The sequence below is a fragment of the Adiantum capillus-veneris genome, chromosome 17 (assembly GCF_014529385.1).
Source record: "Adiantum capillus-veneris isolate H3 chromosome 17, ASM1452938v2, whole genome shotgun sequence".
Taxonomy (NCBI): Eukaryota; Viridiplantae; Streptophyta; class Polypodiopsida; order Polypodiales; family Pteridaceae; genus Adiantum; species Adiantum capillus-veneris.
In genome coordinates this window covers 34682765-34826943 of record NC_140947.1, presented here as the reverse complement: position 1 = coordinate 34826943, position 144179 = coordinate 34682765, and the positions used below count along the sequence as shown (strand labels likewise).

Here is a 144179-nt window from a genome sequence, read left to right as displayed (position 1 = left end):
AACCGAAATAGACTCGAAAATGCCAACAATGGAAGTCACAACTTGCGGGAAGTAAATCCGGAAGAGTTTCCTTTGTATGAGGAGTCAAAACTCAACTCAAAATGCATATAAATGTGCCAACTACATTAACTAGGCATCTGCTGCACAAAACCACTGCTATGTGAGTGCTAACTCGGCGTCAAAAGCATAAATAACCGTCCAGATACATATCCTATGGCGAGGGTACCGTAAAGGGGAACTCCAGCTACCTGTATCACCGAAAGTGTCTCAACATTCGAGCACACCCCAGCTCAAAGAAAACCTCACGCTATCGACCCTCCAAAGGCTAATGCAGACACAAATGGACTAGCCACAGTCTCAGAAAGGGCTCTTCCGATCCGAGTCTCAGAAACGGCCGGGAAAAACTGCCAAAATAGCCAAAAAATGGCTCCACACGTAGTACAGTGGGCAGTGTCCGCAACTCAACGTACATGAGTAAAATCATGCTCAAACAGGCGCCAAGAACTGTTGCATGCAGTGAAAGTGATCCCTACGGGGATATTTGCTCTCAAAAGATCTCAGTAGCACTAGGTGTGCTCATGACAAAATGCATTTGTCAACGCATGTGTCCACAGAGAATCTGCTGTCGAAATGACTGCGAAATCGCCTGTGAAAGCGCAGTGTCTGGTAACCTAGAGAATCTGGGAGTGAATGGGCTGAAAAACCCCCCTGCAACCTGTAACCTGCGTGTCAGTGTCGCTATGTGCCGATTTCTGCCGTCGGGCAGAAATATGCTAGTCGAATAGCCGCCAAAGGTACTTATCCGTAAACTGTGTCGTACAGGGCGATCAATGCGCTCGGTGTCGATGCCGGGTGTCACTCCTCTATGATAGAGGTACCTCACCCGCGCATGTCACAAGCACGATCGTCGATCGCGGGAACGCGCTCGTGTGGGGAAGCGCCCGGTGTGGGTCGGATGTCGGAAATCCGTCGCAATGAGGAGTGTCGAGCCGGTGCGCATGAGCGGTGTCGATGTCGATGTCGCCTTCCGCCGTCGGGCGGAAGTGGCTAGCCAAATAGCCGTAAAACGCCAATGCTCGAGCGATCAATACCGAGTCGGATCGGTATCGATCGCAGATCTCGCTTGATCTGTCAAGATCGCTCTCAAGCTTGTCGGATTCGGTGTGCGGACGTCGAAGTCGGGTGACGATGTCGAAGAAGTCGATGACGAAGTCGGAGAATGGCTGTACGCCGATGTCGGTGCACGTCGCTCGTCAAGAGCAAGATCTGTAATGATCGACTTACCAAACCCCTACTTTTCCTCAATTCTGCAAGCTAAATGCTCACCAATTCAGCTTTGTGCTCGATTCCTAGGCAAATGGACTCGCTACAACTCCAACTCTTGAGAGTGTGTGTGTGTGTACACTACCACACACATTCACATGCAGCATGTGAATGTTCTTTGATTTGTGGCTCGCCAAAAATCGAATTTAAATTTTTGTTGCCTTTTTTTTTTTTTGACGACTGCCTGTTGCAGAGAAATGCAGACTTCGTTTGTGTGTGTGTGTGTGTGTGTGTGTTTGCTTGCTTCAAGCCAGCTCGCTGCACTCTACCAGCACTGCTTGAATGCATTAAGTGTGTGTGTGTATCCGAGTCTGCTCATGGCCATGCTGCCCGGTTCTGCCCAGTGCTGAGAATGCCCGGCTCACGGCTCACGGCTCATAGCCCGGCTGCCCGGCTCACGGCTCATAGCCCGGCTGCCCGGCTCACGGCTCGATTCCACCTACTGCTGCCTAGTTATGCCAAGTGCTGAGAATGCCCGCTGCCTAATTGGCTCAATGTCAAGCTTGTCAGTGTTTTGGTCTCTCGGTGCTGCCCTGTGTGTGAGCCCTGCCAAATCGACGAGCTGGCCCGATTATGCTTCGATTTGAAGCTGCCGATTTCTGCTATGCTTTCCTAAGCTGCACCCGATTTCTCTCCAAGCTCTGCATGATTCTCAACAGACTACCTCTGATGTCGATTTCCTGCTATGCAGAGCTTTCCAAGCATCCAAAGATTCCTCTCAACAAGGAGAGCTACACACACGGGGTAGTCGGGGCTCGGGATCGGGGTGCCTTGATACCATTGATGGCTCCGATTTGCCTGCAGAAGCTGCAAAGCTTCCCAAAGCTCTCACTCCTTGCTGTCCTTTGCTTGGCTTCAAAGCCTTCGATTTGCTTGCTTCTCCAAGCCAAGCTCGCAATTTCGGATCTGCTGCACACTGCCAAGCTCAAGCTTGAGCTTCGAGCTCCGCCATAGCCGGCGAGCTCTGTCACTTCCGAGTCGATTTTCGGAGAGCGATCGCGCGTACGGTTCGCTGTCGTAGCTCTGATACCAATTGATGAGTGCGCGTATGCGTGTACGGAGTGTGTGCAAGAGAAGGGAAGAAGAGAAATGGGGAAGGGGGAGATACACAGGCAGCCTGTGTGGGTTAGTGGAGAAGAAAGAGTGAAGTCAACACTTCCTCTTTCTCTCCCTATATTGAATAGGTGAACTTAAGTGTACAAGGGTCCCACGGCCACCTGGCCTACACCCCAACACACATGGCCTTCACTTCCCAACTTGCCTTGCATGTCCTAAGAGACTTTTCACATGAAGAACCTTCTTTAAAGCATTGAATATGTACCTTTGGTCCACATATCCGCATAAGTTGCACATCCTGAACTCCTTTGCCTACATTGGATCTTCACACATGCTCTGACATTCTAACACACATCTATAAGCACCCTTGACATTGCTTTCCATGCTTTTTGGCATTGACACTTTTTGGTTGCACCAATGCATTCCTTAAACAAAGTGATTGAACAAAGTGAATCACCAACGCATTCCCTTGATGAAGTGCTTGAACTTCTCTTGAATGAATTCATGGTAGTTCATCAAAAGTTAGCACCATACCATCCACAAGCCGATGGATAGGGGCTAAAAGCACAAACAAGATTTTTTGTAATATCCTTACCAAGATTGTATGTGAATCAAGATCAGATTGGGACCATACCTATGTCAGCTATATCAGCTTATAGAGTTGCGTACAAAACATCAATAAGCACGATTTCATTTAACATGGTCTCTGGCCTTAATACTATATTGCCCTTTTTTATTCATACTCTACATGTAGCTACAAAAAAGGATTGGATGCGACATGAATTGTCAGATGTCACCATATATGTGGTAGTGATATGTGTGAACACACAAGACCGCCAAGGCACTTTTTCCCTCACTAGGAGGTTTCCCCCCTCGTGCATTGTATATACACCCATCACTCTAGGGCTACTTTAAATTTCTATTTTCACACTAAGCAATACACTTTGTGATGTGTGCATTGAGCTTCTTCATCTTCTCCAAGTTGTGTGGGCATCCCTGCAATCCTAATTCCAAAAATTGGTATGAGAGTAGGTTGCAACTCCCAAGCATAGTCACCAACAATGCTAGCATCCCCCTACTCACTTTCTCTTTTGGTGAGATTTGGTGGCTGTCAACCAGTCGATAAATAATTCGAAAAAGCCCATAGATCTCGGTGTGCTCAAAATTTTGATTCTGGCTCATTTCAACCTCCGTTTCCAGTACAGACAGCACTGTGTAAGCAATTTTTTTCCTTTTGTATAGAATATTTGTCATCATAATTTTCTACAAAACATGTCCCGTACAGTCCTCTTTGAGTTGTGCTATATATCACGTGTCAGTCCTAATTTGTTTTTCCTCTTTTGAGGTAGATTGCACATCAATTGCAGTCACTCACCATGGCTGACAACAAAGATGTTCTCAAGATGTTTGTTGTTGAGGAAAAATTGGACGGGGATAATTACTCAATGTGGGCTTGCATGATGATGCATATTCTTGTGTTAAAAAGCATCTAGAATGTTGTGCAGGGCATTGATATATGTCTGCCTTTTATAGATTCAAGATGTTGCAAGTTCTACCAGATTTAATGCTGCTAGAGTTGTTTTGCCTACAACTGGGCAATCTCCTTGGGATATAAGAGATGCACATGCTCATGAATTGATTGCACTATCTATAAAGTGCACTATTACTCCTCACATCTCCTCTAAAAATTAACAAAAAAGGGCGGATACTCTGGCTCTCTTGAAGCAAGTTGCAAAATGAGGCAAAAATTGCATTGATATGTAAAGAGCTAGAGTCAGAGATTATGCAAGAGGAAGATGACACAAAAACTTTTCTTGCTAGTATCATATTAATGAGCAACTCATTTCAGCAAATGTGAATTTTATTTTGGACGGCTCACTTGTACAAGCTATTCTCGATGCTTTGCTAGTCTCTTACTAGAATTTTGTTAGTATTTGGAGGCTTATAGCCCAAGGAAACCCTCAAGCTATCAAGTTTGATGCATTATTCATGTCACCTTTATAGAAGTCAATTCTAAGAAAGAATAGGGATAAAAAGAGGGCAATTGAGCAAGCATTTGTTGCTGCTCAAAGAGAAAGTGATAACAACAATGCAACCACTTCACGAGGTTCCTCTATGAGTAGCAGGTCACCTCTGTCTAGTGCTTCTACTCGCAACAACTTGTCTAGGAATTCTGGTAAAAAAGGCAAGAAGAAGATGTGTTCCCATTATTGCAAGGCTAGTGAACACTTGATCAAGCAATGTCCTAAGTTGAAGGCCAAAGAAGCCAAGAAGAAAGGGGCTAGGTCTACTACCGGTGTAACTATTGAAGACTCTTCTATAAATGGAGATTGTGATGATGATGTAGATGTAAAATGGGAATTCAATGTAGAATGACTTATGATCCTTCTGTCCATGATGCATGTATGTTAGTTTTTGTAGAGTCACATGTTTGGTACTTCGATAGTGGTGCTACAAAGCACATTACTTCACATCATGACTTGTTTACCTCTCTTAAGGATGTCCCTCATGGGAATACAACCACTTGTGCCAACAATGCCTCTTATTCGATCAAGGGAGTTGGAAAGATTGTGCTACCTACTGCAAATGGTAGTTCTTTCATACTTGTTGATGCACTTTATGTATCAGGGATCAAAAATAACCTTTTGTCTCTATCTCCATTTTCAAGACTTGGTCTTGTTGTCAATTTGTGGATAATAGATGCACAATTCATGATCTCAGTTTTTGTGATGAAATTGTTGTTTGCCTCTAGAATTTTGTGTTGTGGGATAAGATCACTTTGTATGGCAAGCATGGGTAGAATTTGCAAATGCAATTGTGGATTCAAAGGTTGTTTTAGGTGCAATGATTTGGCATGCACATTTTGGGCATACGAATTTTTCCAATTTGTTGTGTTTAGAGAAATTTGATATGGTTGCTTCTTTGCTGTCTCTTAAAGCTCTTCTAAGAATGTCTTTGAAGGTTGTATTTTGGGTAAGATGCATCATTCAAAGTTTCCAAAGGATGGTTAAGTATGGCCTACATGTACGTTACAACTTGTGTGTAGTGATGTTTGTGGGCCTATGCAAACTCCATCCTTGGGTAATTGCATGTACTTCATGACTTTCACTCATGATTACTCTAGGCATGCATGGGTGTATCCACTTAAAGCTAAGTCCAAATTATTCATGTGCTTCAAGCAATTTTTAGTTATGGCTAAAAATGTCTCTAAATTTACCATGGGTACCCTCCTTTTAGATCAAGGGGGTAAGTATATGTCTCATGAGTTTAATGCATTTTATGGATAGTCGTGGGATGAAACAGCAATGTACAATGCCATATAGGAATCACAAAAATTGTGTTTTTGAAAGAAAAATAGGTCGCTTTTACAAAGATGGCACGTTGTATGGTCAAGAGTCAAGCTTTATCACATTCGCTTTTGCTTGAGGTTGGCATGTGTGCTATTTATGTACTTAACAAGTGTCCCAAAAAAGCCTTGAAGTCTAAAAATCCTTATGAAGCATGGCATGATAAGAATCCATCTATTGATCACATGCTTCTCTTTGGTTGCTTAGATATGAGCTCTTTACTAAACTAAAAATCGCTCTACAAATGGTTTGAACATATATTGAATAAGAAGTCCTTGTGCTTGAACAAATATCATGGTATATAATGAGTGTGTAATAGTCTTCATAGTGGCATGGATTTTCCCAAATCAAATGGGGTTTTCCCATTTCATTTGAGTAGTAGCTCTTATACACATCACTGAGAGGGCCATAAAATACAAGGCTCTTATTTTGAGGAAAGATGCCACGAATAGAAATGGGTGATCTTGTAACTAGAGAACGTAGTCATCCCTAGTAGTACCAAGGAGGTAGTAAAGCTGGATAACTCGTATCTCTTCTCCCCATCAAAGCTTCTTTAAATCCAAGGAAATACATTAGAGATTCTTTACATTGATGTAGAAGATGCCACCTTCACAGTCCCATGCAAGTTCCCATTCCCTCTAGATTCTAGTTGATGGAGGAGAGAAGGTCTTCATCAAAATTTCCATCATGTTGCAAAAAAAATTAAAGTTTGAAGAGTGACAAGCCTCCAAATATATTAACTCAAATGTCTTGAACTTGCGAGACTCAGCAAGGAAATCTTCTTGAAACATCGATGCAAGTCAGTTCTCGGAATAAGCTTCCAATTTTCATTTTTTTTCAAATATTTAAATAATATCATAGGTCCAGTTTCCTAATGTAGGCTTTGATACCACATGTGAGGTCCCCACCCATTACCATAACCACTTGGTAATTAGAGGGTATCTAACAGGTCGCTAGGTCGTAATTGTTTTTTTAAAATAATAGCTAAGATAGATTTGATTCCAATGGATAGGCTCTTGTTACTAGGTATGTTTCCTTGCCCTATTGGATGTCGGGTATCGCTGCTTGAGCGATCTTTTGCATTGCATTTGGGTTCGCTAGTGATTGCGAGAGGTGCCAAGAGTGGTACATGTTACCCATTGCATGTGGATCACGGGAGAGACGGTGTTGTCTCTGTGATCATGCAGCCAGATAGAGAGCGAGAGAGCAGGCGAGTCTCTTTTGCTCATGGGTTGCAGGGTGCTTTGCATGGAGTGCAGAGTAGTGAGCTTGTTGTGCACACAGTTGGGGCACGACTTGAGCAGTCACACAGAGAGGTGACAGAGTCAGACATGCATGCTTTGCTAGTGACTGAGCAAAGCAGAGAGTAAGTTGTGCGAGATACTTCTATGCAGGATAGACAAGTAGAGCGGTCTTGCTCTAGTGAGTCACGACAGGAGGACGTTGTGCAAGAGTCTATGCATATGGAGTTAGAGCATGAGAGCTCTAGTGAGTCACAGCAGATTGAGCGGTCATGTTTGCAGTGGATGATTGCAGAGGAGGCTGAGATGTCAGCGATTATGCAGTCATTCCTTTCTATGCTCGACAGTGAGCATGGGGATATAGTTGTGCAGGATATGTCTTCCAGCAGACACCTAGAGCAGCTGGTTTGCTCTGAGGTTGCACGACAGGTTGATGCGTCTTTTGTGGACAGTCAGGAGATGCATGTGGCTGACACACCTTGTCAATTAGAGATGCCTATTTCCAGGGATATATATGTTGATGCATGCTCCGTAGAGCTAGCAGGGCCCGCTAGCATTGCATCGGCATTCGGTGGTCTCATGTATGAGATGTTGATCTTGAGACCGGATATCGCAGCTGTAGTGGGAGAATTTGCAGTTGGGGTTGTCAGTCGTTTGTTGACTGATGATGGCATAGTGCACGAGGGAGATATGCAGGTATTGCGTACATACTTGCAGTAAGTGTGCGGTACGTCTGGTGGTGTATGGACTTACACGGGAGAAGGACAGTCGAATGCACACGATCACAGCCAGCCACTGGGCATCGGTTGAGAGCGGTTTTCTCTCGCCTTTTGTAGTCTTTAGACTAGGTTCCCTTGCTTAAAGGCACAGTCGCCTTTAAGTGGGAGGTTGTTGGGGTATAGGCGCCTGTGCCTTGCCCGGCCGCCCAGAGTCTGGGCGCCCACTGACTTGTATACCTTATACATAGCATAAGTGTATAGGGGGCTGCTCACTCCGTTGAGTCTCCCCACCCATATCTGTGTGTCGTGTGTCTCCTTCTCTCGCTCACTCTCCATCTGAGGTGCTCCCTGATCCCCTTCACCTTGGTCACTACAAGCCTCCAAAGTTGATGGACCAGTGCATTTTGCCCAAAACAGCAATTTCTTATGGTTGATTGCATATAAATAAGAGTGGGGATTTTTGTAGGACATGAGATAAAATGCCTCGTTAACTTCAATGGGTTGGTGACCAAAACATATGGTTGCTTTTACCTCACTAAGTTTTTTTTGGGCAAAAAAAATAGGTACAAAAAAGTTGCATTTTTGCCATTCTGCGGACCTATCATCAAAGTTTCTAAAGTCAAGCTCAATACAGATACTATATACATGTATTCTTAGTTCCCTTTGGGCCTTTGGTTTCAAAAGGAGCCATGGAGCATGTCAAAAGGATAATGGATCTCTTACAATTGGAACCTTGGGGCAATGATAAAGTGCTAAATACAGCAAACATGAAAAAACTGGGTTTAGCATTATGACCTCTAGAAACCCATAGAAACTACTTAATATCTAGCCAAGTTTGTAGTCTATGATTAGATATGGTTACTACCTACAAAATACACACAATTGGCATAAGAAACTAGCAATATGGAGAAAGTTATACTTGCTACTCTAAAATGTATCATATTCTTCAACAATCAAAAAACTCAACCATCATCATATACTATGCTATATAGCATATTAGGTCCCCCAAAACTCAAGGAAGATTAGATTTATGTTATACATTACACTTACACAATCAAAATTGAATTTGGATATCAAGAAAGCCACCAAAGAAATCATAAAAGTGCTAATTTTGGCCAAAAAACAGGATTATGCAAGTCTTGTAAATTGGTCATAACTTTCAATTTTAACACTTAGCTCTCCCTACAAGCATCAAACCATGTTGAGAACTATGAAGGCCTAAACTCTAGCCATCTAAACCTCACAAACATGAAGTTTAGAGTGGTATAGTTGCCAAAAATTGAAAAAAAGCCAAAAACAAGACCCGTTTTTTCACACAGTTTAGGTTCAAAAATGTTGTGCAAGAGTTAGGTTAATGGTGAGATCGATACTCCAAAAAAAATGCTAAGTTTTTTTTAGCTCATAAGGAAACTTTGTGGATATATAGCACCTAGAAATTCATTTTCATACTCTTCAAATAATTCAAGCAAAATGGTCACTTAACAGGACACAAAAGTGTCCAAGGACATAAAAGTGTCCTGTTATTACCATTCTAGTGTTAAATTAAGTGCCCCGCCAAAGGATTTAAACCATTACACAGGTCTCCTTCCACAAGACTAATGAAGTACTTGTGAACACTTTGTTTCATGTGTTTCCTTTGCTCCTCCATGATCTTATTGCACTCTTCTTGGGACTTTGGAGCAAACAGCAATGATTTAATCCTACTACATAGCTACAGTTAGACAATTCACTTGACTTTGATAATCAAACATGCTTCAGCTCATTATTCCATATACTATTGAATGTAGGAGATGTTAAGCTCTTATATCCTATAGCTAAAAGTTTTGCATTGACCTATCCAAGTTATGAACCTATGCATACATCTCTCATATGAAAAGTGAGGTCACCTTGGTACCATCTGCTACAGTCCTACTCTTGTGGTCTGTTCTGAATTTTTAAAAAAAATCTCGAATAAAATGTTGTCCCATTCCAACACAGTCCCTTGATCTTCCTTAGAGGCCAATGCTCCCATGTCAAAATATCTTCACTCGTGCTTCAAAAAAATTTCTTGTATATATACAAGAGTAACTTTGGAGCCAGCCTGCAGATATCTGCTTATACCACTTTCTATGGTTGACACACTTTGGGTGCACCAATGTTTACAATGATTAAAAAGACTAGTTTTACAGCCTCATCTATGGGTTGGATCCGTCCGTTTCACATACGAGCACCCACATTCAGCCATTTGGCACTAAATAGGTTTGGTGCACTATGCAGTCTAGTGCACCTCTTATAAAAAATCATCAGCCCTAGACTATAGACCTATGGGATTGACAAGCTCGGCCCATACTTGAATACATATAATAATAATAAGGATGACACGCAAAGTTAACATGACCCCCTTCCTGATGTAAATTTTGTCCTCAAAATTAAGTAAGGTCTATTTGAAAAATAGAAATTCCATGGATCCACTCGTATGGCTCTTGTAGTAGTTAATCATCTTAATGAGAGTAGTGGCCCATGGATGTGCCCTCAATCAAGAAGTTTAACACTACAAGAAGTTGCACTTGTCCTCAGCTAGAGCAAGCTTGATCTTCACTCAAATGCTACAAAATCAACAAGAAATAGCCCTTGGCATCACTTTTGTCTTTATTTTCCACGGGCCTTACATTCTGTCTAGCCCCTTGTTGGGATTTGATACACGAAGCAACCATGGTGTGGTGGATTACTTCGGTGATAGAACCAGGCCATTGAGAGTTGACATACTTGGCCATCTCTTCACGTAATCCCACACAAAACTTTTGCTTTTGCTCGGCAAATTCTATCGTTTGGAAGACCTTCACCATGCAGGGTACGTTTTGCGATCTCCTCCCCTCTTGTATTCTCTAGGAGAATAGCCATAGTTTTTGTGACCTTCACCATGTAGGGTACGTTTGCGATGTCCTCCCCTCTTGTATTATCTAGGAGAATAGCCATAGCTTTCGTCGGAAGAGGTGGAAGGTGAAGAAGAAGGAGAAGAGGGTGACCTCTTTCTTGCCCTTTTCTTCCTTTGTTTCCTCTCTTCCCTTTCAGAGTAACGAGGAGAAGGACTGTGTGTCGATCTTTTCCTCTTGGGAGGAGTTGGCGATCGTCTAGACCGCCGTCTTCGTGGATCCACATCTTTAGAAGAACTTAAAGATTCATTACTTTCTTGCTCTTTGGATTCCTCCTCTTGTATGGAAGAGAGTCTTCTTTTGGGGGTCTCTTCAAGAGGCCTCCTAAGCTCTCTCTCCTGTGGGAGAGGAAGGGTAATCCCATAAGCGCAAAGTTGTTGAGTAACTTTGGCTTGCAAGGCAGGGTTGCCCATAGCTTGCTGCAAGCTATCAATGTTAACAAAATTTGTGTACTTACTTAGTGTATGCTTTGGCAATTATAACCTTAGTTGCTACTCCTCTTAGCCTTTGAAAATCGCCACTTAAGTATCTACACACACGACGAAGTGGTTAACTATAGAGAGTAGTGGAGTGGGTCTAATATTGCAAAATTCCCGAGGGCTAGCTCCTTTCAGACTTCTTATGGCTCAATAATGGTAAAGTCGTAGGCAAGTCTAAAAAGACTCCATTATTAAGTCCAAAGCTCCTGAGGTGTGCACCATATCCCACATAGTGTGCTCAACAAAACCAATAATAGATCCCAGTCCCACTTTCCATTTATAGGCTACTTAAGGACCTCTCTTCTTAAGCAAGAAAAAAGAAACCAAATGCTCTGATACCAATGTAATGGAAATGGCATATTGACTTTGAGAGTAGTGGACATTAGAGAAAGTACCTTTGTGAGCATAGCGGGTGAATTTAATTGATGGTAGCAACATAAACATATCATTTAGTTAACTTGGCATGAACAATACTTTTGCAAGAGAGAGAGTTTAGAGAACATGACAACAGTTGAGGACTGGATTTATGTGGAGCCGGTCCCCCCTCCGATAGGCATTTGTATTGTAGGTTCTCCCATTAAGAGAGACTAGCACACTACAATCTTTGTGTTCCTTGTGACCTAGGTGATGCTATGAAAATGGAAAGCTTCATGCATCCCGAGCATAGCATAAACTTTGTAAAAAGCATTAACTATCCCAAGCCTCAGTCCCAAGACCTCAAACACCTTTGAAGGTGGCAAGAGCTAGCAAGGAATGAGGGTAGAAGAGGAAGAAGAAACATTTTATAAGAGAAAGAATTAGTTCCTCTCTTATCATCACTCTTCTTGCTAGCATACATAATAGCATAGTAACGAAGATGGAGAAGATGACAAGCTTAAGCATTGAATCATGGCTCTTGGTTGGATTTCATTCCATAGCCAAGAGTGTTGGTGTAGGCTCTCAACCTCTCTACTTGCTTGGAGAAGGAGAGGGAGCTCTTGCACTTTGCACTATACACCTTGGGAGTATGTGTGAGTGTGTGTGGGAGAGTATACGCCTCAAGAAACCCCCAAGCTTGCTTTGGCCGGCCCCAAGCTCATTGGATCCCTCCAGGCCTAGCCAATCACAAGCAAGAGGCATATCAAGCAAGCATGCTAGTCTTGGGACAAGTGTCTCCCTTTCCCCTATGAGACAGAGGACTTGATAAATTTTATAACAATTAACTAAATCCACTTAATTATCATTGGACCCCTTGGGAGGCCAACCAATGGGCTTTGGACACTCCTTGAGGGTATCCTAGTTAGAGGCTTGTCCCACTTGCCTCTTGACCAAGGGGTTCCCTTTGGGAGAGAGAGAGTGGTCAAGCAACCACCCCCCCTACTTGGATGGCTTGCCCCCTCTTTGTAGGGATAAGACTTGGCTTTTGTGACACATCAAGCCCCTCAACATTGCACCCGGTTCTCACCACAAGCTCGGCCCTTAAGCCCCTCAAGCTTGGGTTGGGTTCCCACCTCAAGTACAACCCTATCATCGCAAGCATGACAAGCACCTCAATCATCTCAATCATCAAGCACATCAAGCATCTCACTTATCACGCATGATAAGCATTTCGAGCTTGGGCCGGGTTCCCACCTCAAGCATAGCCCTAGCTTACCTAAGGTCAAAGGACTTAACACTAACTATTGGAGGTCTTCAATGAAGCTAACCCTAAGGTCTTTAAGCTCCATTGGTTAGACTTGCTCTTTGACAGACCATTTCTCATTTGGGCCCCTTTACCATTGGCCCCATGTTGAGATAGATATGTAAGCACATGTCTATATCCTAGCCCTTGTTCTCGTTTATTCTCCCACATTAAATGATCAGTTTAATATAAGAAAATCATTTGGGTTGGTTAGATATTAGATTTTATGATAGAGCACATCACTCATTAAATTTTGCAGTACAAGAGTTCAGGGTGATTTCTCTTCAATGCTAGCTTCACTCTAGAGTCTTGAATATTCGTAAGCAAACTCATCTATCTATCAAGTTTCAGGAGATTTGTCTAGTGTCAAAATATCATGCATAGTTTTGACTCCATGCTATGAATCTCATTCTTGGTAGGATTATTGATGCATCTAGAGCATTAAACATTCGGAAGAAACTATGTATACTCATGCACATTTTTTTTAATGAGCACATTAAGAGCTTCAACAAAGGATTTCACATCAATTCTGCTCTCCATACCTGTAATGAGTTTATATCAGATCTAGTGGAACAAAAGCTGGTATAAACATGCTATCATGCATAGTTTTGACTCCATGCTATAAATCTCATCCTTGGTAGGATTATAAATGCATCTAGAGAATTAAACATTCAGAGGAAACTATGTATACTCATGCACATTTTTGTTGATGAGCACATTAAGAGCTTCAACACAGGATTTCACATCAATTCTGCTTGTAATGAATGTATATCAGCTCTAGTGGAACAAAATCTTGGAGCTAGCATAATAAACCTTTGCAAGTACCCCAACTAGCTATCAAATAAATATTTGCAAGATACTCCAACTAGCTATCAAATTGCATGAGATTTGAATCTCATCCATTGTTTTGACTCAATGCTATGAACCATCATCTTTGGCAGGAATGTTAATACATGTAGACCATTAGACATTGGTAAGCCACTATGTTTACTTATGTGAAATTTACCTTACATTCAACTCATGATTTCACATCAGCTCTAATGCACATATTTGTGACCTGACTCAAAGCTATTTAGCATGATCTTGAACCTTTGTAAGCTAGCCTAACTATCAATTAATCCCCATGAGATTTGGCTAGCCGGCCAAATCTCACACATAGACATTATCTTGTGCTCTCAACCCTCATTGATATCATGAAACATAATGATAAACCAATAATCAAAAATATTTTGAGGACAACAAAGTTTCTCTAGACATGAAAAAAATTGAGATCTGGATGGCCGTCCGATTTTGATGGTATCATTTTTAATAGAATCACTCAGCTTTATGAGGCACCACAATGGATTTCACATCAGTTTAAGTGTAGCAGAAGCTTTGCACTAGCATATTCAATCTTTATATGGAAAATTTACTAGCTATCAAATTCCATGAGATTTGACCAATTGTCCAAATCTCATACATAGTTTTGATCCCGTTGTATGAACCCCTCATTGCTGACAGGATTAATGTGATCAAACCATTAGACATTTCGAAGCCACCATGTATTCATACATTGAATTCACCATAGTTCCATGAGCACAATAATGGAATCAACAAAGGAGTTCACATCAATTAAAGTGTACATACTTGTAACTAATTCACATAAGTTCTACTACAATGAAATCTTGGTGCTAGCATATACCCCACCTAGCTTTCACGTTGCATGAGGTTTGGCTAGCTGTCCAAATCTCACATGTAATTCTCACTTTGTGCTATGAACCCTCATCCTTGGGAAGATTGTTAATGCAGTGAAACCATTGGACATTGATAAGACACTAAGTATACTTACGTTGAATTTACTTTATATTCCATGATCACATCAATGGATTCAACACATGATTTCACATCCATTTTAATGCACATTTTGTATATGTAACCCAAACCAAAACAACGTAATCTTGAACCTTTGCAAGTTAATCTAGCTATCATTGAGTTTGAATGAGATTAGGCCAGCTGGCCTAATCTCATGCATAGACATTACCGTGTGCTATCAACCCTCATCATTTCAAATGTGTCAAGGTATCCAACCACTAGATGCACTGCAAAACCAATAAGACAAATTTTGCTAAAGATAACAATGTTTCTTTGAGCAGGAAGGAAATTAAGATTTGGATTGCCATCTAGTTCTCATGGTGCCAAAATTTTGATGGAAGCACAATGATTTATGATACGCCACATCGAGTTCCCATAAGCTCAAGTGTAATAGAAGCTTGGCACTAGCATATCGACTCGTTGTAAGAAACTTGACTATCTATTATGTTCCATGAGATTTGGCCAGTTGTCCAAATCTCATGTATAGTATAGACTTTGTGCTATGAGACCTTATACAAGGTGGATTGTTAATGCATCCAAACTATGTATATTTATGTTGAATTCACCGCATTTTTTATGAGCACAATAAGGGATTCAACACATGAGTTCACATTGCTCTAGTTCACATGTTTGTAACGTGACTCAAAGGTATTTAATGTATCTTAAACCTTTGCAAGCTAACCTAGCTATGAGAGAAATTTGGCCAGCTGGCAAAACCTCATGCCTAGACATTACCATGTATTATCAAGCCGCATCCTTTCGTGTTAAGGCATCCACACTACTACATACAATGGAAGCACTATGTATACTTATGTTGAAATTACTATATTTTTTATGAGAAAATGAGAGCTTATTTCTTAGGGTGAGGGTTTAAGAATTAGGAATTAGGGCCTGAGTTTGGGGCTTATGGTTTAGGGTTAGGGATTTAAATTTGGGGCATAGGGCTTAGGGTCTAGGGTTTATACTTTATGGTTTGGAATTTGGGATTCAGGGCTTAGGGTTTAGGATTTAGGGTATACAATTTAGGGCTTGGGGACCAAGGTTTAGGATTTAGTGCTCATAGTTTAGGGTTTATAGATTAGGGCCCTAAGTTTGGGACTTAGGGTTTATAATTTGGGACTTAGGGTATACAATTTTGGGGCTTGGGGATCAAGGTTTAAGGTTTATGATTAAGTGCTCAGGGTTTAGGGTTTATAGATTAGGGCCCTAAGTTTGGGACTTAGGGTTTAAAATTTGGGACTTAAGATATAGAATTTGGGGTTTGGAGATCAGGGTTTAGGGTTTAGGGTTTAGGATTTAGTGCTTAGGGTTTAGGGTTTATAGATTAGAGTCCTAAGTTTGGAACTTAGGGTTATTATAATTTTTGGCTTAGAGCTTAGGGTTTATGACTCTTAATTTTGGGGCTTAGGGCTTAGGGTTTACAATTTAAGGTTTGGGCTTGCGACTTATGCTTTAGGGTTTAGGGCTTATAGCCTTCGGGTTTAAAGCTTATGATTTAGGGTTTTGGACTTAGGGATTATGGTTTAAGATCCTATGTTTGGGGATTAGGGCTTACGGGTTAAGGTTTAGGGTCCTTAGTTTGGGAGTTGGCGATTAGGGGTCTAATTTTGGGGTTTAGGGCTCAGGGTTTGTGGTTTAGGGGTTGACGTATGGGGCCTTGGATTTAGGATTTATATTTAGAGGCTTAAAGATTAGGATTTATGATTTAGGAGTTTCAACATAGGTTTTAGGGTTTGTAGGTTAGGGTCCTAAGTTTGGGACTTAGGGCTTATTATTTATGGTTTAGGATCCTAAGTTTGGGGCTTAGGGTTTAGTGTCTATGGTTTAGGATTTACAGTTTAAGGTTTGAGGCTTGGGACTTAAGGTTTACGATTTAGGGCTTATATTTTAGGGTTTAAGGCTTATGATTTTGGGTTTAGGACTTAGAGCTTATGGTTTAGGGTCCTATGTTTGGGGCTTAGCGCTTAGGCTTTAGGGATTTTGGGTTAGGGTTTAGCGCCCTTATTTCGGGCGTTAGGAATTAGGGATCTAATTTTGGGGCTTAGGGTTTGGTGATTTAGGGTTTGAAGTTTGATATAGGTTATGTATGTGTATGCAAACAACTCCTATACAAATACCTGTTGAGAGTTTTGGCATGCTTAATTCAGATTTCTCATTGTCAAGGTTCAAATGGCTAAGGAAACTCATATCTATGCGTCCCAAGAGATTTGAATTTGAGATGCAAACATAGGTGATAGCACATGGAGAGAAACTCTTACTTTGCATTGTTAGCATTCATGTCCAATCCCTTCCTTTCAATCCCTTCCTTCTGATTAGAAACGCCCAAAAGCTACACAAAGCATCTATGGCGCATAACATATGAACCCCCTACCTTGATAAACACTGAATAGCACAAGCTCTTATGGTTGATAACCATTTGTAGATCTAGGTTTTCTATCATCTTGATCCATCCTACTCTAGTCTTTGCATTCATCATCGACATCAGTACCAACATACCGATTGTGTCCATCCTTGTCATCATTGTGCTCTCTATGAGTCTTCGATCATATATGGATACAATCACTTCTATGTTTTCCCTCTTTATCATGGTCTCTAAGTCTATCATATCTCGATCATGTCTACTAATCATCTATTCAAAATCATACATGTGACAATTTGCAGTACATACACAGTCCCTTCCTTTCGATTGCGTGCTACACAAAGCAGCCATGATCCATGACACGTGAACCCTACCTTAATGGTAAACATTGAACATATCAAGTTTCAATGTTTGATTTCCTTTTGAAGAGCTAGAGTTTCTATCATCTTGATCCACTATGCTCTAGTCTCTGCGTTCATCATTGACGTCACTTCCTGCATATCCATTGCTTGCAATCATTATGGTCTTTGTGAGTCCTTTGATCACCTTCCATATGGCTATCATCCTTTCTATATTCATCTTCTCTGTCATGGTCTCTTTGTTTTTCATATCTCAATCACATATATTGCTCATGTATTAGCAATCATACGTGTAGTAATTTGCATTATATGCACAATCTCTTCCTTTGGACTGTATGATGCACAAAGAAAGTTGCAACCATGATCCATGTGACGTGAAACCCTACCTTGGTAAAACATTGAATAGCTCAAGCTCATGTGGTCAAAACCCTTTTCAAGAGCTAGGTAAATTTACAATCAAGATTTTTTATTTCAATCATCAAATTTACACTCAAAACCTAGAAAGTTACAATCCCTTTCTTTTGATCACTAAGCTCGCAAGCTACATGAAGCAACCATGATACATGACATGTGAACCCCCCCTACCTTAGTAAACACTAGACAACTCAAGTTCCTCTCATTAATGCCCTTTTGTATATCTAAGGTGAATGGGCATGGACTATGGAACCCTAAGTAACGAGCAACATTTTTCTTTTGAGAGCAAAATCTTGCTATATCACCTTTGTAACGCTCTTCATCCTTATTGGATAAGCATCCTGCAAAACTCTTGTAACAATTCATCCCGGTATGTTGATGCTTGAATGAAAATTATATAAAAAATGGTATTGTGGCACATTGGGACAAAAAGTAGAGCAATTTTGAGCTTCACATCTAAGCATCATAAGGGAGACACGTAACCAGTATATCATCGGGTCATGTGCACATTTGTAGGCTATATGTGTTATTATTTGGGTGGCACATAATCAGAATTGGGGCTATCGGTCTTTTGGCCCCTTTACCCTAGGGTTTCTATCATCTTAATCTAGCTTGCTTCAGTCTCTACATTCATTATCAATGTCACTACTAGCATATCCATTGTATCTATCATTGCGATATTCTGCCCTTTATGAGCCCTTCAATTGGATTCCTTGTTCCTAAAATCCCTTTTATTTTCATCCTCCTTGTGGTAACTGGGAACTTTACACTACAAAGTAGCGTAAAGTTTGAGACATGCAGCTTATCCAAACACCCTAAATGTACACAACATTTCAAGACTAGGATCCCCTATGCTTTCTACTTTCACCTTCCGTCTAAATTTTTTATTTCAACTCTAACATGGCCAATATAACAATGTGGAATAACAGTGTTTCACTAATCAAAATTAATTGCTTTCTTGTAATCATCAAGAGCTATGATTTTGTCCTTATACTATTCCTTAATTATGAGCCTATTCCACTTCCTTATTTTTTCCCCAGCTTTATTTACCATGCAATCACACCCTCTATATGGAAAAATTGAGACCTTTGACTTTAATATGTGTGAACACGGGCTTGATTGAACACAAGACCTTGGGATTCAAAATTATTGAATGAAGACCAGTGGCATCGTTGTAGCATGGATGGATGGAGAGAGAGAGAGAGAGAGAGAGAGAGAGAGAGAGAGAGAGAGAGAGAGAGAGAAATGCAGGCCCCAACACACAGTGCAAAGAGAGAAAGAGAGAGAGAGAGTGAGATAGGTCACATGAACTGATGAGGAGTGGCCCTAAGACAAAATTAACAAGGAGTGGGACTGACAGGGATTTCATATTCATATAATCACAAGTGTTTTTTTGTGATCACGCTGTTAATGAACAAAAACCTTAATGCACAATTCTTCGCATTCACAAAAAAATGACATGGTGACCTAAAGGGTGTTGAGATAGGCATATCCTTCTTCTTCTACTGTGGGAAACTCCTCTACATGTGCATACTATTTGCTATTGGCATTTGTCCTATAAGTTGTAAGCTTCTAAGAAGGGCCACATGGAGAGTCATCATATGGATAGCCACTCCAGCTTTGTACATAAATAAAACCCAAGGCTATGTTGTACATTACTCTATGCTAAAAGTATTACTTGCCTTTTTTGTGTATTGAGTCCACTTTTCAAACCTGTGTGTTCTTCTCTCTCTATTGTCTAAGCTATGGATGCTCTAGCCTTCAAGCCACCTTGAGCCCATTGCCTCCATCCCCTACAACTGGTATTAGAGCTTTGGTTCAAGGTCGTGAAGGCGAAGAAGATTGTGCAGATAATTGGTGAAGTAGAGAAAGAGCGGATGGGCTTGGGAGTCTTGGAGAAGAAGGAGTAGCATCCCCTTTGAGTCAGCTTAGAGCCCTGCTGGTGGACAGAGCTTGGGTTTTGACATCTAGCTCGACATTTAGCCCATTCTTGTGTGTGTAAATACCCCATCCGGATGAGGGATTAGCTGAGGAGGAGTTCTGTGGTGGAAAAATTAGCACAAACGCCGGTTCTTTAAGGCCCCTACATCGCTTTCCTCATACGTACACAAGGAAGCTAAACACTCATCTCTGCGCTCGATTGGTGGTGTTGCTTTTGAGCAAGGTACCTGTATCTCTAGTGTGAGAGGGATGGCTACCGACGAAAAGAAGTTCCCCCTTAGGAGCAAGAAGGGCAGCCCTTTGTCGTGATTTGCTGCGGTGTTGGGTTCAAGCTTCATAGTAGTGCCGAAGATCATATTCAAGATCAGGCTTCACGGATGTAAGCACAAGAGTGGGGCAACCTCAGTTGAAGCCTCAAATCAATCAAAAGCTGAAGAACGTCATCTCACCTCCCTGGACGGTATCTGCTTGCCTTTGTTATTTGCTGATGTTCGAATTCGTCAACTCCTTGTAAAATTTTAAAAAGGGTGAATTTCATTTGCAAACGGTCGCCCATCCCTTGGCTCACATGAATTGCAAAGTCCCGTGGCAGCACGACAACATCGACAACACTCTTTGTAACACATAGCAACAAGCGACAAACTTTTTTTTTAACTCATCTTCTGTATAAAGTTTTTAAGCTTTTGTAAATTTCCTACAAAGCAGCTAGAGCCTCACAAAGTGCAAAGCGGATATTCAAAGCTCCCCCTCGATTTCAAGACTAAGTTCTTTTTGTGAAGAGGTACTTTGCAAAATCCAATTTGCGAAGAGTGACTTCACAATTAGGCATAATCCTACATTCATGCCACCTCTTGTAAAGGGCAAGACATTGCCATAGAGAGAGTATCTCTACTGGTAAGACCGAGACCCTCCACGTTTGCAACCACTTTGCATCATTGGAGAGAAGGGGATTGAAAAATTCAATGGGGACGGTTTCCACACTTGGCAGACCAAGCTGCGAGGATACCTTATGAAAAAGCCACTATGGTCTGTTGTAAAACCGAGCGTAAGCGAACCATCCACTATTGTTGAAGGCACTCTCACTAGGGCCCAAATCTCACAAGCACAAGCTAAAGACAAACAGACACTCTGTATAATTATCACATCAGTTCATGATAATTATGTACATTTTACAGATAGTCGCACCACTGCAATCCAAGCATGGGATATTTTGGAAAATAACTTTGGTGCTAAACAAAAGAAAAGTAAGATTAGCTTAAAGAAAAATCTTTACAAACTTACTACGCTTCAAGAGGAGTATGTTTCAAGCCTGGTTAATAGACTAATAAGCATAATCGCGCAACTCACTTACATTCAGTGCCAAGTCCCGGAAGAAGATCAAGTCGTTGTGCTCCTGAGTTCTCTACTTGAAAGTTTTGACAACATAGTCACAACCTTATAGAAAAAGGAACCCATACCATCTTTGCAATATGTTACAGGGGCAATCCATGAAGAAGAAAAGAAAAATAAGAAAAAATCTGAATCAGTGGGAGGAGCTTATTTTACATCATCATCATCATCTAGGGTGTCATCATCATCACCACATAGATTAATTGACAAGAAGACTTAGTGTTATGAGTGTGGCAGGCGTGGACACTTCTCCAAGGACTGCTACAAGAACAAGTATTGTAGCAATTGCAGCATCAAAGGTCATCCACCATCAAAATGCCAAGGAAGCAACAACAAAGACAAAGGTGGAGTCAACCTTGCAGAAGAAGAGGACGGAGATGCATCTCAATAGACAGAGAATTGTCTCCATGTGTGTGCTGGCCCCAACTACTTTTGCAAGTATACTGATGTACTGTAAATGGTCTTCCACATTCTTTGTTTAAGGGGAAGATTTCTTAGTCTGTGTGATACCATATGATGAGACCACTCATTCTGTGTGACTACGTCGATCTATGTAACTATTAGTCTATGTGGTTTTAGGTCTCGATTTAGCTTCATTCAATATAGTCCATGCCTAAGGAGAGGATTGTTGAGATAGGCGTGTCTTTCTTCTTCTATTGTGGGAAACACCTCTACATATGCATACTATTTGCTATTGGCATTTGTCCTATAAGTTGTAAGCTTCTAAGAAGGGCCACACTCGGGCCACATGGAGAGTCATCAGCCGGATAGCCACTCCATCTTTGTACATAAATAAAGCCCAAGCTTATGCTATACATTACTCTATGCTAAAAGTATTACTTGCCTTTTTTGTGTATTGAGTCCACTTTTCAAAAGTGTCTGTTCTTCTCTCTACTGTATGAGCTATGGCTGCTCTAGCTTTCAAGCCACCTTGAGCCCAATGCCTCCATCCCCTACAGAGGGAACCTGCCTTAGTTTACTGGTGCTATTGGCATCAACTCTACTACTGGGTTGGACTTGTCAAAAGTCCCATTGAATGATGTCCTTCTTTTTAGGCTAGTTCAGTGGTGCGCTCAACATCATCTCTACCACTGGGTTAGAGTTGTTGTTAGTCACATTGAATGATGACTCGCTCTTTAAGCTAGTGTTTTCATTAGTTTCAATGAATAAAGTTTATGTTTGTCTTTAAATACCTTGCAATATGTTATCATTGTAGCATAGATGGATCCTGTGGAAACAAAGGATTAAAAAACAAAGATTAGAACTCTCATGGTCACATATATATGTGCCATGACCATGGAGGAGATTACCTCTACATTGGAAAGTGAGACACGCAGAGAGCATTTCTTTGATGTCATAATTGAAGCAGTTTGGACACACTTCTCAGCTTACAATGCAAAGGCTATCAAAAGGCTAATGGATAGTATTATGGGCAATATGACACAATGCTTAAGAGACTAGGGCATCATTGCACCAGCGGATGCCAACAAAGCTACAACATTGGACTAATATATGGCATGCAGAGAGATCTAAATCTAAAAGAGCGTGCAATATTGAGGTGCAAGATTTCCATAATCGTAAAGCCGGAACCATCTTTTTTTTTGTAGCCTACTGTCAAGATGCAGTAGTGGGAAGGTCTGATGCACAAGTTGCGGCAAACCACGGGCATTTATTGCACACCTGCTTTATGTCCCAGTGTGCCATTGGTGTTTATCTCACACTTGAGGCTATCAAGCATAGAAAAAAGCTTGGCAAAGAATGCTACGGAGTTGTGTCAGAGTGCACCATCGAAGGAGTAACTTGGTTGCACCCAAAATGCAATATGTGATGAAGGACTTCAAAGGAGATGAAGCAAAAAGACACCAATCTTTTGCTCTAGAGACAAGTGTGCAGTTGTTTCACAGAGCCATCGTAAGGTGCATAGCACAAACATATGAAGAGCCATGTTCCCTCATCTTTCCTCGCTTTAATGGAATGGACCTGAGTGACATGTTAAATTGTGTTCCACCACCTAAAGGCAAATTTTCCAACATATTGGTGACTCAAAAGGAAGATCCTAGATGCCCCCCAATAGAGAAAGAGTTAGAGATATGCACGCATATGCTTGAATGGCAACCTTCTTTTATGGATGCCCTAGTGAGAAGACCATGGCACATGCACATAGCAAAGGAATTATACATTGTGACTTGCACCCATGGAACATCATGGATGATTTCACCAAGGAGGGTGTGCCGCATGTGGGTGTCATTGATTGGGGATTAGCACAGTGAGTGGGCATTGAGAAGCAAGCAAACAACATTGCAGACATGAGGGAGCATGCCCTACATCCACTGAGGGCCCTTGAGCTTTGCAACCCAAAGTCTGTCTACCCCTACTCTAAAGACACTGACACCTATGTAGTTGCTTTCTACATCGAGCAACTATGTGATTGGTGCAAAGATTTTTGGAGCATTAGAATGTGCCATGGCAAAAGCGAAATAAAATTGGTTGCGACATGATTGTAAATATAATGCACAAAAACTATTCAAAGCAACCACTTAGGCAATGAAAGACTTTGCAAAATATGAGTGAGAATTTGGATATGTTAGAGCTCAACTCAGAAGTGTGTTTGCGCCCGCTTAGTGAGATGATGCCTGCTCACTTTTATAAACAGCTGTCTTGTTCGATTTGCTCATGGTAATTATTGATTGGATTTGTAAACTTTGAACCTGTAAATATAATTTTTCGTATGAGTTAAATTCTATCTCTCTCACTTGTACACTCTCTCTCATTACTTATAGACCATGGTGCAAAATGATTCAATACAATATGTGGTCTATTGTGAAAATTTATATCAATTTCTAGCCTTCGAATTTGCAAATGTCCTTTTATGTATAGTGATCGACCGCGAGCGCAAAGTGACTCGATACAATATGTGATTTGTTGTGCAAAATTTATGTCGATTTCTAGACACCAGATTAACAAATGCAAAGGTCTACAATGCAGTATGTGGTGTGTTATGATAACTTAAATTGATTTATAGCCATGGGATTTTCAAATGTAAATGTGTTTTTGTGGTTGAAAGTTAAGTTTTTATCGCTCATTGAAGACATTGTAAATGTGTTTCTAGACATGGATGAATGTGAGAAATCCAAAAAAGCATACGACCACTTGTGCGCACTTGTAGATGCAACTGGCTCAAGTGAACAAGCCAGAGTTGTTGCGCGGACCAGTGAGTGGGCATCGGCCAATGGCAAGCAATGGAAATACATCAACACAGATGTCACCATAGAGATAGTTAAGGAAGCAAGATCGATCGTGTCTAAGTTCTCCACCTGCTGCTATGCAAACACATGATACTGTGGAGGAATTGAGACATAGATTTGTGCCTCCACACAAATGACGGGGGCTAGTGACACAAATAACTCCAAAGAGTCATATAGAGAGACATCAAGCTCCTTAGGCATGAACTCCGTGAAATGGAAGAGCAATGTCAAAACAATCAATCATGACTATGATTGAGCATCCCAAGACATTGTGGCCTCCTCCAGCTTACACATAAGACGTTGTGGGTCCTTGTCCAATTTGCAAGCGCTTTTTCCATAGTTGGAGTGGTCACTACAGGATAGCTTGTGGCCATATGTACCATTTTCCATGTCTCATGCAGAACATGGTGAATAAAAAGGAGTTCCATATTTGCAAGGCTCCGATTGACGAGGTAATGTATTCTATGTTCAAAATGGAGAAAGATTATCAATGCTTAGTGACAACCACTACAAAAGAGAGAGACTCTATTTTGAAAAACTTAAATTTATCTTTATAAACATCATAACCATTACAATGAAAGCTGAAGCACTGTAAAACTTGCAATTACTATTTGAATTTATGATATATGATACTATCGTTTACAAAACTTTTGGTTGCAATGTAATGTCATTGTGCATAATGTGTTTTGCAAACTGCATTGTAATGAAACAAGTGGATGAAGTGATATTTGAATGTTTTGATAGTACTCCTACTTGGTGTATATCCAACATGGTGGTTCTAACACTACTTAACTAGTGTCCTAAATGTACTTAAGTCTAGTGGCTGTACACATTAATTGACAATGTTGATAGGCAATGGTGGTAAAAATAACTCGTCAGTTAACCTTATAAATGCAAAGTGTATAAAGGCACCCATTGATTAAAGACATAAAGGACAATACTTAGACTGTTGTGTTGAAATAGTAGGTGAGGTATTTGCCTTGGCCCACGGGCCACATTTCACAAAAAAGGAGATTACATGGCTTGCCAATTGTTTTGCACCCCTCAAAATTGATAACATACAATGCTATTTGTGTTTACATCACTACTCCACAATACCCTTCTTTGTCGGGTAGGAGGATAGTCATCCACCTCAAGGTTCGCATCTAATTCAAACAAAGTACATCCACCAAGCTCACAAAATTCTAGTTCTTTTTTATTGTCACCTCTTCCCCTTGCTCTTGGTCTGCTTTATTGATAAGTCCATCATGATCTGTCTTCTCCATACCTTTCTGATTGAATTTTGGCAAGGAGCCTATGATTGCAATATAGGTACACCAATTTTTGCACATGATCACTTAGAAGCCAATTATGAAGAGTCAAGTGTACGTAGATGTAGATACTCCATTTTTGCTCAGAACTTGAGTTGGCAGCACATTGTACAAGAACCCTAACAACCAATCTACGTAATGTGGGTGTCGAAGCACCCTTCATGAGCCACCATCTCCATGCTAGCTGTTTTGATTCAAGGTTTTGCACAATCTTTAAACTAAAAAGATCATCCTTTAAACTGTACTTTGTCAAGTCGGCAACTACCTGAGCTTGATCATCTAGATTTTTATAGAAATTACTGACCATGTGATAGAAGTCTTCAATGACCTCTTCATCTAAATCATCACTATCCATGTTCCAGTACTCTAGGTTAAACAGAAAAGCAACACTATTCAATGGACTGTGCACACCGACCCATCAAGCATGTACATACTTATTTTAGATATCCCTTTTAGATTTAATAAAGATTTCTCTCTAAGGCTTAATCAAACAATTTGAAGGCTCTGAAGGAGAGTTCAAACTCTCTTGAACTTTATACCATCCCATGTACACCTTCCCTCAATTATTGGAATGATCAGTGTAGTGATGAGGAGCCCTCCATTCCAATAATAGAAATGATCAATGCAACTACTTCTAGTCGCCCATCGACTGCTGGTTTAGAAGGTGCAAGTGCTTGGGGATCATTTCTATTATTGGAATGGACTACTTTTCTAACCTAGCACTACATTCAAACCCTACATTCAAAAATCACTCTGTGATGCCACATTCATCTCGTTTGAGTTAACAACAAGGTTACTAATGTAACTAGAGATGTGATCACCTTCTTAATTAATAAAACTTATACTGGCAAGTACAACTAGCTGTTATTTTGATCCCTAGACTAACAAAATCAAGGACCATGGAATTATCGAGTGAGAATGGCTCAACTGAATGATCAAAAAATTCACCTAGTACAAGACCATCAGGAGGTAATAACTGATGACATGCATTCATATATCAAATCAAGTAAGAAACATCCAATGAGTCATGTACTCATTGCCTCAAATTTTCTTCTATTATCTCTTTATCAGTTGTATGAGGAGATGGGATGCTCTCTTTATCCTCCACCTGCCTAAGAACTTCTGTAACTCACTTGCAAAAACACCTTGACTTGAAACTAAATCATTGTTAGTAGCAAGAATAGATTTCTTGCTTGAAACTCTTGGCATTGCAATGAAAACTCCTAAAATGTCAATGGATTTTTGAAGTCATGCTTGGGCTGAAGGCTAGAATCACCTTAACATCAGTAGTCCTCTTACCTGAATTCACCAATTGGGAGAACATTCTTGTTTTGACACATTAGCAGCCACACTAACACAACTAAAGCTCTAAAGTCTTTTTGCCAGCCAAAATTCTTTTGAATTCTCTCTCTCTCTCTCTCTCTCTCTCACACACACACACACTCTCTCTCTCTCTCTCTCTCTCTCTCTCTCTCTCTCTCTCTCTCTCTCTCTCTCTCTCTCTCTCTCTCTCTCTCTCTCTCTCTCTCTCACACACACACACACACACACACACACACACACACACACACACACACACACACTCTACTAGGATATAATGTTAAAATCACTACACTGGTACTGGTACTACTTGTACTAGAGCTAGTACTAATACTGGTGCTACCTATGTACTGGTATTGGTACGAGTACTTATTATACTAGATTGGCACTGATATTATTTATGTACCAATACTGGTGTTACTTGAGTACTGGTACTGTACTGAACATGTATTGGTTCTTTACTGAAACGAAATGGAACTACGTGTGTAGGGGTACTTTATTGCACTAAACCGGTACTACTTGTGAACTGATGCTACTTGTGTATCGATATTGGGTTCATTTGTGTCTTGGTACTATACTGTACGGGTACTGGTACTTTATTGCGCTAAACTGATACTATTGCCACTTGTGTGATATACCAGTCCTGGGATTGGTATTGTTTGTGCATTATACTGGCACGGGGGCTGCTTGTGAGACTGGTACTGGTGCTAATTGTGTATTGGTACTATATAGTTACTTAACTGGCGCGTCTTTGGTTCTTGGGCGTAACTGATTAAATGCATTGAATGACTGGTTGGTTATGATGACGGTGGCTGAATATTGTTAAAAACAAACATTGAGATATGGAATATTGGTTTTACAACTTTCTACTCCGACTAAATGGTTTTTGGGCTTAGTCGGTAATATACATGACTAGTCCTTCTTGTGTACCGGTACTGGTGCTACTTGTGTATAGATATTGGTATTGGTGCTACTAGTGATATTGGTACTGGTTCTACTAGTGATACTGGTACTTTGGTGCTACTAGTGATACCAGTACTGGTGCTACCAGTGATACTGGTACTGGTGCTACTTGTGTACTGATACTGGGTTCACTTGTGTCCTGGTACTATACTCTACTGGTACTGGTACTTTATTGCGTTGAACTGATATTGTTGCCACTTGTGTGATATACCGGTCCTGGGACTGGTACTGTTTGTGTATTATACTAGTACGGGGGCTGCTTGTTAGAGTGGTACTGGTGCTGACTGTGTAATAGTACTGTATAGTTACTTAACTGTTGCATCTTTGGTTCTTGGGCATAACTAATTAAATGCACTGAATGACTGGTTGGTTATGATGATGGTAGTAGAATATTGTTAAAAACAAATATTGAAATATGGAATATTGGTTCTAACACTTTCTACTCCGACTAAATGGTTTTTGGGCCTTGTCGGTAATATATTGGACTAGTGCTACTCGTGTACTGGTACTATACTGGTCTGATACTAGTGCTACTCGAAGTGATGAAAATATAGGTTGACCGCTTTTTTGGCTAGGGTACGATAATGAGTATATAGACATTATGAATTGGTATTATACTGTACTAGTACTGATATGGTATTGAACTGTACTAGGACTGCTGCTCTGGTACTAGTATGGTTTGTGTACTTTAATATACTCGACTAGTGCTACTTACTGTACCAGTACTGGTACTGGGATACTCGAACTGTTGATTCTAGAACTAGTGTAAATATGGGTGGTCCTTTTGCCCGGCTAGGAAAATTTAAGGATAATTTGTTAAATTCCTTACTGGGGCTAATTGACCTAGGGAGTCTTGGGTGAAATATAGTAGGTAATTCGATAGTTGAGAATTTGGAGGTGTCTTTAAAGACACTTAATTGATGCATTAAATGCCATCACACACACACACACACACACACACACACACACACACATGTTCATTCGATGGGTTTCCTGGCTCTATAAACCCTATCATTTTCTGCTTAATTTCATGGTGGCTCCATCCTGACAAGTTCGCGCTACAGCACCCTCTAAGTGCTATCTCACTCTCTCTCCTTAGCTCTCTCCATGTCTCTGTACTAGGCGACGTTGCTGTATTCGTCGTACCTCTTGATGACGGGCCCGCCATACTGCACTGGAGGAATATGGCCACTTGATCCAAACACTATAAAGTGTGTGCTCCCATGCTCACTTAGTATTTGGGAGAAGTGTCTGTACATTAGGATTGTGAGGACTTTACCTGCAAAGGGGTAGTGTTAAGTGGCGGATCTATGGCAAATGATAAGTAGGCTATTGTAAAGTTGACTACTCCAACTCAATCTCAAGTGACATTTTTGCATTGAAATGGACTGTTGTCCAACGGTATGGTTGTGCGTATTCCTCATGCATATGCCGGTAGAGGCACTTCATTAGCTTCTTCTGCAGAAATTTATCTCATTAGAGCCTGTAAAGCACAAGGGGCTTGTGATTTTTTCTTTGAATATATGATTAGTTTGACCTTTCTTATTATTTATCTTTGAAAGCAATCTAGTTGGGTGACATCTATAACATGTGGGATACCCATGCATCACCTGCATACGGTACCAATGCTAACTAAATGTTGTGTTGTGTCCATGGGTGTAGGTGAGGGTTACCTTCTCAACTATGGTTTTCAAAGTTCCTTGGCTTGAAGATGGCGGACTAATACATCTTCTCGCTCTTCATTTCAGCACTTGTGTATAAGACTACTCTGTACTATGAATGGGAATTATACCACCTTTTCATCGACAAAGTTTCTAGTGTCTTTTGTAATCTAAAAGGATTTTTTGGTGTATATGTTATATTGTTATTGAAACACACACACACACACACAACTAACACCAAGAATAGTAGTAATACTACTCAAAGACCTAGTTACTATATTTTGATCCCTCGGTGCCTGTCCTAAATAATTTTACCTTGGATTGATCCTTGAGGGATAGGGCTCTCTTCACACGGCCCTTTTAGGTTCTCCTAGTCGGTTGAAGGTTGAGGAGGCTATTAATTTTTACCATTGGTGGTATATTTTTCTAAATGACTTTTTTATGAACTATGCAGAACAACTAAGTACTATCTCAAGGGTTAGAACTTCCTATGGAGCCTCTTTCTAAAGCCTCCCTTCAGGTACTTAGATGCTTAATTCACTCTATTCTGATGATTCAGGAACATGTTACTTTTAAACAAACTACACAAATGAGGATTCCTTTGGGATCAGGAGCAAAAGCATAAAATATGCTATTGATAGACTATGAATGACAAAATATTGTTCTCAAACTGGCTGTCAAAGCCTTAAAACTCCTTAGGAGTAATGTATTTGTTGAAGACGATATCAGATACTGTGTTGGTAAGACTGACTTTACCCTCTTCAAGAACACTTGACTTGGCACATCTCTGCTAATGCTTCATACTCTACTTTTGTTATTCTCATCTACTTCATAAGGCAGCAGGCCCATATACAATGGGCCTACCGCCAACACATTGTGTATGGTGCCTGGGATAGGGCGAGTACACTCTCTCTCTCTCTCTCTCTCTCTCTCTCTCTGCTAGGATAAACTGTTAAAATCACTATACTGATATTGGTACTACTTGTACTAGAGCTAGTATTGGTACTAGTGCTACCTATGTACTGGTACTGGTACGGGTACTTATTATACTAGACCGGCATTGATACTATTTATGTACTGATACTAGTGTTACTTGAGTACTGGTACTATACCAAAAATGTACTGGTACTTTACTGAAGTGAAATGGAACTACGTGTGTACTGGTACTTTATTGCACTGAACCGGTACTACTTGTGAACTGATGCTACTTGTGTACTGATACTGGGTTCACTTGTGTCCTGGTACTATACTGTACTGGTACACATAGGTTGCCACTTGTGTGATATACTGGTCCTGGTACTAGTACTGTTTGTGTATTATACTGATATGGGGGTTGTTTGTAAGACTGGTACTGGTGCTAACTGTGTACTGGTACTGTATAGTTACTTAACTGGAGCATCTTTGGTTCTTGGGCATAACTGGTTAAATGCATTGAATGACTGGTTGATTATAATGATGGTGGTTAAATATTGATAAAAACAAATATGGAATATTGGTTTTAACACTTTCTACTCTGACTAAATGGTTTTTGGGATTAGTCGGTAATCTATTGGACTAGTGCTACTTGTGTACTGGTACTGGTGCTACTTGAGGACCAGTACTATACTAGTGCGGTACTAGTGATACTGGTACTAGTGCTACTTGTGTACTAATACTGGGTTCACTTGTGTCCTAGTACTATACTATGTTCACTTGTGTACTGATACTTCTGTACTATACTGGGTTCACTTGTGTCCTACTAGTGATACTGGTACTGGTGCTACTTGTGTACTATACTTGTGTACTGGTGCTACTTGTGTACTGATACTGGTGCTACTTGTGTACTATACTGGGTTCACTTGTATCCTACTAGTGATATTGGTACTGCTGCTACTAGTGATACTAGTATTGGTGCTACTAGTGATACTGGTACTCGTGCTACTTGTGTATTGATATTGGGTTCACTTGTGTCCTAGTACTATACTCTACTAGTATTGGTACTTTATTGCGCTAAACCTGTTGCCATTTGTGTGATATACTGGTCCTCGGATTGGTATTCTTTGTGTATTATGCTAGTATGGGGGCTGCTTGTGAGACTGGTACTGGTGCTAACTGTGTACTGGTACTGCATAGTTACTTAACTATTGCATCTTTGGTTCTTGGGCATAGCTAATTAAATGCACTGAATGACTGGTTGGTTATGATGACAATGGTAGAATATTGTTAAAAACAAATATTGAAATATGGAATATTGGCTTTAACACTTTCTACTCCGACTAAATGGTTTTTGGGCTTAGTCGGTAATATATTGGACTAGTGCTACTTGTGGACTGGTACTATACTGTTCCGGTACTAGTGATACTGGAACTGATAAAGATATAGGTTGACCCCTTACCCAGCTAGGATACGTTAAGGAGTATATAGATTATGAATTGGTACTATATTGTACTCATACTGATATGGTATTCAACTGTACTAGGACTGCTGCTACTAGTACTAGTATGGTTTGTGTACGTTAATAAACTGGACTGGTGCTACGTATGTGTTGGTACTGGTGCTACTTACTGTACCAGTATTGGTACTGGGATATTGGAATTGGTGATTATGGAACTAGTGTAAATATGGGTGGTTTGTGTACGTTAATAAACTGGACTGGTGCTACTTATGTGCTGGTACTGGTGCTACTTACTGTACCAGTACTGGTACTGGGATATTGGAATTGGTGATTCTGGAACTAGTGTAAATATGGGTGGTCCTTTTGCCCGGCTAGGAAAATTCAAGGATAATTTGTTAAATTCCTTACTGGGACTAATTGACCTAGGGATTCCTCGGTGAAATATATTAGGTAATTTGGTAGTTGAGAATTTGGAGGTGTCTTTAAAGACACTTAATTGACGCATTAAATGCAACCACACACACACATACATATGTTCATTTGACGGGTTTCCTGGCTCTGTAAACCCTGTCATCTTTTGCTTAATTTCACGGTGGCTCCATCTTGACAAGTTCGCACTACAGCACCCTCTAAGTGCTATCTCATTCTCTCTCCTTAGCTCTGTCCCTGTCTCTGTACTAGGCGATGCTACTGTATTTGTCGTACCTCTTGATGATGGGCCCACCATACTGCACTGAAAGAATATGACCACTTGCTCCAAACACTATAAACGGTGAGCTCCCATGCTCACTTAGAATTGGTATTGTTTGCTTAGTATTTGGGAGAAGTGTATGTACATTAGGATTGTGAGGACTTATTTGCATTGAAATGGACTGTTGTCCACCAATGGTTTGATGGTTGTGAGTATTCCTCATGTATATGCCGGTAGAGGCACTTGACTAGCTTCTTTTGCTGAAATTTATCTCATGAGAGCTTGTAAAGCACAAGGGGCTTGTAGATCACAATGATTTCATCTTTGAATATATGATTACTTTGACCTTTCTTATTATTTATCTTTGAAAGCAGTCTAGTTGGGTGACCCATGTGGGATACCCATGCATCACCTGCATACGGTACCAATGCTAACTAAATGTTGTGTTGTTTCCATGGGTGCAGGTGAGGGTTACCTTCTCAACTATGGTTTTCAAAGTTCCTTGGCTTGAAGATGATTGAGTATTACATCTTTTGGCTCTTGATTTCAACACTTGTGTATAAGACTATTCTGTACTATGAATGGGAATTATACCACCTCTTCATTGACATAGTTTCTAGGGTCTTTTCTAATCTGAAAGGATTTTTTGGTGCATATGTTACATTGTTATTGAAACACACACACACACACACACACACACAACTACACCAAGAATAGTAGTAATACTACTCAAAGATGTAGTTACTATATTTTAATCCCTCGGTGTCTGTCCTAGATAATTTTACCTTGGACTGATTATCGAGGGATGGGGCTCTCTTCATATGGCCCTTATAGGTTCTCCTGGTCGGTTGAAGGGTGAAGAGGCTACCAATTTTTACCATTGGTGGTATATTTTTCTAAATGACTTTTTTATGAACTATGTAGAGCAACTTAGCACTGTCTCAAGGGTTAGAACTTCCTACCGAGCCTCTTCCAAAGACTCGCTTCAGGTACTTAGATGCTTAATTCACTCTATTCTGATGATCTCAGGAACAAGGAACTTTTCAACAAACTACACAAATGAGGATTCCTTTGGGATCAGGAGCAAAAGCATAAAATATGTTATTGATAGACTATGAATGACAAATACTATTCTCAAACTGGCTCTCAAAGCCTTAAAACTCCTACAGGAGTAATGTATTCCTTGAAGACAATATTAGATACTCTGTTGATAAGACCGACTACCCTCTTCAAGAACACTTTGACTTAGCACATCTCTACTAATGATTCATACTCGACTTTTGTTACTCTCATCTACTTTACAAGGCAGTAGGCCCATATACAATGGGCCTACTACCAACCCATTGTGTATGGCACCTGGGATAGGGCGAGTACACACACACACACACACTCTCTGCTAGGATAAAGTGTTAAAATCACTATACTAATAGTGGTACTACTTGTACTAGAGCTAATATTGGTACTGGTGCTACCTATGTACTGGTACTGGTACGGGTACTTATTATACTAGCTGGGAATGATACTATTTATGTACTGATACTGGTGTTGCTTGAGTATTGGTACTGTACCAAACATGTATTGTGCTTTATTGAAGCAAAATGGAACTACGTGTGTACTGGTACTTTATTGCACTGAACCGGCACTAATTGTGAAATGATGCTACTTGTGTATTGATATTGGGTTCACTTGTGTCCTTGTACACTATACTGTACTGGTATCAGTACTTTATTCCGCTAAACTGATACTATTGCCACTTGTTTGATATACCGGTCCTGGGATTGGTACTTATGTATTATACTGTACGGGGGCTGCTTGTGAGACTGGTACTAGTGCTAACTGTGTACCGATATTGTATAATTACTTAACTGGTGCATCTTTGGTTCTTGGGCATAACTGATTAAATGCATTGAATGACTGATTGGTTATGATGGTGGTGGCCGAATGTTTTAAAAATGAATATATGGAATATTGGTTTTAACACTTTCTACTCCGACTAAATGGTTTTTGGGCTTAGTCGTCGATAATATACTAGACTAGTGCTACTTGTGGACCATTACTATAATGTAGTGGTACTAGTGATACTGGTACTAGTGCTACTTGTGTACTGATACTGGTATTGGTGCTACAAGTGATATTGGTACTGCTACTACTTATATACTGATACTGGGTTCACTTGTGTCTTGGTACTATTCTGTACTGGTACTAGTACTTTATTGCATTGAACTAATATTGTTGCCACTTGTGTGATATGCTGGTCCTGGGACTAGTACTGTTTGTGTATTAAACTAGTACGGGGACTGCTTGTGAGACTGGTACTGGTGCTAAATGTGTAATGGTACTGTATAGTTACTTAACTGTTGCATCTTTGGTTCTTGGGCATAATTGATTAAATACACTGAATGACTGGTTGGTTATGATGACAATGGTAGAATATTGTTTAAAAAAAATATTGAAATATGGAATATTGGTTTGAACACTTTCTACTCCGACTAAATGGTTTTTGGGCTTAGTCGGTAATATATTGGACTAGTGCTACTTGTGTACTGGTACTGGTGCTACTTGTGGACTGGTACTATACTTGTCCGGTACTAGTGATACTCAAACTAATGAAAATATAGGTTAACCCCTTACCCGGCTAGGATATAGTAAGGAGTATATAGACATTAGGGAATTGGTACTATATTGTACTCGTACTGATATGGTATTGAATTGTACTAGGACTACTGCTACTCGTACTAGTATGGTTTGTGTACTTTAATATACTAGATTGGTGCTACTTATGTGCTGGTACTAATGCTACATTAGGGAACTGGTACTATATTTTACTCGTACTGATATGGTATTGAATTGTACTAGGACTACTGCTACTCGTACTAGTATGTCATTCGACGGGTTTCCTGACGCTGTAAACCCTATCATTTTCCGCTTATTTTCACAGTGGCTCCATCCTAACAGGTTCACACTACAACACCCTCTAAGTGCTATCTCATTCTCTCTCCTTAGCTCTCTCCATGTCTTTGTACTAGGCGACACTTGTGCAACTAAAGTTGGTCCGAGATAGGAGATGGTCAATGCCGGGCAGAGGCAGTAGTCGAGTGCAGTGCAGAAGGCTAGGGCAAGTACCAAGGCCCTAGGCAGCCCAAGGATAGCGGAGGTGTATACTCGAAGCGATTTTTTAGGCCAAAAGTGCTGCGGGATGGTCTAGATGGGGTGGCAGGTGAACGTGCCCAAAATGCCAAGTTAAGGCTTTGGAATGTGGTGTTCAGTGTGCTTTCCAAGCCGGTCTAGACGGCTCGTCAAACGGAGCCCCGATGCTCAAGATATTGCACTTTAAAGTTAAAAGGTGTAGCAGATCCCCAACGGACAGGGCAGCTGGGGACAGGTGGCCCAGGTTGATGTCAGTGCATACATGTATACAGCTCGAGTTATAGAGCATGCCTGTCTTCTCGGATTGCGAATCGGAGCTCTGGTTAGCAAGATATGGTCATTAGAAGATTTTTCGGGGGCCGGGTCTGAGCCCACTTGCATGCATTGGTGGATGTGCCATTTGGCAGTTTTTTGGGCCTCGCCAAGATTCTTGGTGGAAGGATGTACCATGTGGAGTCAGCACAAATCGACTCCACGTCAATCGGATATTCCTTTGGTCAGATACAGCGAAACGAAGTTGGGAGCATTTGGGCAGTGAACAGTTGCATATGATTTTTTTCCGTTTTGGAGGCCTTGGTTCGAAGGTGCCAAGGGATCGAAATGCGGAGACGGCAAGTGTAGTCGAGGCTAGGAATATGGAGCTTCAGAGAGTTTTTCCTGCTCGGTGATCGGGCCCGGGAGCAATGAATGGGGTGCTGCTAAAGTGGGTCACAAAAGGAACATGTTGGACCATTGTTGTGTAAAAGCTTCAACCCCCAAGGGGCAGCAGTCGAAGGAGCGGGCGCCACGTGGCATGGCGGTGGTCCCACATGCACTGGTAGAGACCGGATTCTTGGGGTATAAAGGCCACGAGTGGGCACCCATAAAGCGTATGGAAGTGGAGTAGGAGCTCCGTGGCTATGGTGTTGAGCGCAGGCGACGCCAGGGGTGCTGCGGAGGCGGAAATTCCGACGGTTTTGGCGGCAGTTGGCAGAGCGGGGCGGCGGCGCAAGTGGAGCGCCCGCGTGTGAGAGCTTGTCAGTGATGACATGTCACGTTCGTTCCCGTGGCCCTATGGGCGCCTAAGTTTTAAAGAAGAGAGAGGGGGCAATAGCGATATCGCTATTGCCTCCCCCCTCATGTAAGAGGCAAGTCCCGCGGAGGTCAAGCATAGAGAGAAGGAGGGAGAATCCGAGAGCAGCCATGAAGGCCAAGTGAACCGGGCAAAGACCAAAGGGCCAGTTGAGGCCGGGCAAACCAAGGCAAAGGGCAGAGGCATGGACCAAAGTGGTGAAAGAAGAGAAAAGAAAAGAGAGAGGATTGGAGGATGTATGATCAAAGCAAGGGCACTATAAGGTTGAGTTCCAAAGGAGTAAAAAATGAAAGTGAGAAAAATAAAAAATACTAGGGGGCAATAGCGACGTCGCTAATGCCCCCCCCCCCCCCCCCCCCCCCCCCCCCCATTGCAAAGAGAGAAAGAGAGCAGATGGAATAAGGCGGTGCCCCCCCTCCCAAGAGATACCAAAAAAGGGTGCCATATGGACCAAGTAGATAGCAATTTCTCAAATCGAACCCCCCACCCTATAAAAGTCAAAAATTGATCAAGTTAGGGGCTTTTTTCTTGGCCTTTTGAGGTGGAGTTCTTTAGCAAGCTAGCCCTTTGTAACTTTTGCTTGAAAATGGCCATGGTGATGGCATTGCAAGCCTGTGTATGTGTTTTCTGAAGTGCAATCAAGCCACAGTTGCCTCCCGTGTCGTTGTTTCCCCTTCCCGCCTTCTCTTTCTCCTGCTTTCATGTTCCTCCTCGGTGCCGGCAGTGTGGAAGTGTGTGCCCCCCCGAACCGACGGTGTTTTGAGTGAGAGAGTGAGATTGAGTGGCTGTGTGCGTGTGTAAGGGTGGAGACAGGCCATGGCAACAGGTGTGCATCGTGTGGTGGTTTTGTGAAGTGTGTGAGCAGTGCTAATCGTGCAGGAGGTGGTCTGCTAGTGTGAGTTGAGTGTTTGAAGGTGTTTTCCGAGAGGATAGGGGTGCTGTGAATACCTTGAGCTATAGAGAGGCCCTTTTGTTTGTGCTGGGCGTCCCCCATTCCCCCTCTCCAACACTGTTGTATTCGTCGTACCTCTTGATGATGGGCCCACCATATTGCGCTGAAGGAATATGGCCATTTGCTCCAAACACTAGAAAAGGTGAGCTCCCATGCTCACTTAGTATTGTTATTGTTTGCTTAGTATTTGGGAGAAGTGTCTGTACATTAGGATTGTGAGGACTTTAGCTGCAAAGGGGTAGTGTTAAGTGTCAGATCTATGGAAAACGGCATGGATAAGTAGGCTATTGTAAAATTGACTGCTCCAACTCAATGTCAGGTGACTTTTTTGCATTGAAATGGACCGTTGTCCAACGATTTGATGGTTGTGAGTATTCCTCATGCATATGCCGGTAGAGGCACTTGACCTTTCTTAATATTTTCTTTGAAAGCAATCTAGTTGGGTGATATCTATAACATGTGGGATACCCATGCATCACTTGCATATAGTACCAATGCTAACTAAATGTTGTGTTGTTTCCATGGGCGTAGGTGAGGGTTACCTTCTCAACTATGGTTTTCAAAGTTCCTTGGCTTGAAGATGGCGGACTATTACATCTTCCAGCTCTTGATTTCAGCACTTGTGTATAAGATTGTTCTATATTATGAATGGGAATTATACCACCTTTTCATTGACATAGTTTCTAGGGTCTTTTGTAATTTGAAAGGATTCTTTGGTGTACATGTTATATTGTTATTGAAACACACACACACACACACACACACACAAAGAGATCAGAGAAACCTTCCAAGACTATAGGACAATGCACATTCAAAGACTACAGGACAATACACTTTTCATACATACGCAAAAAGTATATTCAGTTTATTTTTCAAAATAATCACTTCCATCATTACATATCTGATTGTATTGTAACCTTTTGGGAAGGGTACTGAATTTTTAGAGATGCAACCATGTTATCAAGACATGTGAACCCGATGAGGTTTATATATGAGTATATAGAATCTTATGGTGACTTGTAGAAGATGGTGTCTTTCCCATTAATGGAACACTTAATTCTCTCACTTGACACCCCTGTAAATCCAAGAGTGGAGAGAGATTCAGTACACAAGAAGTTATTGAAGGATTTGGTATCAAACAAAATATGTACCGTGGTGAGATGGTCAAGGCCTTCCTTCTTCAACACCACAAGGGAATCCACTATAACCCTACCATTGATCCCATACACATGGCCATGGATTTGCCAACGGGACCCTCCCAAGGTGAAAGATATGCACAGCCTAGGAAGTGGGACACCTCCCCTCCAAGACCAAAGATGGGAGGTCCAAAAGCATGGGTTTGTTGAGACCAGTGCAGAGAGGGCTTCGAGAGGAACGTTGGCAAAAGGAACATCACTCCTTGAGAAATAAAATGGACCTGGAAGATGCACTAACATTGAAAATTGGAAAGATAGAGAAGGTGGTTGAAGATGAGCAGGAGGACGAGGATTGGGAGGGGGTATGAGGAGAACCCAGAGGAGATGGTGATGGAAAAACAGGAGTCCTTCTACAAGTGCAGACCATGTGATACACCACGCACAAGGACACACAACACAAGGCCATTGGTAAATATACATGTACATATATAAAAAACAACAAAAATTTAACCTTTTTATAGCTTTACTTCTTTTCAAACTATGCCCCATGGTCAAATTAACTTTAATCTTGTGGTAATAAACATGGAAGGCAAGTATTGCTTTTCCAAACTATTCTCCATAGCTCGATTAACTTTAATCTTGTGGTAATAAACATGGAAGGCACAGATCAATCCATTGCAATGAATTAATATGTGCCTTCCATGTTTATTACCGTGAGATTAAAGTTAATCGAGCGGTAGAGCATAGTTTTGAAAAGCAATCTGTGCCTTCCATGTTTATTACCATGAGATTAAAGTTAATCTGATGGTTAGTTTGAAAAGAAGTAAAGCTATAAAAAGGTTGATTGTCTCATGTTTTTGAATATGTACACATATATTTATCAATGGCCTCGTGTGTTGCGTGTATTTGTGCACGGTGTACTGCACGGTCCGCACCTCTAGAAGGACTCTTGTTTTTCCATCACCACCTCCTTTTAATTCTCCTCATACTCCATCTCCCACTCATCCTCCTCCTCATCTTCAACAAGCTTATTTGTATTTCCAATTGGCAATGTCAATGCATCCTCTAGCTCCATTTGATTTCTCAAGGAGCGATGTTCCTTTTGCCAACGGTCCTCTTGAAGCCCTATCTGCATTGCCCCCAGTGAACACCATGCTTTTGGGCCTCCCATCTTTGGTCTTGAAGGGGGAGTGTCCCACTTTCTAGGACATGCATATCTTGCACCTTGGGCGGGCCCCGTCAAATAGCCAATCCATGGCCTTGTGTATGAATTCAATGGCAGGGCTATAGTGGCTACCTCTATGGTATGAAGAAGAAAGGCCTCGACCATCTCACCACGGTCCATTTTCTTGTTGATACCCAATCCCCTAATAACTTCTTGTGTGTTGAAGCTCTCTCCACTCTTGGATTTACAGGGGTGTCAATTGAGACAATTAAGCTCTCCATTAACGGGAAAGACACCATCTTCTACAAGTCACCATCACATTCTATTTACTCAGATATAAACCTCATTGGCTTCAAGTGTCTTGATGACATGGTTGCATATCTATGAATTCACTTTGTTAGGAAACAGGGTGTAGCTAAGTAGATATTAGAGTAGTTTACTTAATGGAGAGAGATAATTTTCACGCACGAGAGATTAGAGAGAGAGAGAGAGAGAGAGAGAGAGAGAGAGAGAGAGAGAGAGAGAGAGAGAGCACATGACATACGTGGTTCACCCAATGTGGTCTAGGTCCACGAGAAAGCAGCCACTCAATGGCTTTAGTACTTCAAACTAGAAGTTAAGCTTGTCATCTTCTCCATCTTCATTACTATGCTCTTATGTATGCTAGCAAGAAGAATGATGATAAGTGAGAAACTATTTCTTTCTCCTATGAATGTTTCTTCTTCCTCTTCCCTACCCTCATTCCCCACTAGCTCTCTCCACCTTTGAAGGTGTTTGAGGCCTTGGGACTGAGGTTGCGGATAGTTAATGCTTTTTACAAATTCTATGTTATGCTCATGATGCATGAAGCTTTTCATCTTCATTGCATCACCTAGGTCACAAGGAACAAGTAATCCACCACACCATGGTTGCTTTGCACATCAATTTCCAACAAGGGGCTTGTAACATTTAATGCCCTAGTAGCTTGTGTGTAGCGGAAATAACATGAACATAGTGAGCATTTCATTAGAATAGATTCCTAATGAGCATAGCAAGAGTGTTTGCATGGAGAGAGAAACAAAAAGCATAGCACCTAGCTAGATAGGCATGGACTATACTTCAAAAGAGAGAGAAATTAAGCTATTGACAATAGTCGAGGACCAGATTTACATGGAGCCGGTCCCCCCTCCAAAAGGCTTTGTATTATAGGTTTCCCCCATCAAGGGAGACATTTTACAATACAATTCTTTGTGCTCCTTCAATAACTAGCTAGTGCAATGAATATGGAAGCTTCAAGCACTAAGCACTCACTTATAAAACACAACATCAATTCCCCTCATGGTCTCAGACCCAAGACCTCACACACCTTCAAATATAGTAAGAGCTAGTGGGGTATGAGAGTAGACTGAGAAGAAGAAGGAGAGTAGTCTTACGAGAAAAAAAAAATCTCCTCACTTTATCACTCATAAAATCTTAGCATAGCTCATTAATTAGCATGGTAGAGGAGATGAGCATGCATTGAAGCTTGGCTCTTGGTTGGATTTGCATCACAAAGCCAAGAGTTATTGGTGTAGGCCTCCCTTCTCACAAGCTTGGAGTAGATGATGAGCTTTCCATTAAAACTTGAGAAGGGGGGAGAGAGAGAGAGAGAGAGAGAGAGAGAGAGAGAGAGAGAGAGAGAGAGAGTCTTCTTGCTTCACACATGAGATTGTGTGAGTGTATGTGGAATAATGCCTTTGAAAAATCAGCCCCTCTCTCTCTTGGTAGACCCCTCTTGCTAAATCCTCATGCTGGCACCTCATTGGACCTCTCCAAGCTTAGCCAATGAAAATTGAGAAGCATAAGTGATAGCCTTGTGACATGTGTTTCACTTTCTCCTTTTGTGAGAGCTTTAGGTAATTAAATACTGCAACTAAACTCTCATTCGACCCCTTTGTCTTCTGGCTAATAGGAAGCAGGCAAGCCATTGGGCTTTTGAATGCTCATTGGACCCCTTGGCATACTGGCCAATAGTCTTCTAGAGAGGTTAATTCTTATTGGTTCTTTTATCAAGTGTTTTTTAATGAATTAAACTAGATATACTCTAGCTTAATTCTCATTGGTCCACCTCTATGGCCACCCAATAGGATTTGAGTGCACCTTGTGGGAAATTGGCCTAAGGAGCTGACATGTGTCCATTATGTAAAGGGAGCCTGTGAGTGTGTGTGTGTGTGTGTGTGTGTGTGTGTGTGTGTGTGTGTGTGTGTGTGTGTGTGTGTGTATGTGTGTGTGTGTGTGTGTGTCCATTATGCCCTTTGTGTAAAGGGAGCCTGTGAGAGTGTGTGTGTGTGTGTGTGTGTGTGTTTCTCTCGCATCCCCTACTTATAGGGCTTGCCCCCTACTATGTAGGAGTCTTGAAGACTTTTTTGTACACTCACAAAGCATCCAATTCCACTAAGCTTGACCATTTGGACTTACCTTTGAATTTTGGAACCTTAGCATTTTGGAAGTCTTAATGGGCTGAATCTTAAGGTCTTTGGAGCCCATTGTTGCACATTGCTCTTTTGCAGATGGCCCCCCCTTTGGATCCCTATTTTCCCTCCTTCGAATCCCTACTGTGGCCGGTCTGCCAGCTTAACCAATATTCTACCTTTTTCTCCCCTGGCACTTCCCCAAATTAAATGATCAGTTTAACATGAGAAAATCATTTAGGAGAATTAGATATTAGTTATTATGACATTACCTCTCTCTTGAAATCATAGTCGTCCTCGACTATGGGGTAGAGAAGATAAAGCCTATTCATTAGTCCTTTTTCTAGCGGGTAGAGGATCCCTATCTTACCCTACGACATCATTCCAGAATGGATGACTAATCCATTTGGCGCTTGAGAGCCTAAGCTGCCGCAAGCATGTCTGCACATTAGTCCTATCAATCTTCCATAGTAGAGTGCCAAGCTCTACTTGGTGTTTGGGAGACGTCATCTCCGCAAACTTGATTCTAAGCATGCACACTACTCAACATTTGTGCACAATAAAGAAAAAGAGAGTCTTGTAAGACAAAAAATTTGTTCATTTTAAACAGTTGTACATTTGCTTACTCTAGGGAAGTATTGTAAGCATTGAGAAGGTTTAGGTTATCCTTTAATTTTATGCCTTGCATCCTTCTAGCATCTTCAAAAGGATAATTCTTAAACCTAATAAGATACCGTCGGATAATCTTACCGCCTCTTAATACCTTGTCTTCTAGCCCAACTTTAGGACACTCTTGGTATGCAAAAACTTTAGGCTGAAAGAATCAAACTTCCCGGACAACGTCAACCTCTTGATATACCCCAAATGAAATGGAATGTATCAACGTGGACTTTGTCACTAGATTTCCCATTGTTGGAAGCTATGATTCAGTTTTTGTGGTTGTTGATATGCTCACTAAGGTAATGCATTTGATGCCTCTAAAAACAACCTTCACTACTTTTGATATTAGTAGAATTTTCATTAAGGAGATATGTAGACTCCATGGTCTCCCAAAATGAATTGTAAGCGATAGAGCGAAGTTTACCTCGAAGTTCTAGACCTCACTCTTTCAAGCTATTGGAATACAACTATGTTTTAGTACAATGTATCATCCTCACATAGATGGTCAAACTGAAAGAGTAAACCAAGTGATTGAGGATATTCTTAGAGCTTATTATTCGCAGGAGCCAAAAAGATGGATTCAATATTTACCATTGGTTAAATATGCCTGTAATGCCTCCGACAATAGAAGCATAAGAATGTCACCATTTAAGGCTCTTTATGGTCTGGAATGTTTAGCTCCATTAAAATTCTCAGACACTACTATTAAGATGGAATCCTCAAAGCAAATGCTCAAAGATATGGAAGCCCATACCAAAGCTATTCGCAAGGATATTCAAGCTGCTCAAGACAGACAGAAGCATTATGCGGATAAAAGGAGATCAGATCAAACCTTCAAGAAAGGAGACAAAGTTTTGTTTGAGTCACACCCAAGAAAAGCAACTTATCATTGGAAAAGTATAAGAATATCAGACCAAGATATTGTGGACCCTATGAGATTATCAAGGAAGTAAGTGATCAAGCTTACAAAATAAAGTTACCCTCTAACCTCAAAATTCATGGTCTTTCAGGTTAGCGTACTAAAACCCTATGTTCCTAACCCCGGTCAAATCTTGGATACTAAACATATAGTTTTTTAGTCCAAGGGATCCTTGAACTTCAACCTAACTATATTTTAGATAGTCGGGAAAGGAAGCTTAGGAGCAGAAACATCATTGAGCACTTGGTCAAATGGAAAGATTTCCTTGAAGAGGATGCAACATGGGAAGATGAAACTTCTCTCTGCAAAGATCATCCAGATTTACCTTTGAAATGAGGACATCTCAATTCCTCAAGTTGGGGATAATGTAAGGTTTTCACCACCCTCAGAGAGGGGATCTCCATGCAAAGTAAAATTATCATGCCATTTCAGTCAAAATAGAAAGTTTCTATTTTTAGCATTTGTCACTTCCGTTCAAAAATAGTAAGTTTTAAGGTGCTTGCGCCTATCTAGACATGATGGTCTCATCTAAATCTACTCCGCTCTAAGTTTTCATAAAAATAGTTGTTTGCTCCGAGAACTACTAAATATAGCATGTGTGTGCATCTGATGCATTAGCATCAGATAATTTTAGCATCTGATGGATTAGAATTACCATTAACTAGCATTAGCATTAGCATTAGCATTAGTATTATCATTAACTAGCATTATCATTAGCACTAGCATTAGCATTAACTAGCATTAGCATTAGCACTAGCATTAGCATTAACTACTAACTCTATAAAGGGAGCCTTCTCTCAGTCATTTTGGAGAAGGAAGCTATGATGTTGTGGCTAATAATCTTGGTGATTACGACATCAAAGCTTTGAGAGAGCAATAACTCCAAAGCACAATAGGTAATGACTTTATTGTTTAATCAAGCTATCATCACTCTCTTCTCTCATTCATTTGAAATCCTTTTCAAATGCTACATCACTAAAAATGCTATACTCTTATTTACCTATATACTCAGCTGGAAATCAGCAATGATCATACCTATTCTCTACAATTATACTCTATAAAGTAATGATAAGCTCATTGCTTAATTTAATAACCGTTGATCATGAGTCCAAATTCTCATCAAAGTAACCTTGATGCTGCAAATTTGATTAATTTCATTCATAGTTTTGTTCAACTAAAAGGAGGGAATGTGTCTGCAAGGAAACCTAAAATTGTGATCAGTGCATATATGGTTCGAATGCATATGATTTTAGGTCTACATAACTTTTGCCTACCATGAGGTGACCTGGGGAAGGAAATGTAAATTGGCTTTATTGTTGTTTCCCTCAATCTTATTGTCAATGGTTGCTATTAAATTAGTTCTTACGTAAAATTCAAAGTTAACTAATAGTGGTGAAGATGGCCCCAAAAGGACCAATGTTAGCGAGACTCACTTTGATGAGAATGGCACTTGTTGGGAAGCTGATAAGGGAGAAAGAATTGATGTGCCCTGATCTTGCAATAGATAAGGTTAGAATAATTGTATTAAGTATTGCATGAACTACATACTTGTTAGAGTAGTAAAAGAAGAAAACAATCTAAAAATGGAACCAAATCCATTGTAACTACGGCATATGTTTTCATGATTCTCTTTTAAAGGAAGGATTGCCTGAAAAATAGATTGTTTGATTGTAGGAAAGAATTGTTTGCCTAGTAGGAAAACACTCAAACCTTCTTCATTCAAAGTCTTATACTGATATAGTCAAAACTCCCTTTGATATCCAGGGAGGAGAGCTTAGCGGAGTGAACGGTACAATAGTGCATATGGGTGCACATATCTTGCGGGTTTGCACCCAAATTGCAAGATAGTTCCTACGGATTTGTTCCCAGATTATAGGACAGTCTTGCGGGTTTGTGCCCAAATTGCAAGACAATTTGGTGGTATGGGCATCCAAAGACATCGGGGGTAATAAACTCCTGTCAAGAGGAGTGAACTCTATGTTTTAATGAAGAAGGCTCTTAAGTTGTTTTTCTTTTAGGAAAGAATTTTTTGGTGCCAATTTGATCATGTTTGAAAGGCTTTTTTAAGGAATCTGTGACAGAAATGATAAGAAAGGAACTTTGTGTTATGAAGAACCATGTGGTTGTAATTAGGAAACAAGTTTAAAGTGTGAGTGTGGGGGTGGAAAGTGGGGACTGGCTCAGGTTGCCATGTCAATGGATGGGTGGCCTCGATTAGTCGAGAAACTTTCCGCTCCCTTTTCGTTTAGGAAAAGCAAAATTAGAATTGTCTAGAGCGAGAAGGTCTCTCATTAACATCCTTGATACCAACGTGGAAAGTGTCCATGCCATTTTCCTCACGCATAATCTTCGATCCCAACTCTTTATGCAGCAATGCAATTTTAGCTTCATTGCGACTTGCATAAAGACCATTCAAAATATCCCAAGCCTATGAAGGCCCTGCCAAATCTATCCAATGAAATAGTAATTATAGAAAGGAAACTAATATAGAGTGTGTGTTTGTGTGTGTGTGTGTGTGTGTGTGTGTGTGTGTGTGTGTGTGTGTAAGTGTCTGCGCGCGCGTGCACATGCACACTAGCACCAACGCAACGAGGACGAAGCACATTCATGCGTGTAGCGGAGTCAACAAGTAGGCCCGATTCATAGGAGGTAGGTGAAGTGGGTGGAGAGAGAAATGTATGCAATTTTACTATAATCATTACTATAATCAAGGCATCAATTGAAGGGGAATATCCCACCAAAACAAACCAATAACCTGTGAATTAAGTGACAACATGTGAGGAAGATCCTTCCACAATTTCCATGGTGATCAAAGAGGAGTAAAGATTGTAGTAATCAGCACCCAGCAGGTTCACTCCCACAAGAACTTATTCCATAAAAACACCACTTCATCTCACACTCACGATCTCTTTTCAAACATAAATTAAGAAGTACACAAGGCCAAAAGAGGGTTAGAAATCCCTCACCTTTTAATAGAAAGGGGGTAGTATGCCAAGTCATCATCCATCTTCCCAAGCTAGTGTTTAGCAAGTGAGACACTATGAGTAGTTCCATCAGCATCAATATGTACCTGCAAGTAGGCAAAGGCAAGTAGAATCCATTGATAGGCAAAGGAGAGCAACTTCTAACAAGGCATTAAATTTCATAAAAGGCCATTTGTACATATCATGATGCCAAGAGCTCATCAAACCATTCAAATCCTAAAGGATCTATTGCCTCATGCATCTCACTGAATCCATGTGAGATTATGTATGTCCATTGGGTTGTATGGATGTAATAAGCCAACTTGGATACAATATTGTATAAACAAGGAGCCAAAAATGCCAGAGGTAAGATGCAACAACCACCCATACTATCATGATGATAGTAATGCCACGACATGCATTCATTACAAGGATGAAAAGTGTCGAGAACCAATGCAACAAAAGTGGATAGTAATACTTACGTTGGGAAAGGGAGCCAGCCGTCAAACCCGAGGTTGAGAGTAAAGACGAGGTACATCGATGGTACCCATGTTGTGTAGAATTGGCTCAAAGGGGTCATAGGGAGGCCCTCAGCACTAAGTAACACCCATATTTAAGAGGGGAGAGGCAATGGAATCAAAGGCTGAGAAGCTCACGCGCGAAAGCAGAGAAGATCTCGATCACAAAAATCAAATCAAAAACTAAACTTGGACATGCACTAAACCTGGACAGCCTGGGTAATGCATTTTAACTTATAATATAATGTTGTAAAAATGGTTGTGGGTACACAATGCACGCACGGGTGAGGTGGTTAGCCTATGTGACCCTAAACCCGGACAACCAAGTCTCGGGTTCAAATCGCCCTGTTGTGCCTCATTTTTCCCGTTGGCCATGTTTAATACGCCTCGCTTTTTTGGCGGTGCGCCTCGTTTTTCCCGTTGGTCAGGTTTAGTGCGCCTCGAGATCCAATCCCCCAACCCCAACCATTGATCCCATTATCCCTCTCCGCATTAAATTATAGGTGTCACTTAGTGCCAAGGAAGGGGGGCGAAATTTGGTGTGTGAAAGGCTCAATGCCATCAAGAGGAGGGGATGGAAAGGGAAGGAAATGTGTGGACAAAGAGAGGGAGACATAAGGTGTAATAAGTGTCACTCAAATTTTCCATGCCACTAACTATCTTTTTCTCCAAGGAGAGCGTCCCACCAACACTGTGCAATTTTGAAGAGAGCCTAAGTTTGGAGATTTTGAAGAGAGCCTAAGTGTGGAGAGAGAGAGAGAGAGAGAGAGAGAGAGAGAGAGAGAGAGAGAGAAGCAATGAATTTTATTCAAAGCTCCAAGAATCCACCCCTAGTTTAGGTAGGGGAGGATCCCACCAATGCTTATGCAAGATTGAGGAGAGTAATATCATTAGAGCAACTCGTTTGAAGAAGCACCAATGGTTGAGTGACTAATGAGTTCAGAATTTGGTTACATTCAAAATTAGGAGAGGGTTACCATTATAAAGAAAATAGATAAAGACCATACTCAATGATTATGGTATCAAGACCATGAGGCTAGAGAGAGTGCACTCACAGCCAATCAAGAAACCAATAGATCTGTAGGGTCAAGAGTTCCGGCCAAGCAGTCTTTCAGAATCAGAAAAAAAACGCCCCAAACCGATGCTCAACTCATCATACACCATTTTGTACTGTAAACCCAACATGTTATTTCCACCAAAAACCAAACCTTTTTAAGCCAACTGATAAATACCCAAAAAAAAAAAGGCCGAAGTAAAGTAGTGCAAAGGAGCTCTATAGCCATCATGTTCTAGTTGGATGGAGAGTGGTTATCCCATGTGGAGAAAAAAGTAGTTTTTTGCAACATATCCAAAATCACTGCATGACACAAGGGGAAAATCAACCAGGTTGCACCAAAAAATGCAAGCAATTCAACAATTGCCATATACATTTCAAGTGAGGAAGGACCAATTCCAAGAGTTGTTTGCCCAAACCAAAGTGAGTGCAGCAAACTCCAAATACCTTTTGGAAACTTCGGAGAAAGGCCTACCCAAGGTTTCGGAGGAACCATAAGCAAGATATCTCTTTAGGCCTAGAATCCTCTCAAGGTCAGATACCTTCTATCATGGCATAATAGCCCCCGATAGGCCATGCAATCCTCAAAATCATTACCATTGTCCTTAATTTGAGAGGAGAACAAATCGAGATCATCATAAGTACAGATTTTTCTAGGCTAAGCATTGTCTCAACCTACAGCTAGTTAGCAACCCCAAAATCTCTTGCTACTTACTCTCTATAGCCTCTAGATACTACGACTGGTAAAAAAATGCACAAGTGAATCCAAATTCAACATTCAATGCTTGCCAATTATGCCAAAATGTCAAAGCTTTTGTGAAAGCTAATCAGAACCAAGAGTAAGAAAGGATACAGGCCAACCAATGGTGAAATCCCCATCTAGGCTAAACCTAGTCAATGATTAATTTAGCCAGAGCAAGTCAAGTTAATCCAAAAAGTGCAAGCACTCAAGACAACATAAGCCTAGTATTCCTAGAATATCACCATACCATATCAATACAGTACTTCCAGAGTAAATTTTTAAACAAACAAGTCAATAACTAGTGAATTAAGCAAAGACCTACAAGGAAGATCCTTCCACAATTTCATGATGATCAGAGAGTAAAGATCACAGTAAAGAACTACTTCCACAAAAACACCACTTCCTCTCACACTCTCTTTTGGAGGTGTTTTTCTTTTTTTTGGGGGGGGGGGGGGGGGGGGGGGGGTCCTCCAATTTCCCACACCACCAACCATCTTTTTTTGGAAGGGGAGCATCCCACCAACAGTATGCAAGTTTGACAAGAGAGAGAAGAAGAAGAAGACGAAGAAAATTTTAACTTCATTGCAAGTTTGACGAGAGAGAGAGAGAGAGAGAGAGAGAGAGAGAGAGAGAGAGAGAGAGAGAGAGAAGCAAGGAATTTCATTCAAAGCTCCATGCATCCTACTTTAGATAGGGGAGGATCCCAATAATGTTTATGCGAGATTGAGGAGAGTACGACATGGCTCCTTTTCAATTGTAATGAGGGTTTGAAGAGAGCAAAAAATTGAATACTATGCAAGAGGGCCAAAATTTTCCAAGAAAAGAACACTCCTTAGGGTAGGATGTTCTTAAGATGTAAACCATCAAGTGAAGCACTGCAACAGGGTTAGAAGTCATGCCAATTTATATGTAGTTGACAACAGGGAGGTGATAACCAAATCAAGTAGAGTTTCTCAATAACAGAGACCAGTGTAAAGGTGTGCATTCCTCATAGAGTGATCACCAACGATATTATAATGGCAAAGTGAGTGTGTGTGTGTGTGTGTGTGTGTGTGTGTGTGTGTGTGTGTGTGTGTGTGTGTGTGCGCACGCGCGCGTGCCCACACACACACACACACGATCTGTGCATCCTGCTCCTAGTAACAGCATTCCTCCTACAAAGAGCTCACAAAATAAATGTTCCATGTTCAAACTTTAATTGAATGGAGCAGGTCCCTCAGAATGTCACTTGATTTCATATTTTCGGTTTTGCTACACACTAAAACACATGCAGGCTCCCCTTGTGTTTGGTTGAACTCAGTGACAAAATATGGGAGCATACAGAGTCTGTACATGGCACCTCTAGCAACAAAAAGGTGCTCTCAAAATCAAAGCCAAAACAAATGTTCACATGGATTGCAATGAAGGTTAGTACTGTGGCGATCTTAATATCACTCAAATAGTGCATATGGTCAAATAGTCTCAGCCCCTAGTGCCTGCAAAAGAGCACTTTTGATGTCTTCTGGCTGAAAGTTTAACTCGGAAGCTTGCTGAGAATCAAACAAAAAGGAAAATATTATTTATCCACAATGCAATCAAGCACATAAAATCATTCAGTATAAAACCACTAGTACTACATACCTCTGCACGAAAAATGTCGAGTGAAAACCCGTTGAAGCAGCTGACAACCGCTTGTTGAATGTCCAACCCAAGTTCATCAAGTTTCTTTACAGTTGCTAGCAAGAGGCCTGGTTGTGAAGAGCACACCATGTGTATGTCAAAAGCCCTTCCATCTTTGATGTTCACCTCTACCTGATGAATAGTTAAGAGATTTCAAACCATCTTAGTCGAGACAACAATCACTTGAAAACTCCAAGCATTAACATGTCAAAAATATATCCCTGATTTACTCAAAAAATGTTAATAGACTCCTGAACAAACACCTGGCATCACCACCCCCTTATAGAGCTTAGTGCAGTTGGGTAGCACGGGTTATCTCGAGCTCATGCAGCAATCTAGTGATCACATGTAGAAGACTTTAATCCTAGAATAATGTGCATAAATAGCATGCCTATGAAGGGACATAACTTATCAGCATTCTTACTACTCTTACTATTGGTCCATCCTTTCATCCCCGAGTCCAAAACTAACGAATTCTCCATTCTACTCCAAGCTTCCAACTGTATACTGAGAGTCTTCAGGACCGAGTCTCTGAACGAGGAGTAGAGGAGAAAATAAGACATGGCCAGTGGCAGACAAGACATGTCACATAACATTGTATCCGAAGATAAATTGTTAATCAGTACCAAAGCAAACATCAATCGCAGATATTGCAGAGCAAGATCCAAATCTTCTTTCTTGCTATTGATTTCTTTCTCCTTAGAGCTGGAATTCAAGTCTAAGTTAAACAACAGTAAAATAGTCCACTTGGACAGTATTTTTTCGAGACAACCCTGAGTTATCCCATGTTGCTTCATCTTAGGGCATTCTACCACAAGTAGCTGACTTGATCCTTGCTGTCCACCATTTGTGCATTCCTTTTTCAGAAATTCGATCGCTTTAGAGTCGAGGATTTTGGACTTCTTGTCTAGAGGTCAGTTATTTTCTGAGGCAGGGCTACATAGTCACTTCATTAATCAGGACAAATGCAAGAGACCTGCCATTCTTCCGGACTAACACCAGTCTCACATGATTTGTGAGAGACTTTACGGCTAAGGTTTCCTAATTTAGGACTAGGGTTCTCAGAGGCAAAACCTGCACCAGGGACCCTCAAGTAACATACACAAATCATTGCCAAAATCTGCTGAGGCAACGTAGGTGGCAGGCTGAGGCTGAATCCCTGAATGTTGGCACATTCTCTCCATTCAGTGCAGACACTCTATTAGCTTGAATGCCACTCCCCTTTTTGCTAGTTTTGGGCTGGGGCTGAATTTCAGCACTGATTTTGGCTTTCCCCTTGCTTTTCATGACGTGGTTGGCTTACTTTTTTTTGTCACTTTTTGCAGAACGCCCAGTTATAGGCTATAAACATTTGCAGCTTTTTTGTGGACTATTCTGGCCCAGCTAAGAGGTCTTTATAACCCCCCCTCCCCCCAACCAACCAACAAAAAAATAAAAAGAACAGCCCTTGCATCATGGGTCATCCATCACCAATATCAAGTGTGAGCGCAAGACAACAATGCCTCTTCACTTGGCCCCAACCACATATATGCATTCAACCCTTGTATCCAGCTGTTGTGTAATAAAGAGCTGCCTTAGGGTGTGCTATTTATGGCGGCTCAAGGTCGCTGTTTGTTTTCATGTGCATGAGAACAAACATTCCCTTCGCCTGTCTCTCTTTGTTCTCTTTTCGAGTTGCGCTAAGAAATTGTACGCAGATTTGATAATGCACTATCTTCACCCCTTATGGCATACATTAGCATCATTTCTTGCCCTTTGCAGGATGAAAGATGATGGCAATACTATGGATCCATGGAATTCACACGTGCCCATGACCTGCCACCTCAGCCTGGTGGGCAGCCTCAATTGGGCCATCAATTCGAGGTAAAAACCGGCACAACTGATCAGTGTGACACAAACGTTTTGGGGTTTCATGCGTTCCAAGGTTTCGAGGTTTCTAAAACGTTTCATTTCGGAGCTCAAAGAAAGCGAAACACAGGCTTCGTTTTTTATGTATGTTCATATAATTATAAATTGAATACACATACTGTAAGGTGCAGCGAAATAAATGTTTGAACATTGCTCAAGATGAGTGCTCCGATCTGTGCTCAAGGTTCCTTTTATTCTTATGGAAGGAAGAGCCTTCCGTTCTTAATGACAGAGTGCAATGGACACATACAAAGTGAATGGACACTGTGTGTGTAAGTATATAAGACTGAGAGATAGAGAGAGAAGAGAATACGACACCAGACAAATTGTCAAACCCTCCTCCGAAGGCCCCACTCTCTATGGCGAGAGCGGTCTGCTCTTGATTGCACAAATCTCTACAATACTTGGACTTGCCGACAATGTCGACGACGATGAGGACGACGACGAGACGGGCTGAAATCTGAGAATGCTAATGGTTGAAATTTTTATCCACTGAAAACGCAACACAAAAACATGAAACCGCTTCCAACACAAAAACATGGACATACCCATTGCATGTAAAGTGAGTGGAAAAAATCTTGTCTCCCTCAAAGACTGTGCATCAGAAGAGAAAGATTCGATCTCATTGTTTGCGTGTGTGTGGTGAACGGTTTGGCACTCCGTATCTTTGTTCATCTACATTGCATGCACAGTCTTTTAGGAAGACGACATTTTTTCCACTCACTTTACATGGAATGGGTATGTTCATGTTTTTGTGTTGGAAGTGGTTTCAGGAATTTTCAGCCGTGGAGATTCTTGAAGGAAAAAGAAGCATGACTCTAGATGAAGTTGAAGCATCAAAGGAACCTCCGAAGACTTTGTCGCGCTTTCGGAGCGGCCCAAAAAAGCAAGTGTTGCAGACCTTTAAGAAGTTCGAGTACCGCACGACCCACACATCAGGGTGGGCCGGCGAAGAGTCCCTTCCGAGATTCCGGATGCTATTGGATCTCCCTCGACGCCATACAATTCGGTGCCAGTACCTCACTTTGAAAAGGAGGGGATGTCACGTGACACATCCAACCCTATGTGTCCGTGGATAAGCTACAGCATGACCAGGGTTCGGTTCAGTCAAGTCAGTCTAGAATAGGAAGTGATCTGGCACTTTTGTGAGTCTGTTCGCAGACAGTGCATGTCAAGACACTTAGATTAGATGCATATCCTCTGGTTGCACACAGCATGACCATCAGATTGCAGTCGGATCCCATCAGTAGCATTTTTACAGTGCATAGGCATATTTTACCTATTTTTGACATTATTCACTTATTATTTTTAAGTGACTTTTGTTGGAAAGTAGGTAGGGCAAATTGAGTAAGTTTGTATATAAGCAAACCTAGACTAGCACTAATTGGCAAAAGAGGCAACAGGAGCACTTGCTCAACAAGTAACTTCTCAGCAGAACCCCAAGCCCCTAGCGTTTTTGCTCCACAGCAACCACCTAGCGCTTTTGGACCAGATCAGCCAACGTTTTTGCTTTTGCACATCCCTGGCGACAGAAGACTCAACAAGAGACCTAGCGTTTTGCAATTGCAGGCTATCCGGCGACAGCAGAGCCATTTTCAGCCCTAGCGTTTCTTCTCCCTCTATCTCTCACTCTCATACACTTGCACGCACAGTGTCCATTCACTTGTTTGTGATCATTGCACTCTCTCATTAAGAACGGAAGGCTCTACCTTCCATAAGAACGAAAAGGAACCTTGAGCACAGTTCGGAGCACTCATCTTAAGCAAAGTTCAAATATTCATTCCGCTGCACCTAACATTGGTATCAGAGCTTTGGCAGTGTTCTGTATCACTCAAGGAAAGAACCACAGGAATCACAAGAATTTTTTTGCTTGTTGCAGTCGCACGAACCCAAGTTCACTTGGGCGTGTCGATTCCTAATCGTGTTTTGGAAGAGTGACAGGAATCCGAGTAAGGAGGGCTTGTCCAGCCTCCCCTTGTGCCTCTTTTCACTCATTGAGAGCGGATCGTGCACTTAGCGGCCGGCCAATCGACGTGAGGTGGGAAAAAGCAACCTTGGTGTAAGCGCAAGGCCGCCAAGGGGTGCACCCGTAGAAAAGAGCAGAACTCAGGTGAAGAGAAGATCCTTCTCTAACCAGATTGCAAGCAAAAGAAGAACTCAAGAACCTCAAGACCCTCAAGAACCCAAGTTCCTCGTGAACTTCAAAACCCAAGAATCCCAAGAACCCAAGTTTGTCGTGAACTTAAGAACCCAAGACCACAAGAACCCCAGACTTCGGTCGATGGTCATCACTCGAAGTGGAATGGATACTTCGCTTGGAGGTGATGAGCATGAGAGAGGCGAAGAAGAATTTTCCCCACCAGGACGTTTTTCCAACCCTCCCCCTTTCCCATCTACGCCAAGGTTGTTTCCGTACGTACATACGGTATGGTTCCGTACCGTACGGTATCCGTACGTACCGTACGGTTCCGTACGTACCCCACAAAAAAAAAAAAACGCCTAAAAAAAAAATCGCTGACGGGGTGCCTATTCCCCGTGGTCGGATTAGGTGGGCGAGGCCTTTAATAAGTCCACCTATCCTATACTGGTTATTATCACAACAGAGAATCAGAGAGTAGAACAGAGTCTCTGGACAGTGTCTGCACAGAGACCAAGGAAGGATTTGCCGCCACCCATAAGGTTCTTTCTCTCTCCCTCCCTCCCTTTGTGTTGAGGCACTCTAGAGTCCTGACCTCGCGAAAGATTGTAAGTTTTGTATTCAACTTTGAAGTGTGCGTTAATTGTGTTGCAGAGTTATCTAGCGGTTACTTAACTTGTGGGGTGATTTTAAGTGTTTTTTGAAAGTTGTGGCTATGTTTCAGTATTGTGCAATGTTTTTAAACTAGATAGGTTGTATATAAATTTGAAATTCTTTGTATTTTTAGCCTTTAAAAAATATACTACGAATTTTGCGTACCTTATGGCCCAATCCATACGGTACAACGTACAGTACGTACCGAACACGTACCGAATACTACGTACCTTACAACCTTGATCTACGCCAAGGATTGCACTAACTCCTATAGAGGAGTTGACGCAGTTCTTTATGGACAACAAGTTAGAACGCGAAGCAAGGAAGTTAGAACGGGAAGCAAGAAGAGTAGAAAGAATGGCAAAATTTGATCGTAAATGCAAAGAAAGAAAAGCAGAAATGGATCGCAAACACGCAGAAAGAAAGGCAGCCATAGAGCGTGAGCAGGATTAAGCGCGACACATGCAAGAGTTCTTACGACTCTTTTCTCAAGTGCAGGCACAGATGCAAGAGATTCACGAGACGGAGACTCTCTCAGTCTCTTCTTCTCCCAAGCATGACACATAGGATTTGCATAATGATAAGCATGATGATTTGAAAGCTGAAAAGTATGCATTCAAGGACGTCACATTCCATGTCTCTTCCTTGGCATGACACAGTTGTAGAAAGAGCACAAGAAAGTATGAGCATCAAGCATGGGCATTTCCGTTGTGAATTGCCACAATTGATTGATTTAGATCAGAAGAGAAAGATTCTGGCACTCCGTCTTTTTGTTCATCTACATTGTATGCACAGTCTTTTAGGAAGACGACATTTTTTCCACTCACTTTACATGGAATGGGTATGTTCATGTTTTTGTGTTGAACGTGGTTTCAGGAATTTTCAACCGTGGAGATTCTTGAAGGAAAAAGAAGCATGACTCTAGATGAAGTTGAAGCATCAAAGGAACCTCCGAAGACTTTGTCGCGCTTTCGGCGCGGCCCAAAAAAGCAAGTGTTGCAGACCTTTAAGAAGTTCGAGTACCGCACGACCCACACATCAGGGTGGGCTGGCGAAGAGTCCCTTCCGAGATTCCAGATGCTATTGGATCTCCCTCGACGCCATACAATTCGGTGCCAGTACCTCACTTTGAAAAGGAGGGGATGTCACGTGACACATCCAACCCTATGTGTCCGTGGACAAGCTACAGCATGACCAGGGTTCAGTTCAGTCAAGTCAGTCTAGAATAGGAAGTGATCTGGCACTTTTGTGAGTCTGTTCGCAGACCGTGTATGTCCAGACACTTAGATTAGATTCATATCCTCTGGTTGCACACAGCATGACCATCAGATTCCAGTCGGATCCCATCAGTAGCATTTTTACAGTGCATAGGCCTATTTTACCTATTTTTGACATTTTTCACTTATTATTTTTAAGTGACTTTTGTTGGAAAGTAGGTAGGGCAAATTGAGTAAGTTTGTATATAAGCAAACCTAGACTAGCACTAATTGGCAGAAGAGGCAGCAAGAGCACTCGCTCAACAGGCAACTTCTCAACAGAACCCCAAGTCCCTAGCATTTTTGCTCCACAGCAACCACCTAGCATTTTTGGACCAGATCAGCCAGCGTTTTTGCTTCTGCAGATCCCTGGCGACAGAAGACTCAACAAGAGACCTAGCGTTTTGCAATTGCAGGCTATCCGGCGACAGCAGAGCCATTTTCAGCCCTAGCGTTTTTTACTTGCAGATCAGCCGCAGCGTTTTGCAGATTTGCCGCGACGGAACATCAAGAACCATCAGCGTTTTCAGTTTTCAGCCTTTAGACATAGCAAAAGAAGTCCGGAACCTCGCAGATCTCACCTTCCCGCACGGTCAGTTTCGGCAAGGTTTACACTTTCAGCCCGGAAAACGCAGATTTCAGCATCTGCATTTTCAACGCGTCGTCGTCGCATCGTCGCCATCGACATCGTCCCCGACATAGAGTCAAAATTCAGCAGATAAAGATTGCAGATTTCAGCCATTAGCAGTTCCAGATTTCAGCCCATCTCGTCGTCGTCTCCATCGTCGTCGGCATCGTCGGCAAGTCCAAGCATTGTAGAGATTTGTGCAATCATAGATAGACCGCTCTCGCCATAGAGAGTGGGGCCTTCCGAGGAGGGTTTTACAACGTCTCTGGTGTCGTATTCTCTTCTCTCTCTATCTCTCAGTCTCATACACTTGCACGCACAATGTCCAATCACTTGTTTGTGATCATTGCACTCTCATTAAGAGCAGAAGGCTCTACCTTCCATAAGAACGAAAAGGAACCTTGAGCACAGTTCTGAGCACTCATCTTGAGCAAAGTTAACATTCATTCCGCTGCACCTAACATCCTGTGGAGGTTCTTTGGACCTAGGCTCGAGAGCCAAGATTGGTTCCTCCTGAGGGATCGTCTCTGCAATGAGGTTAGTTTCACTAGAGAAAGTATCAACTAATACATCATCTTTGTACAAAATCACATCATCTTCATGCAAATCATCATGCTTGTGAGAAATCACATCTTGATCATGCAAATCACCATGTTGTCATTGTCATCCAAATCAGCATGCTCATCATTATCATTCAAATCATCATGCTTATCATCATGCAAATCCTGTGTGTCATGCTTGGGAGAAGAAGAGATTAAGAGAGTCTCCTTTTCCTGATTCTGTGCAAACTGGCCTGCACAATAGAAAAAAGTCGCCACAACTCTTTCATGTGTTGGTTGCCCTTCTCTTGTCTTGCTTTGTTCTCGCGATCAAATTTTGCTTGTCTTACTTTGGCTTCCAAGCGTGCTTGCTCGCGCTCAGCGCTATGGCTGCCATTCTGTCTTTGTACTGACGATCAATTTCAGCCATTCTTTCTGTTGTTCTTGCTTCGCGTTCTAACTTCCTTTCCATAAATATATGGTCTACAGCCTCCATATGAGTTAGTGCAATCCTTGACGTAGATGGGGAAGGGGGAGGGTCGGAAAAACCTCCTAGTGGGGAAAATTCTTCTTCACCTCTCTCATGCTCATCACCTCCAAGCGAAGTATCCATTCCGCTTCGAGTGATGACCATCCACTGAAGTCGTGGGTTCTTGTGGGTTCTTGTGGTCTTGGGTTCTTAAGTTCACGAGGAACTTGGGTTCTTGGGAGTCTTGGTTCTTGGGGTTCTTGAGTTCTTGAGGTTCTTGCGGGTCTTGAGGTTCTTGAGGGTTCTTCTTTAGCTTGCAATCTGTGTTAGAGAAGGATCTTCTCTTCACCCGAGTTCTGCTCTTTTCCGCGGGCGCACCCCTTGGCGGCCTTACGCTCACACCAAGGTTGCTTTTTCCCACCTCACGTCGATTGGCCAGTCACTAAGTGCACGGTCCGCTCTAAATGAGTGAAAAGAGGCACAAGGGGAGGCTGGACAAGCCCTTCTTTCCTGGGATTCCTGTCACTCTTCAAAAACACGATTAGGAATCGACACACCCAAGTGAGCTTGAATTCGTGCGACCACAACAAGCAAAAAAAATTATGTGGTTCTTTCCTTGAGTGATACAGAACACTGTCAAAGCTCTAATACCAATGTAAGGTGCAACGGAAGTGAATGTTTGAACTTTGCTCAAGATGAGTGCTCCGATCTGTGCTCAAGGTTCCTTTTATTCTTATGGAAGGGATAGCCTTCCGTTCTTAATGAGAGAGTGCAATGGACACAAACAAAGTGAATGGACACTGTGTGTGAAAGTGTATGAGACTGAGAGATACAGAGAGGAGAATACGACACCGGACAAGTTGTCGAGCCCTCCTCCAAAGGCCCCAATCTCTATGGAGAGGTCGGCTATTGATTGCACAAATCTCTACAATGCTTGGACTTGCCGACGATGTCGACGACAATGAGGACGACGACGAGACGGGCTGAAATCTATGAATGCTAATGGTTCAAATCTGAAAATCTTTATCCGCTGAAAACGCAGATGCTGAAATCTGCGTTTTCTGGGCTGAAACTGCAAACTTTGTGGGATCTAACCGTGCGGCGAGGATCTACTGCAGGAAGGTGAGATCTGTGAGGTTCGGGGGTTCTACTGCGGAGTCTGACTGCTGACTGAAAACGTTGGTGCTACTGCTGCTTCTATCGCGAAGATCTGCAAAAACGCTAGGTCTCTGGCTGATCCAAAAACGCTAGGACTGAATTCTACTGCTGGGGGAAAATCCACTAACGCTAGGGCTGATCTGCTGTCATGAATTGATTCTGTTGTGTCTGCCAATGCCGAAGCTCCTCTACAATGCAAAATCGCCAAGGCTGATCTGTCCTTGCAAAAACGCTAGCTTGATGCTGAGTTGCAAAACGCTAGGTCATGCAGTTGGGGGTCCTGTTGAGAAGGTGCCTGTTGAGCGGTGCTCCTGCTGCCTCTTCTGCCAGAAAGTGTTAGCGCTAGGTTTGCTTATATACAAGCTTAGCAAAATTGCCCTACCTACTTCCAACAAAAGTCACTTAAAAATAATAAGTGAAAAATGTCAAAATTAGGGAAAATATGTCTATGCACTGTAAAAATGCTACTGACGGGATCTGACTGGGATCTGATGGTCATGCGGTGTGCAACCAGAGGATATGCATCTAATCTAAGTGTCTGGACATCACAGTCTGCGAACAGACTCACAAAAGTGCCAGATCACTTCCTATTCTAGACTGACTTGACTGAAGTGGACCCTGATCATGTTGTAGCTTGTCCACGGACACATAGGGTTGGATGTGCCACATGACACATACAAATTTACCTGTCAAGGCATGTCAAATACCAAAATGTAGATGTGAGACTTGAGTCACGATGAACAAGGTAAGTCGGCAGCAAGCTGCAACAAACGTACAGGTAAAGATGAGGGGGCCAGGCTGACATGTAAGGTTGTGTGTGTGTGTGAGAGAGAGAGAGGTTATTCGATGTACGTGAGGGTCAAAAAATCGATTTGTGCATGGATTAATAATCCCCAACGGATGGTTTCAGGTTAACTGGTCAAAAGGGGCCACCTCTTCAATGCCAGATGCGTGGTTCAAGTCCACATCACCGAAGAAGATAATCGAGTCTACGTCGAGGTAGAGGCTTGGTGAAAGGATCTGCCAGATTGTCAATGGTGGGACAAACCTCCAGGCTGACATGACCATCATCCATAGAAACAGGGGGATGGAGGACGGCACCCTAGGGCTAGGGGGCGGGAACCGCCAGGGACGGTTGGAGCCTGGGAACAAACGAGCCTAGGCATTTTCCAATAGATCACAAGGTTGGCCATTGGAACAGTAAGGGGACACCCAACGGACAGACTTTTGAAAAAAAAATTAAAACATCCAACGGCTAAAAACAGCTCCTTTTTGGGGAGCTTTAGGAGCCTTTTACACAAGGTTTAGGGGCTCTTTTAGGAGGTGTTTGGGAGGCCTTTAAAGGAAGGCCTCCTCAATGCATTATGTATTACTCTAAGCCTCAAGCTCTATGCTTTAGCTCAAGCCTCAAGCTTCAATTGCTCCCTCCCTCTAAAGTCTACTCTCGCAAGCTCTCAAGCTCCCCCTACTCTATCACGCATCAAGCTCCCAAGGTTTGATCTCTCTATCTAGTATCTAGATTCTACTCTCTCGAGCATCAAGGCTTTAAATTTCAAGCTCTCAACGCTTGACCATTGATCTCTCTATCTACTCTCTAGATTCTATCTACTCTCTCTATCTACTCTCTAGCCGGATTCTGCATCAATGGCATCCTCTCAACCCGATACCTCTCGAAGGTGCCCCTCCGTGCAAAAATGGACATGGTGGGATGAGGTGAATTCCAACGGTCAAGGCCAAGGTGGTGGTGCAAGGGCTTGGACTTGCAACCTTTGCTCCCGCCGACGCCAACAAAGTGCGCGCTCACCTTTTGCATGAAGAAGGCCAAGGCACAAACATCACCCCCGAAAAAAGAGCAGAGCTTCTTGAGAAGCCCGAGCCGCCGGCACAGAGAAGAGAGGCTTACGTGTTGCCATTGAGATCTCCACCATGATGAGACCGGGAGAGCAACCGGCGTTGACGGAGGTGGAGGGTGGCTTTAATTTTGAGGAACCTTTGAGCTCTCAAGCACATCATCATGCTCCTTCCGCATCAGGTGTTTCCGTTGCCAATCATCCCCATCGCCAATCCACCCTCAGAGAGAATTGGAATCCAAGATTAAGAGAAGAGGTGGATAGGTCGATGGCTCGTGCTTCTACCACGACCACATTGCCTTTCATGCAGCTCGTCGAGCAAAATTTCTAGTTCTATGCAGCATTGCAAGACCTCTTTGATCAAGGCTATGGTTACAAAAAATTATGTGGTGTCTGTAGTCAAACCATCTGGAGAAAATGGGGAAGCCCACGAACCATCATGAGAATGACCGGAGGCCTGTCAATGCATGAACCTGTAACCCAGTGTGGCCAGGTGGCTAAGCTGTGAAAAACTCTAGGAAGGCTAGATGTAGCACTCTGCCGTAAACGTCCTCCAAAACAAGGAAAGTCAGACTAAACAGTCTGCATTGTAGAAGCTACCGTAAGCTACAGCAATCACCGAGAGACTGCAGTAACCACCATTGGATGGTGTCCTGTCAGTAGGTAGGGTAATCCAAGATGAGGGGAAAGCTAGACTCAACATTCTGCGCTATGAAGGGCCTCTGCAAAGAGGTGTGGTCAGACCAAGCTTTGAGTCTGCGCTATAAACGGCCTCTGCGAAGAGGTGTGGTCAGACCAAGCTGTTTGCACCGTAATCATTTTGTAGAAGTAGGGAAGCCAAGCTGAGCAGTTTGCGTTGTGAAGATCCCATGAGAAGAGGAAAGGCCATACCAATCTGTCTGCGCAATCTTGTCTGTATCTCTTGCCTCCAATCCTCTGGTGTCAACCAAAACAGAATCTGCGCCAACAACGCCACCAAACCGCAACTCGGTGTGGCTCTCAAAGTGAATGAGCTGGGAGTGCCCTACTGCCCAGGTCGGGGGATAAGTTTGTTGTAAGGTTACTGAGGGTGAGTGTAAGCAACTCTGAAAGTAGCAATCCAAATGATCTGGAGTGTAGCGAAGCAACTGCACTACCATCCAAGCCAAGCTCGAGTAACTCCGAATGTAGTCGCGGGATGCCTGATCTCCCACATCTCACGGGTAAACTCTCCAAGAGAGTCTAAAGCACTGAAGTCCCACCCCAGTTTGTAGATCCAAGCAATGAACCTGTCCAAGAAGAGATCCAAGATCCTCTCCCTAAGTCCATGTAGATGCTACTCTGTAAGCAAGTGATCTGATCTGTCGAGGTCAAGTGGTAAGTGTCTATCCACCCAAGATGGTGGTGTCTTCTCTGGGAATGTCGGAATCCCATATGCCATGAGCATGGCCATATCTCGTGTGAACTCCTCTGACGAGTGCATAGGTGTGTCCATAGCAAACCACAAGTCACCAGCCCCTTTGGAGTGCGTAACTGTCGAATGATGGCTGAAATGAATGGATCTCCCCAAGGATCAAGGGATAAGATCTCATGTTGCCGTAGAAGGTACAGTCTCCAAAGTTGTAGCAGTCCACAATAACCACTCAGACAACCACCGGATGGTGTCCCGACGAGCAATGGAGTGATGAACCACGCAATAGGCAAAAATTCAGCCTGCTGTCCCCCCAAAAACCACTGCAAAGGGTGCTGAAAACGCTGCTGTAACAGAGATTTCAGCGTGCATGTACGCCATCGAACGGTATGGGGGCGTCGCAAAGTGTCAGAGGAGGGGGTTCTCGCACTTCTCAGCCGTCAAGGGGCTGAAAACAGAGAAAAAACAGCAAGTAATAAGTGCCAGAAAGGTGCCGGTTGGGTGTAGATACCTGACAATGGCGTAGATCTGCAAATTCCAAGCAGTGTACAAGACTCCCTTGAGTGCCTTGGCCGCTCCCGTGTATGCAAGAGGCTCAGCGTTTGCGGAAAACACAGCAAGTGCCTAAAAACGCTAGTTGATCCAAAAACGCAAATCTGGATCAGAAAACCTAAGGCAGATCTGGGGCGTTTTTGGTGCGTTTTGTTGCAGAGATGCGGCGCCAAGAGAGGGAGGATGAGGGGGATCGTGGCCTGGGAATGTAAAAACGCAGAGCAATGCAAAAACCATAGGCTGAATTTTAGCAATTCTCGCGATGAAAAGCTGCAAAAACCCTAGCGCTAGCCGTGGTTGCTAAGATCGATGGTGAATCTCCAAAAAACGCTGGCTGTTGTGATCCCTTGGGAGGAGTATCTGTTGTGAAGATGCGCCTTGGATCATCGAGAGCCTGAAACTGCTGATACCATGTGAGAGTGCGCGTGTGCGGAAGGTTGAAGCGAGAGAGAGAGAGAGAGAGAGAGAGAGAGAGAGAGAGAGAGAGAGAGAGAGAGAGTGCAGAAGGTTGAAGCGAGAGAGAGAGAGAGAGAGAGAGAGAGAGAGAGAGACGCTAGATGTGGGGAAGAGGGGGCTGATAGCCCCCCACTGACTAGAAGAGCAAGAAGACCCGCACAATGATCAGATGATGATAAAATGTGTACCCCCCTGGCCCCATATATATGAAAGCCCAAGGTCTCAAGTGGGCGGCCGGCCCCAAACTCGGGCGCTCTGACAAGGTACAACCTATGCTATGGGTGGCCAACCCAAAGACACTAGCCATACAAGGAAGTGTCCTAGACCTGTGTGAAACAACAGAGTGGTTTAAATCTAACAACTTCGGCCAATGAGCATTCAGCGGACGAGGCAAAGACACAGGCAAAGGCAAAGGCAAAGGCAACTCTCGATCTCAACCTTGATGACTTCCAACTTTCAAAATGTGGAGATTCATATTCAGCCTTCCCATGAGGCAAGCATTTCCGAGGTTTGATGTGCCATTGTGAGCCCACCCACTTGCTAGTTGAGCTTTAGCCTTTTTTTGCCTCTTTATCACTTGCCATTTTGAGCCCTTGCTAGTTAAGCTTTAGCCTTTTTTTGCCTCTTTATCACTTGCCATTTTGGGCCCTTGAGACATGTACTTATCTATTTGTATTCGCCAATGGCATATTTTGCTATTATGTATCATGTTTCTTGTCTATTTTGGTGCAATTCAATGATCAAGATGTTCTTAGCACTATTGTACATACGTGTAGCTCAAAAGAAATTGAGGAAAAAACTTGCCATCCCAAGGCCTCAACCCCGTACCCTAACGGAGTATTAAGAAGTCTGAGTAGTGGTTAATCTCGGCACCTCCAAACGATGCAGACTGCGGTCTCGGGGGCGTTTGGTTGTAAAAGGCCTCTATATCTCATGGTCCGGGCCTTTTTAGGTTATTTGCGGGAGGAGTGATGAGAGAGTCGTGAACAGCTCATAGCCCAGACCTAGATGGTTATTTGCGGGGGGAGTGTTCATCCACGGCTTTATGTTTCTATGTCTTGTAACATGCATATGTGAGCATTTGTGTTGCATTGTGATGTGCCAACCACTGAATATTCCTAATTGGATGAGATTGCCTGGGTATGTAATTTTAGTGCATCAAGACACCCGTGGAAGATCAGTACAGTCTGGGTGTGATGGCTAATTTTACTACGCCGGAATATCAAGAGCTCTGATCTAGACGAAAGGAGAAGCTAACTCCTTGATCAAAAGAGCCGAAAAGAGAAGCTAACTCCTTAACAAAAAGAGCAAACTGATTGTCCCTCGGAATGACCCTTGGATTTTTTTGAGCTAACTTGAGTTGTTTTGCAGATATGCTGTAATCGCGGACGATTACTCTCTTTCAAGAAGGGGAGATGTCACAAACTGATGACGGGTCAAAGCCCTGATGAAGGGAGCCAACTTGCAGATGTCAGCCAAGGGGCCTAAACCCTAAGAAGAACAAGTAACAGAAGAAGAAGTCCTACCAACTTATGGGGATCCTATAACCGGCCTGTACAACGTAGAGGACGGTACTATTTCAATTACCTGTTAACATTACACAGAGCACTGAGAAGGGAAGAGAACACAGTTGCGTCCAACGACTAGAATGTCACTGCGCACACGAGACCGACACCCTGTAGGCCCCAAAGACTGGTGCCCCTTTCGGTATTTCTTTATTCAAATTAAGGTAGACGATCCGACCACTTCGCACAAGCTTTCACAAAGCTGTCCAAACCTAGGGAGGGCTGAAAACGCAGGTTTTCGACCTGATTTTGGCAGCATAACAGCGCAAAAACCCCGGTAGGTCAAAAGCACCTGTCTAGGACGGATTCCCTCGCTATCTGGAAGCTTCTCGTGAGCTGTCACAGAAATTCAGCGGGCTATAATTCCCTGTTTTTCACTGCCGGGTGCCCAAAAGCCTGTACACGCATCCCAAGGCTCTCACGAGGCTCCCCTGGGGGTCCCTTGCAGTTTAGGTGCGAAACCCTAAACCTGCAGAAAAACACAGCAGGCTGTTATTCATTGTTTCGGATCATTTTTAGCGGAGCGAACACGCCTACGCGTGTCCCAAGGGCTCTCGCACGCAATGGGACAGTTCCCCTGTGAATCGGACGAGTTTTCACGCGAGAAAACTCTCCAAACTCGCAATCTTTCGCGATGGAACTGTGCGTACCTGTGGGGGATTAGCAATTAGCTAATCTGGTTCCTGTTCAGAAGGCTCTTGCCTTGGCAAACGCACATAAACCCCCAGAACTGTACATGACACATGTTCATCTGAGTAGCCCATCTAGTGGGGCATTACCATATGTGCCAAAGGGGGGAGAGAGATGCACGAGAGCAAATCATCGCGCTACATGAGACAGAGGAGAAGGCAAGCTTTCCATTAAAGCTGTAGACCTACACCCACTACTCACACACACACACACACACACACACTGTAGCTCACTTATGATCAAAAATCAGCCTCCTCTCTCAAATTGGACGCCCCTCTTCAGCTGGAAGTAGCAAACTCCCCAAAAGCTGCCATGTGTCCAGTTTGCCCCTTTCGAGTTAATTCTCTAGTTCCCACTGACTTATAAAGTTATAAGTGACTTTCCGAGTGGCCTAGACTTCATTTGGCGCACACGGGCTTCCATACTCATCAGCATTCAGTGCTAACTGGCCCGACCAGTCCCAGACTGACCGACCCAGACTCCCGCTGTGAGAAACCTATTCGGCCACAACCGTTTCACACTCGCCATGCAATGTCCACTTGCACCTTTTCAAGGGTTCCGAGGAAAACAAGTTTTTATATATATATATATATATATACATATATATATATATATATATATATATATATACATATATATACATATACATATATACATATATATATATATATATATATATATATATATATATATACATATATATATATATATATATATATATATATATATACATATATATATATATATATATATATATATATATATATATATATATATCTAGTACTTATTTACGGAAGGCAACAAGAAAAATACACCTCCTGGTGACAGATCTCGTCCGATGGGGCCCAAGTGACATAAAGAAAATAAAGGAGGACCCACACACACACACATACACAAGAAATTACGTAGCTGCTGACAGGGTAGTTTTCGTACGTCGAACGGAACCTCTCGTTCCGTCCGGCCGGACCCGTCCCGTCCCATGCGTTCCGTTCGTTCCGTCCGGTGACTTTTTTCGGCAGTTTATGACCGTTGGCAGCTTTTTGACCGTTTTGCAACATCCAATTTGTAGGCCTTTTGGAGCCGTTTGCGGACAGTTTTGAAGCCAAATGCCATGCTTATTGCCCATGGGCCATTGGCACATTGCCATGCTTATTGCCCATGGGCCATTGGCACATTGCCATGCTTATTGCCCAAGGGCCAATGCCCATTGCTCAAATGTCAAGCCTCACATGCTCTTTCTCTCCTATTTAAGCAACCCTTCCCCTTTGTTATCCAACACAACCTACAACTACAAGCTACAAGCTTTAGCCCTAAGCCTCTCAATGCTCTACCCTCTCATCTCCATGTGCTTCCATTGAAGCTTCAAGCTCTCAAGCTCTCGAGTCTCCATTGGGTCTACCATCTCTCTCCTTCAAGCTCCCTTGGGTGACACCGTGACGGGTCTCTCCTTCAAGCTTCCTTGGGTCTCTCTCTCTCTCTCTCTCTCTCTCTCTCTCTCTCTCTCTCTCTCTCTCTCTCTCTCTCTCTCTAATCTATTGATACATCATACATCATACTAGTAGCTACTAGCTACATACTACATAATGCCGCCTCCTCTTCATGAAGCCTTTGAGAAGCATTGCCGATATTTTGAGCGGGTGGGGGGCAAGCAAAACTCTTGCAAGTGGTGGTGCAAATATTGCCCAAAAGCTATGACCTCTTCCGTCACCCGTCTCATCATCCACTTGACAAAGATGGGAGGACAAGCGGGGCCATGTCCTAATATCCCCGAAGATATCCTTGCGGAATGCAAGAGAAAGTATCTTCCATTGAAGACACGCAAGGGTAGAGTCACCTCGGATGAGTTCGTGTCGCCGGATGTTGATAGCTCCGATTCGGAGGAAGAGGCCTCTCCAACTATGTCCATGGCTACCGGTGCCACCGCGGCCTCATGTGATGGTAGTGCCTCCTCCAAGAAGTCCAAGAAGTCCAAGGGGTCTTCAAGTGATGGTGGCCGGCCTCCGAAGATGGCAAAGCAAACTTCTCTTGCGAAATCGGTGGGTGGATGCTCCGGCCCCTTGTCTTTCCTCAAGGAGAGACAAAGAATCGCGGAAATAGAGATTGCCCGCACGGTGATTGAATGCAATCTCTCCTTCAACATTCTTCGGTTGGAGCGATGGAAGAGGATGATCATAGCAATTGCGGCGGTTGGTCCATGCGAAGGGTGGACGGGTGTGTCATACCATGACATGAGAACAAAGAAGCTTGAAGAAGAGAGGGCAAGGATTGACAAGTCACTTGAGCCCGTACGTGCGGGTTGGGCAAAGTATGGATGCTCTATCCTCTCCGACGGATGGAGCGACCGCAAGAAGAGGGGCATCATCAACATTCTTGTTTCTTGTCCTCTTGGCACGTACTTCTTACGGGCGGTGGATGCGGGTTCGAGAGGGAAGAGAGTGACCGGGGCATTCATTTGGAAGCACATCCACCAAGCCATTCTTGAGGTAAAACCGTAAATCGAGCCTTTATGTCTTGAGCAATTGCCAATGAGTCCTATGTTTTAATTTTTAAGTTTTAACTCTTCTTGTCACAAATGCCTCTTGTGTAGGTTGGTGCGGAGCATGTCGTGCAAGTGATTACCGACAATGCTTCAAATTGCAAGGCAATGAGTAAGAGGCTAGAGAAGGAATGTCCATCCATAGTATGGACTCCATGTGCCTCTCATTGCCTTGACCTTCTCTTTGAAGACATAGGGGAGCTAGGTTGGGTGAAAGATATCCTCAACCAAGCACTCTCCATCATCAATTTCATCAACGGCAAAGTAAGGGTGCTTGCCATGTTAGGGAATAAAGGCCTAAGTGCCTTGTACTTATAACTTATAAGTTAAAAAGACTTATAAGTGAGGGGGCCCAAGTGTGAATGGCCCCCTAGTCACTTACTCATATACTCAAAGGTGAAGCCCAAATAATACATAGCGTGGCTTTTTCCCGAAATCCAACGAGCCCTCTCTCTCTCTCTCACGTTCTTCTCTGCGTGTGCTCTTTCTGCGCCAATCTCCTCTCCTCCTTCACTCTCATTGCATAGGACAGCAGGTGGGCTCTCTCTCCTGCTCCCCCACACGTGGTATCAGAGCTTTAGGGTTTCCAAGAGAGCCATCTTCGCAACACAGATCAGAATTCTGTTTTTGCTCGCTGCGGGAAGGATACTCAACCGTTTTCGATCAACTCTGTCGCGAAGGGATCCTCTCACCGTGTAGAATCGACCTCCGGTGACAGTTTCCCCAAAATTAGGGTTTCAAAAACTGGCGAACAGCAGCCTATTTCTGCTGAAATTGACCAATTTCGGGGTCAATTTGATGTAATTTCATTAGGGCAAGTCTCACAGGTCAATCTTACAGGTGTTTCCACCAACGAGGTTCTGAAAATTCAGCAAAACAGGTGTTTACAGGTCTGATTTTTGCCCTAAAACAGGGAATTTCAGCAAGCAAATGATGTATACACCTTGTGGAAACCTTTGGTAAGGGTTTGGCAATGAATGTACGCTGTTTTGGGGTGATTTCGCGTGAAATTTGCTCGCTGTTTTTCTGTAACAGCAAGCTGTTTTTTGCCCGATTGCGCACATTTGGGCGTGTTTAGGTCGGCAAAACAGGGTTTCAGTGTTTGCAATCACTCAGAATGGCTTCTAGCAGTGAAAGTGGCAATTTGTTGCACATTCGCAAGCTTGAAGGTGCCCATAACTTTGCTATATGGAAGAAGCAATGTTATAATGTGATGTTGCAGAAGAAACAGGCGAAACCTATTAAGTTACAGGGTGTGAAACCGGTCGATATGGAGGTTGAAGAATGGGAAGAAGTGGACGAGTTGGCTCGCTCCACGATCATGCTTTCGGTGTCTGACAATTTACTCTTCAATGTAGAGAATGAGCAGACAGCATGGGGTATGTGGAAGCGTTTAGACGAGTTGTATGCACAGCAGAGTGCTGCCAGTAAAGTGTATTGGCTCAAGAAGCTTATGGATCTCCGCATGAAGGAGGGCACGCACATGTCGGTGCACCTCAATGAATTCAATTCTATTTTCAGCCAACTGACAGAGCTGAAATTCACGATTGATGAGGAGTTCAAAGCTACTTTTCTGCTATGCACATTGCCCGAGAGTTGGGATGTATTCCGGACAGCTCTTAGTAACTCAAGTGCGTCACTTAAGTATGCAGATGTAGAGAGTTCTCTCCTGATGGAAGAGATGAACAGGAAGAACACCACAGGTGGGTCTTCTAATGCATTGCACTTGAGAGGCAGGTCTCAACAGAGGGAGAAATCTGACAGTAAGGACAGGGCACGCAGCAAATCTCGTAGGAAAGATGTTGTGTGTCATCATTGTGGAAAGAAAGGGCATTATAAACGGGAATGCTATGAGTGGAAGAAAGAGAAGAACAAGGGTGCTGAAACTGATGCAAAGGACAAGGGAAATGCCAAGAAGAGCACTGTGTTGATTGAGGAAATCAATGTTGCTAGTAGTTGTGACAGTGACAGCAGCACTGATGTACTCAATGCCTCTTCTGTGGATGCACATACCCTTGCTATGGGTTCTGATGTGGACATGCATACTTGGATTCTTGATTCAGGTGCCTCCTTTCATGTAACACCTCATAGGGATTGGTTTACACAGTACTCAGGTGAGGTGCAGGGCACTGTTTATTTGGGAGATAACTATGCATGTGACATTGCAGGTATTGGCAGTGTCCAGTTTTCTTTTGCTGATGGTATGACTTTTGTTTTGCACAAAGTGCGTCATGTGCCACAACTCAAGAAGAGTTTGATTAGTACAGGGCAGCTAGATGATGCAGGCTATCACACCACTTTTGGTGATAGTAAGTGGAAAATTTGTAAAGGGGCCCGGATTGTAGCCAAGGGTTGTAAATCGGACACTTTGTATCCTTTGCATGTATCTAGTGTGCGTGACCATGTTGTCGCCGTAACCGAGCAGCCAAGTGTTTCTTTGTGGCATGGCCGGTTGGGACACATGAGTAAAAGAGGAATGGAAACTCTGTCTCGTTGTGGTTATTTGCCGTGTTTGAGGTATGCTGATTTTTCTCATTGTGAGCACTGTATTTATGGTAAGCACAGTCAAACACCGCACAAAAGGTCACTTTCTTTGAAGTCTGACAGGTTAGACTTAGTGCATTCCGATGTATGTGAAATGCCACAGTTGTCCTTAGGGGGAAAGAAATATTTTGTCTCGTTTATCGATGATGCTACACGTAAGGTGTGGGTGTATCCAATACGTGCTAAAAGCGATGTTTTGGATACTTTCAAGAAGTTTCTTGCGTTTGTTGAGAATCAAACTGACAAGAAGCTTAGGTCTTTGCGCTCAGACAATGGGGGGGAGTATGTATCAAAAGCATTTATTGACTTTTGTGCTACTAAAGGTATTAAAAGAGAGCTCACGGCTCCTTTTAATCCCTCTCAGAATGGAGTTGCAGAGAGGTTGAACCGGACTATCCAAGAGAAAGTTCGGAGTATGCTGTCACATGCTGCATTACCTCATGGTTTTTGGGCAGAAGCTGTGCAAACAGCTATTCACTTGATTAATCGCTCACCTAGCAAGGCTTTGGGTGGAAAGGTGCCTGAGGAGGTGTGGTCTGGCAAGCCACCCTCATATGCACATTTAAGAGTGTTTGGTTGTGAGGCCTATGTTCACATCCGGAGTGAACTGCGCACCAAACTAGAACCAAAGTCTCATAAATGCATTTTCCTAGGATATGGTGAGGATGGTGAAATGGGGTATAGATTATGGGATCCCGCATTACGGAAAATCATACGCAGCAATGATGTCATCTTCAATGAGAATTGCATGCACAAACAGCCCACAAAGGTCGAGGAAGTGCGCCGGGTTGTTTTTCATGAAGATGTTACATATGGACAGCCAAGAAGGCCCAATGTTCAGCAGCCTTTACATGCTGAAAATGGTGCTGAAAATCAGCCATTAGCTGCTGAAAATCAGCCCCAACAAGTTGCCATTGATGCACCACAGGTAGGGGAACAGGTTGATGCTCCTAGACCGCCCGTTGTTGCGATAAAACCGGCTGAACAGCCTGCTGTTTTTGATGGTTTACAGGCTGAAAATCCACCTGTTATGGATCATTGGGTGCGTAGGTCTACTCGGGTGACAAGGCCTACTCGGGTGACAAGGCCCCCCGATAGATATGAACCGTCTTTGGACTATGTCATGCTTACTGATTGGGGTGAGCCGTCTTGCTATAAAGAGGCTATGCAACGGGAAGACAGTAAGAAATGGTTCAAAGCAATGGTTTCGGAAATGCAGTCTTTGGAGAAAAACCATACATGGGACTTGGTTGATTTGCCTAAAGGGCATAAGGCTCTGCCATGTAAATGGGTTTACAAGACCAAGGTCACATCTGATGCTTCTTCTAAGTACAAGGCACGTTTGGTTGCTAAAGGGTACAAGCAAAAGCATGGTGTTGATTTTGATGAAATTTTTTCTCCTGTTGTAAAGCTTGCCACATTACGTCTTGTTCTAGGCCTGGTTGCTTCTGAAGATATGGAGTTAAAGCAAATGGATGTCAAAACAACGTTTTTGCATGGCGATTTGCTTGAGATGATCTATATGATGCAGCCAGAAGGTTTTGTGTCAAAGGGGCAAGAGAAGAAAGTATGTAGACTCTTGAAGAGCTTGTATGGTTTGAAACAGTCTCCCCGTGCATGGTATCACAAGTTTGATACATTCATGAGGTCTCAAGGATACAAAAGAAGTAATTCTGATCACTGTTTGTATATCAAAACGGCAAGTGATGGATCTCTTCTATTGCTGATTTTGTATGTTGATGACATGCTTATTGCGGGTAACGATATCACGGAGTTGGTGCACTACAGCAAAGCTTAAAGAATCGCTTTGACATGAAGGATCTTGGTAATGCTAATCATATTTTGGGCATGCGTATCTCTCGAGATAGGATCAACAGGCGTCTATATCTATCTCAACGAGATTATGTCAATAAGGTGCTACATCGTTTTCATATGGATGGGGGAAAGGCACTTGGTACTCCGCTGCCTCCATATGTAAAACTGACTGCACATGACTGCCCAAACACAGATGATATGCGGGCTGAAATGGCCAAGGTTCCTTATGCATCAGCCGTTGGCAGTTTGATGTATGCTATGGTTGCTACACGTCCGGACATTGCATTTGCGGTGGGAGTAGTAAGCAGGTACATGAGCAATCCTGGCAAAAAGCATTGGGAAGCAGTGAAGTGTATCTTGAGATACTTGAAAGGCACTAAAGACTTGTGCATTTGTTTTGGGAAGAGTGAGACATCTGTGCATGGCTTTACAGGTGCAGATTTTGCTGGACATCCAGATTGCAGGAAGTCTACCTCTGGATATGTGTTTACTTTCACAAGAGGTGCAGTTTCTTGGATTTCCAGACTGCAAAAATGTGTTGCTTTGTCTACCACTGAGGCTGAGTATGTGGCTGCCACTGAGGCATGCAAAGAAGCTTTGTGGCTCATGCGTTTGGTAGAAGAGCTTGGCATTAAGTCACCGGTTCCTGTGCTACACTGTGATAGTCAGAGTGCTATTATGCTTGCAAGGAATCCTGTTTTTCATGCCAAGACAAAGCACATAGAGGTGAAGTATCATTTTATCAGGAGTGTGCTTGATGACAAGAGCATTACACTTGTCAAGGTGCACACAGATGACAATCCTGCAGATCTTTTGACCAAGAGTCTTCCAGCAGAGCGGTTTGCATATTGCCGTCAGATGATGGGTGTTGGATGAGTAAGTGCATGATCAGCTGTTGTATCATAGTTAGCTGATTCTTTGATCTCCCAAGGTACATTGCCTTTAGGTGGGAGGTTGTTAGGGAATAAAAGCCTAAGTGCCTTGTACTTATAACTTATAAGTTAAAAAGACTTATAAGTGAGGGGGCCCAAGTGTGAATGGCCCCCTAGTCACTTACTCATATACTCAAAGGTGAAGCCCAAATAATACATAGCGTGGCTTTTTCCCAAAATCCAACGAGCCCTCTCTCTCTCTCTCACGTTCTTCTCTGCGTGTGCTCTTTCTGCGCCAATCTCCTCTCCTCCTTCACTCTCATTGCATAGGACAGCAAGTGGGCTCTCTCTCCTGCTCCCCCACATGCCATTTACCGCACCTACTCCGACCTTGAGTTGAAGAAGCCATCGGCCACTCGCTTTGCCGCCATGTGGCTACTTCTAGAGCGGCTCTATGATGTGCAAAACAAAATACAAAAGACCATGGTCTCCGATGAGTTTAAGGAGTGGATGAATGGAGAGTCCGCCGCTTCCCAACAAGATGCAAAAGCCATCCAACGGCTTTGCTTGCGGGAGGAGTTTTGGCAAGAAATTAAGGGTCTTGTCGTTGCGATCTTGCCCTTGTACAAGGCTCTCCGCATGACCGACATGGAAGGGGCAACTATTGGGCTTCTATGGCACTTCATGGAGGAAGCTTTCAAGGAGATTGAGAAGTCTACAATCCTAGATGGGGCTCCCGATGGAACACGGTATAACTACATATTTATTATTACATATGTCATTCTCTATATATTTAAATTCTACATGCCTGTTTCTCTACTTAGTACATTTCCTCTCTCTTCTTGTAGTGATTACCTCGAGGACTCTCCCAAGAGAGACGACATTCTCCTCCTAATCACAAAGCGGTGGGATTGGATGAAGAGACCTATCCATTACTTTGCGGCTCTCTTGCATCTGGCTTACAAGAAGCCCGAACTCTTTGCAAATCAAGAGCTTATTGAGGAGCGCAACAATTACCTCTTTAAGGTGCTAAAAGAAGAGGACATTGGAGCATTTCTCCAAGAGGTAATCAACTATAGCGACCAACGAGGCACCGCATTTACTTCCAACTTGTGTTGGAAGCGGCAATCCTTGGTGAAGCCTTTATTTTGGTGGGAGAGCTTTGGCTATCAATTGCCTACTGTCAAACGACTTGCTTTGAGGGTTCTTGGCCAAGTAAGCGACAAGCCTCAACCTTTTACATTTTATGCTTAATCTCTTCAACTATAGTCTCTTATAGCTTATGCCTCTCTTGATGTGTTTTAGGATTGCTCATCGGGAGCATGTGAGCGTAATTGGTCCGCATACTCCCTCATCCACACCAAAATCCGAAACAAGCTCTCAACGAAGCAATTAGAGCGACTTATCTATTGTCGCTCCAATTTACGCATGTTGCGCTCTATGCATGAGATGCCTATGGCTCGACAGGTATAAATTATAAATTATAATCACTACTCACTCCATTTTCTATACTCTAGAGTCTAGTCTTTAATTAGTTTGAATATACTAATTATGTTTTCATTGTCCAATGTTGTAAATGTCAAATAGGTCAACGTGGATGAGCTCACACTTACGATTGACACTCTAAAGAGTGTCAATAAAGAGCAAGACCCTGAGGAGCAAATGATTTCTCGTGAACTCTACTTGGAGCTTGAGGAGATTGATCGCCGGGTTTCTCGCACACGATCACGAAAGAAGGTCGTCATCCATGGAGTTACATCGGCTACAAGAGGCAGAGGTGCCAGGGCTACAAGAGGTAGAGGCAAAGCATCAACAACACCCACGGAGGCTCCTAGGACCTATGTGCGGCGAGGCTCCGGAAGCGGCTCTTGTACGGCGGCCATCACTTCCGAGGATAGAGAGCCAGAGTATGATGATGAAGGCAACCTCATTAGTGATGGAGATTATGAGCCGTCATCCTTCGACTCTTGTGAGGAAGAGGATGATGTTGATGAGCAAGGCTCAGAAGAGGAAGATGATGAGAGCACTAGTGACTAGTGACTTTACTATTTAGTCTCTCTATTATGGTGTGCCACTTTTTGAGTTTTTTGTAGCCCTTGCCACTTGGTCTCTACTTATCAAATTTCAATGATCATTTTGGTTTATGTAATGCTCATTCTCTTTAGTCTTTGAGTCTTGACTCTTTACATTGTACTATGTACTATGTAGTATTGTAACTACTAACTTGTAATCTATACAAATGTCAAGTTTCTATAAGTAACTATTAAGGCCTAAGCCTTAGGCCCTTAGACTTGAGAATTATTTGTTTTTTTAAATTTGAACGTACATAACGTCATCGTACATCATAATTTTTTTTAGTTCGTTTAGTACAGCACATCATCGTACGCGTACAAAACGTACGGGACCGTACGAGACTACTATGGCTGCTGATGACGTGGCAAATTTTCGAAAATTACGTTGGCTGGTGACGTGGCAAGCTGTACGGATTTCTGCGTTTTGCGTTGGTTGATGACGTGGCAGGCTGTACGGACTTCCGTAAATTACGCTGGCAGCTTTTTGGCATTGCTTTTGGAACTAGAAGCTTTTGAGTTTGAAGGCTTTTTACTATAAACTGCTTTTAGGGCCTAGGGCCTTTAAATATGAGGTTAGGGCTCATTCTCTGGCATGCTTTCTGGAGAAGGTGCAGATCTGGGGTACCGGTTTGTACAGTGTTGATGCAATATAAAGAAATACCGAAAGGGGCGCCAAGGTTTAGAGCCAATACTCTCCGGGGTGGAATTCCGCCACTCCGTGTGGCGTGTCGTCTCTCTCTCTATTTCAATTCAGTTAATATTGAAGTGCTAAAAGTCTGTTTAGTATGTTCTTCTCTACTAGCATGCGGTACCCGTCTTGTGACAGAGGGGGGCCCTTGGAGAGGGATTTGGGACCCCGTCTGGTGTTAGTCTCTTCTCTCTCTCTCTCTCTCTCTCTCTCTCTCTCTCTCTCTCTCTCTCTCTCTCTCACACACACACACACACACAAAACCTCTTGGGATAGTTTCCTACGACGTTAAAACTCTTTTTCTTCTCGGGTGTGTGGGTGTGTGTATGTGTGTGCACTAATAAAAAAGAGGAAAATGGTATAACCTTTCTATCACCCAAGTGTGGTAGATTGGTTATGCCATTTCCCTCTTGAATAACAGGCCTTGAGTTCAACTCCTCGTCGGCTAGATCTTTTAAGGTCTCTTGGGATTGTTTCCTACGACGTTAAAACTCCCTTCTCCTTCTCTTCTCTTCTCTTCTCTCTCTCTCTCTCTCTCTCTCTCTCTCTCTCTCTCTCTCTCTCTCTCTCTCTCTCTCTCTCAAAACCTTCACTCATAGTGTCACTCTCTCTTCTCTCTAGTCTTTGTACATCTCTCAAGAAAAAGGAACTCTCATTTAGTAAAAGGAACCCTGAGTACGCATTGAGCACTGATCCTGGGCATTCATCATCCATCACTTCCACTGCACATTACAATATCCAAGTGGGCAATGATCCAAAATATGATCATCCTAAACAGGAGACATCTCAGCTATCATAGCATCTCTCCAATAAGAGTGAGACATAACATCCCATCCAGTTGTGAAACAAAAGAGTATAATTTGCAAGAAAAGCCGCCTACCTTGGAAATGAATCCATGTGTTGTTCGCCTTCACACATGAAGAGAAAACATAATGAGGTGTCAAATACAACGGAATTCAGAGAATAGGTAGAATCGAGCACTCATACTTTCATAATCCTTACTTCTTTTCTTGCATTAATAAATGTAAAGGTGCATTGTTGATTGTTCCTTTTAGATACTTGAGAGAGAGAGAGAGAGTTTGAGGAGAATTTTCCTCCTCTTCAATCACAGAAGAATGTAGATGTTAGAAGCTTTTTTTTTGGAAACCAAGAAATAGTCATTGTGCATTGATAAACACTTGTGGGATCACACCTCTGTCGTGATGGGCTTTTGTACATTTTATCTTTAGGTCGTGCCTTTGAGATGTTTATTTTAATAAAGTATTTTTTTCCTTGGATAAAAGAAAAAAGAGTCAAAGAGGTAAGGTAGAGATGTAGTGAGAGAGAGAGAGGAAAATACGCACAGTTGGGGTATGCCGATGTGGTGTTCGCTTTAGATTGCATACGTGTGATGTACACAAATGCAATACCTCGATGCAAGACTCAACTTTACTCTAGGATGATTACACCATGGTAACTCTTCAACATGAACCACCTGCGGGGCTGATTTGATGGCGATGAGATCCAACTTGATGTGTGTTGAAGATCACCATGGGATAGATCTAGGGCTGATTTGCACACCCAATGTGAGAGCAATCAAGGGCTGAAGACTGGCTGCAAGCAAAAGATCTAAGGCATAAAAACGCAGATCTAATGCTTTGCGCAGTGCTGAAATTGATGCATATGGTGTAGCTGAATGGGCAGCAGATGGTCGAATTCAATGGACCAAGAGGGGGCACCAAGAAGAGGAGGATGATAAGCTTCCAAAAACCCTAGGGAATGTTGCAGATGGGAGCGCTGGGCTGATCCAAAACTACCAAGCTGGGGGTGGGAAATCTCCCACAAATGCCAGATGGTCTAGAGGAGGGCGCCCTAGGAATCAAAGTGCAATGTGATGTTAAGAGTTATGGCATCTCTCTGGATTCGTACAATGGGTCCCGGTATCTCCAAGGACACGTGACAGGGAGTGGGGGCTGTTTTGTGGCTGTGACCGACCGAAGTGAGGTAGTTTTCTCATGTCGGGATATGTCTAGCCATGTTTAGCTAGGGGTTTTTGGTTCTTTCCATGGCCAGTAGGCTCCTGTAGGCTGGGAGTATTTTTCCCCATCCTCGCCAGTTTTTGCTCGTGGCCCTACAGGCTACTGGGCCCCTAGTGCATGTTTTCCACTTATTTCCTTATATATGAGGTCGTGGGGCCGCTTGATATCTGGCCGACCACCATACTTGAGATTCTATATGAATGGGCAGGGGTCACTTAGGGTGGGTGTGTGCATAGGCCCCAGTTGCAAGGTGCCTCTTATGGGCAACCCTAGGGTGGCCCTTGGGCAATATAGATAGTGTTTTTTGGCTGGACGCCTAGCATTTTTAGAGCAGCCAGCCTCGTTTTTTTGGCAGCACATGCAGGCACGGTCGCCGGTAGCAGGGCAGCACATCAGCAGTTGTCATGGGAAGCAGGGAGGTTGTCATCATAGGCAGCAGGGAGTTCCTCCTTGTGATTTTCTTCTCAAGGCATTTATACAGCGACGATGTGATCATCCAGATGCAAAGCACCACAACTAAAATGCACGCAATGGAGAGGAGATGTTCCATGCTCTCTAGATGGCAGCCAAGCCTTGAGACATGTCTCTCTACCTCTAGATCAGTTCTCTTGCTAGGAGGAAATCCCACCAGAGCCTTGCTTTCGTAGGAGGCTAGTGTAGCCCATGTTGAGGCCGTGTCAGTGGTCTCATGTGCAAGAGCAGATGGTAGTAGCAATAGCAGTTGTGTGTACCATAGGCCTATCCATTGAGGCATGTCATATCTATGCCAAACCACCCTTGGTCACTTGTATGAGCGGTTTGTTATCAGCATGGAGAGCCTTTCCCAGCTCTCTCTCTCTCTCTCTCTCTCTCTCTCTCTCTCTCTCTCTCATACTCTGACTTTGTATCAGATCCACCACATTGTAACTTTCTGGTCTCATAGGTCACTTTGGCCTTTTGAAGACGTTAATATAACATTTCTCGCAGCCCTCGCCTTGGTGCCGCCTGCTGCCCGTGCCTCCCAGCACCTGCTGCCCTTGCCCTCGCGCCGCTTGCGGCCCTCGAGGCGCTGCCCGCCACACGCACCTGCTGTTCTCGCCCTCGTGCCCCTTGCAACCCTCGCGCCGCTGAACGCCGCTCGCACATGCTGCCCACGCCTCGCACAGGCCTACACCCACTTGTCCTCGACCACTGTTTTGCCTTTTTTTTCCGCTGCCTAGCCTTTTCAGCCACACACCCGCACACGCACACACACACACACAAAATGGCATCACCATTGCATTGACACATCCCCGATCGACCGTGAAGACAAGAGGGGGACACGGGAAAAATGGCAAAGACAAAGGAAGAAGTTGGGAAGGAGATGAGCAAATTGGACGACAAGAAGATCGTCGATACGTCCATCATCAACGGCTTGTGAAGCTCGAGAAAGAAACGGAGAGCCTCGCCAAGGAGAAGGAAGTATGGAAAAACGAGAAGGAGAAGTGGGAGGAGGAGGGGAAGAAGAAGAAGAGAGTTTTAACGTCGTAGGAAACTGTCCCAAGAGACCTTAAAGATCTAGCCGACGAGGAGTTGAACTAAAGACCTGTTATGAGAGAGAGAGAGAGAGAGAGAGAGAGAGAGAGAGAGAGAGAGAGAGAGAGACAGAGAGAGAGAGAGAGAGAGAGAGAGAAGGCTAAAAATGCAAAAAGAAAAGAAAGAGTTGAAGGATCAAATCGAACTCCTCCGAACCTCTATTGCATTCCTCACCCCTGAAGAAGGAGAGATCAAAGCGGGTCGAAGTAGTCAAGAAGAATATCAAAAAAGAAGCAAGAGAGGAAGCCCAAAAGGATGAGGCGTTCATCAAACTGTTGCTAAATTGGCTTTATCTGACATAAAAATAATTCTAAATGAATTATTGGATTTATAAGTGAGAGGGTTTTCTCGCTTGGAACACCAGGAAAAATAATTCTAAATGAATTATTGGAATTTTAAGTGAGAGGGTTTTTCACACTGGAGACATCCGAGTACAAAGTATTCCTAGTGCGTCGTTCAAAGTAATGACGGAAGCATTGTGAATGAGAATAGTTGTAAGGCCACCAAGAACGGGTACTTCTGATGCGTCACATCGGATGGGTGACAGGGAGCATCGGGAAGAAGTATCCGACCATCCGGGAACGGACGTCTCTAATGCGTCATAGGATGGCTGACATAGAGCATCGCGAAGGAGACTGTACCGTAAGTTCGGTAGGAAAGGACTAGGTAATGGGTATTCCTGATGCGTCACAAGGTGGGTAACGGTGCATCGGAAAGGGGATATCCATAGTCAAGAGGAAATTCCGAACTGTGTTGGAATTGTGCACAAGGAAAAAGCAAGCACTTGAATGAAGATGGGTTCAGAGGAAACTTTGAGGAAAAAACAGATGCTTTCTGAGAAAGCGAGATTGCTTTTCGGGAAAGCATCTGCTTTCCCGCGAGGAAGTCTATGTCTGCATTGCAACTGTGCATGTGATTGCATCCAGGGACGCCTGGGAAGTGCTATGAAAGCATTGTTTTTAACTTATAAGGTTTTATTGAGTTTTTGGGCAGGTTCAGACTATTTTTAAAATATGCCGACCGCCCACTTAATAAGTGGGCAGCCATCTAATAAATAAGGCAACAGATAAGCCAACGTTTCCTCTCTCTTTTTCTGGCAAAATAACGAAAAAAAATGAAAAAAATAATTTGGAGAAAAAAAAAACACGGCTGCGATCTCTACGCGAGCAGCTATGCGTGCCCGTGGCTAGGAGCTATAAAAGCATCACATGCCCTCACTCAGAGGGGAGGACCAATCTTTGCAAGGAGGCGATGCTGCTGCAAATTTCAGCCGTAAAGAAGACGTTGCCAGTGATGCCCAAGTGTCCTAGATGTCGCCAAGATGCAGTGCGCGAGTTCCCTCACGAAGAAGTGCCTACGAAGCGTGTTTCCATCGCGACAAGTTGCTGTTTTTTCTGTTTTCAGCCCATAAACGTCGTAGACGGGGCTGATTTACGAGAAGGAACCCAAGAACACACCTCTTTTGTGTGTAGGATTGGAAGAGAGGATTTTCTATGTAGAGATCTCTTCTGGGGAATTTCTTTTTCGAGAACCGAGTTACGTTTCGAGCGTCGAGACTTTGAAGGTAACGATTTTCATGTTATGATCTTTGAGTATTGGATTGCAGGTGTACTTCCTCTTCGTGAGGGAGTAGGAGCAGAGGAAGGCATAAGCCTCTGCAGGAGAAAAGTGCTCTCAGGAACTAGAGCCGGATCAGCCCAAGGGTTTCGTACCCGAGTTTGGGAAGTAGATCCAAGGATCGGAGAGAGGTAGTCTCTCAAGTTGTGATCCGGAAGTTGGGATTCCAAAGTAAGGACTTCCTGTCCGGAAAAGCAGAGTGGTTCCGCGGGAAGGACTCTGGAAAGAGAGTTGGAAAAGAGTTGCAAGGATGCCATGCCCTGAGTCTGGAAGGTGAGATCCAGAGGCGAGTGAAACCGGCCTGTTAACTTCAAAAAGGGCGGTAGACTTTACTTCAAACCTTGATTTAGCTTTCACCCATTATTAGTCGTATGTTCTACCTGTACTTTCAAGACACAACAAAGGGGAAAGGGATACAGGCTGCTAGATTGCACCTGTATGAGAAGACCGACACCAGATTGGCCCCTAACTTAGCCGCCCCTTTCGGTATTTCTTTATTACTTAAAAGAGGGAATAAACGTTGTCGTTCCCTATAAGCTGCCCCGCACATGCTTGGCTGAATTTCAACTGTTCCGGCCCGATTTCGGCAACATAACTGTACTAGGACCCTTCACAGTCAGTATTCCCACGCATTGAACGACTTTCCCGACGCATAAGGGCACTTTGCAAAACCTGGCGAGAATCTGCAGCACGCTGAATTCTCTGTTTTCAGCCCCGAAAATGCGCCAGATCACCTATACAGCGGTCCGCTCGCGTCCCCGAACCTCTTGGGGGTATTAGGGACCATTTAGGGGCAAAACCCTAAACCTGCAAAAATACACAGCAGGCTGTAATTCACTGTTTCGGGCTCCGTTTCACGTGCCGGTCGCATCCGTAGCAAGTCCTCGAGCTCCCGCACATGTAGGGCTACTTGCCCTTTGAATCGGACGAGATTTCTGGCGTGAAACCTCTCTGAATTCACCTGTACCTACGGGGGGATTAGCCGTTAGCTAATCCAGTACCTGTGCAAGAGGCTCTTGCCTCGGCAATCGCGCATGAACCCACACAACTGTACATTGGTCAATTGAAAAGCCCACTAGTGGGGCATAACATACTGCCATAGGGGAGAGAGAGGGCAGTGCGTAGCGTGCAGGGCATCACTCCTGGCACCACACTGTACATAGGAGGGAAAGGAAGCACTCCATAGCTCTTAACCTGTGACAAAATCTGCAAATGAGCCCTTTCCTCCTTCAAATTCAGCGCCACTTCTCCATGCATGAGGAAAGTGCACCAGAAGGTGCCACTTGGCACATTTACAAGCATTTTCCCGTCTCGGGGTTGCTGCCGAAAAATCTCCCAACCACTTGCCTAGTTGACTTCACGCCAGAGTAAGAAAATGTTCCCCTTGTCATTCCGGAGGTAATGATGCAAACACATTTTCAGGTCCCCAAATAGCAATTCCCTAAATTTTAGGAGATGCTGCCATTGTATCTTTCTAGGTCATCTGACCCCCTTTGTACACTGCAGCCACACCCAAAACTGAAATGTAGCCTCTGTAGCAAAGGATTCCACTTTGGCTAGTCAATGACCCCACTTTGGCTAACCATAGTCTTTGTCCAACCTTAGTGCTCTCTTGCCCTCAGGCCTGGACTCCCTCTGGACAATTCCACACTAGCTATGCAATGCAGGGCCATTAGATTTCCCGAGAAGTGTTTCCAAAAAGTTAAAGTAAATAAATAATAAGAAAGAAATCAAAAAAAAGGATAGATAGTAGTCACACGCTGGTGACATACCCCCCTCTTGAAATCTCAAACGTCCTCGTTTGCATCTATGTTGTACATGCTCACAGTCAACACTAATGTATTCAACACCTGTCCGACACATGTACGAAACATACATGCTCATTGTAAACCCTGGTGTATTCAACACCTCGTCGACACATGTATTGCCTCCGTGTGAACCTTGTCCCAATGACATAGTGGTAGCGTCACACTCTGCCATTGCTTTGAGTCACTAACTTTCCAATGACAAAATGGTAGCCACACATTTTGCCACTGTCTTATAGTACACGTTGGATCCCGTAACACCTTCGAGCATACCCAAACCGACAGTTTAAGAATGCAGTTACACATGTACTCTTTAATAGAAGCAATTACTATATCCTTGACAAATTGACAAGAAATACTCACTTCTATAGCACTAACCAAACTTTTGGACATTCCATAAGAGCAATTGCCAAACTGACAATCTGTACAGCTCTAACATTCATGTAACAGGTATTTCATTTGAGCTCACTTTAAATACCATGTACATCATTTGTTTCAGAATCCATTGTCACACTGACAATCCATGTAGCTTTGAAATTCAAGGGGTCAAGGTAGGTTGCAAATCGAAGGCTTCAAGGTAAAGTGATAACACAGTTGGTGACTCTGCAAGTTCATCTTCTTCCATCCACTTAGCATCCATTGGTGGATAGTTTCTGAACTTTACCAAGTAACGCCTAGCAACCTTGCCTTTCACTTTCCTTTCTTTGTGTGCCAAAATCGATTCGGGGATCAAGATCTCGTCAAGTTCCTCGACTTCCGGCTAATCTTCAGCTGGCATATCTTCTGGCACATCACCCACATAGGGTCTGAGATGACTCACATGAAACACATTGTGAATCTTCCAACTCTCAGGCAATTTCAGCCTATATGCAAAATCACTGATTATGTCGCATACTTGAAAAGGCCCATAGTAACGCATGTTGAGCTTTGGAAACAGTCTTTCCTTGCCCTTCATCTTCTTTAACCTTGCCTTTTCAAAGCGTAGAAGCACCCAATCACCACGTGAAAATACCACTTCACGACGGTGACGATCAGCTGCTTTCTTTTGCTTTGCTTGAGTCTTTTCTAAGGTCACTTTGACCTTCTTGTACATTTCATCCATGTCCTGAACATACTTATCTGCTTCAAATATCTTGTCCTTTGTATGCAATATGGGAGGAACTTTCTTGCCACCTTCAACTATCTCAAAAGGTGCCTTGCCAGTTGATGAATGCACTGTATTATTGTATGCATACTCCACCAATGGCAAATACTGCTCCCACTTTCCTTTATGCTCTGACACATAGCACTTCAACAGATCTAGGACAGTAGAATTTGCCTCTTCTGACTGCCCATCTATTTGAGGATGAAATGCCGAAGAGAATTTGAGCGTTGTGCCCATATTCTCAAACAAGCCTCTCCAGAACAAACTTGTCATGCGTGGATCACGGTCGCTAACAATCGACTGTGGCATGCCATGATACTTGAAAATATTGCTCATAAACAAACGTGCCATCTGATCTGGCTTTATCTTCTTCCTAACAGGAATAAAATGAGCCTCCTTGCTGAATCTGCAAATGATGGTCCAAATACCATCATTTCTTGTCTGCGTTCTCGGAAGATCACAGATAAAATCCATAGCAATACTTTCCCATGGTTTATCTGGAATAGGTAGTGGTTGCAATAACCCTGGTGCCTTTTGCATGTCAAACTTGACCTTCTGGCAAATTAGGCATTCTCGCACAAAGGCATCTACATCTCTTCTCAATGTAGGCGAGTAGAAGAATGTCTCAACCGCTTTAACTGTAGCATCGATACCACGATGCCCTGCATACGGTGGGACATGACTCTCTTCCATAACTTTGCGTCGCAATGGCTTTGTGACACACAATCTGCCATGCATCATCATGAACCCATCTTTGAGAAGATAGTGTTCATGACGTTGTCCATCCATTAGCTGCTCGAAGACCCTTGCAAAATCTTCATCATTTGCATATTGTTCCCTCATATCATCAAGTTCATGATGATAAGGAATTGACACAACTGAAATTTGTGGCTTCCTTGACAAGGCATCAGCCACAACGTTCTTCTTGCCTTCCACATGCACAATTTGAAAATGGAACATGGACAAGATATTTGCCCATCGCATATGCTTCTCAGATAACTTTGTCTGTGTCAAGAAGTATTGCAAGGTCTGATGGTCCGTTTGGACAACGAAATCTACACCTAGCAGGTAGTGTTTCCAACTTAGGAGGGCATGAATCACAGCCAGTGGCTCTTTCTCGTAGACCTACAGGTCATCTCTGGCCCTTGCAAAATTCTGCTCTCATAAGCTACTACCCTGCCATCTTGCATTAGCACTGCACCAATGCTACTACCACGAGCGTCACACTGGACCACAAATGACTTCCTAAGATCTGGCAACACAATGACTGAATCTGAAGTCATCTTTTCCTTTAAGAGATTAAAACTGAAATCTCTTTGTGTCCATCTAAAGGTGACTTCCTTCTTTTGAAGAGCATGTAAAGGTGAAGCAATCTCAGCGAAATTCCGGATAAACCTTCTGTAATAGGAGCATAGTCCCAAGAAACTTCGGACATCGTGCACCGTCTTCAAATCTGGCCATGACTTGATCGCTTCAACTTTTCCAAGATCCATTCTGACACCATCCTTTGAGACAATGTGTCCCAGAAAGTGAATCTCTTCCAGAAAAAACTCACTTTTCTTTGCATTGATGAGCAACCTATGACTGCGTAGCTCTTTGAACACAATGGCCAAGTGATGCCTACGCTCCTCTTCATTCTTTGAGTAGACTATCATGTCATCAAAGAATGTACCAACAAACTGTTGGTGTGGACGGAAAATTCTGTCCATCATCCTATTGAACGTAGCAGGAGCATTTGTGAGACCAAAGGGTATCACTAAAAATTCGTAAAGGCCAAACGTCGTTCTAAAAGCAGTCTTGTGCACATCCTCTGATCTAATGCGGATCTGATGGTACCCACTCTTTAGATCTATCCTGCTAAACATAGCTGCTCCTTCTAATTTGTCTAGAATATCATCAATTCTAGGTATAGGGAACCTATTCTTGATGGTATTCTTGTTCAGTGCACGGTAGTCGATGCACATACGCCATGAGCCATCCTTTTTCTGTACCAACAACACTGGAGAACAGAATGGAGATGAACTGGGCTGAATCAGCCCCTTTTCTAACACCTCCTCTACTTGGCCCATTATCTCTTTCTGCTGAGCCGCACTAACCCTGTACGGAGGCTTATTTGGTGGGCTACTGCCTGCAACCAAATCTATCCCATGGTCCTCGGGTCTCTCTGGCGGTAATTGAGACGGTAATGAATCGGAAAAACAGTCACTATACTGTTGTAAAAACATTGACCTTTCTTTATCTAGCACATATAAATTTGATTCAACACAATCTGACACTTCACGTGCAAAAACCAAGTACGCAGAAAGATGCTTTTTCATTACAGAAGTAATAGCAGAAGCTGATACAGTGGGAATAGACTCCCCTTTAAGCTTTACATCCACAATGTGAGTCTTTCCCTTACTCTGTACAGTGATCTTTTTGTTGTAGGCATCCATGATTCCCTGTGCACGAAATAACCAAGGAATACCTAACAACACATCACATCCGTCCAGTGGCATGATGTAAAATTCTTCAGCATGTACATAGGACTGGATATGTAGACGCAACTTTCCAATGATGGGTGTCACAGCCTCTGTATGGCCAGGACATGCCAAACCTGCCTCTGCTGTATACCCCATCTCTTCAGGTCTGATTCCCAACTTTGAAGCCAATTCAGGGGAAATGAAGTTGGCTTTGGCACCTGGATCAAAGAAGATAAGCATTGTTTGATCCCTGACCTTTCCCCATGCTCTGCAAAGCTCACTTGCATCTGAATTTGGCTTGTCGCCCACCATATCTGGCACTAGACCAGCCATGGGCTTCTTTCCTTTCTTGTCCTCCTTGTCTTCAGAATCAGCTGGCCTTTTCTTTGTAGGACAATTGTAAGCAATGTGGCCGGGCTGCTCACAGATGAAGCATTTGTTCTCTGACCTCAAGACCTTCTTTTGCTCTTCCGACTTGCGAGGAAAATGTCTTTTCCATTTCTTCGCTGGTCCCTTTTTTGATTCAGCCGTAGCTTTGTCTTTCCCTGCGTTGGCTGGCTCCTGAGTCGCTTTCGGAGCCTCCTTGGGGACATACTTCTTCGCTGAATTTTTCTTGGTTGATCCTTCATTGACGCCAGTATTAAATTCACAATCCTCTCCCTTGAGCAAACCATTGCTAGTGTTTGCTACCTCGATGAGCTGCGTCAAAGTAGTGACTTTGGTCTTCGTGCAGTACTTCCTCAATCCTTTGGGTAGGCCACAACAGTATTTTTCAATCTGTTCTGTCAATGGCACCAACCTATAGGAAGTTACTGGAAGTAGAGCTTTCCAAAACTTCCGATTGTAATCATCCAGATTCTTGCAAGTGGCACCATTAAGCTGGTGCCATTCTGTCATGACATCTGCTTCAAAATCATCAGATAACCATGCTGCTGCAAAAATCTGCTTGAAATAAATCCAGGTGGACGGAGCTTGCCCATGGAGCAATAAAGTTGTCCACCATTGTCCCGCATTCCCTGTCAAGAAAGTGGCTGCCTTGCGGACCTTTGAAACCTCTGTAAAGTTTCCCCCTGCATAGGCCTTGTCAAACTGCTGGAGGAATGAGAGAGCCTTCTTCCTGTCATCAAACCCTCTAAAGGTCGTGAATGTCACACCTTTGCCACCTTCTTTGTACGGAGTTGGCCTCTCCAGCGGCGTTAAGTTGTCATATGGAAGTGACTAAAACATGGGAACATTGTTAGGGTTCATTTGTGTTCCCTGACCGCAATTAAGTTGACTTGGAAATGCCATATTTGGTTGCTGATTTGTAATTCCAGCCATACCAAAATTTGCCTGTGGCATCCCAAATTGGCCCTGAGTGCTTTGAAACCCTGGTAGCATGCCCGTGACACCATACATGGGGTTAGGCATCATCGTTTGAGCACCCCCGAACACTGTTCCTGGCGAGTAAAACTGATTTCCAAGTGCATGGCCAGCCATGCTCTGGAATACCGATCCACCTCCAAAATAGCCAGGGTGTACTGAAGGTGGTGGGAAGACCTGTTGCATAGCCTGTAGGTTGCTTCCCTGCCCATTAGAACCAGCTATAGGTTGCTGAAAGGTGGCGGGCTGAACTAGTACAGCTTGAAAGACTGGCATCTCAGCCACCTGTTCTTGCACCTTAGGCACAGGTTGTGGAGACTCATGTTCTCCGTCAAGTGTACAGGTGTTTCCATTGACTCTGCAGTATGAATCACTTGTGCTCGAGCCTTAACAGGCTTTTGAATATGATCCAGTGACCCAACTTGCTGAGACGAAAGAGGAGGTTGCAGAAAGGCTAAAAACCTCGGGTTCTGCATTACTTGTGTGAACATAGCCACAGCAGTAGCCAACTGGGTCCTGAATATATCATCATCCGTCTATGGTGGTCTTGAAGACTCACCCACTTCATGTGTCAGTTGACCGTGTGAAGAGGAAACCTCTTTAGTCACATCATATGGTCTATCAGCCATAATTGCAATTCCCTATGTCTGGTCTATGATCCCCTGTGTCTTCAAGCCCAAACTGACCAAGGCTCACTTCTATAGGAAAAAGTGATTTTATCTCGTCGATGGAACCATGAAACCGGCCTGTTAACTTCAAAAAGGGCGGTAGACTTTACTTCAAACCTTCATTTAGCTTTCACCCATTATTAGTCGTCTATTCTACCTGTACTTTCAAGACACAACAAAGGGGAAAGGGATACAGGCTGCTAGATTGCACCTGTATGAGAAGACCGACACCAGATTGGCCCCTAACTTAGGCGCCCCTTTCGGTATTTCTTTATTGCTTAAAAGAGGGAATAAACGTTGCGGTTCCCTATAAGCTGCCCCGCACAAGCTTGGCTGAATTTCAACTGTTTCGGCCCGATTTCGGCAGCATAACTGTACTAGGACCCTTCACAGTCAATAATCCCACGCATTGAACGACTTTCCAGACGCATACGGGCACTTTGCAAAACCTGGCGAGAATCTGCAGCACGCTGAATTCTCTGTTTTCAGCCCCCAAAATGCGCTAGATCACCTGTACAACGGTCCCCTCGCGTCCCCGAACCTCCTGGGGGTATTAGGGACCATTTAGGGGCAAAACCCTAAACCTGCAAAAATACACAGCAGGCTGTAATTCACTGTTTCGGGCTCCGTTTCGCGTGCCGGTCGCATCCGTAGCAAGTCCTCGAGCTCCCGCACATGTAGGGCTACTTGCCCTTTGAATCGGACGAGATTTCTGGCGTGAAACCTCTCTGAATTCACCTGTACCTACGGGGGGATTAGCCGTTAGCTAATCCAGTACCTGTGCAAGAGGCTCTTGCCTCGGCAATCGCGCATGAACCCACACAACTGTACATTGGTCAATTGAAAAGCCCACTAGTGGGGCATAACATACTGCCATAGGGGAGAGAGAGGGCAGTGCGTAGCGTGCAGGGCATCACTCCTGGCACCGCACTGTACATAGGAGGGAAAGGAAGCACTCCATAGCTCTTAACCTGTGACAAAATCTGCAAATGAGCCCTTTCCTCCTTCAAATTCAGCGCCACTTCTCCATGCATGAGGAAAGTGCACCAGAAGGTGCCACTTGGCACATTTACAAGCATTTTCCCGTCTCGGGGTTGCCGCCTAAAAATCTCCCAACCGGTTGCCTAGTTGACTTCACGCCAGAGTAAGAAAATGTTCCCCTTGTCATTCCGGAGGTAATGACGCAAACACATTTTCAGGTCCCAAAATAGCAATTCCCTAAATTTTAGGAGATGCTGCCATTGTATCTTTCTAGGTCATCTGACCCCCTTTGTACACTGCAGCAACACCCAAAACTGAAATGTAGCCTCTGTAGCAAAGGATTCCACTTTGGCTAGTCAATGACCCCACTTTGGCTAACCATAGTCTTTGTCCAACCTTAGTGCTCTCTTGCCCTCAGGCCTGGACTCCCTCTGGACAGTTCCACACTAGCTATGCAATGAAGGGCAGTTAGATTTCTCGAGGGGTGTTTCCAAAAAGTGAAAGTAAATAAATAATAAGAAAGAAATCAACAAAAAGGATAGATAGTAGTCACACGCTGGTGACAGCGAGAACCTTGATTCTGACAGTTCCACACTAGCTATGCAATGAAGGGCAGTTAGATTTCTCGAGGGGTGTTTCCAAAAAGTGAAAGTAAATAAATAATAAGAAAGAAATCAACAAAAAGGATAGATAGTAGTCACACGCTGGTGACAGCGAGAACCTTGATTCTCGAGGAATTGGAATAAGGAACGGAAGTTCCTTGGAATAGGGTTTTGCCCTAAGAATCGGAAGCTGAGGCTTCCGGGAACCATCAAGTCTTATTCTAGAACGAACGTGGTAATACGTTCGGTTCAAGTGCTTGTATAGACTTCTCCTCAGTAATAAAGATACTATTACGGGGGGGGACCAGCCCATCTTCTGGTCCCGAGTACTGTGTCGATCTTCTCACTCTCTATCTCTCTCTCTATATCCTCTGGCTTCAGTAATAAGTCATAAATCCTATTTATCCAAATGTATTTTATATTATTATGCGCTCCCGTTTGTGACAGTGGTATCAGAGCATGGTCTCCTCTCTTTCTCTGTAAAGGAGGACGACTCTAGGAAGATACGGGAAGAAGCCATGACAAGCCAAGAGAGAAGTAAGCAGGCGGAACCCTAAGTCCTGCAAGGAAAAACTTGCAGAGTTGGAAAAAAAAATCTCTCTCTGCAATAAGTCGACACAAGACTTGGGATTCTTTGAGAAGGCGACAAGAGCATGATGCTCAAGAACCTAGAGAATCCAAGGAGCGGAATGCTCGAGATCCTTCAGAATCCAAAAAATATCCATGAACGTCAATCCAGAACTATAGACATGAAATCCCGCCATTCCGGGAAGGATATGAAGGTGGTCTCTAGACGTAGGAACACTTCCAGTCAAGTTTGATACTTTTGACGAAAGGGAAGATGCCCGGAAAGCTACCGCTTTGATTCGACAAGTTTGAAGTTGCCTTTGCAAACGGCAATTTCTGAAAAAGCGTCAAAGATTAGGCATGTGATTAAACACCTCAAGGGGATTGCAAGTACTTGGTGGTATACCAAAGCTCTGCAAGGAACTAACGACACGACTTGGATTCAATTCAAGGCTGAATTTTTCGACAAATTTTTTTCCTCTACACTTTGAGGAAAGCATCCAAGAAGATTGGGATGGGTTTGCCCAATAGGAACACGAGTGAGTCAAACCAAGTAGTGGTTCACTCTTGCCAAGGTAGCTCCACTCTTGATCCTCTCTGAGGAAGGAAGGATGAACAAATTTAACGAAGGACTTTTGCCCAAATTTTGTAAACCCATCTGCAAGATACTTTGCAACAGATGGTGGAGTCAGCAATAAAAGCTAAAAGTGTACACCTTAGTGTACATAGAATACAATCCCCGCAGTGGGGCGAGAACCATTGAACACAGAAACAACGAATTTTTGTTACCTCTCCTTGAAGGATACATTGCTATCCGGAGAAAGTTTGGAGTAAGGGAATTCAATTTAACTCCTGAGTTTTTAAGTGAGAGGGCAGGTCTTTGATCAAAGTTAAATCTTTGAGGAACTCATAAAATGCGTATTGCTTTTATGCACGAGATATGCATGTGTCCAACCAGGACAATCACTCTCGAGTATTTATGAGAGTAGGATCAATTTGAAACATTGTTTTCTGAGATGAATTGGTTTGCTTGACTAGCCGGAAGGTCAACTATTGATCTGGTATCCGGTAATTCTTGAACAGATTACCTGCTACTACGGGTAGGAAATTATGAAGGAACTATTATGAGCTTTCTAGCAAAGAAAAGCTTTCATTAAGCTTGAATAGTCTTTAAGCCCACACCCCCTACCCGGTAAGGGAAGATATGGTAGTGCTTTTCGCACAAGTGAATGAACACTCTCTTTACGAGGGAAGGAACGAGTGACGACTACGGCCTGTGCTCGAGGAATCCCAAGATTGAAATCCTAGATTATTTGATGAGCGGGTTTTGCTCTAAGATCGAGCCAAGGGATCGGTCCTAACATCAACTTCAAATTCATTTGATAGCCATGCAGATGCAAACATATGTTTGAAGTCTCTCCTTGCATCAATAAAGTCGTCCACCATGAACGCGCGTTTCCTTTTAAGAAAATTGCACCTTTGCGATCGTTGAAACCCCCCCTTGCATAAGCAGTATCAAACTGTTGGAGGAAAGTAAGAGCCTTCGTCTTGTCTTAGAAACCATTGAAAGTTTCAAACTTCACCGATGCACCACCTTCTCTATATGGTTTCGGCTTGTCAAGCATTGTCAAGTTGTCATAGAGAAGTGTCTACAACATGGGTATAGTGGTTGGCATCATCCATGCTCCTTGGCCATTAGCATTCTGGCTTTTTGGTGCCATATTAGCTTGTCAATTGCAAAAACCAGCCATATCAAAATTGCTCGATGGCACCCCAAACTGGCCCTGACTACTTTTACGAGAGAGAGAGAGAGAGAGAGCCTTGCACGCTGTTTTCCACACGCGCCCGGACTGCCCTGCTGCGCGCCCTGCTCCCTGCCTGTCGCGCGCTCAGACTGCTGCCTGCGCATGCTCTGCTACCTGCACGCCCTTGCTGCCTACGCGTGCTCTGCAGCCGGTGTAACCCTAATTCCCTGCAACCCTAACAGTTTACGAAACCCTAATTCCACGAAATCCTAAAAATCCGAAAGCCCTAATTTGTCCCAAACCCTAACCGCGCCCTCTTTCAATCGCCTGCAAGCGAAAGAGAGAGAGAGAGAGAGAGAGAGAGAGAGAGAGAGAGAGAGAGAGAGAGAGAGAGAGAAAGTGTCCAACATTCAATTCGGGTCATGCTTTTCCCGTCTGCCAGTTTAGCCCATTCTTCATGGCAGCTTTGCCGGTCTCGAGTGCTACACACGGCGCTCCATCACCACATGCCTGTCGCGTGGACTGTACTGGCGACCTGTTGACACGCATTGACTCCAAAGTGCAACACTTGGCACAGCATGCCTTGGTTGGCCGGATGATTGGACAGTCTCCACCTCGATCTTCTATACGCGATTGGTGTCAAACTACATTGGGCACTACTCAGGGACGGATCTCAGAGCTTACATTCCTTGGCAGAGGTATATTCATGGTACGTCTTTCAAATCCCGCCACTGCCTCAGCTCTCCTGGCTCGGTCTCCGATACTCACTAATCGCAGGATGATATACTTGACGCGGTGGTATCCCGAGTTTACTACTGAGGAGTTCGACAGTCGACACCTTGTTCCCAGATTCCCTCTGACCCTCTCCTGCCCGGACATGCCTCTTCATTTTATTGATGAGCATCTCCTTCAGATGATTGCTGCTCACTTTGGCACAGTAGTTCCAGGATCCTGCATCTTCTCATCTGGTCCACCTCGCATTCAGGTCTTGGTGTTTGGGGATACTTCATTACCAGATTCAGTTACTGTGGCTGTGCGCGATCGAGACTACTCTTGCCGAATGGTAGTCACTGGCCGTCCAGGGCAGTGCTTACGCTATCACGAGATGGGACACTTGGCGCGAGAATGCCCCACATTGCCACGCCATCGGCGACAACAGCAGCCGGCTCGTGGCACTCATGCTCAGCCACGTGGTCAGCACCAACAAGCGGCTCCTCCTCCTACTACTCGAGCACCTCCTCAGCCTGCAGGTGCTCCTAGAGCTTCGACCCTCCATGTTCCTCCCTCTGCTTCAGCTCCTACAGAGGCAGCATGGCAGACAGTGGATCGTAACCATTCCTTCCGTCCTCGTCCGCAACCTCCAATGCATGCAGCCCCTAGTGTTACCTCTCCTGCTCCCTCTCAAGTTTCCACCACCCCCTTACCCCCTGCTTCTCCTCACCAATCTTCTTCTTCAGCACAGGATCACTTACCTCTGCTACCAGCTCCTCCTCCACCTGCTGTTCTCCTCCTCCACCTGCTGTTCCTCCACTCGCTCCTTCCCCTCTTCCAGAGGCTCCTATTCCCATGCAGATGGATCATTCACCGCTACTACCTCTCCCTCCTCATCCTCTTCCTCCTATCCTTGCTCTCCCCCCTCCACCTTCTGCCCCCCCCCCCCCCCCCCCCCCCCCCCCTCCCTCAGCAGCTCATACTTACGTCCCACGCAGTTTTCTCAGCTCTTGCCCTCTTTCCTGGGGCACTCATCGGGCTGAGATGTGCGGTGACTCGGACGGACCATTGCGGGTACAGCTCTACCTTATGCATTACAAGACAGGTTGTGTTCCTTCTTTGATTGACAGTCGCTCTCAACCTACGCATTCCTTTTTCCTTCCATTCCACGCTGCTCAAGAATGGTCCGAGGATCAGGTTCTCCATTTTGTGCATGCCCAGACTATGGCTCAGCTTCATTTATAGTTGTCTACTTCTGCCCCCGATGTTTTGTCTCCTCACTATCCTTCATGTATTGGTGCTATGGAGTGGAGTGATGTTTATGCTTGCTATTCACTGCCTATGGTCATTCATGTATCCTCAGATGTGGTGCTTCCTATGTCTATGCACATTTGGGGTGTCAAGGCTGCAACATCGGTAATGCAATGTAAACAAGTTGAGGTTCGCAGTTGGTGCAATGAGACACCATACTTTAGAGAGGGCTTGTGGGTTGCTTTCCTACCGCCTGAAGCTCACCCCTTGGATGGTCCAGCTGCCTCCAAGAAGATGCGCAGTTAGTCAGATACTATACCTACTCTTTCATGCAGTCTATGGATTTACATGTACTTTCTTGGAATGCTAATGGTTTACAGACTTCTCGGGTAAAAGGTTCCCGTAAGCTTTTACTTCGCAGAGATTTACACACTCATGTAGTGGGCACTGTGGATATACTACTACTACAGGAGCATAAGATTGCCACTCCTTTTGGCAATCTCGTGCCATCGGGCGCCCGCACTTTTTGGGAGCCTGCTTTGGGCCTTCATGGTCAGAGTTGCGGTGTATGCATCTCAGTGGGGCCACGTTACTTGGCCTCAGTTCAGCAGCATGGCACACTAGTCGCTGGCAGAGCAGTTTATGTTTCTATTCGGATTCGGGAATCTATCATTGGTTTTATGTCAGTCTACGCACCCACTACCCCTCGGGAGAGGGCTACTTTTTGGTCCTCCTTGGCTGCTGCTCTACTCGCTGTAGACTCTTGGGTTGTTGGAGGTGACTTCAACAACGTTGAGAGCGACTCTGATTGGCGAGCCACCACACCTCCCGTTCTATCATCCATTTCTCCCGATGAGCAGCCAGCTTGGGATCGATTTCTTCTAGCGATTCAAGGTATTGACGCTTGGCACATACCCTCTTTTGGTCATCACCCTGCTACTCTTCATTACTCTTGGGGGTTTCAGTGACGACAGCAGGGGAGATTATTAGAGCGACTTGACCGTTTTTACATTGGCCCTTGGGCAACATCTCTAGGCAGATTTACTACTATATGGAGAGGAACCAGCCTCTCAGATCATTTTCCCACATCATTATTTATCTCCTTCACTAGATCCTCTGCTCAGAGACGAGGCTGTCGCATCCCTGACATTGTTCTCACCACTCAAGTATTGCAGCAGCAGATTCATGACTTGTGGTCCACGGATGCTTCTTATTGTGGACCCCCTGGAGAGTTTCTTGCTCATTGCATTTCTCAGTCTAGTATTTACTGCCGTGATCAGACTGCTATCATTCATCGTCAGTTGAGAGTACGTGAGTCTGATCTTCACATCCCTCTTGGTACCACTCAACGCTTGCTTGAGGAGTGGCCTCAGGATGCTTATCTCGCTGCTAGAAAGACAGAGCTCACAGAAGAGATTCGTCGCGAACAGGAGGCTAGGTCTGAGTTCACGCATCATGCTTCAGTGTCTCATTGGATAGCTAAAGCTGATCGAATGAATAAAGACTTCTTCGCGGCACATAAAGAACGCCCTCCTGGCACCACTCTGCGGACTTTGTGCGATGCTCAGGGGACACTACATATGCATCCTGATGTTATTCTTGATATGTCTGCAGATTATTTTGAGACAGTGTTCACTGCTGATGTATGCACTCCTGAGGTTTTACTTGCCCGTGAGTAAATCTGGCAGCACACTCGACATCGTTGTACAGACACTATGGCAGAGATCCTGTTGGCGCCTTTCACACTTACAGAGCTCCATGTTGCTATAGAGAGTCTTGATCCATCCTCCTGTCCAGGCGAGGATGGTCTCACTATAGCCTTCTTTTTGACGTATTGGGATGTATTGCATATACCACTGCTTCGCGGTTGTCAAGACATCTTTGCATCAGGATATATGCATCCGGCTCTTTGTTCAGGTCTCATATCTCTTATTCCGAAGTGGGGTGACACCACTCAGCTTCGACAGTGGAGACCTATTACCCTACTCCCTTCGGTCTATAAGATATTAGCGTTACTGATCAGCCATCGCTTGCGGCCGTTCTTACCAGATATTATTCATACTTCTCAGACAGGCTTCGTTATGGATCGATGCATTCTGGATAATATCTTCACTTTTTATGAGGCAGTAGAGTGGGCAAGATCATCTTCTGAACCTCTCGCTTTTTTCATCCTAGACTTCGAGAAAGCATACGATCGTGTTGACTGGGACTTTCTCGAAGGATCTTTAGCCAGGATGGGTTTCCCTTTGAGATGGATTTCAGGTATTTCCGCTCTCTTCAGAACTGCCAGCAGCGCTATTACTATTGGTGGCCGTGTCAGTCGTAGTTTTGAGCTTTCTCGATCTGTCCGTCAGGGATGTCCTTTAGCAGCATATCTGTATTTGTTTGTGGGAGAGACTATGTCTGACTTTCTTCGTGCTCAGAGTCATGCATTTCAGGGATTGACCATGCCAGTACCTACAGCTCCAGACCTTATCGATCAAGAGTTTGCTGATGACACTATGCTTATGTTGCGCTATTTGCTACCCGCTCTTGATGCAATGCGGGAGTCCCTACAGGTTTTTTGCATTGCCAGAGGTGCACGCATTAACTGGCATAAATCCTTTGGGTTATTGATTGGTAGTGATGACATACCTACTTGGGGGGTAGATAATGGTTTCACATGGCTACAGCCGGGTTAGACATGCAGATACCTGGGCTTCCAGGTTGGATTTGATGTTTCCTCACAGCAGCAGTTTGCACCCGTACTACAGTCTATTCGCAGGAAGCTATGCCATTGGTCTTCACGTCATCTGTCGTTGGCTGGCCGTGCATTGGTCGCCAACCAAGTCATTCTGGCTACAGTATGGTATACGGCTTCTTGTTGGATGTTACATTCTGGTGTGTGAGCTCAGCTCCGCCGACTAGTAAGGAACTTTTTATGGAGTGACACAGATGGGACTATTGATACTCGTGCTAGAGTTCGCTGGTCCACGATCATTCGTCCTAGGTCAGAGGGAGGCCTTGGCATCATTGATCCAGAGTTACAGAGCCGCGCACTTCTTACCAAGCTTATTGTTCGGGGTCTTTTTCCCGGCCAAGAACCTTGGAAGATGCTTCTTCAGGCTGCTCTTTGCACAGTGACTCCACGACTCGGCACTAGAGACGGTCATACTTGGCATTCAGGGTATCGTTTTCTCTTTACGGATGCTCCCTTGTCCACTTCCACCCTCTCACCCTTTCTCCGATCGCTCCTTCAGATTTGGGTTTCCATGAGACGGACTATCGTACGCTCACCTCCCTCATGTCGTGAGGAGATTGAGCGCCAGCCTCTCATTTGGAATGCTACAGTTCTTGATTCTTCGGTTAATCCACCTCGTCAGCTTGGAGAGAGGACTCACATTGATTGGGCTGCTTGGGACTCTGGCCCTGCTGCCTCTATGCGGTTGTGTTATGAGACAGGTATGCTAGATGCAGATTTTGTGGCAAAACATTATGACATTGGTCGCGGGGTGCCAGACAGACTGCTTGAGATCGATTCTGCTGTTCCTTCACAGTGGGATGCAGTCATGCGCGGCACGGTTCAGATGCCCCCTCATTGTGGCTGGGAAGGCCTCTTTGACCAGAGCACTCTCTTATTAGTTCGTTTGGACACCATGCTATTCACAGTTGATACTGACAACTCTCAGGGGATTCATGCTCGATTAACATACGCTGCCACTTCTCCACTACTTATCTCCTCCGGCGCCCGATGGGAGGCCATACGAGTAGTTGGCTCACGCGGGAAGCGTCGTTGTGTTGACCCCCGTTTTGCTTCCGCTGACGCTGCACTTTGGAGGCTTTGGGTGTGGGAGGGCCGTGCCCTATCGCAGCTTTACTAGGACCCAGGAGAGTGGCATTGGCCTCACTCAGATCCCACAGGTGCACCTGTATCCTTCTTTGAGTACACCGTCCGGATTGGAAGATTAGCATTGATGGGACAGCAACCACAACAGCCTACTCGTATGCGTTTCTGGTTACATTCAGGCCTCTCTCATGCCTATCTGCAGCACTTTTGGTTCGCGATCTGGGATTTACATGTTGCTCCTTGGATGATTGCTCATGCGGATGATTGCTCATGCGGGACTACCAGTTGGGACTTGGCTAGATACTATGGGTCATGATCCGTTATGTACTCGCTGCCCTTTGCGCCAACTTGAGTCACCTGCTCACTGTCTTTGGTCATGCTCAACTTCCCATGTAGTGTGGCTTGCAGTTTGCTCTCTACTCAGCAGATCAGGTGTTCAGCATGGATTTCTTACTTGGGGATCTGTCTCATGGTTGATGTCGATGCCCGGCCCGCATCTTTTCTACGAGGGCTCAGCCACAGATCCAGCCTTCATGCTTACCTCCACTGGTTATCGACGAGGGACTTTGGCTATGCTACCACAGATTGCTTGGAAGGGAGGTTCGCAGACACGTGATGCAATTTTCTCAGTCATCGCTAGTATTACACTATGGAATATTTGGAGAGCTCGTTGTCTTCACATTCTCAGTGCGGCTCCACAGCTCCTTCAGGATATCCTCACTGCCATTTGGCTAGACACCATTCACACCCTGATTTGGCAGTGGGATTCGTCCTCCGATACACCTAGAGCAGCCGAGGCTCGTCGATTTTCCTTCCTTCGGCGTTGGGCACGATCCCCACTTTTCTTCACACTGACAGGTGGTCAAATTACTTGGCATTATGCCCCTCCTCAGTGGTTTCTCCTCCACTCCTCACACCGACCACCATGAGATTGTTCTAGTCGAGTAGTCACTATAGTAGCTCTCCCCCTTTCATTCAGCTTGTACACCCCACGTGATAGGCTACTTTGGCATCCGCTGGGATTATTTTGTACTCAGTAATATACAGCCCTGACTTTTTTCAAAAAAAAAAAAAAAAAGCAAATATTATCATGCATGGGGTTTGGCATCATGCCTTACATACCCCCAAACATTGTTCCTAGCATATACTGTTGATTTCGAGGCACATAACCAGTGCGAAAGAAGACTAACACTAGATGGGATCCCAAACCCCCCAACGGCCCCCTTCTCTATCGCTAGAGAGGTATTTGCTAGATTGCACGCACATCGATACAATGGATCTAGATGATGAGATATTGATGGGATCATGCGAACGATGCTTGGATTTGCGAGGCTAGGGGCTGAAAATACAAAACACTAGGCTATTTGACTTGGAACTGCAACTGCGACGAGGCTATGGGCTCATATGCTAATGCCGCTGTGCGGGATGGGAATGATGCTGAAATCTGAAAACGCTGGCTGATTTGTGGTGCTTTGGCTGGAAATCTGAAAACACTGGCTGACCTGCTGATCTAGGGATGAAATCTGTTGTCGCTATGGATATCTGTTGCTGGTGGTTGATTGGTGCAAAGACGTTGATGAAGCTGACTAGAAACGCTAATGATCTGCTGGTCTAGGGATGGAGGGCAGATGCAAAAACGCCTATGAAATGAAGATGTTGCTGATGGAAAACGCCATGCTCAAGGTACTATTGGGCTGGATGACCATAAGGTATTGATGGTACTACTTGTGTGAATGGTGACCCCTTGGGTCACCTTTATAGGTCATAATTTCTAGATCAAGCAGTGCAAGGGCCTAATAATAACCCCACGACTTGGAAAGGCTGGGCTAAATGTCACCTATTAATAAGTTTAAGAACTTATATATAAAAGGTGCTTCACATGCACGAAACCTACCTAGGCTTGGTACTAAAAATTGTAATGGGAACACACCCTAGTGTAGGAGCAGACGCTGGTTGTAATCATGTGCAATCAAAGGGTATGCAACTAATCTAAAGTGCATACACATGCACGTCCTGTGTACACGTTCACAAGGGTGCTAGAACACTTCCTAGGCTGTCCTAAGCCCTAGAAGTAGGAGTTAGCTTGTCCACATACACTAGGGTTAGATGTGCACCACGTGACATCCCCCCATTGTCAAGGAGAGGTATTGGTACCGAGCTACAAGGCTTCCATGTAGTCCGCCAACAACTCTGGGTAATCTATGAAGAAATTTTCGTTGGCCCACTCTGCTTTGTGGGCTCCGCGGTACTTGAACTTCAGAAAGGACTGGAGTGCTTGGTTCTTTGAGCCTCGCCGAAAGCGATGCAAGAAATTGAAAAAGTGCTCCGGCTCCATGTCTTTTGCTTTTTCTACGATCTCGGGTTCGTCCGCTTCAAGAATCCTTTTGGGGGATCTCCTTGAAACAACTTCAACAAAGCAACATAGAAAACATCGTGCACTGACCATGAATTAGGCAACCAAAAATTCATAGATACATCTTTTTTCTTTTGAATGACTAGAAATTGACCATGCATCCTAAAAGACTCTGGGTGAGATACAGACGAAAAATGTACTGGAACGCTAAACTTTTCAAAGAATGCTTGCCAGCAATGTGACCTAAACTCAACGTTTCTTCCTGAAACAATCACCTGTGGCAAACCACGAAGGGAATACCGATGCTTGATGGACAAAAGTGCTAAATCTTGTGCTATGACTGTGTCCTGCCAAGCAATGCGCATGCAAAACTTATTGACACGACCTACATTGGTGAAAGATTGTGTATTTGTTGATTGCAAACTTTCTACCTATTCTAAAATTGTCTTCATACTTTTGTGCTCATCCGTGAGTGAATCATGTGCATAGTGCAATATGGCTTTCCTATGAGAAGGTAACACACAAAGACGGTGGCAAAAATACAAGAGACCATCACGAATGAGGAACTCAAAATCTCCATACTAATTTTTCATGTTGTGAAAAGATACTTCATGAATGGGTAGCTTTACTAGCAACATAATCAACCAAACCACCAAATTGCTCAAAAGTCTGGAACCATCTAGCTTGACGATCACTCCAAAGTGTACTAGGAAAAGATTGGAGCCACTTGAGGGCTTGATAATCAATAATGACACTAAAATCTCTACCATACAAAAAATGTTTCTCGTGCTTTAGAGAATGAAGAGGTTCCTTATCATGCACTGAATGAGTCTTTTCGGAACAGTTTAACTATGTACTGAGAGATGCTACTAGATTGCGTGTTTTATTCCCTTTCAAAACATGAGAGAGAGAGAGAGAGAGAGAGAGAGAGAGATCAATGACACAGAAGAAATGCTTCACTCACTATGAATAACCACAAGAGAGGCATCTTCGATAGAGAGAACGAGCGTGTTTTCTTTCCAGTTAACTTGTGGATCAAGCTCACGAAACCACTTGATGTTAAAAGTCATATCACATCCAGAGCAGGAGACGCAACAAACTGCCAATGAAAACCTACATCTTCTTGAATTGAGACTTGTACTTTAGGACATTCATGCGTAATTGAGAAGAACATGCCAGGAGAAAATCCAAAAACTGTCATGGTATCCACTAGAATAGCTTCTAAACATGTGCTCTTCACAAGACAATCGCTAATCACATCGTGCATACTACAAGGGTCAATAAAATCACAATGACTAGCCATTCACATGACAATCACTAATCACATCATGCATACTACCAAAGTCAAACAATCACAATGCGCTCACCATTCACATGACTGACCTCCTACTATTCCTTGAGCAAATTTTTCATCAAGCGTCAACTTAAGTTTCCTGACTTTTAGTCTTTCCTTTACTATCACCCCTAGGTAAAGAGTTCTTTGCTCTAGGTGTAGTGGAAGATTAAGAAGAAGAGGTCCTAAGGTTCTTACCATTTTATTGGTTCCGAGGGTTCTGTGGGGTACTTGACTTGTTCTCCTTAGGCTTATCTTTGGTGTGCTTTGAAACTTTTGTGAGAGCGATCCTGGCGGTGTCATTATAGTAAGCACAGTGTTTTACAGTCCCTTGGCTTCTATGAGTTGCTAGAGGACATTTCTTACAACAGAGACTTTATATCAATCAAATAACTGAACATTCTGGTTTCGTTACATCGCCCGGGACGGACAAACTTGCATACGTTTCTTACAGTTAGAGCTTCTGGAACCTTTACCACTTCCTGCTTAGAGTATGTTATCCCACAATGTATCCTGTGATTTAATTGGGAAATTTCCCCATGATTTCATTGCGTATCTTTCAATATTTTTTGTATACAGACCTATAATTGATTTTATGTGATGCAAAGGGCCACAAGCCCCACTTTTTGCGTGAGAGATAAAGAGAAAGAGAAAGAGAGAGAGAGAGAGAGAGAGACTCCCTGCTCGTGCAAACCCTTCACATGGCGGAAGGCTATCTACTCACGATTGCTGCAGCCTGCAGCTTTCTTGCGCACGAGGCCTTTGCCTGCAACGTTGCCCAGCTATGGTCCTTGCACGCCGGATGGCTGCTCCTTGGTGGTGTCCTTGCTTCATCGCCTGGCCATCTGTAGCTTCTTCTACTCGCCTGCTCCGTAGCCGCTCCTCTCGTCGACATGGCCGTGACCTGTCACATCTTCATCCTTTGCCACAAAGATTCCTCGTTCAATTCATTGTTGTTGTCGCTGCTACTGCCCTGTCTTGAAAAAATGACGCCTTTGAAGGTGGAGATGGGCAACCCTATTAAAGGTGTCTAAAGGGTGCCGCCCTCTTCGTGCTTTTCACTTCCTCTCGTGCGGCCACAACTTAATCCCTACACTAACATCTCCTCCTTGCTCCCAATGGTCTGTCTATTAGAGTTTTAGTACCTACTTCGGGCTTTCAAGTGCAGTCAAGCAGGCTTGGCGGAAGTTGTTTTGCATCTTATGTTGGTTTTGGTATTATTTCTTTCGTTCTCATTCTTTTCATGTTTGGAGTTGTGGCCAAAATGGGTCCTTGTTCTTCTCCCTCTAACAGGTTTTCTACCGACGGATTCAACCGCGTCGACACACCTACACCCACCGACCCTCGTCGCACCCACACTAGCATCCGACCTCGTCAACATACCTACACACGTCAGCCACCCCCGTCTACGCAACCGGCCCCGTCGGCCACTCCGTCGCACCCAGCCCCATCACACCCCACCCGCCAACCTCTGTTGCATCCACCGGCAACCTAGCTCCATCTTCACGCCATGTCGATGCACAAGCATCGACGGGTGCAACGACATGTAAAGTCATGCCAGCTTGCCTCGTCATCCGAGTAGGCACATAGAACAACCGCACTCTTGTTGGCCACCCCCTCGGACACCCTCCAATCGACCACCATCACACCCGGCCCCGTCGCACCCCCACCCGCCAACCTCTGTTGCATCCATCAACACACCCGTCCCCGTCAACCCACCACGTCGACGCACCCAGTATCGACATGTGCACTCATGACGACTTGCCTCGTCATCGGAGTAGGCACCATAATTACCAGGAACGGGAAACCGGAACGGGAACGGGGAACGGGAACGCGGAACAAAATGCCATTCCCTGTTACGGGTACTCACGTTTGAAACACGGAACGGGGATTCGGAACGGAAACTTGGAATGGGAACGGGGAACGGAGACCTGAAAACGGCCATTCCCTGTTACTATGGTAGGCACATAGAACAACCGCACCCGAAGACGCGCACATGTCAATGTCGAGTCAACGGCGGTCATGTCATCCACGTCACATTTCAAGCACCTCACTTTACGCATCCTCTCATGGCTACATCCAACCTTCTCTTGGTTTTCTCTGCGTCTCCCAATGGCGTCCCCTCCCCCCCCCCCCCCCCTTCAACCTCAATTGTGAACCCCACACCCCTGGGTCTCGAGGGTTTTCGGGACCGTAGGGAAGCCATGGGTTCATGCCTGCACCGTGGGGTTCGTAGCGGTTCACCCACCCCGCACCATGGAATTTTTTGCGACCGCTCCTACCATCGACTGGGATTTCTACCCGAGTTGCCCAAGTGTTTGGGAGGTTTGCAAGCCCGCATCAAATTGTGCACAACTATTAAGGGTGTTATAGCTCAATTGACAGCTTGAACAGGGGTGACCACCAATCTCAGCTCTACTAGGGCTCGACAACCCGTGGTGACACGATAAACCCGGATTGGGACAACGGAAGATGAAGCATAGTCTCAACCCTTTTATTTCTCCTCACATGAGACATGCACCCCAATACCGTCACGTGGTGTGGTGAGGGGGAGCACTCCCGTTATCGGGCACTCTCATACCCGACCATGCACCCATTACGACCCGATGGTGGACACAAGGAGAAATAGAAGGGTCGAAACTATGCTTTATCGTTTGTCGCCCTCATCCCGATTCATCGTGCCACCGCGGGTCACCAAGCCCTCGTGAAGCCAAGATTCGGCCTTCGGTTCGAGTAACCAACCGAGCTACAACACCCTTATAGTTGCGCACAATTCAACGCAAACCGGCTAACCTCCTAAGCACCAGGGCAACCTAGATAGAAATTCCAACAATGGGTAGGGAGGCGCCGCAAAAAAAACCCATGTTGCAAAGTGGATGGACCGTTGGGAACCCCAAGGTGCGTGGCATGAACCGTAGGACTTGGAGGGAACCCCACAGTCTCGAGAAACCCCACAACCTAGGGGGGTGGGGTTCACACCTGGGGTTGAGGATAAAGGGGGGGGAACACCCTTGGGAGACGCGAGGGAAACCAAGATAAGGATGGACGCGGTTATGCACTTTTTTTTAAAAAGGTGGTCACTTCATAGGTTCTTGGCGGTTAGTAAAAATCGCAAGGCCTAAGGGCTTTTTGTTAAAAAAACTACGAATTCTTCACCACCTTGCTGCTTGCGTACAACCGCCCTTCGAGAACATACTCACCGTCCAACAAGAACCGCCCAGTTTGCGCCACTTTGTCCCATGCGCCCCACCGCCCTGCGCTACCCCTTGTTGCCGCCAAGCACTACCGGTTGCCCCACGTTGTTACCCTGCAACCTACTCGTTGCGCCAGCGCTGCAATAGAGTTACCATGCTGCCTATGTATAGCCAGGGGCTGCCCACCCGCAGCCATAGGACCAATCAATGGGTTGCGCTGCCTAGTGGCCTAGTGCACTCTACAAAACAGCAGTAAGGGAGGTGCCGTAATTCCATCCGCCCACCTAAAGCAACCATTGGCACACACAATGGCCATCGAAGCATAAAATCAAAAAAATTACCTCCTCCTACATTGCTGCATAACATACTCCATAATTTAAAAATTGCTCTCACCGAATGTACATAGAGGGGCTGCCATGCCCTCAAGTGGCAGCTCTCGAGGACACCCTCACGCAGATCATCGGCAACAGAGAGGTAAAACAAGACTTACCAAGCATCCATGTGGCTGCCACAAGCGAATCAACATTCCACACACGAAAACCTGTGAGAAAAACTCAACAGATTTTCACCACCGGCTAGCATGTGCCCCTTTGCCCTCCTCTCTCACTAGTAGCGTCCCATACCACCCTATTCGAGAGTTGGGAGAGCTCTAGCGGTTTTGTGCACGTCGCCATGTCGTGCATACGAGCAGGAAGGAGGCTCTGATACCAATGTTAGTCCCTTACCGGATCCATCCTGCAAACATAACATGTCTCTCAAATGAGACTCAAGTCCTATTTATAGGACTTCATAACTAAAGGGCCATGTTCACACTGGCCGGACATAACTGCAGGCGCCCATCCTGATGTCTAGGGACATAACAGGGGGGAACACCCTTGGGGGACGCGAGGGAAACCAAGATAAGGATGGACGCGGCCATGCACAAAGCGAGGTGCTTGAAGCATGATGCGAACAATGTGACAGCCATCAACACCACGACGTGGACATGAGTACACCTCCGAGGTGTCGATGTTCCACGTGCCCGCTCCAACAACATGACAAGCCGACATGAATTTGCACATTGATGTTGGGTGCTCACATGGTGGGTCCGGCCAGATCCAACGAGAGTCGACGGATGTGGGCGCGACAAGGTTGACAATCAGGCTGGGTAGAGCAGCAATCAGCCGATGCAGATGAGGTGCAAGTGCGGCAGGGTGGGCGAGTTGATCGGGCCAAGTGCGACGGCGTGTTTGACGAGATTGGGTGCATCGACGGGTGCAACGAAGATCAACCAATGGGGGTGCAACAGAGTGGGCCGATAGGTGCGAGTGCAACGGGGTGGCCGACAAGGCCAAATGCATCGACGGCAGCAACAACGGACGCCGCCGCTGCAATCCCACACACAAAGGGACACGCCACTTACACGGGTCGATAGGCCTCTAACCAAAACCTCTCTTTCTTAGCTCGCCAGGGCACTTTTTACTCTCTTTAGTTTCCTGGCTTCTCAATTTTCAGTTTGCCCGTGTGGCTTGTTGTGTACATTTCTTCCGATGTTACCTTTGCACCTACTTTGTAATCAATATTATACTTTGCCCTCGAAATCGGCACATTGGGCATTTTGAGGGGATTTTCAAGTAATGGAAATCGGTCACTTCTTCTTGAGAGAAAATCAGTCACTGAGAGAGAGAGAGAGAGAGAGAGAGAGAGAGAGAGAGAGAGACCTAGTTATTGCAAGTTTGCCAATAAGATAAAGACAAGACCATTTGCTTTCTCTACTCCAAGCCGAATCCTCTTGTTGGAAGCAATGTGGCTACATGTACTCCAAAATTGCTCCAAGGAAATAACTGTCTGGCTGAGAATACAAATGGCCAATCTCTCAAGCTCAGGGCCATCATGGTCATAGTCCTCCCACCATAGCACTGAGCCAATCTTCTTGCGATCAATCTAAGCATCTGGCAATATACACCATGAATGCTTTCATGTGTGAAGGAGAGGCATATGAATCCCACCTCTTCCTACAAAGCGCATGGATCTCTACGTATTCCTCTACATTCGGCTCAAGCCCCTCAAGCTACTCGATCATGCAACCCATGGCCTCCCAAACCTTACCAATTCAAGGCTCCATACCATCCATGGTTGCACGACCGTATTCTAACATTAAGAAAACTTGTACACAAGGAGCGAGTTGAAGACGAAGCGTGTCTCTAAATGCTCGAGAAGCACCTCCATATGCCTTTCTTATGTCTCATATACAACCTGGAACTCAATATCCACCAAGAATGTTGCCATGTGTGAAGGAAAGACAAATGAACCCCATCTCTACGTATTGCTCTGCATCCGGCTCAAGCCCCTTACGCTACTCGATCATGAAGCCCATGGCCTCCCAAACCTTGTCAATGGAAGGCTCCGTACCATCCACAACCGAAGCAAATGGACCACCAGATGAACCTATGCATTTAGACTTTTGAACTCCTTTTAGACTGCAAATCCTCTACCTTCTTTTTTAGCTCAATCCCAACAACAGTACTCGTATAGGAGGAGGTGGCCATCTGGTGTTAGTCTCCTTTCTCTCTCTTTTCACTCAAAGAATCTTCATTCATAGTATTATTCTCTCCTCTCTCTAGTCTTTGCACATCTCTCATGCAGTAAAAGGGACTCTATCATCAAGTAAAAGGAACCTTGAGTAAGCGTTGAGCACTTAAGCATGCACCATCGATCGCTTCCGTTGCACATTACAGAATCATAGTTGAGAGATAGTACAGGATAGAGCATAGAGAACTAAGGAAACCATAAAGAGAGAGCAGAGTTAAGAGAGCTTACTGAAACGTGACAAAAGGGATGTGATCGTGGTAAAAGAATCAAGAAATAGTGGCATCTATCTTTTCCGGGCCTCAAGAGGCATAAAGAATCCTTTGGCGACGGGTCAAGCCGGATGAAGTACCCACATTCATAAAAGTACACAAATTTGACCCGGATAAAGTCCAGCCGAGTGGAATAAAAGAGAAAAAACGAGGATCTTGAGGTTGATCGCTTTTATACGAGCTTGGAGAATTAATTGGTGCATTTCTTCAAGCTACTTCTTCTTCTCAACACTTACATTGTGGAAAAATCTCACTTCATATTCCGATATGTGAAGATAGTGGGTGTCTTCACTTTGTAGTGGCCTCCATTTCGATGGTATGAGCAACACTTGCATGCCTATCCACAAGAACCTCCCGCCACCAACAAATTGCCCTCCGAAGTCACTTCATCCCACCACGAACACTTCTTTGGCTTTTGAGTGTTGCTGCCACGAGAAAAAGAGGGTGTACATGAAGAGAAGGCCATGGATGATGGAGCGCACCAAGAGAAAAGTAAGAGTCTCACCAACTAAAGCTCTCTCTCTTTCTCCCTCGATCCTCTCCATCAAACGAGGCCTCCTCTTCTCGTGCCGACAACGCTCAAAAGCCAAAGGAGAGGTAATGGTGTAATATGGTAACTTCGCAGGGCACTTTGACAGTGGCGAAATGTTCTCGCGGATAAGCATGCAAGCTTTGCTCATACCACCAAAAAGGGTGCCACGACAAAGCGAGGACACACTATCTTCACATTCCAGGGCATGAGGTGAAATTTTATATGAATGTAAGCGTCGAGAAGGAGCTTGAAGAAAAGCACCAATTATTTAACTCTAAATCCTCCAAGCCCACACACAAAGCCATCGACCCCAAGCTCCTCGCTTTCCTCTCTTCGGAACTTCATTCGAATCCAATTTATCACATTCATGAATCGGGGCACTTCATCCTATCCGACCCGTCGCCAAATAACTCATCATGCCTCTTGGTACCCAAAGAAGATGGAAGAGGTGGATGCCACCATAGCCCGATTCTTCTACCACAATCACATCCCTTTTATCGCAGCTCAGTGTGCTCTATCAACTCTATGCTCTCTATATTTCCTTAGTTCTTTACGCTATGACCTCTCCCATCTCTCAACTATGATTCTAACACATTCTATATGTGATCAAAAGAGGGCAAATTATTGAAAGGCTATGGTGAAGCCGATAAGGGAGAAGGGCCTAAACTATGTGCCACAATCTTCGAATACTCTCTATATTTCCTTAGTTCTTTACGCTCTGACCTCTACCATCTCTCAACTATGATTCTAACACATTCTATAAGTGATCAAAATAGAGCAAAGTATTGAAAGGCTATGGTGAAGCCGATAGGGGAGGAGGGCCTAAACTATGAGCCACAATCCTCTAAAACCACTTTGCTTAATAAAGAGATGGTAGTTGCAGAGCAAGCAACACTCAACTTATAGCAACTTTGGAAAAGCATGAAGTGACCCTCATTACAAACAAGTGGAGCGACACATTAGGGTTGGCAAAGGGTGCAAGGTCAATCCCTCCGTCCCCCCCCCCCCCCCCCCCCCCCCCCCCCTCTCTCTCTCTCTCTCTCTCTCTCTCTCTCTCTCTCTCTCTCTCTCTCTCTCTACACTTGCGACTCTCACATGGTATCAAAGCTTTAGGCGCTCTCAGGTCTAGGGTTCTACTCCCTCTTATATTCCCCCCTCTAGCGTTGGCCTCCCATCGCCGAAAGTACATACAGATCCCCCCTGCACTCATCTACGTTTTTTGCAGGGATCTATGTTTTCTGGCAGCCTTGCATATTCTGCAGATGAGGGGCTGATTGAATTTTCAGCATGGGCAGGATTGCGTTTTTGCAAGGGGAAGGCAGTGCTACATAGAGGAGGTCAAGAGGCCCTGAGCTTGCAGGAATCAAACCCTCCACTTCTCCAATTCAACGTCCAGTGACGGGATGGCGAGATCTTGTCTGCTGGCACTTTGTTGCAAGTAATATGGTGTTGTTTTTTCTGTTTTCAGCCCTCCAATGGCTGCCATACACAGAGATCTACCCTATATAGACCCTTTGCACCACTCAGAACAAAGCCGGGAGTGTACAAGCACACCAAAATGCAATTACGATTGTGAGTGGACAGCAGCCTATAGGCATGCGTTTTGTGCATAGGAGGTAGCATCCTATCAAGACACCACCTGGCAGTGGTTCGTGCAGTCTATCAGTCACTACTGCAACATACAGTAGCTTCGACTTCAGCTTGTTCATTGACCAAAAATCAATTCATGGGAGATCCATTCATTCTAGTCCTTGCTTGGTGATTGCTCACTCCGAAGGGAGTAGTGACTTGTGGATTGCTTTGGACACACATGTGCATTCATTACAAGAGGACACACGAGACATGGTCGTGCTTTCAATATATGGGCCCATCATCTTCCAAGAGAGGACACCACCATTCTTGATCAACAGAGACTTCATAGTGTACCATGTTTTCACAGGTACAATGCATTTGGAGGAGCATTCTCTTCGGCTTACATAGGATCCCGGATCTCTTCTTGGTCAATGGCATAGCCTTGATGTCGGTGCATTGGACTCCCTTGTGGAGCTTACCCAGTAGATTGAGGGATCAAGCATGCTAAGACTGCATCGAAGGCTGCACTAAGCTGGGATTGGTTGGCAATACATTTGCTCTCCTAATCATTTGGAGTTCTACCGTCAGAGATGTCGAGACTCACCACGAAACCACTTAGTGACTTAAATTACATCACCCGCAAGTTTGGAGACTACAAAACGACGTGCACACATCTTTAACTAACCAAACTTGGTAACATCAAGCAATAATTATAGGTTATCCACCTGCATATGAATCAGTAAGCGGCACCAAAAGTTTGCCATATACAACAAAGAAAGGTTTTGAAACTAGTTAATATGGCTGGGCTTTGATTGAAAGTTGGAAGAAAGCAAACTAGCAAGAAGGTGGCAGCACAAAAAGAGGATAAAGTAAATAGCACACCTTTGGAGAGGGTGCATCTTGGTCTTCCATAGCTGCAGAGAATTCTTCTTTGACAAAAGCACCTGTGCTTGGCGAAGTGCTGCCCATCCCATTCTTAGGGATGCATGGAAGTGCAGCTGACTCCATGCTCGGAGGTGACTTCAGTTCTCTTTGAAGATCATCTATCTGCTGCAGTAGGTCTTTAAGGTAATCAATGGCATCGCCAAGAATTGATGCTCTATCCATCTGAAATACAGCACAAAGAGGAGATATTAAAGAAAGGTGTCATTGTTTATTTGAAAGAGAAGGACCGACCTTTGAAACCAAGAACCATACAGCTTCAGGGTATTGTTCATTGCCTATGGACACCACGCATGATTCTTGTACGTTATGAGGCAAGGGGGAGGAAAATACCTTGGAGATCTTTGGTACGACTGACCGAAGTAGATAAAGGCGTTCATTGAGCTTCTTCCGACGCCTTCGTTCTGCATGTAGATTCTTGGCAGGTAGCCCTTTCTTACCCTTTATTGCTTCGGAGGACACTTTACTTCCCTGCACTGCAACTGGCTGGTCAACCCTTATTCTGTTATCACCATTGTGCAGAATAGCCTTTTCACACTCAATTTCATCAAACCCGTCTTCTCTCTTATCTATCTCAACGTCAGAGATGTGCAAGGACCTCTCAACATAAGCCTCACAGGCCTGCTCATTCTTGACGCCTTCTATCATCTCCGGACCTTCCTTCCCATGTATTGACCCTTCTTCCATATCATAAAGATCATTCTGTTCATTAAGCATAAAAGCATTTGGATTTTCCTTGACACAAGTCCGGGCAGCCAATTCATAAGAAGCAAGCTGGGTAGTAAGACCCACGTTTGGGGTGAGCCCTGCTAGCAAATTGCTATTCACATCAAGAGTGGGATCCGAAAAAGTAGGAATATCGATCTCCTCATCTTTCACAGCACTACATAGATGACTACAAGCATCCTTTTCAATGAGAGAGTTGAGCACTTCTGGCCTCCAACTAGAATGGGGCATCCTGTAAGACTCGCTTGGTATGTATGCCGAGGAAGAAATCTGTAGAGCCTCTTCACCACCAACAAAACTTCTAGTGAGTAATGAAGATGTCATTTGAGAGTTAGCAACTGGATTGTTGCCATCAACAAATAAGCAGGCATTCAGAGCGAAGTCATCATTGTGCAATCTCCGAAAGCTACTCATTGACACATCAGCCGACTCAGCCAAATACTTCAAAGACTCTAAACTGCTGGCTTGGCTATCCAGATTCGAATTTTCAACCGGGTCATTCATTTGATTACTCAATACAGCAGCTCCACTAACTGAAAATCTGCCTTCTAAGTTCATGTCATTTAATGATCTTTCTCTGATAAAACTGTTCCCATTGTCACCAAACAAACTTGAACCTTCATTCACCATGAGCACATGAGCTTCATTCATGGGCTTGGGATTATCAACTAGTGGTGAGTCTTTCAATCCTGTTGTATGCTCTAGCAACTGCAAATTATAATTGATGGAAGATGGAACTCCTGACAGAAGAGATTGCATTGATGAAAAAGACGATGAAGTCGCCCCTTGAGAAAACAGCGCTTCTGCTTCGAACATGTTGTGGCCGTTTGCATGCATATACAACGCCTCTTCCGCAACAACCTTACTGAGGAGAGGAGAGACATCTGCCTTCAAAATAGTGCAAGGCAAAAATGCCTATGTGTCAGTATAAACTTGAAATAACAAAAACAGACACACTCTACATGTACATCATCCCGGGCGGTCAACCCATGGGAAACTAACATTCTGCCCCAATCAAGTGTGGCAAAGCAGTAGAGTGATAAAAAAGACATTACCGCAAGAAATCGCTCCTGAAAATTCAGCCTGTTCATAGTATGCCATACTGTCGTGGCTACTTCAGAGCCGGCGACACCATGTTCTACCTGGCTGCGCAGGTAAAGGTGATCAAAAATTTAGAAAACTTGAAGGCATAAGTCCACACGCACAAGACTGCAAAGGGTGCACAGCAAGCAAACAATGTAACACAGATATAGGGAAAGCAAATGTCTCAAGAAATCTATGAAGACACAAATGCACTTGTTAGGAAAGGCCCGCTCACTTATTATCAGAGGGATAAAGGACACGACTCTGAAGTTGCATTATTCCTCCTCTGAGAGGGAATGTTATCAAGATGGAGGTTGTTGGGCTTTAAATGAGAAAATATGCTGTGCAGAGAATTGCTATAAAAGCCATGGTGTAGCCACTCGCAGGTTCACGTTGTACACCAGCTGGAGCAAACGATACCACATAACCCATCAGACTTGCAGGCAAATCTGCTGGTTACGAGTAACTACTGATGTGTAAACGATACACATCTTAGAAGCGCAGAGAACTAACATGTGAAACCTTCAGTCCAAGGGCACTTCTGCGTGTACACATTACAAAAGGCCTTTGACTTGTCTGCGGCTGCCCAAAAAGGAGAGCAAGGGCAGGCTGCAGGGAGCATGTTGCTTGTATCATGAGAGAGTGTGTGTGAGTATGAGTGTGTATGTATGTGTGTGAAGCTGCCTTTCTGCTGCACAAAACAAGGGGCTGTTTCCCTCTCTGGCTTGAAAAAACAAAGCGTTTCTCCCCAATCGAATAGACGCACTTCTGCCATGAAAGCGCTGCTGGCGTTACAAAAGCTTCCTCTCCCAAAAATCCATTTCCGGAAAGTACCGCACAGCAGGAAGCTCAGATGCTGTGAAATGGACACATTTTCAAGAAAAGGGTGTGTGAGAGTGTGTGTTTTGGGGGGGGGGGGGGGGGGGGGGGGGGGGGGCGATTTTCCTGTCTCTTCTGTAGCAGGTATATACGTGAAGTAAGACTAGGATGAAAATGAAAAGAGCAATGCAGTACTCTGCTGGCGACAAGAAGCTGCGGCCCTGTAGCTTGCGTAGCTGCCTAGTAAGTCCTGGCTTTCGAGACGCACGGCCTCGAAAGCAGACCTGCTTTTTCAGTTGTTCCAAAGCGCTCGAGTCAGTGAGCCTCATCCTCCCCATTTTTCGTCTCCGAAACTAAAAGCACTATGAAAGCAAAAGTGACATGAGAAGTCGGGACCTTGGAAGAGGGAGAGATTTTTTGTTAGCGGTGCCTTTCGAGCAGAAAGGGTATACCGTGGGAGTTTCTTTTCACTTACAACATAGTACCCATAAAATATTCAAAGGTGAGACTGGGTGTATGAGTGTGTTAACAACAAGTGATAAAATCACAAGGCCTGCCAAATTAAGGAAACTAATAAAGAACATGAAAGTGAAACAAAAAATTATTAGGATGGTAATTATATTGATCCATAGAGAAAGTGATTTACAGATTACATCATAAATGTTGATCGCGATGAAAGATTGAAGAGTATCAAAGTGGTGTTTTGATAGGATAAACACAAACATAATGTATGGAATCATGCCAGATCTGATAAAATTTTCTTCTTGAGATGCAATTTTTCAAGTACCCTTTCATATGCTTTGTGTAATGCAATCAATTTATATAATTTTCCATATATATTGTTAACTTAAAGATATAAACACAAAAAATAAAATTTTCTTCTTGAGATGCAATTTTTCAAGTAGTTTTTTTAAAAGCACATGTTTTGATAGGCAAAATAGCCCTTGACAAAAAAAAAACGTCAATTTTAGGCCTTGATCTAAAGTTAGATCCCACTTTAAAATCTCTACGACTCTAAGCTTTTAAAAAAAACATAAGCATAGTGAATTGAATTAAAAAAGCACCCTTAAGCTCTACACCTTAAACTTTAGATCCCTATGCTCTACACCCCACTTTAAAAATTCTACATTTTTAAGCTCTAGAGCGTCTTTTACAAATTAAAACTGTAAATCCCTAAGTTGTAAATCCCACTTTAAAAGCTTTAAAGTTCTAAGTTAGTAAGCCCTAAAACTCTAACGTCTCGGGGTGACCCTCCCCCTGCGTGTGGATCTATGTAACATTTTCACTTTCTTTAATTCAAATTTTTACCTTCTAATAAAAAAAAAACTCTAGTTCCTCATTGGATTAGCTTTAAAATCTCAAAAAAAATAATCCTTAAATATTAAAGCTCTAAAGGATAAATTCCTTCCATAAAGTTTTAACCAACAAAAATGACAACTTTAGTTATTACCTAACCCTTGACAAAAAAAAAAAGCGTCAATTTTAAGCCTTGATATGAGGCTACATCCCACTTTAAAATCTCTACATCTCTAAGCTTTTAAAAAAAACATAAGCATAGTGAATTGAATTAAAAAAACACCCTTAAGCTCTACACCCTAAGCTTTAGATCCCTATGCTCTACACCCCACTTTAAAAATTCTACATTTTTAAGCTCTAGAGCGCCTTTTACAAATTAAAACAGTAGATCCCTAAGTTGTAAATCCCACTTTAAAAGCTTTAAAGTTCTAAGTTAGTAAGTCCTAAAACTCTAACGTCTCGGGGTGACCCTCCCCCTATCTGTGGATCCATGTAACATTTTCACTTTCTTTAATTCAAATTTTTACCTTCTATTAAAAAAAAACTATAGTTCCTCATTGGATTAGCTTTAAAATCTCAAAAAAAAAAAATCTTTAAAGATTAAAGCTCTAAAGGATAAATTCCTTCCATAAAGTTTTAACCAACAAAAATGACAACTTTATTTATTACCTCAAGTTTCAACCTTGAATGAAATTCTCAAAATGAAAAGATGGGTAAAAGAACTTCTCAAATTTCAAAATGAACAAGTGATAAAATCACAAGGCCTGCCAAGCATGATAAAAATTTCTTTTTGACATCCAATTTTTCAAGCCCCCTTTCATATGGTTTGTGTAATGCAATCAACTTATATAATTGGCCATATATAACGTTAACTTAAAGATATAAATACAAAAAATGATAGGCAATTTTGAGATTGTTTTGACAGGCAAAATAACCCTTAACAAAAAAAGTAGGCGTCAATTTTAGGCCTTGATCTGAGGGTAGATCCCACTTTAAAATCACTACATCTCTAAGCTTTTGAAAAAAAAAAACATAAGTGTGCACATAGAATTGAATTAAAAGAGCACTCTTAAGCTCTACACCCTAAGCTTTAGATCCCTATGCTCTACACCCCACTTTAAAAACTCTACGTTTTTAAGCTCTAGAGCTTTTTTTACAAATTTAAAATTGTAGATCCCTAAGTTGTAAATCCCACTTTAAAAGCTTTAAAGTTCTAAGTCCTAAGACTTTAGCGTCTCGGGGTGACCCTCCCCCTACTTGTGGATCCATGTAACATTTTCACTTTCTTTAATTCAAAGTTTTACCTTCTGATAATAAAAAAAACTCTAGGTCCTCATTAGATCATTGGAGACCTTATTTTAAAAGTTATGCATCTTTAAGTTCTAAACTTAGCTTTAAAATCTTTAAAAATAAAAATAAAAAATCTTTAAAGTTTAAAGCCCCAAATGATAAATTCCTTCCATAAAGTTTTAACTAACAAAAATGACAACTTTAGTCTATTACCTCAAGTTTCTCAAAATTCTCAAAATGAAAAGGTGGGTAACACAAATTTCAAAATGAAAAGGTGACTCTTGGGATTTGTGGAGCCTCTAAGGCTTTATCATTTAACATGTAAGGCTGTCAACGTTTTATGCTTTCAAAGGCATTGGGCAGCCCAAAATCTTTTCCTTGATATATGAGAGTTCATTTCATATTTCAAAACTCAAGACATGCCCATCATTAGATTTACACAATTCATTTCAATGAGTACTCACTATCTTATTTCAACCAATCAACATTTTTGACATGTCAAAAAATGCTTAAAAATACAACTCAACCTTTTTCCTATTTTAGTCAACAAAAAGAGAAGTGATCAGTGCTCGAAAAAAACTTTTTTCCAAAAACTTGGCAAACCTACATATGTGAAACAACACAGGTAAATTGAAAAAATTTGAAGGTTTTCACACCAAATTACACTAAATTTTTCAAAATTTTGAAGTTTTTCTCACCTTCAAATATAAAATTTAGAGATAAATTTCAAAATTTGTAGGTGGGATTACACTAAACCTAGGTTTTTTTGGAGCATTGGATCTCTATAGCCTGTGCCCTTTGGGCAGGCCAAAAAGTGACTCTCGGGATTTGTGGAGCCTCTAAGCTTTATCATTTAACATATAAGGCTTTCAACTTTTCATGTTTTCTAAGGCATTGGGCAACACAAAATCTTTTCTTTGATATATGAGCGTTCATTTCATTTTTCAAAACTCAAGACATGTCCATCATTAGATTTACACACTCTTCATTTCAATGAGTGCCCACTATCTTATTTCAACCAATCAACATTTTAAGTCTATCAAAAAATACTTGAAAATACAACTCAATTTTATTCCTATTTTAGTCAGCAAAAAGAGAAGTGATCTCTATAGTCTTTGCCCTTTGGGCATGCCAAAAAGACGAAAACGGTATAACCTTTCTATTACCCAAGTGTGGTAGATTAATCGGTTATGTCATTTTCCTCTTCTGTAAACAGGTCTTGAGTTCAACTCTCGTCGGATAGATCTTTCAGGTCTCTTGGGATAGTTTCCTCTTCTTCGACGAAAACGATATAACCTTTCTATTACCCAAGTGTGGTAGATTGGTTATGTCATTTTCCTCTTGTGTAACAGGTCTTGAGTTCAACTCTCGTCACATAGATCTTTGAGGTCTCTTGGGATAGTTTCCTCTTCTTCTTCTCTCTCGTTCTCTCTCATGTGTGTGTGTGAATAACAAGAGGAAACTGGAATAACGTTTCTATCAGTGTGGTAGATTGTTTCCTTCTAAATAATAGGTAATAGGTCTTGACTTCAAGACCTGTTGATTAGATCTTTTAGGTTTCTTGGTATACTTCCTACAATGTTAAAGCCTCTCTCATCCCTTCTCTTCTCTCTCACCACCGGTTTCTTGGTATACTTCCTACGATGTTAAAACTTCTCTCATATCTTCTCTTCTCTCTCTCCACCGGAGTGTTGTGCCACTTATGTTTGAATGGTTTCACATTCTCTCATAGATTTCAGAGACCCGATAGAAAGATCTGATCTTCATGTGCCAAGTGTGAAAGCCAACTAACAAATACTTCATGGGTGAGTAGACTTGATGGAGTCTAGGATGGTTAATCTAGATTAAGGGCTTTCAAAATTTGCCTGAATGCTAGTGAGCACAGATAAGTCCAAGTGTCAAGGTATACTAAAGCAATAGATTTGAAATTTTATAGGTAAGTATAGGAAAGATAGGAGACTCTTCATTGTAGGCTGGCTTTCCCAATTTGGTTAGGTATGCAATTTGATTTGTATGAGTATTATCTAGTTGTGCTCGATGACTAAAGGAAATTATCATGCAAAAAAAGAAAGATTGAAAACACATAATACTAAAAGCCTTCTAGGGTGGTTTAGCAGCTATATACGATGTTTGGAGTAGATTTAGGTATAGCACCTATGCTCTCCGGTTCAAGCAAATATGTTGTCTTATTCAGTGCAATAAAGCAAATGTGAAGGCTAGAATTGTTAGTTAATTTTATTTCAACATGGGTAAAAAGAAGAAAAGTAGTGCTCTATTTGTTTAATGAATGATCATTTCATGATAGATTGTTCAAATCTTTGTGAGGAGTGATGCATGAAGACAAATGTAAGTGTAAGGTTGTATGAAGTTGCCAAAAATCTACAGGGATTGGGAATGGAGACAGATTTTGGAGAGAGTTTTTTCCAAATTTTTGCTCAACTGAGCAATTAAAAAAATGCTTTGCTCCAAAATTGATTTTTGGAACAAGCTTTTCGGAGCAAGGTTTTTTCTTAATCCCTCTCTCTCTCTCTCTCTCTCTCTCTCTCGCTCTCTCTCTCTCTCCCATTGTATTACATACCCTCCCCTCTCGCCCCCACGCCCCCCCCCCCCCCCCCCCCCCCCCCCCCCCCAACCCCGCCCCTCTCTCTCTCTCTCTCTCTCTCTCTCTCTCTCTCTCTCTCTCTCTCTCTCATGTACAACGTCCACTTGTGTGAGAGAGAGGGGGGGAGGGGGGGAGGGAGATGTGTAATACAATGGAGATAGAGAAGGGAGGAGAGAGAGGAATATATATACATATTCCTCTCCCCCCCCTTCTCCCTCCCTTTCTCTCTCTCCATTGTATTACACACACATCCTCCCCTCTCTCTCTCCCTCTCTCATGTAGAAGTGGGCGCTAGCAATAAATAAATAAATAAATATATATATATATATATATGTGTGTGTGTATGTATGTATGTATGTATGTATATATATATTTATATGCATATGTATATATGTGCATATATAAATACACTACTTCCTCTGTAATTTTTTTGTGTGCGTTTCTTGGTACATATATAGATATATATATATATATATATATATATACACACACACACACACACACACACACACACACATATATATATTTATATATGTACCAAGAAACACACACAAAAAAATTGCAGGAGGAAGTAGTGTATTTCGATTAACATAGGCGAAAGGTAAATACACAGAGTGTGCAATGGATTAAAATACAAAAGGGGAAAGCTTATGTTAGTGAAGCTTTGTACAATGGGTAAGGCTAAGCTTACCATGAGTAATGCAAAGAGGTATTACAAGCTAAGGAGATGCATTCACTAGGACTCAAGGAGATGGAGATACAATGAGACGTGGCCTCCTTTATATAGGAAAAGGCTTGGCTTGAGGCTCAAGGTAACGACTTGGTGGGTTAGGTAGTGGATGTCACTTTACATGAGTGGGCATCACTTTATGCTAGTGGGTGTTGTTGTCCAAGGTGGATTATTGCTTTACAAAGTGGATAGGTCAAAAGGTAGAGAGAGGTGGAGGATAAGGAGTAGTAGGTGGAGGATCTTATCACGCACGCTTTTTTAGACACTAAGTGCTAGCATAGTCGTGTGGATTATGACATAAGGGATTATGTCACCAGTAAGATTCCTTTCGCTTGGGTAAGCAATTATGTCATCCCACCCCGCCTCTAAAATGGGATGGCTCGATTTGTCCGGACATCGGAAGTTGAGATCTCCGTTGGCTTTGGTCCGATGGCTTCTCCATTGGATTTTTTATATTTCTTTTTGTTAAAGAAGCTGCAGTCTTTGAGTGTAACTTGGGGGACTTCATATGAATTAATAATTTCATTTCATTCTGTTCCAGGAATGAGACGGATAAACAGGTCGGCAAGGATGTTCTTGTTTCCCTTAACATGTTCATATTGGTAGCCCCATTGCGCAAACAAGGATGCCCATCGGATGAGTTGTTTGTCTTCATTGGCATTCTTAGAAGCCAGAAATCCTGGGAAATTGTTTAGATCCATGCGAAGAATAAAAACTTTCCCTAAGAGAAATAGCTGAAGTTTCTTGATGCTGAGTTTGACAGCAAGGATTTCTTGTTGTGCAGAGGGGTAATTCTGTTCTGCTTGAGAAAAGGAACCACTGGCAAATCTGCATACTTGTGTTCCTTTTTCTCCAGCAGCTTCGCATAAAACTCATCCCCTTGCATCAAGAAATGCATTGGTGTAAAGAATTAATTTACCGGATCCTGGGAGTTTGAGTGGAGGCAATTGATTGCAGATCATTTTGATTAATTACACTGTTTTATTCTGATAGTGTTCCCATTTTTTCGGGCTATTCTTTTCTAGTAGTGTCCTTATCTTTTTTGTCATAGTAGCCAGATATGGGATATTCCAGTTGATCCAGTTTAGGCATCCTAAAAACGTTGTAGTTGGGTGATAGTTTTTAGCTGATTTGGAGTATTGGCAATTTTGGATAAAACATGCTTCTGTAATTTTATGTATCCATTGCAGATGGTAATTCCTTAAAAATCAACCTCTTCTTGTGCAAAACTACATTTTGTATATGATAGAACCAATCCTGTTTTGCTTAGAAGATTGTGGAATGCCTGTAGATGTTGAATTTGTAATTCCATGCTTTTTGAGTATATCAAGATGTCATCTAGATATACTAAGCAAAAATCTTTAATTGGCCCAAAGATCATTTCTACTCTTAGATGGCATTCTGATGGATCATTTGCTAATCCCATTGGCATAGATATCCATTGAAACATGCCATAAGGTACTACGAAGGCGGTTTATACCTGTCTCTTGGATGTACTTCAAATTGCTAGAATCCACTTTTGAGATCAAATTTGGAGAATACTTTTGCACCATAGATTCGACGAATTAGATCTTCTTGAAAAGGGATTGGAAACTTTTTTGCTATCAGGAATTTGTTAAGAGGTTTATAGCCAATTACTAACCTCTTTTTGCCTCTCTTTTGTTCGTTGTGATTATTAGCGTAGAAAGCTCTGCAGGTCCAATTTGAGTTGGAAGACTCAATTATTCCTTTTTGTAGTAGTTCATCAATTTCCTTTGTGCAAAGCTTTGTGTCTTTAATAGACATTCCTGGGTGTGAAGCCTTAGTAGGGTTTGTTTCGGGGATGGTTGGAAGAGTAATCATATTTTTTTTCTAATTCCAAAAAGCTAATGGGTTGTCGGAGGTTTGGGTTATAATTTTTTATTTAATGGCTCCAATCTAGTTTTTATATATTGCCTTTTCTTTGGAGAATCATTCTTTAAATTTGTTATCACAATAATTAATAGAAAGTAAAGAACTATTTATAGCATAGCTCGCTTTTTTCTTAATTGGGGTATTATATACTTTTCCAATGTATGAAAAGGTAAAATTATTTTTTGAAAATATGATGGGGGCTAATTTCGATATAAGGTCGAAACCTATTACCATACCATAACACATATTATTAGAATGTAGGGATAACCTGATAGGGATTTTAGCAATATCTAATTGTATCCAAGCATTACAAATTCTTTGATAGTGGCTTTAGAACCATTACCATAAATAACTTGTCTGGCTTCTGGATATTGTTGGATCATTGTTTGTGGGAATAGGGCTTTCTTTGCAAAGCTGCCTCCCTCTCCTGTATCCATTAGTGCATCTAACGCAATTGGTTGGAAGCCTTTAGGTTTGACTGGTAACCCTATTATGGGAATTGCCAAATTGTTAGCATTTACTATTTCTCTTTCATTTGCTATTTGTAACTCTATAGATTCTTCATTAGTTGGTTGATCCTTTTGTTGGTCAAGCAGAGATTGATTCTTGTAAACTTTGTACATTTTGAACTTTTGGCAAATTTAGCAATTCCTTAAGTCTTTGAATTTCTTTAGCAGTAAAAGGGTTACCTTTGGATAGTTGCTCTTCTATTGATTGTTGCTCTATTGATGTGTCTTTTGGGAGTGATTGATCCCAAAGGATCGGAGCAGTTATCCCTATTGTAGATGCAGTTGTTGACGTCAGGGTTGAGAGCTGATTTCTTATCGTAGGTAGTATTTTTCTTACTTTACCCCATCGTAGAGAGTGAAGAGTGTGCTCTTTAACCTTGAGATTAGCTTCCCATTTGAGTAATGCTTCTTGTTTAGCAAGAAGTTCTTCTCTTTGTTTAAGCTCGTTCTCGTTTTGAAGTAATGCATCATAAGAGGAATGAATGGGGTGCTTTGATGTTGGCATCATCATTCTTTCTGAGACAGATGCATTATCTTGCTTTGTATTTTTAAGCGCTGCTTTTATTTGCTTCTTCAAGCTTAGTGTTTCAGATCGGCCTTTCTTACCCTATTTGACAGATATTGAAGTATAATTGGAATCACTTGCTTTTGATTCTTCAATCCTATTTTTCTTGGAAGTATACTTTTTATATCTATGAGGATTGAAAGGTGTGTATATGAAATCTCGTATACGGTAGTCTTCAGATTGGGAATCAGAACTCAAAGAGTCTTCTGTAGAGGAAGAGGCTTCGGTACTTGAAGAGTCTCATGTTGAGGAAGAGCTTTTGCTTTCAAACATGCCGAATTTGAAGTTTTAGATTTCATTAGAAGTATTTGTTTCTGAAGCATATTCTTTTCTTTCCATTTGTAACGAAAGCTGTACTTCTTGATCTATTTCTGAATCATATTGCTCATTGATATCATTGCTAATGGAAGGAGAAGATAAAATGTAGTCAGGAATTAATTCCTGTTGGAGACCATTGTAGACTGACTCTTCATAAAAATGGTCAAGTTTTTGATTGTTTTCACTGTAGCATTTAGATCTATCTTTAATTCTGCCCTGGTTTCTGCATTTGTCATATCCCATCTTGGCTCTTTTGGGTCTTCTTCCGAACCATAATCAATTGTTTTGAACGATACACCGGCTGGGACTTTAGAGGGAGTTTTGCCTGTGTTGTCAATAATATTAGTGCGGTTTTGTGACAATGAGCAATGGTATATAAATCTCTCCATGCCTCGAACTTAGAATTAGGCAAGCTGCTTTGCAGCTTGTTAACAAGCCGTTCCGCAGCTTTCCAATCGTCTCACCCTGGTTCTCTGTTTGAAGAAATTTCATGTTCAGTAGTAAACTCCAAGACATTCAAGAATAAACGTTTGTCAGAGTGACCAGGAGTTTTATGCATGGATGGTTTGGTGAAAGAAAACCTTGGTATAATGGGAGATGAGGAAGGAACAATGAGATCCGTATGCAAAAAGGAAGGATAAGCTTGTAGTAGCTTTTGCATATAGTGAACTACTTTATGCAACTCAAACAACTTCTTTTCAAGGGCATGTAGCTTCACTATCTGATAGTTGCTTTGTAAAACCTCAAGTCTAGGTTTTGTGTGATAATCAATTTTTACATATGGTGCAATAAAGATTTTATCATTATAAAAGATAACGAAATCTTTTCCTTTGATCATACAAAACTGTATTGAATATGGTGAGGATGAAGTAGAGGCTTTACCCATCAATCTTAGGCAATGTTAAAAGAAGGTTTGTTCGTTAGATTCGAACATTTCTGTATGCATGCAATCTTTTAATTCGCATTGCCCTTGACTTTGTTGGGTTTTTTGGGGTTATAGAACTTCTGAGAGCTAATCATATAGCTAGATGAATCTAGATTATCAATGTTAATAGTTCTATTACAATTTTTGATTTTAGAGTGGTCTCAATATCTACAGCCCAATTTTTTGGTAACTTAATTTCTGACCGGGTAATCTGCTCACATTTTAGCATTTAAGAATGACCATGAGAACGCCTTATGATGTTCTATCCCTTGTGATCTTTTTCTCACTTTGTTGGTAGACCAGAATTAACTACTCTTCCTAAAACAGAGAATGCTATCTCAATATTAGGCGTTAGATGTTTTATGTCACATCCAATAATTTTAATTGCAAGTGTCAGTGCTTTGCCGAAATAGGGATCATCTAACGAGATATTATAATTTGGCCTTACTTGCAAATAAATTGGACCATTCTACAAGATTACTTTCAATTCCTCCTAATATTGATCTTGCAAATTACGATGCCTTGTATCTAAAATCATTACTAGACACGAAACTGCTAATCATGCTCTAAATAAAGGATTAAGACCAACTTGGACATATCCAAGTTGAACAAAGTGATAGCCCTTTTTAAGAGCTTCAGTTCTATTATGTTGGAGGATTTGGGTGTGTTTAATAAAATGCATTTGATTGTCAAAAAGTATAAATGCAACTGATCTATTATCTAAATATATAGTTGATGCACTAAGTTTAAATAGACGTTACGTTGATAGACTTGCTCGGGTTTTAATTGTGGTAAATTCTTGCGTAAAGTCTCGTGTAATGCGCTCGCTATAATTCCTACCTCCTGGTGTTTATTCATGTAAGCTTTAATGGAATTTTTGAATAGATCTTTGTCTAAAGTGACCAAGTCTCTTGCAAATCTCTCATTAACAATAGAAGAAGCCGAACCATCAGCTCAATGGTAAATATCACAATTAAAACTCGAGCAAGTCTATCAGCATAAATGCCTATGTAAACTTCATGCATCAACTTTATTTTTAGACAATAGATCAGCTGTATCTATCCCTTCTGACAGTCAAATGAATTTTATTAAACTCATCGAGATCCTCCAGCATGATAGAACCGAAGCTCTTAAAAAGGGCTATCACTTTGCTCATCTTGGATGTGTCCAAGTTGGTCTTAATCCTTTATTTAGAGCAGGATTAGCAGTCTCGTGTCTAGTAATATTTTAGATACAAGGCATCATAATTTGCAAGATCAACTCTTAGGAGGAATTGAAAGTAATCTTGTAGATGGTCCAATTTATTTGCAAGTGAGACCGAATTATAATATCTCATTAGATGATCCCTATTTCGACGAAGCATTGACACTTGCAATTAAAATTATTGGGTGTGATCTAAAACATCTAACACCTAATATCAAGATAGCATTCTCGGTTTTAGCAAGAGCAGTTAATTCTAGTCTACCGGCAATCTATGAAGGAAAATTAACAGCAAGTGAGAAAAAAGATCCCAAGGGACAGAACATCATAATGCGTTATGATGATCATTCTCAAATGCTGAAATGTGATCAAATTGCCTAGTCACAGAAATTAAGTTATCAAAAAATTGGGCCGTAGATATCGAGCCTACTCTAAAATCAGAAATTGTAAATAGAACTATTAACATTAATAATCTAGATTCATCTAGCTATATGATTAGCTCTCAAAAGCCATTAATATCTTCTTTAACCCCTAAACACCAACAAAGTCAAGGGCAACGCGAATTAAAGATTGCATGCATACAAAAATGTTTGAATCTAACGAACAAACCTTCTTTAAACATTGCCTAAGATTGATTGGTAAAGCCTCTACTTCATCCTCAGCATATTCAATATAGTTTTGTATGATCAAAGGAAAATATTTCGTTATCTCTGATAATGATAAAATATTTATTGCACCATATGTAAAAATGGATGATCACACAAAACCTAGACTTGAGGTTTTACAAAGAAACTATCAGATAGTGAAGCTACATGCACTAGAAAAGCAGTTGTCTGAGTTGCATAAACTGGTTCATAATATGTAAAAGCTACTACAAGCTTATCCTTCCTTTTTGCATACGGATCTCATTGTTCCTTCCTCATCTCCCATTATACCAAGCTTTTCTTTCACCAAACCATCCGTGCATAAAACTCCTAGTCACTCTGACAAACGTTTATTCTTGAATGTCTTCGAGTTTACTAATGAACATGAAAATTCTTCAAACGGAGAACCAGGGTGGGACAATTGGAAAGCCGCGGAATGGGTTGTTAACAAGCTGCAAAGAAGATTGCCTAATTCTGAGTTCGAGGCGGGGAGAGATTTATATACCATTGCTCATTTTCACAAAAACCGCACTAATCTTATCGACAACATAGGCAAAACTCCCTCTAAAGTCCCAGCCGGTGTATCATTCGAAACAATTGACTATGCTTGGGAAGAAGACTCAGAAGAGCCAAGATGGGATATGAAAAATGCAGAAACCAGGGTAGATTTTAAAGACTGATTTGAATGCTACAATGAAAACAGCCAACAACTTGACTATTTTTATGAAGAGTCAGTCTACAATGGTCTCCAACAGGAATTAATTCCTGACTACATTTTATCTTCTCTTTCCTTTAGTAGTGATATCAACGAACAATATGATTCAAAAATAGATCAAGAAGTACAACTTTCATTACAAATGGAAAGAAAAGAATCTGCTTCAGAAATAAATAGTTATAATGAAATCTCAAACTTAAAATTCAGCATGGCAAAGTTTGAAAGCGAAACCTCTTCCTCAACATGAGACTCTTCAAGCAGCGAAGCCTCTTCCTCTACAGAAGACTCTTCGAGTTCTGATTTCAAATCTGAAGACTACCCTATAAGAGATTTCATATACACACCTTTCAATCCTCATAGATATAAAAAGTATACTTCCAAGAAAAACAGGATTGAAGAATCAAAAGCAAGTGATTCCAGTTATACTTCAATATCTATCAAATAGGGTAAGAAAGACCGATCTGAAACACTAACCTTGAAGAAGCAGATAAAAGTAGCACTTAAAAATACAAAGCAAGATAATGCATCTTGTCTCAGAAAGAGTGATGATGCCAACATCAAAGCAACCCATTCATTCCTCTTATGATGCATTACTTCAAAAAAAGAACGAGCTTGAACAAAGAGAAGAACTTCTTGCTAAACAAGAAGCATTACTCAAATGGGAAGCTAATCTCAGGGTTAAAAAGCACACTCTTTACTCTCTACGATGGGGTGAAGTAAGAAAAATACTACCTACGATAAGAAATCAGCTCTCAACCCTGACGTCAACAACTGCATCTACAATAGGGATGACTCCTCCGATCCTTCAGGATCAATCACTCCCAAAAGATACATCAATAGAGAAACATTCAATAGAAGAGCAGCTATTTAAAGGTAACCCTTTTCCCGCTGAAGAAATTCAAAGACTTAAGGAATTGCTAAATTTGCCAAAAGTTCAGAATATACAAAGTTTACAAGAATCAATAACTCTGCTCGACCAACAAAAGGATCAACCAAGTAATGAAGAATCTACAGAGTTACAATGGCGAATGAAAGAGCAATAGTAAATGCTAACAATGTGGCAATTCCCATAATAGGGTTCGAGTCAAACGTAAAGGCTTCCAACCAATTGCGATAGATGCACTATTGGATACAGAAGTAGGAGGCAGCTTTGCAAAGAAAGCCATATTCCCACAAACAATGATCCAACAATATCAGTAGAAGCTAGACAAGTTATCTATGGTAACGGTTCTAAAGCCATTATCAAAGAATTTGTATATACTTAGATACAATTAGATATTGCTAAACTCCCTAGCAGGTTATCCCTACATCTTATATCAAAATTAGTCCCCAATATATTTTCAGAAAACAATTTTACCTTTCCATACATTGGAAAAGTATATAATACCCCAATTAAGAAAAAATCCAGCTATGCTATAAATAGTTCTTTACTTTCTATTAATTATTGTGATAAAAAGTTTAAAGAATGGTTCTCCAAAGAAAAGGCAAAATATAAAAACCGGATTGAATCCATTAAAGAAAAAATTATAACCCGAACCTCCAACAACCCATTAGCTTTCTGGAATCAAGAAAAATATATGATTACTCTTCCAACCATCCCCGAAGCAAACCCTACTAAGGCTTCACACCCAGGAATGTCTTGCAGAAAGGAAATCGACGAACCACTACAGAAAGGAAATTGACGAACCACTACAGAAAGCAATAATTGAGCCTTCCAACTCAATTTGGGCCTGCAGAGCTTTCTATGTCAATAATCACAACAAACAGAAGAGAGGCAAAAAGAGGTTAGTAATTGACTATAAACCTCTTAACAAATTCATGATAGCAAATAAGTTTCCAATCCCTCTTCAAGAAGATCTAATCCGCTGAATCTATGGTGCAAAAGTGTTCTCCAAATTTGATCTAAAAAGTGGATCAATTTAAAGTACATCCAAGAGACAGGTATAAAACCACCTTTGTAGAACCTTATGGCATGTTTCAATGGATATCTATGCCAATCACATTAGCAAATGCTCCATCAAAATGCCAGCTAAGAGTAGAAATGATCTTTGGGCCAATCAAATATTTTTGCTTAGTACATCTAGATGACATCTTGATATACCCAAAAAGAATGGAATTACATATTCAACATCTACAGGCATTCCACAATCTCCTAAGCAAAACAGGATCGGTTCTATCATATACAAAATGCAATTTTGCACAAGAAGAGGTTGATTTTTTAAGAATTACCATCTGCAATGGATACATACAATTACAGGAGCATGTTTTATCCAAAATTGCCAATACTCCAAATCAACTTAAAATTGTCACCCAACTACAACAGTTTTTAGGATGCCTAAAGTGGATCAATTGGAATGTCTCATATCTGGCTACTCTGACAAAAAAGATAAGGACACTACTACAAAAGAATAGCCCAAAAACATGGGAACACTCTCACAGTAAAACAATGGAATTAATCAATAGGATCTGCAATCAATTGCCTCCACTCAAACTCCCAGGTGTTGCCATATACATGTGGTAGTGATGTGTGTGAACACACTTAGGACCACTGGGATATTTTTCCCCTCTTTAGGAGGTTTTTTCTCCGTGCATTGTATATACGCCCATCATTCTAGGGCTATCTATCTTTCCATTGCACAATAAGTAATACACTCTATTCTTCGGGCTTAGTCGCCAGCAACTCCAACACACACTTGCTCACTCTCTCTGATTTTTGTGAGCTTTGGTGAGCGTTCATAGGTTGACATAAATTTTAGCTAAGCTCGAAGAGCTTAGTTTGCTCAGATTTTTGATTCGGGCTCATTACGGCCTCCGTTTTTACTACAAGCAGTACTGCATAGGCTATTTCGTCATTTTGTGCAGAATTTTTGTCAGTGCCTTTTTTTGCACAATAGTTCCCTTACAGTCTTCTATAGTTTGTGCTATATAGCACGTGTTGTCCCCGCTTTGTTTCTCCTCTTTTTGTGCAGTTTTCACATCAAGTGCAGGCATTCGTCATGGCCGACAACAACATAGATGTGTTCAAGATGTTGTTGCTGAGGACAAGTTGGATGGAGACAATTACCCTATGTGGACTTACATGATGCAACGTGTTCTTGTGTCAAAGGGTGTCTGGAAAATTGTGCAGGGTATTGATGTACGTCTTGGCTCTGAGGATGTAGACGATGTTGAGGATGTTGTAGGTCTTGCTGCAAGGATTGCTGTTATTAGAGTTGTTTTGCCTATGGCAAATCAAGCTCGTTGGGATGTAAAAGATGCGCAAGCTCATGCATTGATTGCGTTGTTTGTGAAGCGCACCATTACTCCACACATTCGTTCAGCAAAATTAGCAAAATAGGCTTGGAATATTCTGGTTGGTCTATATGCAAGTCGCAATGAGGCTAAATTTGCATCGTTGCGTAAAGAGCTGGAATCAAAGATTATGCATGAGGAAGATGACATGGACACTTTCCTTGCTGGTGTCAAAGATATCAATGAGAAACTTATTTCTGCTGGTGAAGTCATTTCAGACAGTTCCCTTGTGCAAACTATACTTGATGCTTTGCCAGATTCTTACCAGACTTTTGCTAGTACTTGGAGACTTATGACCCAAGGAAATCCTGAAGTTGTCAAGTTTGATGCATTATGCACATCGTTGTTGCAAGAGTCACTTTCCAGAAAAAACAAGACTAGACAATGTGCAGTTGAACATGCTTTTATTGTTGCTCAAAGAAAGGGTGGTAACAACAATGCAGCCACTTCTTATGGTTTTTCTGCGAGTGAAAAATCACTTGTTTCTAATGCTTCTGCTGGCAGTAATTCATCTAGAAATTTTGGTGATAAGGGAAAAAAGAAGACGCGTTTCCCTTATTGTAAAGCTAATGATCACTTGATCAAGCAGTGTCCTAAGTTGAAGCCCAAAGAGGCTAAGAAGAAAGATGGTGGTTCCACTGTAAATGCTGGTTCCACTACAAATGCAGCTATTGTTGAGTCTTCTGCGAAAGGAGACTGTGATGTTGATGTTGATGCAAAATGGGATTTTAGTGTAGGGTGTACCTATAACCGTGTTGTCCATGATGCATGCATATCATTTGTCGTGGATTCACTTGTGTGGTATTTTGACAGTGGTTCTACAAAGCACATTACCTCACATCATGATTTGTTCACCTCTCTACAATCTGTCCCTCATGGGAATTCAGTCACTTATGCCAACAATGTCTCTTATTCGGTTCATGGAGTTGGAAAGACTGTGCTTACTGCTGCAAATGGCAGTTCTTTCACACTTGTCAATGCACTTTATGTACATGGAATGAAGAAGAATCTTTTGTCTATATCTGCACTTGCTAGACTTGGTCTTGTAGTCAAATTTGTGGATGATAGATGTACAATACATGATCTTAGTTTTGGTGATGAAATTGTTTCATATCTGGCATTTTATGCCATGGCTATATCAGCTCACTTTGTATAACAAGTGTAGGTAAAATTTTGCAAATGCAGTTGTGGTTTCAAAGGCTATTTCAGATGCAAAACTTTGGCATGCACGTTTTGGTCATCTGAATTTTGGTAGTTTACTGTGTTTGCAGAAATCTGATATGGTTGCTTCTTTGCCGCCTCTTGAAGCACCTATCCAACATGTTTGTGAAGGTTGTACTTTGGGTAAGATGTAGCCTTATAAGTTTCAAAAGGATGGTACAGTTAGGGCCACATGCAGATTGTAGCTTGTGCATAGTGATGTTTGTGGACCCATATGATAAGTATGTCAAATGTATTTTTATTGGTTATAGTGTTGAAAGCAAAGGTTATAGGTTGTATCATCCGCAAACAAAGCATATTCTAGTTTCACGGGATGTTGCGTTTGTGGAAGATTCTATTCAGCGCTTCCTGTCATGTACTAGAGACAGTAATGTAAGCTCACAGGACATTTATGACACTCTATTGCCTCTTTTCAGTGGTGGAAGTTCAAATGTAAATTCCAATGAGGCAAATGTACAGCCTATGGGTGTTTTGGAAAATGTTACAGATCAGCCTATTACTGATGCAGATGTACATGATCTGCTTGATGAGGAAATGGTTGAAAATGAGTAGGCTAGAGGTATGCCAAAATGGTTGGTGCATACTTTGCATGGTGATAGTAAATTGGATGCACCTTTGTCTAGCCGTACTTGTTCAGCTTCTCGCCATGCATCTTGTGCATCAGATGTTATGATTTGGCCGTGTCTAGCTTACATGATGTTGACGAACCTCTATCTTTTGATGAAGCACATAATTCAAAAATTTGGATGGTTGCCATGCAATCTGAATATATGATGCACTTATAGAAAATGACACATGGACTTTATGTGATTTGCCTCTTGGCAAAAAGGCCATTGGTACGAAGTGGGTTTACAAGTTGAAACGCAAGCTGGATGGTGAGATTGATTGCTATAAGGCTCGACTTGTTGCAAAGGGTTATGCACAAAAAAAAGGCATAGATTATGAAGAGACTTTTGCTCCCACTTGTCGTATGACTACTGTGCATCAATAGACGTGGCTACATCTTTCTTGAATGGTGACATATTTGAGGAAGTTTATGTAACGCAGCCTCGTGGTTTTGTCAAGAAAGGAAAAGAGGATAAGGTGTGCAAATGTAACAAAGCTTTTTATGGGTTGAAGCAATCTCCTCATGCTTGGTATGAGAAGGCTGACACTCATTTGGTCAAACAAGGTTTTTGTAATAGTCCAACAGAAAGCACATTGTATGTAAAGCATGAGGGTGATGTACTTCTCATAGTGGTTCTTTATGTAGATGATTTGCTGATCAGTGGACCAAATGAGAGACATATTGCTGAATCTAAGGCTGATTTGAATGCTATTTTCAAGATGAAAGATTTGGGGATGTTGCATCATTACTAGGGTATACAATTTAAGCAGTGTGATGGTGGTATTGCCTTGTGTCAGAAAGTTACATAGAGACATTGCTATGTAAGTTTGGACTTGAGGATTGCAAACCTATTGCCACTCACATGGAAACAAGTTTGAAATTGAGTCTTCATGATGCTGGTGATCCTGCAGATGTCACTCTTTACCAAACTGCTATTGGATGCCTCATTTATGTATGCAACATGAAACCCAATATTCAGTTTGCATTCTCAAAGATCAGCAGATTTATGCATAGCCCAGGGTCTAAGCATTGGCAGGGTGTCAAGAGGATTTTCCGCTACTTGAGTGGCACTTTACATCTTGGCTTGTTTTATCCCAAGGGGGGATCATTGCCGCCAGACTTACATGCTTTTTTGGACTGAGATTGGGATGGTTGTTTTGACACATGAGTGTCCATAAGTGGTTTTTGTTTCATGCTTGGTAGCTCATGCATATCATGGTTGAGCAACGAGCAACCTACTGTGGCTAGTTCTAGTTCTGAGCCTGAGTACAGGGCAATCTTCATCGGTACGATTGAGTGTGTATGGCTCAGACGCCTTATGGCTGATTTGGGTGTTGGACAGGACACTGCCAACACTTTCTACACTGACAGTCAGAGTGCATTGGCAGTTGCAAGGAACCCAATTTTTCATGCTCGCACAAAGCACATTGAGATGCATTACCACTATGTCATGGAGAGACTCTCAGTAGGAGAGTTCAACTTGGCTTATGTGCCAACACAGGACAAACTTGCAGATCTTTTTACAAAGGCATTGTCTTGTGAGAAGTTCAAAGCTTTGGGCTTACTCCACTTTGTTGAGTGATCATGTCCTCGGGGCATGGAACTTCCTTTTACTCTATGTGCCAGCTCTCGTTCACCACATCACTCCAAGGGGGATTTGTTACCATATACATGTGGTAGTGATGTGTATGAACACACTTAGGACCGTTGAGGCATTTTATCCCTTTTTAGGAGGTTTTTCCCCCCGTGCATTGTATATACGCCCATCATTCTAGGGCTATCTATCTTTCCATTGCACACTAAGTAATACACTCTCTATTGTGTGCCTTAAGCTTCCTTCATCTTCTCCAAGATGTGTGTGTTTTCGTGCAACCCTAATTCCAACACCAGGATCCGGTAAATTAATTCTTTACACTGATGCATCTCTTGATGCATGGGGATCAGTTTTATGTGAAGCTACTGGAGAAAAAGAAATAGAAGTATGCAGATTTTTCAGTGGTTCCTTTTGTCAAGCAAAACAAAAGTACCCTTCTGCATAATGAGAAATCCTTGCTGCCAAACTCAGCATCAAGAAACTTCGGCTATTTCTTTCAGGGAAAGTTTTTATTCTTTGCATGGATCTAAACAATTTCCCATGATTTCTCACTTCTAAGAATGGCAATGAAGACAAACAACTCATTCGATGGGCATCTTGGTTTGCACAATGGGACTACCAATATGAACATGTCAAGGGATCGAAGAACATCCTTGCCGACCTGTTAAGCCGTCTCACTCCTGGAACAGAATGGAATGAAATTATTAATCCATATGAAGTCCCCCAAGTTCTAGTCAAAGACTACAACTTCTTCAACAAATAGAAATATAAAAATCCAAAAGAGAAGTCACCGGACTGAAGCCAACAGAGATCTCAACTTTCTATGTTTCGACGGATCGAGCCATCTCATTCTAGAGGAGTGGGACGAATAATCGCTTACCCAAGCTAAAGGAATCTTACTGGTGACATAATCCCTTATTTCATGACTGTCCTAGCACTCAATGTCTAGAAAAAAGCATGTGCAATAAGATTATCCACCATCTACTCCTTATCCTCCACCTCTCTCTACCTTTTGACCTGTCCACTTTGTAAAGCAATAAACCACCTTGGACAACGACACCCACTAGCATAAAGTGATGCCAACTCATGTAAAATGACATCCACTATCATACCCACCAAGGCGTTACCTTGAGCCTCAAGCCAAACCTTTCCTATATAAAGGAGGCCACGCCTCATTGTAGATCCATCTCCTTGAGTCCTAGTGAATGCATCTCCTTAGCTTGTAATACCTCTTTGCATTAATCATAGTAAACTTAGCCTTAACCATTGTACAAAGCTTCACTAATATAAGCTTTCCCCTTTTGTATTTGGATCCACTGCACACTCTGTGTATTTACCTTTTGCCTATATATATATATATATATATATATATATATATATATATATATATATATATATATATATATATATATATATATATAGATATAGATATATATATATCTATAGAGAGAGAGAGAGAGAGAGAGGGATTAAGTAAAAAAGCTCGCTCCAAAAATTGATTTTGGATCGAATTGAGAGTTTTTTTAAAAATTGCTCAGTTGAGAAAAAATATGGAAAAATCTCCCTCAAAACCTCAACTCGAAGCTACAGAAGGCATCATCTTATGGAGAGATCATAATAAAGGTAAGATAGGTAACTCTTGTTCTAGTGAGAAGGGGGTTAAAGATGTTGTTGGACACTTTTTAGAGGTTAGATGGGAAGTATGAGAATTTGAGTGAAGATGAGTTGAGTGATGATGATGAATGGAGCAATTGGATATTGATGATTGAGGTTAACAAGGTTAAGGAGGAGGAGGAGAGACTAAAGAACCAAAATCCATGCTCAAGTGTCCCTCATACAACATTAGGAGTGCCTTAGGATATTCAAATGTTTCAACAAAAAGATCAAGAAAACCTAACAAGTCAACACACTTTGTCAAATCAAGAGGACTAACATATGAGTAAATCTAAAAGATAAAAATAGACTTGTTAAGGTTCAGGTCCATTGGCCGAACACCCACCACTGATCGTACTAGTAACCTTATCTCCATTCTTTGGTTATATAGAATAATAAGGAATAGTGAGGAATTATTATAATCCTTGCTGAGAGCTCCACCCAAAACTCTCAGTGTTCTCCTTCCTTGCACATCACGCTTAGCACACATGCATCCACTCTTCACAAGTGGTACAAAGCCGATTAGTTGCCGGCAAGAGAGCCTTATCATTTTGAGTGCTTTGTACACTATTCAAAGTTGTTGTCCAACTGTTCTTGAGTGCTTACAGAGGAGAGCATACAACTAGAGTGATATCCTTTGATTGCACACACATGGGAGTGCATTGGTGTGTGTTTACAACAGGATTTGGAGCATAAAATTTCCTGCCATGTATGGGATTATGGAGTTGAGATCTTTAGCTTGTGTTTAGCTCATTTAAGAGCCAATTTTGCTAAGATTTGAAACCATTTTCCTCTATGTGACTAGTTAGCAAAAATAGGTTCTTGCAGGGTTTTTGCAGGTGCATTTTTTTGACCCAAAAAACACATAATTTCCTCATACGGACTTAGATCTGTGCAACTCAAGAGTCATTTTGGGGATTTTGGTATGTTCCAAATGCAACGGGGGTGTCACTTTGACCTAGTTTTGATTACATTTTCTATAGCAACGTGCACAATATCACTATCCTCACACACACACACACACAACACACATACACACTTCAATTGTTGGATTTGGTGACTCCTCAGACATCTTTGAGCATGCAAAGCACTTTTGTTCGGATGGAAGTTGACATTGACAACTCATTTTCCTAGCTTGTGACATCGGCTTCTCCTCCGACATCGACGTGCACGAGTGAGGTGCCTCTTCCATAGAGGAGTGACACATGGAATCATCATCAACTTCAACGACATTGACTACAAGTTTTTACACTCTCTTTGGCATTGTAAAGAGCTAGTCAGAGAGACAATTTTTTGGCAATGGGAGACAAGTTATAGAATGCCATTAGCAGCAATCTCATGCATTTCTGAGAGCAATTTTTTTTCGGATTGCCATATGTGTTTGGCCACGATGTATCGTATTTGTGGTATTGCCTATGCATGGTTGTTGATGGCTTCTTAGAGACAGCTCTCACATACAATTTTTACATCACAGGGAGAGTGACAGCTTCTCTTAACACAACAGATTTGTGAGCCTTTTTGACAACGAGAGCCATTACAGTTCTAGTGGCAGTTTGGATGCATATTGTTTATGTGTGCTAGCACTTGAGAGTGCTTGTGCTATGTTGAGAGCGTTTTACTTCCCACAAGGAGCTGATTCTATGGTTTTTCTAGTACATCTCATTTGATACTTGTTTGAGCACGTGCCTTTGTGGTTTTACAGTAGCAGTTTTACATTTTGGATGTATGCTTTGCTTGCAGATACTACCATTGTACCTTGTTGTGGAGATGATTTTGGCTTGTTTTGGTAGTCTCGGCCGTTCCTAAGACTCGGTCTAGAGGAGCCCTTTCTCAAACTGTGGCAAGTCATGTCTGCATAGCCTTTCGTGAGGGTCGTTGTGTGAGGTTTTTTGAATTCAAGCACTGGGGGACCATGTTAACTAGTGTGAGGTGGATTAGGTTTCTCGAGATCCCCAATCATGGCCGCCTCAATTTCTGTTCATGGTAATGCGTATATGGCAAATGGAATTAGTAACCAAAGGAACTATCAAAGACAGTGAGGTTGTAGCCATAGTCGCGGTCGTTCACAAGGTCGTAAGAATACATGTAGCAAAGGTTGTGGGCGAGACACGAGGAACATTGAATGCTACCATTATCACAAGAAATGACACATGAAGAAAGGTTATTGTTTGTTGCAAAGAGAGAAGGGTAAAACCATTGTTGCACCTCATAAGAACATTGTGAAGATAGAGGAGCTCAATGTCATTGAGTCTCCACATGTTGATGTTGTTCTTGAGATGTGCCATAGCCGTAGGGGATGTACTAGTCTTCACTTCTGATTTGAGTCTAGAGGTGTTGTTCGCTTTTGATGAATGTTATGCATAGAACTCAATTATTGACTCAGGTGCCAGCTTTCATGTTCCTCCTCACAAGGAGTGGTTCTCCAATTATTTTCCACACATGGTTCAGTTAAGCTAGGTGATTCTCATCAGCTTGAGAAATGTGGCATTGGAGATGTAAAATAGCGTATGCACAATGGTACTAAGTTCATGTTGCAAGGTGTTAGATATGTGACAAAGCTAACTAAGAGCTTGGTTTTGGTATAATAGCTTGATGATCATGGATACATTACAATGTTTGACAATTGTTCCTGGATTATTAGAAAAGGTAACTTGGTCATACTCAAAGTCAAAAAGGTTGGCTCATTATATTCCTTGTATGTCTCTTTTGTGAACGAGAATTTTATCTTTGTAGCAGAGTTGCCTTCTTCTGAGTTGTGGCATAGCCAACTTAGTCACATGAGTCAAAAGGGAATGAAGCAGTTACAATGTTTCAGCCATATCCCTATGTTAAACTATTTTGATTTTAGTTTATGTGAGCATTGTATATAGGAAACAAAATAGTCTTACCACTTTGCCATTAGATCAAAATTTAGGAAATCCTCCATATTTGGTTCATCGTGATATATGTGGGCCTATGCGACATAAGTCTCTAGGGGGGCATTATATTTCATGACTTTCATAGATGACTCTACTTGAAAGGTGTGGGTCTACCTCTTGAAGAGGAAAGACAAAGTCTTTAGTGTCTTCCAAAAATTCTTACCTATGGCAAAAAACCAATTAGTCAACAAGCTGAAAGCTTTGCACATTGACAACACTGACAACAACGGGGAGAGTACGTCTCCACTGAGTTTAAGGACTTTTGTAGCAAACATAGCATTAGGAGGTAGCTTACAATGCATAAACGCCTGCTCATAATGGAGTTGTTGAGTGCAAGAATGGGACTATTCAGGAGAGGGTCACTTCCGTGCTATCTATGACAAATTTACCTCAAGAGTTTTGGGAAGAGTCAGTTGTAATAGCAATGCATATAACCAATAGGTTTCCTAGTACACCATTGAACTACACGATTCCACAGGAGATGTGGATAGGCAAGAAGCCTAATTATGACATATTACGTGTGTTTGAATGTGAGGCTTTATCAAATGTGTCGAAAGAGCTTAGAAAGAAGATCAAAAGAAGCCGGACTCCAAGTCACACAAATGCATCTTCAATGGCTATGGTGTAGATGGAGAGATGGATTATCGTCTATGGCACCCAAAATCTTTGAGAGCAAAGGATCTTTAATGAATTAAAGATGAAAAAACAACCCTTGAAAGAGATTGAGTATCGTAAATTGAGATTCAAAGATGTAGCCTTAAGTCCATTTATGCAAACAACTCAGTCTACTAGCGATGTACCTACTGCTAGTAATGCTTTAGAGAGAGCAGAGTCCAACAATTGGACAGTTTCCCTTGGGCGATTTTAGCTAGGATTGGAAAGTCTATTGATCATTCATTGCAAAGAGCCTACCTGCCTACCAAGAGGCTATCAAGATGGAAGATAGTGAGTATAACTTGATTATGGCAAATGAAACTTGGGAACTGATAGAGTTGCCAGAGGGCAAACAAGCCTTGCCTTGCAAATGAGTGTATAAAAAAAAAACACGACAAAAGATCCCAAGCCTAAGTATAAGGCTAGATTGGTTGCTAAGGGATTCAAGCGGAAGAAAGGCGTGGACTATGATGAGATTTTCCCTTTAGTAGTGAAGATGACTACTGGAGTAGAAGAAAGGCGTAGACTTTGATGAGATTTTCTCTCTAGTAGTCAAGATGACTACATTGCATCTTGTGTTTGGATTAGTAGCCATTGAGGACAAGAAACTTGTCCCAATGGACATGAAGATGGATTTCCTTCACGTGGATCTTGATGAGTATATCTACATGAAATAGCCAAAGGGTTTTGAAGTCAAATGAGAAGCCTACGAGGATAGAAATGGTGTGTAGATTGTGTAAGGAATTGTATGGTCTAAAACAAAGCTCAAGGTATTGGTACACAAAGTTTGACAAGTACATGCAGTCCCAAGGGTACGAAAGGAACCAGGAAGATCATTACTTGTATACTTAGAAGTTGAAAGACGGTTCACTTATCATCGTGATACTTTATGTCCATGATATGCTCATTGCAAGGAAGTCTAAATACAAGATTGCCATCTTGAAGAAGGCACTTAGCACGTAGTTTTCTATGAAGGATTTGTGAGATGCAAGTCACTTTCTTGGTATGCATATAACGAGGAATAGGAAACGTGGAATACTAGAGTTTTCATAAGAAATGTATATCCACAAAGTCTTGCAGAGTCTTAATATGCAATGGGGATAGGCTACATTGAGTACCCCAATGCCAAAGCAAGAATGATGCTCCCAATTCTGATGCAGAGAAAGAAAAAATAGCCAAGGTGCCATATTCTACATTGAGTACCCCAATGTAGGCAAATGCCAAACTTAGCAAGAATGATGCCCCCCATTCTGATGCCGAGAAAGAAAGGTGCCATTATTTTCAGTAGTTGCCAGTCTTATGTACGCCATGGTAGACCACAAGATCAAACATTGCTTTTACAGTGGGTGTGTTTAGCAGATTTATCAAAAATCCTGGTAGAAAGCAATGGGATTCGCTGAAGCACATCTTGAGATATCTAAAAGGTACAACAAACAAGTGATTATGCTTTGGGAGCAGTGATGCATCCATTATGGGTCACACAAATGTGGATTATGTGGGTTGTGTGGATAGTCAAAGATCCACGTTTGGCTAACTGTAATTTCCTATTTGTTGGAGCAGCTGTGTCATGGAGATCGTGTCTCCAAGATTATACATCATCTTCCACCACAGAGGCAAAGAATGTGGTAGTTTTTGATGCTAGCAAGGAAGCTATGTGGGTAGCTTGCCAATTGGAAGATCTTGGCACTACCCAGACTCCAATGTTGCTTTGTGATAGTCGGAGTGCGATTGCATTAACAAAGAACACCGTGTTTCAATCCAATTCAAAGCGCATAGAAGTTCGTTATCTTGTGATACATGACATATTGGCTAGAAAATGCATTGAGCTAGTCAAGGTTCATACGGATGACAACCCTGCAAATGCTCTCACAAAGAGTCTACACTTAGAGAAGTTTGCACATTGCATGGAGATGATGGGTGTAGGGTGAAGCCACTTGAATGCTTCATGGTTGTACGGGTTGTACATACATATAGCCACTTGGGCCAAGTTGGCCTTCAAGTGGGAGATTGTTAAGGTTTAGGCCAATTGGCCGGACACCCATCACTGACCATACTAACAACCTTATCTCCATTCTTTGGTTATATAGAATAATAAAAATAGTGAGGAATTAATCAAATTCTCACCGAGAGCTCCACCCAAAACTGTCTGTGTTCTCCTTCCTTGTACAACACGCTGAGCACGCATGCATCCCCGCATGCACTCTTTATGAGACTTACAAGTCAAGGCAATCTAAAATTCCAAAAAAATGTGAAGAACAAGATTTGGAGGACAATGAATGCCAAATAAGTCAACAAAAGCTTGTAACCCCTAAATCAAATATTAGAGCCATCTTATCTAGGAGGTCTTTACATTGCATTCCATGAAGCTATTTGTGTTTCCAATGAAGCAAATGTGCATGTGATGCATGTTTTTGACAAAGATGATGTGATGAATCAATTGTTTCTTCATCTTGATGATGTGCTTGTTGATTTGCATAGAACAAGTAGATCCAAGGATAAGGCTAAGCACTCAATTGATGGTCAATGTTTAGGAAGGACTAGTTACAAGCATTGAGGAAACCATTCCTGAAAGTCAAGAAGATCATAAAATGGTGCATTTTAGATCAAAAACTGCACTTAAAGATGCAAGAGGATATGTCTAGGTGTAGGTGAAACTAATTTTTGCAGGAGTGGGAGTTTTTGAGCTAAAGGTTTTCTTTGATTGCATTGTTAATTCAATGACCATTTTTGGAACTCATTGAAGATTTGAATGTTCCATTCAACAATTATTCATATGTTTGTTTGAAGTGAATTAGACGTTTCAAGATTTAACCAGTTTCAATCAAGAGCATTGAAAAGGACGATTTGGAGAAGTCCGACTTTTAAGAATTAAATTACAAAATGTCAAAATTTCAAGAATCTTAATGCCAAATTTTGTAGTTAAAATATGCAGCATTGCAGATTTTAGATTTTCAAAAGTGGAGGATTTTTTAGAATTCATACATATTTATTTTTTTGGAAAAATTTCTACAATTAACAAATCAAGTTGGAATGATTTTGACTTAGATTTTTCAATTTTGATGATCACATTTTCTATTTGAAAATGTGAAATTTCAAATTTCTCAATGGTTCAGACTGCTCAAACCAATATTGTATGGGTTGAAGTGCAAATTTCAATGTTGCAAGATGATGGAAAAAGGTTTAAGAATGAGACATTAGGCTATCTTTGGCCTATCATACATATGTTGGAATCTCATCTCCCCCTTTCATTCTCATGGAGTTTAAGTGTTCTAATTAGTAAGTGGTGCCATAAGTTCATCATGTATGACGTTGAATGGGATGTTTCTCTACATGAAAAGTATTCTAGCCTTGGAATGATTCTTTAAGATGGTTCATTTTGGTCATTAACTCAATAGATTTAGAGTGATGTGAAACCCAATGCTTGTTGTCCTTACTCTTACTACACACCGGCCATACACTTTACTAAGACAACCACATAAATTAGAGTTACTAGTTAGAAATTGTTTATAGCTATGAACCTTTTTCTTAGATCTCACCAGTGATGAATGGCCTATACTCATGTGACTCATTAGTCTAGTTTTATAAATCTTTATGTTTACATAGTTTTATAGTACTAATGACATGAGACATGGGGAGTGTAGATGGAGTATATGAAGTTGTGAATGCTTAGAGATTAGCATATAGATATTATGATATGTAATCATTGTTATAATGAGCCTTGGTACTTATGTAACTAGTACATGTGTGGTTGTTTCCATATGAGCTAGTAGGCATGTGGAACCTTTGTGTGCCTTGTGTCAAGCCCACGAGTAGCATTTTGGTTTTGTATGAGTAGACAACAATTCAAGGCTATGAATTCCATTTGAGTCGAGTTTATTATAGTTTTTATTCTTGATAATCAAATGGAACATAGCTACCACACAACCAAATACATGAATCCGGATGAATTTGTGCCTTAGAAGTAGTTATTCCACTATATAAGGATATCTATTTATAACTCCACGTTGCTTAATCATTATCTATGATTATATCATAGATAAATCAAGATTAGTAAATCAAGATGATGATTATATCATCGTCTTAGTAAATCAAGATGAAGATTTTCAATTATCTCAAAAATTGTTTCTCAAATAGAGACTAGCGTAACATGCTATATTATTTTTACACTATATATAGAGCAAGTGATCAAAGAATTGGCTAGTGGCTGGTCGATCAATGGCTAGTGTTTGATGTATACGATGGCCGGTGGTCATGGATGGTGGCTATGTGTAGTGCATAGTGAATGCCGCCCTGTTAGGGGTTTACATCCCTAACAGATATTCAATGCAAACCACATATTAGAATACAGGAAATTGACTAGAGGTGACTGCACATTACACCATGAAAACTACACACTGTGTGAACACAAGAGACCATGGCTAAGCAAGAGAAAGTATTGCGCTACCCTGTATTCATCATCAACATCCATTACATTCCCGAAAATAGCAATACAACTGCAAGAAGACTGCAAACTGCCTGTTGGTTACATCCAAAAATTGCTACACGCCATGTGACCATTCTGGTATTTCCAACTACCTAGGCATAAAGTCCTTGTGTAAACATGTTCCTAAGGTTTAAAGCTAAGACCTTAGTTAAAAGTCCAAAATGATAAGTACCCTGACACATCAGGCACTAACAAGCCCAGGCTGCCCATGATGCACACACTAACCTACCACCCTTAACTAAAAGTATATATGGACCTCATTGCCATGAGAGAAGGCATCCAATGTTGTTATATCCAACCCCTACTACTTATATACCCTATTCTGTTGTTTTCTAAGTTTCCATTTAAGCTCTACCTTGAGAGCACATAGGTGGACAATGCCACACATTGTATCAAGCTGGTAAGCAAAACTTTTGGTTCTTTCCATTGTCTGATTTGGAGTATTTCTACAATCATTTATTGCAAGATCGTACTTTTTGTTATTTTGTCTTACAGTATCAAAATATTGCTTTACGATATTTACTGCAAGATCGTACTTCTTGTTATTTTGCCTTA

General features: G+C 42.6%; 1 protein-coding gene across 5 annotated transcripts; it reads right to left on the bottom strand.

Annotated features, from left to right (window-relative positions):
• Nucleotides 1–50536: 50536 nt before the first annotated feature.
• Nucleotides 50537–114860, bottom strand: LOC147437047 (uncharacterized). Of its 5 annotated transcripts, XM_086486453.1 has the most exons (7): nucleotides 114211–114607; nucleotides 113933–114101; nucleotides 113670–113760; nucleotides 112222–113502; nucleotides 111829–112053; nucleotides 50992–51162; nucleotides 50537–50900 (listed from the first exon to the last, which is right to left on the bottom strand). In XM_086486453.1, exons 2-7 carry the CDS (start codon nucleotides 113971–113973, stop codon nucleotides 50823–50825), a joined length of 1887 nt encoding a protein of 628 aa, XP_086342579.1. In that variant the 5' UTR covers nucleotides 113974–114101; nucleotides 114211–114607; the 3' UTR covers nucleotides 50537–50822. The 5 variants fall into 5 exon arrangements, with proteins under 5 accessions (XP_086342579.1, XP_086342577.1, XP_086342581.1 ...); XM_086486451.1 differs by lacking the exons at nucleotides 113933–114101; nucleotides 114211–114607 and adding an exon at nucleotides 114712–114860; XM_086486455.1 differs by lacking the exons at nucleotides 113933–114101; nucleotides 114211–114607 and adding an exon at nucleotides 114712–114851 and having other exon boundaries at nucleotides 112222–113498.
• Between the last annotated feature and the right edge of the window lie 29319 nt (nucleotides 114861–144179).

Coding starts and splice junctions, on each gene's coding strand:
- LOC147437047 (XM_086486451.1), bottom strand. CDS start 114,854: ATGGGGAGGATGAGGCTCACTGACTCGAGCGCTTTGGAACAACTGAAA. Junction 113,761..114,711: donor AGCTTCTTGTCGCCAGCAGA/GTACTGCATTGC, acceptor TTACCTGCGCAG/CCAGGTAGAACATGGTGTCG. Junction 113,503..113,669: donor TTCAGGAGCGATTTCTTGCG/GTAATGTCTTTT, acceptor ACTATTTTGAAG/GCAGATGTCTCTCCTCTCCT.